The sequence below is a fragment of the Anabrus simplex genome, chromosome 1 (genome assembly GCF_040414725.1).
Source record: "Anabrus simplex isolate iqAnaSimp1 chromosome 1, ASM4041472v1, whole genome shotgun sequence".
In the NCBI taxonomy this organism is placed as follows: domain Eukaryota; kingdom Metazoa; phylum Arthropoda; class Insecta; order Orthoptera; family Tettigoniidae; genus Anabrus; species Anabrus simplex.
In genome coordinates this window covers 415,756,287-415,878,182 of record NC_090265.1, presented here as the reverse complement: position 1 = coordinate 415,878,182, position 121,896 = coordinate 415,756,287, and the positions used below count along the sequence as shown (strand labels likewise).

The 121,896-nt window shown below is 39.2% G+C and overlaps 2 protein-coding genes across 3 annotated transcripts in view; one reads left to right on the top strand and one right to left on the bottom strand.

Moving 5' to 3' along the window:
* Positions 1-221: 221 nt before the first annotated feature.
* On the bottom strand, positions 222-64,759 carry Fibp (acidic fibroblast growth factor intracellular-binding protein). The gene is made up of 7 exons (XM_067143876.2): positions 64,503-64,759; positions 61,691-61,889; positions 61,477-61,596; positions 45,952-46,059; positions 35,947-36,174; positions 20,507-20,761; positions 222-403 (listed from the first exon to the last, which is right to left on the bottom strand). Exons 1-7 carry the CDS (start codon positions 64,600-64,602, stop codon positions 325-327), a joined length of 1,089 nt encoding a protein of 362 aa, XP_066999977.1. The 5' UTR covers positions 64,603-64,759; the 3' UTR covers positions 222-324.
* Positions 64,760-111,523: 46,764 nt separating this feature from the next.
* The window catches only part of LOC136866742 (facilitated trehalose transporter Tret1), a 140,262-nt gene continuing 129,889 nt past the window's right edge, over positions 111,524-121,896 (top strand). For both annotated transcript variants that reach the window (XM_067143869.2, XM_067143853.2), the window contains exon 1: positions 111,524-111,563. The gene's annotated coding sequence lies outside the window, so the exon portion shown is untranslated. The remainder of the gene's footprint in view (positions 111,564-121,896) is intronic.

The window sequence follows — 121,896 nt, the reverse complement described above, 5'->3', positions numbered from 1 at the left end:
TTTATATCCTAGATGTTAATAAACATTTAGAAACATTCACCCCTTAAAAAGTATTCATTCCTCCATTACTGTCTGATGTACAAAATAAAAATTTCACAGATCAGTCACTTTTACATCCTAGATGTTAAATAAGATAGGTTTTAAAACATTCAAATTCTTCCGTATGGGGTTCAAATGAGTGTTAGTTCTATTTTTAAAAAATGTAATCTCTGACATTCTAATTCTTACAGAATGATAACTAATGTTTAATTTGAATCTATTTATACAAAAAAACCACATTTATTCACAAAGTATATACATTCAAAAACCACAAGGCACATTTAGTCAAGATTGATACATTCTTAGAGCACATGAAGTGATGACATTCATATAACGCTCCCAAGCATTCTTCAAGTCCAACTCCCTGAAACAAAAAAGGTAAGACCATACAACACACAAATCCTTTACATACAATAAGCATACATCCACAATTTTATCTAGTTTAGTTATATGAATGTTTTTATTCCCATTCATCATGAAATGTTTTAACATGCTATCATCTCTTCCAAGATATCAAAACAAATATAAAATCAGTTTCAAAACCACTTTTTAATATAAAAGAACACTAGAGTCACATAATGTAATATTATCCTGAATTTGCACAGATTGAAAGGGAGGAAAGCTATTTATTTGCATTGGTACAGTAAATGAGTAACATTTCATGAATGATCATATTATCAGGATCATAGGTAATAAATTTCATATTTATCCGTATTGAAGAGCAGTATAGTGCAAAACAAAAGCTAAAGGTTTCCACCTATTCAACTGAATTATCAGAAAGTAAGTCAACAAAATTGGTTTACACATACAGCTGGGGCCTATTCCACAAAAGTATAGTCTTGTACATTACAAGTAAATTCTCTAGTAACTAGTACAAATACCAGAGTTTCTGTTCCACAAAAGAATTTTCTACAGTTGTACTTTACTCCTCCATACTTACGAATTACCAGTGAATTTTTATGGGTGTGTTCCACGAAAGTACTAGTACTTGTAACTTACTAGTGAATTGGGAAGTATTCTCTACCAATGAAAGGACAATAATATATAAATGTACTAGTGCTATTTAAATATACTTATTTCAGATACATTATGATAAATATGTGGTCTAGCAGTAGTGTTAGTGATGGTGATGAAAATTAAAACTACCGTCTGTTTAGGGAATGAATAAACTTCCAGTTTAACACTATTTGAATACAATGAGCGTTTTAGGTTATGAAAAATACAAGTGGAAGAACTTTTGATGGATACTGGGCATAGGTTAAACCATTCTATGAACAGAAATAAATATCTCTCTGCTAAACAACAGTTACTAACAACACTGCATTGGCTAGGAAATGGTGGTCAATACCATGGTATTGCAGATATGCATGGGATGGCAAAAAATTTCCTCAAATTGTTCGTTGGCCTGAAAATACTGAACAAACATGTTCCAAGAAGGACATTCCTGGAATCATTAATTCCAATTATTAATCCAACTTTTCAACTCAAAAGCTCCATGAGCTTTTCCTAAGTCAAATATTTCCATCCAACCATTTATTTTTTCTTTTTTCTTTCTTTTTTCAGACTCTCGCTGAATGCACTGAAAAGAAAATATTTCCTTCTTTCTACTTCCCTCAAAATGAATAACTTCCTTTCTCTTGACACCATTTTAACAAACCATGCAGTGTTTGCAATTTTGTAACAAGTTTGGTGGCCGAATATCGTTATTAGCGGCATGTGATTCCTAATGACAGACCAAGATGGGTATGTCAGACTATCGTGGAACACATGCGAGGATTGCGGAAGAACAGAATGGGTGATAATAACGGAGTAATTTCCTATCATCAAAGAAATAAACTGAAAAATAATATTGTAGCTGTAAGAAATTCACAGAAATATTAGAGTTCTTTGAATCTTTGCTGCATAAGTTACCTTAAAATATGATATTACGATACATGCGGCAAGCATAACCTAATTCAACGAATGGAATACAAAGATAAAAAGCTGATTCATGCTATGACGTAGTATGTTTATTGATATGTCGTCACTTGTAAAACTTGTAACAATTCACTGATAATATACAAGAGACTTTCAATCGATTGTGGAACAGAAATGTACAACTCCATACATTACAAGAACCCACGCTAGTAACTTGTAATGTACAAGACCATACTTTTGTGGAACAGGCCCCAGATCTAGACTACTAGTTAACAACTAATTACAGAATTTCCTCTCACTGAAGTTTTCAAGTGACAAATCAGAGTAGATTTAGAAATAATTTATTTTGTTTGCGAGAAGAATCACGTAAGTAGGAATATACTTGTGCTTCAGTAAAACACCTGATTCAGAATATCAGAACAGTTAAAAGATATGACATTGCTCTTTCAGAAAGTAAGTGAGCTCTTGGATGGAACTATCTTTACATTGGTCTATATATGTACCGGCTTAGATGTACGGGAGTGACAGCAGGGTGAACTTCGGATATCTTATTCATAAGGTGGAAGTAATAAGACATGAAAGTAGTGACAATGATTGCAAGAACAAACAGGTGGGAACAATGTCAAGAGAATACTTGGAATGAGATAAAGGCTAAGTTGGAAATTAACTCTATGGATGATGCTGTACACATAAATAGGCTTCAATGGTGGGGTCATGTGAAATGAATGAAGGACAATAGGTCACTAGGTTACATAGGAGAACAATGGATTTGGCCACAGAAGGCAAGAGAAGTACAGGAAGACCGAGGCGACTATAGTTACAGGTAGATTCCATTTTTAATGATTTAAACATAAGAGGTTTAGAACGAAATGAGGCCGCAGAGCTAGTTACAAACAAAAGATTGTGGAGGCGCTTAGACTTGCAGGCTGAAATGCCCAAACAGTTGCATCAATACACAGTCTGTCCCCTCTGGCGGCAATGCAGGTGTGTATTAGTGCATGCAAACGATCATAAAGGCGCTGAATGGCATCTTGCGATAGATTGTTCCAAGCATCCTGCACCTTTTGATGCAATTCGACATTGGTTCTTGCAGGCTCTGGTAAACTTGCAAGTTCTCACTTCATTGTGCCCCATACGTGTTCAAATGGCAAGAGATCCAGTGATCTTGCTGGCCAGGGCAGTTGTTGTACACCACGTAGAGCATGTCTCATTATGAAACACTCTCACAGTTCACTGGGACTGCCGGTGGCTCCAAGTAGCCTACGCAGTGGTCTCCACGGTATGCACTAGCCATGCGTCTTGGTAGGTGTGCTAGGTACCAACTGATGAGACCAACCTAGCACACGGGGGCGAAACGCTGGCGACCAGGAATGAGATAGCTGGAAAATTTATAATGACCAATAATGGGCCATTTATATTGGTATTATTTTTTCAGTTACAGCGTTACAGCGATTATGCTGCATTCATCTTGATTTATTTAGTTTCATTTTCCGTATTGATAACTCTCGTATATTATAGATAAGAAAGGTTCCACCTTATCAATACAAGTTTTATTTATATAAGATTCTACTTACAGTACCGGTTTCGACTTTTTATACAGTCATACTCAGCTGTACATTAGTACCTTCACATAAGTCAAAGTTGGTTAATATGCCTTGCCTAGTAGAAAAGTCATAATAATGGAATGTGTCCAACGTTCAAACTGGGCATGTTTGTAAGTAAAAGCTGGCTATATGTACAATCTAAAAAATGAGTGTGGGTATATCTTTTAGGCCTAAAATTAATGTAGATTAACTTATTTTAAAAGTACAGGTACATAAACACTTTAAAATATATAGTACATATTAAAATCACATATTAAAATATACAGTTCATGTTAAAATCCATTATAATGAGTTTAACATATTGCGTTTGTCGATTTTCTTATTTTTATCCAATATAAATGGAGACTGTTCGTGCTTGTATTCATAGGCGGTGCTCTCTTGGGGTTCTGCAATATGTTAGGCTTATCCACTAGTATGATTAATAGATTCTTCAGTTATTGATGCCAAGTCTAATGTGTAACCAGAGGTAGATAAGTGCAGCTGTGATTGACTGTTGCCTTAAAGTATTAAAATACAGTCTGCTTTTGTGCATAAGTGTCAATTGCAGAATGGTAGCTCTTTTCTCGTCTATAATTGCTGATATATGTCTGTAAGAAACGAAAAATGGAGTTAGGAATTTATAATCTGAAGAATGCCTGCTTGTATGTGTGTTTCCGTGATGAATACTTACTACTGCTGTCGTGGTTGGGTTGTGTTAGATTTGGCTGCCTGGCGTGTACTGTATCGTGTTCTCTTGGTGCTAGTGTCCGCTGCTGTGAGGGGAATGGAGGGGTGGGTGAGGAGAGTTGTTGTCGTAAGAGTAGGGGTGGAGTTGGGCATGTCGGTCGTCTGCGCCGTGGGGCATGTAGAACACTGTTTATTGATTAAATATGGTGTTGTTTTTTTTTCTGTAATTTCATTTCTTATAATTAGGATTGGTGTATTGATCTAGTGATATGTACAGTTCTGTTATACTGAGTAAGGGGCCTTTAGGGTTTATATTTAGTATTTTCATGTCATTAGCAACGTTCATGAAATTGTGTTTGTATTCGTCAATGTGTTGGCCTATTGCGGAAAAATGATAGTGTTTTACAGCATTAATATGTTCATTATATCTGATTGCAAAGTTCCTACCGGTACGTCCTATGTAGCCTGTTTCACAGTTGTTGCATCTGATATGGTATATTCCTGAATGATAGTACTTGTTGGTATTATTGATTGTCTTGGTATTATGTAAGATGTTAATACTATTGTGCATACTCTTGAAGGCTATTTTTAAGTTGTGTTTTTTAAGTATGTTAGTTAATGGATATATGTGTGTGTTGTTGAAGGTGAATAATGCATAGTCCTTTTTAGGTTTGTCTATTTTTGTCAATCTGGTTTTTGGTTGAGATTTGATTTTTTGAATGATTGTATTGACCATTTCTTTCTTATAACCATTATTTTTAGCTATTTCATGAATTAATTGTATTTCTTCATTTAAGTCAGTTTTTGATAATGGTATGTTGAAAGCCCTATAGATCATACTATAATACACTGTTTTTTTATGAGTACTGGGATGGATGGAGTCTATTTTGATCGTGTTCAATGTGTGTGTTGGTTTTCGATATATTTTGAATGATAAGTGGTTTTTGTGCCTGGTTATTGTCAAATCAAGATAATTTAATTTATGGTTGTTTTAGGTTTATTTTGTGAATTTTATGCAAGGGTCTATTGTGTTTAGTCTTCCCAATAACATGTTTTCGCTGGTGTGTCTATTGTCAATGATGACAAAAATGTCGTTGACAAATCTACACCAGAAGAATATACTGTCTATTTTGTTAATGAATGTATGTTCAAGATAGTCTATGTAAATTTCAGCCAGTATACCGGAAGCAGGGAACCCCATTGGTAGGCTTTGTTGTTGGTAGATTGTGTCATGGAATCTAAAATAGTTATTATTAGTGGCAAATTCAAGTAATTTTATGAATTCTTCGATTTCTAGGTTGCTTAATTTGCTGTGACTTCTGAGATTAGACTGAATTATTTCTATGGTTTTTTGGTGGGGATGTTAGGATACATATTGGTTATGTCGAACGAAGCAATGATATGGTATTGTTCTATTTGCAGTTCTTTGGTTTTGTTACAAAAATCTATTGAATTTCTTACGGTTTTGTTTGCTTGAAAAAAGTAATGTTTCTTGAGGAATTTTTGGATGAATTGTGAGAGTTTGTATGTTGGGCTTGCCCTGTAATTTATTATAGGTCTCATTGGTATGTTGTCTTTGTGTATTTTTGGATAGGCTTTTGCAGTTGGTAGTTGGGGGTTCATTGTCGTGAGGTTCGTAGATTCTGTTTCTGTAAGTAAAAAACGTGTGTTTTTGAGTAGGGTTTTTAGATTCCTTTGTACACTGTTGGTTGGATCTTTACGTATGATTCGGAAGGGATTGTCTTTAAAACATTCTTTAGTTTTTGATATGTATTCATCTTTATTGATGATAACCGTGGTGTTGCCTTTATCTGCTTTTGTTATGAAAAGGTTGTTCTGTGTGATTTTATTTTTAAGTTTATTAATGTGTGCTTTATATGCAATATTATTGTTTGACTTGTTACTAATTTTGTTAATGTACTGTGGTAGTTTTTTAATGATGTCATGTCTAACTTCTTCACGAAAGTCGTGTGGAATCTTTTGTATGGCTTGTTCGGTTTCTGTGATGGTAGTTATGATGTTCTGAAAAGCTGACATGTTGCCCCAATTCTGTTTGGGTCCCTTGCTCAATATATCAGTTTTTGTTTCGTTAAATAGAATATAACAGAAGAACTGTACATATCACTAGATCAATACACTAATCCTAATTATAACATAAATGGAATTACAGAAAAAACCAACACCATATTTAACAAAGTTATCCCCGCTTTAAAAAACTATTATCTTAAAATAATCAATAAACAGTGTTCTACACGCCCCACAGCGCAGACGGATGACACGCCCAACTCCACCCCTACTCCTACGACAACAACTCTCCTCACCCACCCCTCCATTCCCCCCACAGCAGCGGACACTAGCACCAAGAGAACACGATACAGTACACGCCAGGCAGCCAAATCTAACGCAACCCAACCACGACAGCAATAGTAAGTATTCATCACGGACACACACATACAAACAGGCATTCTTCAGATTATAAATTCCTAACTCCATTTTTCGTTTCTTACAGACATACATCAGCAATTATAGACAAGAACAGAGCCACCATTCTGCAATTGACACTTATGCACAAAAGCAGACTGTATTTTAACACTTTAAGGCAACATTCAATCACAGCTGCACATATCTACCTCTGGTTACACATTAGACTTGTCATCAATAATTGAAGAATCTATTACAGTAAAACCTCGTTAATTCGAAGTCGTTGGGACTCGAAAATCGGACTTCCAAAATGTATCCAAGAAGGTGCATTTACAGTATTCAAATAATGCACTTGGATATCTCACTGACAAACATAACCTCACGCAACGAAAGAAAGAAAGAAAGAAAGAAAGAAAGAAAAAAAAAGCACGATTCAAAGATGAGAAATCTATGCTGGCTCCCAAGTGCAAGTACTTTATTCATTGAAATACTGTACTGTAAGCATTTTAGATGCCTTGTATTTACAAAGAAAGTGCCCGATGTCCTTAAAATCGAACTTCCCTATGACTATCCTTGTACAATTTCCCGCCATGGCACTTCTCTTGTACTTCAGAAATGTAAAGCGGCCCTTACACGATCAATAATATTGACAATACAGTATGATATTGACAATAATATTGACTGTGTAAGGTGAAAAAACAAGTATTGACGGTAGATATTGAAGCAATATTGATGAAATCCAGATTTTCTGATCTCTGGGCGTCAATATTTGAAAGTGGAGGGGATATTGTCAATATTATTGATCGTCTAGGGGCGAACGTCAATAATATTGTCAATACTCAGTTGTTGCCGCGCTTTAGTAGGGAATGGAAGTGATCTTTGTGCGGTGTATTATGGATTATACAATTGACCTTGAGACGATGTCTGAAGACTTTGGATTGGTAAACGAGTCAGGTGGAAGAAATAATGACGAGGGGACTGAACGCCTGGAAGACGAAGCCCTTCGGACCTTTATTGAGCAATTTGAACTGTCTCCAGAACTGTGGAATTGTGCAGACCATAAATACAGTAATAAAACAGCTAGGATTGCTGCGCTTGACCGCCTCATCCCCTTTTTAGTGAGGATAAAGCCGGGGGCCAGAAGAGAAGATGTAAAGAAGAAAATAAACAGCCTATGAACCAATTTCAGGAAAGAGCTAAAGAAGATTGCCACATCAAAAAGGTCTGGAAAGAGCCCAGATGAGGTGTACAAACCTACCGCATGGACATTCTATGCTCTGTCATTTCTTGAAAGATTTGAAAAGCCAGTTGAGCAGCAGCCAAGTGAAGCAGAAGCACAGGAACCGGTGAGTCGGGTTTTCGTTTTAATTTACCTACTTTCTTCTGTAGACCTACACATAAGTTGTTCTTATCTTGTATCTATATCTTGATATCTAGGATTTCAAAGTTTAATTACAAATTTTCAAAGACAATTTGAGAAAATTGAATTGGTTGAAAAAACTGCTATTTCATTTTTTAAATGATAATTTGGTTGAAAAATAGCCCATTTTTCCTTTTACCATCGTCGGAAAATTCTTCATTTGGTTTGGAACATTCTTAATTTGCCAGAACAGACAGACGTCTGCACGGCGAGTTGAAGTAAGCCTCACTTCTTTTCTTTGTGCAGTAAATATTGTACTACTTATGTTATTGGATTGTGGCATCAAATGTAGGTTTGGGTACACTGTAATTTTAGAAAAGATGTAATAAAATGTCAACCGTTAAAACTCAGACAAAACTGTATTTAAAGTGCAGTAGATAGCATAATGACAATGTTGAAAAGTAAACATTGCAAAACACATTATTGGGTACCTAGATTCATTTTTCCTTCACTGTTATAGTAATGACAAAATTTGTCACGTATTGTCTTGGCACTCGAGGAACTGTTTCTGTGTGAAGTACTTTGCAAGGGTAACAAAGTTTTGTCATCACAACCTCGATCAGTTGAGTTAAGGTATTGTTCATTTTCCTTTGCTAAAAAGTTGTGCAGGTAGCAGCACGCTGTGGTAATAATTGTCGCTATACGAGGCTGTAGGTTGATAGGTTTTCGGAACACACCAAACCGCGAACTCAAGATGCCAAATGCATTTTCAACCACCACGCGAGCTCGTGACAATCTCTCGTTAAACACCTGTCATTCGTCATTAAGTAATCTCTGAGAGTAGGGTTTCAACAAATTGGTATGTAGTGCAAATGCCTCGTCTGCTACAAATACATATGGCAAAACATCCGTTGCATTCGGCAGCGGTCTAGGTGTGGGTAAATTCAGTTGGTTTTCCAGGAACAATTCGCCAAATTTAGAGTAGAACATCACTCCCCCGTCAGATATTCGGCCGTTCATTCCAACATCTACCATTATAAATTCTTTTTTTGCATTAACCAAAGCTAACAGCACTATACTAAAAAACCCTTGTAATTGTAATACAAAGATCCCGAGTTATCTGGTTTGATTATAGGTATATGTTTCCCATCCAGAGAGCCCACAGTATTCCAAAATTGGTATCGAATCTCGAATTCATGAGCAATGTCAATCCATTCTACTGCAGTAGTGGGAAACTGAAAAAATAGAAACATAATACGTTTAAAGTGTTACAGGTTAAAGATTTTTTTTTTTGCTATTTTGTTTAACGTCGCACCGACACAGATATGTCTTATGGTGACGATGGGATAGGAAAGGTCTAGGAAGTGGACGGAAGTGGCCGTGGCCTTAATTAAGGTACAGCCCCGGCATTTGCCTGGTGTGAAAATGGGAAACCACGGAAAACCATCTTCAGGGCTGCCGACAGTGGGGCTCGAACCCACTATCTCCCAATTACTGGATACTGGCCGCACTTAAGCGACTGCAGCTATCGAGCTCGGTGCAGGTTAAAGAGTTGTACAAATGTACATAGTTGAATTATCACATTAGATGTAGGTGTAAAGATAGCTTGGTGGAAATGAAGAACAAATTTTAAAAACGTCTGCCAGTAATACATTCACTGTATTATTCAACTCAACCTCTTGCTTTCAGATACCGATCCACGAAGAGGACGAAGGAGAGAGTGGGCTAATTAGGGACCGTCATCAGCTGGTATGCAATTCATCTGTATCTTCGATCATCCCTCCAACACCTTCTCGCCAAACTCCTCAAAATAAAAAAGCTAGGACGCAAGGTCCGATTGCTAAACAAAATGAGCTTCTACAAAAGGCATGTTCATATTTGGAAAACTCTGTGAACCCTGACAGCAACATACCGACTATCGCAAAAGCTTGAGGAGAAAAACTGCTCACTTTAGATGCCAAGCAGAGACAGTTTGCTGAGAAAGCGATAAATGATGTGCTCTTTGAAGCAAGCTTGGGCACTCTCCATTGCAACTCCGTAAAAGTAAATGAAGTATGTCAATGTCTAAGCCCTCAACGTACCACACAACCGGAAACAAGTAGTGGCAGCATGTCATCCTTATCCACATTCAATTATTCTGCTCCTACTCACAGTGATAACCCACTAAACAACAACAACAACCAACACCAGGATTTATCAGTGGTGACTTTTTTCAACACCTTCACAGATTGAGGATTTTGAATTTTGATTGATTATGATTGCCTTATTTCTTTTTTTCTTTCTGTTTAAGAAATACATAATTACTATCATCTTTTGTTTAAAATTATTTATTCAATATACGTTTCCTTACTTCTACTATCATGATAACTACTTTAATATAGGTAGTGAAGAGGTTGTGTGAAATGGCAGACTGATATACATAGGTAAGTAGGAAGGTATATGGAAAATGTATTGAGAATACTTACTTTCATGTAGTCTCGTAGGACATGAACAAGAGTTTCACACATTTCAATTATAGCTTCGCTGATAGTTGCAGGCGACATGATGACAGAGAACTTCAAATCTTCAAAATCTTCCTGTAGCTAAGTACCTGAGTGTTAAGGCTAATCTTTCATTAACAGGGATGCATTCCCTCATGTTTGTGTTCTGCCTTCTCGAGAGTGGTTCTACCATCTGCAATAATTTTATGAACGTCCTTTCTTTCATTCTGAAATAATTGTGAAAATCTTCCGCATCTGTCAATCTAATTTCCCTCAACAGCCTCAAATGAGAATATTCTTCACGTTTTTTCAACCACTCTTTCACTGAACTCGACGAATACTTCCGATAGCCATAATTATGGCTACACAACCTTTTCTTCGATCGTCCATGTTTTCAAAATACACAACGCCACAAAAATTCACTTGAAAGGACACAATTTGACTAGTCCGAATGGTGGAAACAAATGTACTGAGCACATTTATTGATACAATTATTGACAATAATATTGACCGTGTAGGGTATGGCGATACTGACGGTGATATTGACAGGAGTAAACGACTGTATTGACAATACTGATATTGTCAATAATATTGATCGTGTAAGGGCCCCTTAAACACTTGACGCGTCACAAAGTATTCTAAGACTCATTAATACAAGCAATCACCTCGATTCACGGTTTAAACCTTTCAAATGCTATGAGAAAAAACTATTTCCAACATGTATCCAACAAGGTGCATTTACAATGTTCAAATAATGCACTTGGGTAAATCACTTACAAACATAACCTCACGCAACGAAAGAAAAATATCACACAATTCAAAGACGAGGATAAATTATGCTGGTTCCCCTGTGTAAATGCATTATTTTTTGGATTTCTGTCCTGTTTGCATTTTTAGATGCTTTGTTCTGGCACGGAAAGTGCCCGACGCCCATAATATTGTGGCTTATCGATCTTTCCTATGACGAGGGGATAAAGTTTCTCGCTTCAATGTGCATTGCAACGCACTACAGACGACAATGACCCCCATCCCTCACACTTGTACAATTCCCTGGCTGGCACTTTCTCCTTTAAAACCATATGATCGTTCGGGCTCGCATTAAAATAAAGCAATGCAGTTTCATCGGCAATGACAATATTGTTCGGTACCTACGAATTTATTATATGAGCCACGTTTTTTTTTTCCGTCAACTGTCGGTGTCGCCAGTGCTCGCGGATTCCCGCACACTGCCCGTTGCGTGATATTACAGCGTTCTTTAAAAGTTTGAATACAAAAGAATTCCGATTTCATTCAACTTAGTAATCATGAAGCGCACTGTAGAACCACCGAAGTGGGTGTAAATGCGGAAAGCTACGGTACCTCTGCACGTTCCGGAACACGCGTTTTATTATGACGCGGATAAGTTTCAAGTTGAAATTACTCTGTAACATACTACTGTTTTAAAATGTAAAGGCAGTTTCGAATTAAAAGTCTAAATTTCGGTAATGGGGCCGACATTGTACATCGAATTACGAATTATCCGTATTTCGAATTAAACAATTTAAATAACATGCAAAACTGTATCTCATGTTTCAGGGAACGAGACCTTCTTTGAATTAGGCGGGATTTTGAATTAACCGATTTCGAATTATCGAGGTTCTACTGTAATCATACTAGTGGATAAGCCTAACATATAGCAGAACCCAAAGAGAGCACCGCCTATGAATACAAGCACGGACATTCTCCATTTATATTGGATAAAAATAAGAAAATCGATAAACGCAAGATGTTAAACTCATTTTAATGAAGTGTTCCTAGTCATTATAATGGATTTTAACATGAACTGTATATTTTAATAATTTTAATATGTACTATGTATTTTAAAGTGTTTATGTACCTGTACTTTTAAAATAAGTTAATCTACACGAATTTTAGATCTAAAAGATACACCCACACTCATTTTTAGATTGTAATAGCCAGCTTTTACTTTCAAACATGCCCAATTTGAACGTTGGACACATTCCATTATTATGACTTTTCTACTAGGCAAGGCACATTAACCAACTTTGACCTATGTGAAGGTACTAATGTACAGCTGAGTATGACTGTATAAAAAGTCGAAACCGGTACTGTAAGTAGAATCTTATAAAAATAAAACTTGTATTGACAAGGTGGAACCTTTCTTATCTATAATATATGTTGCATGCAATCGATCACCTCCGGTATCGTTTCCTTGCTATGTCTACTAGCGAGTTATCTCGTTGACATTCGAAGGTGATGTCTGAGTCGATTAGTAATACCCGTCGACTGCTGTTCTGTAAAGAAAATTCTAAATGAAAGAGAACCTTCTTTCGTAACAGATGCGTAAATAACGTGTCCGATAACAGCTGTTAACTCGTTAAAAATAAAGGCTGAATGAACGATCGCTTACCGGTAATTTTAATGCTAAATACTGCAATGAAGTAAGGATGGGATACACCTCAAGATATGGCAGAGGGCATCATTGATTTCAGAGATTAGTTTGTATTTTCTCGCGTCTGTTAAATTACGGAAAGGCTATTATCATGTAAATTTATCTCGAAGTATGTTTTCATCATACGTGTAGTACAGTTAGGTTAGGATAGGTGACACTGTTTGATAAAGAAAACTGAAACGTTTGCCACAAAATGTGATCGATCATCTTCGGTATGGTATAGTTTTCTCGCTATGTGCATTTGCGAGCTCTCTCATCGACATTCGAAGACGATGTTGGAGTCTATTAGTTATTCCCGTCGACAGCTGTTCTCTAATGAAAATTAGAAAAGGGGATAACACGTTTTCGTAATAACACATTATCTTGCGTCTAACTGAATTTCGAAAAGGCTATTCCCATGTAAAATTTTAGCGAGGAGGTTATCATTTCTCTACTTTCGGCAGTAGAAATATGTTTTTATGATATATATACGGATAGGTTAGGTGATGCCGTGTGAAGGAGAATAAGAATAAGCCACAGAAGCCTCTGGAGTGTTACTGTATTTCACCAAATCCAAAACGACGTATTCTCAGAATCTCATGTGGAAAAGCAAGGGTCGTCTTGCATTTGCGGCCTAACAGTAATCAACACCACTGGCAACTACCACAGTAACAATGCTGCTTCTTTGACAATAAAGGACTGCCTCTTTATTATACATCGCTAGCCGCGGCAACCGGTTGTACAATGCTTACATGTAACGTCACTGGATTTCGGGAAATAGTGAAGAGAGAATGACGTTCTGTTAGCCTCTACAGCAACGTTTCTCAAATCTGCAGAATGGCATCAAAACATGTGAGCCTTTGAATTCTTAGAAAGGCCGTGGTTACTCACCAGCAGAGTTATAACGCGTCTTCTGTACCTGACACTTAGTAAAATTAAGTTTTATAGACAGCAGGAATAAGTTCGTGATTGATCATCGTATTGTAAAGATACGTGGAACAGGTATTGCCGGCAAATTTTCAATGGGATCTCATCGATATTATGATGCCAATTTTAAGTTCATGGTTATTAAACACTCAGAAATGTAGAATAATTGTGCAGCTGCAAGGAAATACGTCACAGGCCTAACTAAATCCTATGTTTGGCGTTAGCGTGAGAACAAAGATAGCTTAAAAATGCGTACGTACAAAAAATGAATTCAGTGGCCCGCAACAAGGATGCTTTAAAGAAGTCGAAGTTGAAATTGTGAGGTATGTGCACGAAAAACGCAAAGGCGGAATTGCCATACCGCGGCGCAACAAACTCGTTCGTTAACCTTCAACGTCCGCGATTAGGCCAATACATCGCTAGCCGCTGAAGTTGGCCAAACCCGGCAAGCGAGACGTGCGTGTAGCTACAGCCAGTTATATCTGACGCTGAGTGAAAGTAACAGTTTTATAATATATAAGTAATAATAATAATAACGTAAATGTTTCCACCTTTTCAATACAATATATTCACAAAATTACAAAATTATACGGTACTAGTTTCGACCCATCTAGGGGTCATCATCAGCCGTATTGGAGCAAAGATCATTTGTGGCGAAATCCTAAGACAATATTATTTTAAAGAATAACAAGTGAAATGAGATGTTAAGGGTGCACCCTTCAGCCCCACCTTAAGCCCTCTTCCTAAGCCATATTTCATTTCAATACAAGAACTTACTGATTTCCATGATTATAATTTTTACAACACCCCATTTATACTTTATTCTTTGTTAAAAACCTCTTAGTATGTATATTCCTTGTATTATTAACTATTACCATAACATCTCATTTCACTTGTTATTCTTTAAAATAATATTGTCTTAGGATTTCGCCACAAATGATCTTTGCTCCAATACGGCTGATGATGACCCCTAGATGGGTCGAAACTAGTACCGTATAATTTTGTAATTTTGTGAATATATTGTATTGAAAAGGTGGAAACATTTACGTTATTATTATTATTATTACTTATATATTATTCTCAGTTCAATACGGACCAAAAACATGAAATTCATAACCATCAACAACAGTTTTATAGCAAGCAAGAATATTTTCCTCGTGGATTGTCGAATTGTAGAGGCGCGTGGAATAGGTTTTGCCGGCAAATTTTCAACGGGTTCTCTTTGATATTATAATGTCAATTTTAAGTCAATGGTTATTAAACCCATGGAAATAAAGAATAATTGTGCAGCCTCAAAAAATACGGCATAATTAAAGCCAATGTTCGGCGTCTAAATATAGTCCAAAATGCGTACTATACAAGAAAGGCATTCCATATGCTTTCACAAGCACTTTTTAGGCCTGATTTAATTTCTTTGAAGGAGAATGTGGAGGTCGTCTTGGATTCGGAGAAATACGGTATTAAAACTTTTTCAGAATGAACTCAAACATACACTTTCACATAGTATCGGATTTCGAAAAGTAACAATCAAGTAAGCCGTAGTGTGGAAATTATCCACGTAACACAAGTTATGAACGACATTTTTTTACAAAAAATTGAGTATAACGACAATCTGCTATAGCGAGTAAATCTTCCGCTGTTACGAATTCTCGCTATAATGAACTTCTACTGTATTATGAAAATGATCATTACATAAAATTTAATATTTTGATGAAAAAAAGAGGAAACATGAAGATCTTAAATTTATTTAGGTATTCTCATTTCATTTCACCAAAATATTAAATTTTATGCAATGATCATTTTCATAATATTTCATTAGTTTCTTTATTCATTAATACAGTGAATTAGGATACAATATTCCTTTAAAATGTAAGTAAAAACCAACAGTATTATATGGTTTTATTCCTTGAATTGACATCACTGATGAAGGGAATGGATATTTTTCCTGAAACATGTATGATAACATAAATAATTTCAATAATTAAAAGTGTATTGACAAGATGGACCCAACAAACTATTTTAAATAGTTTTCTTTAATAGATAGTACCACTACATTAGGTACACAATAGGTTTGTGATCGGCAGCAGCAGAGTGTGGTTCACTGTGGGTTTCCAGTACCTGTGATTAGTACCACTATAGGCAGAACACCACGGGCTTACGTTGTGTGTGATTTGTACCATTATGTGAGAAACACCACGGGTCTGGGCAATGCCTGTAATTAATACCACTATATGAGTGACACCATTGGTCTGCATTGTCTGTGATTTGTGCCCACTATGTGAGGAGCAACACGGGACAGTATGAGTCCCTGTGATTAGTACACCTATGTGAGGTGCACCACGGGTTCGCGTTGCCTACGAGTGGTGCCATTATGTGAGAAACACCATAGGTCTGCGTTACCTGTGTGATGTACAATACTTGTGAGTAGTACCATAATGTTTCGAACACAGTGAGTTTACACTACTTTTGATTAGTAATGCAACTTGAGAAAATACCATGGTTCTACTTTACTAGCGATAAGTACCATTATGAGGGATCGTTGACCTGGATTTTGAACCCCTTTAGACAAGAAGCATCATCGATTCAGGACTGTGCTTTGGAAGCAGTCCCATGGTCAGTTTCTGAGAAGGTGAGGCAATGCAGGTCAGATCACTGATTGTTTTAAATTCATATTCATCCATTAATTCTTCATCATCATGTTTTGAATTCTGGTCAGTGGATAAATTTTGAACTTTTAAATTGGCATTGCATTTAATCTCATTTCGTACTGTTAGGGTCCAATGACCTAGATGTTGAGCCCCTTTAAACAACAAGCATCATCATCATCATCATCATCATCATCATCAGCAAATTATTAATAATTTTTTTTCCAATTTGCTTTAAGTCACACCGACACAGATAGGTCCCACGGCAATGACAGGAGAGGAAAGGGCAATGAGTGGGAAAGAAGCGGCCATGGCCTTAATTAAGGCACAGCCCCAACTTTTTTCTGGTGTCAAAAAGAGAAACCACGGAAAGCCATCTACAGGGCTGCTGACAGTGGGATTTGAACCCACTATTTTGCAAATACAAGCTCACAGCTGCGCGAAGCTAATCGCATTGCCAACTTCTTCGGTCAAATTATTTTTAAAAGTGCATTTATCCCATATCATTGATACTTTTTACCCCAAGACATACTTTAATTTATGTTCGGTCTAAGAGTACTATACAATAATAAAAATACATAGTATAAACAATTGCATCGGCAAGCAAGATGTCAAAATTAATTAAATGAACAGAAGGAACACAATTTACCATTTTATTTCGTTGTTCAGAGTTCTAATTCATATATATTTTATCAAATGTATTGTTTAAAATGATAATTATATTTAATGTTGTTTACAAGATAAAAATTACCTTTTTAATTTTCATTGATTCAGTGTCAGTAATACGAAGATAGCACCGAGAATAAATAATAAAAGGACAAATCAGGACAATTGTAAATGTTATGACATTATTTTATCGCTTTTTAATAAAAATTCAGATGATTGCCTGTTGTTTCTTGCAATTGTTCTTCTCGTTAGCATAGTTCACTCGTCAACATACAGTAGTTTCAAGCACTCTCCGCTCAGGAGAAACCCACTCAAGTCCAGGACCTTCGAACAAATATGAGCGAGTGAAAAGCATACATTGCAGTGTTCTAATACATAGTGACTGGAACCATTATTTTGATAACTGCGACTGTTGAAAGCCAGACCCTTATTTTTAAGTATATTTCATGCTTGTTCTGTACATTTATCACATCAGGATTTATCTAAACAGCTGTAAATGAGATAATGAGAGACCGCATTGTTTAGGTTAGGTATGCTACCCGCCCGGATATTGCCAAAAGTTCCACGACGAAAAGAATAAAAATAAATAACAGAAAAGTTTGCTGCATTTATGAATATCTACAGGTGTGGCAGTAATGAATTTTATTATCATAATGTTTAATTTCATACGTTCGTTGTCTATTATTTTATTAATGCATACCTAGTACGTTTTACTTGGCATCTCCGAATATCGTTCAAAGTAAGTGGGGACATAAAATCATTATTATTATTTGTTAGGTATGTTGGCAAGTAAAACAATCGTTATGACTGGATAGTTTTTATCATGTTTTAAACTTACTTCTCTCCAAAAAAAAAAAAAAACCTATATTGGCCCCAGTTACGATACATTAAACAATCACTTTGTTGACACTAGAACCACCGGAATATATTATATATCTGGAATTCCCGATGCAGTCATTTTGACCGCTATAAAAATTATTATACATTCATTCTCGATACGCACGGTTACTCATTATTATAGTTTTGCCTCTGTTTCTGTACATTGCTTTATGAGTTTAAATATTTATTTATCAATAAAACGACGCCAGACGTTTGTTACACTGTTGTCAGAAACATGCCACTTTGAATATGAAGTAAGTCCTGGATTTTCTTTCAAGGGAGTATGGCGAGCAATTCAACCAGATGTCATCTTCCCAATCTGCTACGGTCCACTCCCTGATGCCATCAGATAATCTGCCATGGGAGGCCTTTACCTTGGTTGTCGCATCCCCTATGATACCATGCTTTACAGGTTATTGTTTCTAAGGCTGTAGTAGAATAATTAAAAACTCATCAGTACTCTGCCTATGCGAGGCATAATTATAATTTGAATAGGGTACAAATCAAGGAATTTCACCAAACTTGTTATGCTGATAATAATAATAATAATAATAATAATAATAACAACAACAACAATAATAATGATGATGATGATGATAATAATAATAATAATAATAATAATAATAATAATAATAATAATAATAACAATAATAATAATAATAATAATAATAATAATAATAATAATAATAATAATAATAATAATAATAATAATAATAATAATAATAATAATATCAACTTAGAGTACCTTCAGCCAGAACAACCTGGTTTTCAGCGTGATCTGAATCACTGCTTTCAGGGTTATTACTTGACTGGTAGTAATCTTTGTATGCATTTTCTCTTTTTAGGTCCTTTATACCTGGACCATATTCTGTATCAGACATATCTTTAGGAATGTCATGCAATAGACTCAGCAACCGATGGTTTATGAGACATGTTTACTGTACTGTGACAAGCTGACAAATGATAACACTATTGGAGATGCAGCGGAAATAATGATCGTACAATTCGTAATATATCCAAGTTCTATTGTTGTGTTTTTTAACAATACCGTTATTGATAGGATAATTATAAGTGGACGATTAAATCTCGATGAGAGATATGTGTTATAATACATTTTCTTATGATAATTAATACAGCGGTCAAAATGATCGCTCCGGCGGCAGTTGGTATACCCGTTACCAATGCCCCATCCATTGATGCAAAATTAATCATATTTAATATGGATTTTCCTGACCACTAACCAGGAAAAGTCACTGCAGCTCAATATCCTACAATAAAAACTGTAGTAAAAATTGTGTCTGGAACATGTGTAGCGGTCATTTTGACCGCTCTGGCGGTTCCAGTGTTAATGATCTTGTCTGCTATATTAACAGCAACAACCATGAATATTTCTTAACTAAAGTTAACTAGTTTCCTCATCCCAAGGCGGTGCAGCTCTTTTTATACACACCCTCAGTGGAGGGGAGTTACATGTACCATTTTTACCGCATATCCACCTTCCTGTCATTCGTAAACCTCTGGCAGTACGGTACCGGGAATCGAACTCAGGCTCCCATAAATGGTAGCTAATTGTGCTAACCATTACACTGGTGTACATTCTTAACTACAAAACACAGACATATAGCATGAGTGATGCATGCTTGCAATGTGCGGGTCGGACACGAAACTATTCACCTATTTGTGAGACATCATCAGAGCTGGAGTGGGCCTACGCTACGGAGACAGGCATTTCGTAAATACGAAACACAGATGTACTGCATGACTTCGACACGTGTTTTCAATGCGTGGATCGCATGGATGAAACTATTCACAAATTTGTGCGATGTCATCAGAGCTGCAATAAGACTTGTACCCACTTCAAAGCTTCTTATCTGACGAATGATGTTGGAGGCGGGGGTCTTGTATGCGAGATTTATTTTTTTGCATTTTCTTTGTCTCGAAAAGCCAACAGGGATCTAATACACGAGTAAAGACAGTATTTACTGGGAGCACACAGCCACACTTCAGTCCACTACTGACTTTCAGAGAGAGCAGACCACTTGAGAATGTCAGGTGCAGTTTCTGTGAAAGATTGCCAGCTTATAATCTAGCCTGTCCACAGTCTACAAGCCCAAAAAAGAATTCCTTCTATATATTGAGAGAGCAGACCACTTGAGAATGTCAGGTGCAGTTTCTGTGAAAGATTGCCAGCTTATAACCTAGCCTGACCACAGTCTACAAGCCCAAAAAAGAATTCCTTCTATATATTTTTTATTTGTCCATCAAACAGGTTCCCGAGAGCAACAGCTTTCTGTTTCATCCAGAGAACCTCAATGTTTTCCTCTTTGACTGAACTGTGAAACAGATGTTTTATAAATTCTTACACCCTGAAATTTAGATCACCAACACTTCTTTCTTTTCGATTCATGAATTACCATTTTACACCTCTATCTGTACTTTTCTCGTAAATATTTCATACACATAGCACTCACCTGAGAACATCCATTTCAAGAGCACACTGCATGTAGGCACTGAGGAAATGGCTCAAGTCAGTCAATGTCCAGTTAGCCTGCCGCCACGGTTCTAAACAGCGTTCAACCAGCTCCAAAAACAGCTGACGCAACTCTCGAGTGCGATGCAAATTGCAAGCAAGTCCTACTAGAGCACGTGAATAGGAACGGAAGTTGGATTCCAGCTCCTGGTGAGTTCGCTCCAAAAGCTGAGGGCGTAGCCGATGGCACACAAGGCTAAAAGAAACAGTCTTGGTTTAGTCAACATTTACAGTTTCTAACAACTAAAGAAGAAAGTGCTCTTTATAGTTTATGAATACAGTATAAAACTATTATTAAACTAAGAACATATGAAGATTAACTACAGTACTCAAAATGGAAACTGTAAAACCAAGAAGGGCTAGGATTGAAAAGCTGCACTTGAGCACATATGCTCCAAAAGCTTAGTTTCAAAATTTACAGTTCATAACACACATGATCTGAATTATGTTGCCAGAGTTTAACTGCTGCCAAGAACAGCTGATGCAATATGTCACGACACAGAGCTCTCAATAAATGTAATACTCAGTGTGAAACAACTGAATTATGAATACCTGATGAAAATGAATGCACAGGAACTGAAAGCATACTATGAACTTACTAACAACATCCAACATTAAAATGAGAATATCAAATTATGAACAATAAAAGAGATTGAGGAAATACTATTTTTTTTTTACAAGTTGCTTTACGCCACACTGACACAGATAGGTCTTATGGCGACAATGGGATAGGAAACGGCTGGGAGTGTGAAGGAAGTGGCCGTGGCCTTAAATAAGGTACAGCCAGTATTTGTCTGGTGTGAAAATGGGAAAGAATGGAAAACCAACTTCAGAGCTGCCAACAGTGGGGTTTGAACCCACTATCTCACTTGTGCTTTAAGAAGACTACAGATTTATCTCTTCACACGAGATTTACAACAATCTAACCACTTTATATATTATAAACCCCACTTAAAGTATCAAGCATTTCCCTCGCCCCTACAGCATAATTTGAGTAAGCGGCAGAAACGTCTCATTACTAGTTTTAAAATGTATTTAAACTCCACTTGGAGTAATCAGCAACATTCTTCATCATTATTCTGACATTTGAACTGTTTAGGATCCAAACTTTTCTCTAACGCCCTCAACCAACACATGGCACCGCTTTACAAGATTCAACGTAGCAATTTGCGTTTTTATAGAACCAATATCCAACTTGTTACCATATTTTTAGACAAGGACATTCAAGAAAGTGTATAAATTACGTCTATTTGTTTGTAAGACTTTATTAAGACTTTTTTTTTAAGAATATCTAAACTATGTCTTACATCATCCTCACATTCATTTGTATTTTTTTTTAAATCAACAACAATTAAGAACAATCAGGATCCTGATTCTTTATCTTTCAGATTGGGATGTAGACTGAAGATGCCCTTAAATAAAGGGCGAAACATGTCCATATAATTTAAAATCACTTCTTATGTATTGAATAGGTGGAATAAATAAACTTTGACTTTGACTTGACCGGATAATGGCCGCACTTAAGCGACTGCAGCTATCGAGCTTGGTGATTGAGAAAATAACAAATTACTCACTACTAATAGGTGATGCAGGAAAAATATTATGATCTACAAAAGGATTTTTTTTTTCGAACAACTGGCTCTACGTTGCACCGACATAGGTAGGGCTTATGGTGATGATGGGATAGGAAAGGGTTAGGATTAGGAAGGAAGCGGCCGTGGTCTTAATTAAGGTACAGCTCCAGCATTTACCTGGTGTAAAAATGGGAAAGTATGGAAAACCAACTTCAGGGCTGCCGACAGCGGGGTTCAAAACCCCTATCTCCCGAATGCAACCTCACGGCTGTGTGTCCCCAACCACTCGACCAACTCGTTCAGTACAAAAGGAACACACCCACCAATATGAGTCACTGGAACCCTCTACTGTAAACACAACCCTTAATTTGGGGCCAGATTTTCTCCTGCACTGAAATGGCATCGATAGGGTGGAAGTCCACTGTACCATTGTTGGAGCCTTATTATAAATGATGGAATGATGGGGAGCATGTCCATTAATATTGTACAATTCTCACACAACTTATTGTGAGAATTCAAACCAGTCATCAAAATTGGGAATGTTCCCTCCCCCCTGTTGCTTACAGCAAAGTAGCACCATCATCTTCTTCATTCTCAAAGAACTTGCACACAGTGCACATAATTTCACAAGTTTTATTTTTCAGAAGTTCCTTGTCCCACACTCCTCAATTACGATTACTTGCTTTTCTTGACCCCCCCCCCCCCACTAAACACAAATGTAAATAAACCCATGGCCACACTGAATTATTAAACTTATACGATACTAATTTATTCTATGCTAAACTATAAACTATATGAAAAAGAACAAAGACCAAACCAGAAATATCTATATGAAAAATAAAATTGAACGAAGAAAATGCAAGATTGCAAATTGCACCGAATACCACACATGCTGAGAGATAACCAAGATTTGGTAAACACATTTCAATATCTTGCTCTACTGATATAAAGTGATAGCCCATGTACCTGTTCCTTACGTGTTCTGGGTTGTCTATCATCCATGTATGCTGTGGATGGCAGTCTGGACTGCGGCTCATCCTCACCCGACTCCCCAATATTCAAAAAACCTGTGTATCACTGAAAACACCCCTGCTCATGATATGACTGCTTACCATAAGTCTACTGGATAAAATTCTGGGTCTCTGTGACTGTTTTTCCTAACTTCATACAGAATTCTATGCTCACATAATGCTTGGTTTTCACACCATGTTCTATCACCACCCCCCAGATGACAATACCACTACAGTATGGATACCTGAGTTACTGAGCACCAACCTGTCACTTGACACAATTGCGCAGAATCAAAAGCCAAGAGTCCATTCAAGGTTATAAGGTATTGTACCAATTGCTGACGAAGTATCTCAAGTTAATTCTAAATGTCATTATAACAACAACTTCAGTCTCAAAACTTCCCAGATGAAGATGTATTCTCTTAGTGCCAGGGTCTCATTGAGTGATCCTCAAAAAATGAGCAAATCTTGCCAGCTTCCCTCTGAGAGACGCTTAGTTTCTTTATTCTATGATAGGCTTCTAGACCAAAAATGGCACCTAATCTTGGCACGACCATTAAAAAGAGCTCAAGCTACCACGTTCTGACAACATTGTTGTTTTTTCTGTCTATTGATAATCTCAAGTGATATTTAATGTTCCATGACTTGTTTACAAGCGGCTCGTAAAAGCATGACGTCAAAGTTTAAGAAGAGTGGTGTGAGAGAAGAGGAAATTAAAGAACTAACAAGTCTAGGAACTGTTGTGTAGCCTGTGCAGGATTGTCCTATTTAACATTCCTTTCTTCACAGACACTATTAGCATCAACATCATCACTATCACTTACTTGGTTAAATACAGTTATATTTTCCACACAGCAGACATGCCAACTTTCAAAAGTAAAAAATCAGGAGAAATTTGGCAGCGAATTGCGACGTATCACTGATGGCACAACATGTACTAATTCATTATAATTCAATACAGTAACAACTCTATTTGGCCTACATATATATTTTTTTCTTTTCATTATTTATATGTGAATACTAAATACTGGACATACCTGAACTTCAGGAACATGTGACTTCTCATCCTTCCAACATGCTGAACACATTATGAATAATTGTTGTCCAACAAACCCATTGCTGACTTAGCCCTCTTCAGAAACAAGGAACTATATTTTTGCTCAAAGCACTTGCCTTGCTGAACTGGTTAAAAGTTTCTCCAAAGTTCAGTCAGTAAGGATGTGAACTGTGTTTTTGTCTTTGTGATTCTGCTAAAAATCCTTTCACATTCTACATTGCTATGTGGAATTGATACAATAGCAAGCATCACCTTAGAGAGTCTGTCATATTTAAGTACACCATCAGCTGATTTCATCTGACCTAACAATGCCCAGTGAGCATCAATTCTTCCTTTTGCGAGGTCTGTTTCTTTGAGCTGAAAGTTACAGAACTGGGAATGCAGGAATGCATAATATCAGTTTCTTTATCTAAATGTTCCATTTCATTAGTCAGAATGGTCGGAAACTTGTTAATGAAAAAGCTAAGGCTAGAAAATGATGCCTTACTTATAGCAGAAATATTTGCAACTTCTGCATTAATTAAAACTTCGTCTTTGAACGGAAATTTCTGTACCATGTAGTCACATGATGAAAAGAAACACTTTCTAACAGACTTAAAGAATATGCACTTTTCCTCAGACCTCAAAGTGTTCACCAAAATAAACGCAGAGTTCCCTATCATCAGATCACAATCATCCTTTTGATTTGCTGGAGTATGATAATCTACATCAAGGAGAGACGAGAAGTTTTAATAACGTGTGGTTTCACAAACCTTGCCATCATATTCTTCAATAGTTCCTCCAAAACTGACTTCAATAACTGGATGTGTGACATACTTGACTGAAGAGCTAGGTATGGATTCTCAAATATATCCATAAAACTTAAAGAGAAAAAGGCAAAAAGATTTATGTAAATTTTATGAAAGGAACATGAACAGTCGTTCTTCACATGACAAAGCATGGCACTTAGTATCATCAGTAGTTTCATGTTTTTGGGGTGAAACTGATGACTGGGTTTTCCTTTTAACTGAGGAGTGTGGTTAAATGTTATGACAATGCTTCACCTTTTCAGACAAACAAGATACATCTGCATTTAGACAGTACTTCGGAATTTTGTAAGTGTTCAAAGTTCCCATCTGAGAATCCTTACTTACAATTTCGCTCCTGAATAAAGTAACCAAAGGGTGTCACTGCAGCAAAATCCTATCTAAATACCTTCTCAGTTATAACCATCGAGTAGGCACATGCTTCAGAATTTTCCTGATCTCTGTGCTGTGTAAAGTCTGAAATTCCCTGAACTTTTCTTTCCTCTTTGCACTCCTTTCCAGGTAATAAAATATATCAATGATACTTTCATCTACATTTACAGGCAAGCACACTGCATCCTTCACTGCACCAAGATTAATTAGGTGACACAAGCAGCCTACGATGATTATGTTCCTATTTTCCCCGCTTCAAACATCCTGCCACACCATTATTTAATTCTACCATTACTGGAGCATTATCAGCACCAAGAGCTAGGCAGTTTTTTAATGGAATGTGGAATTCCTGAAAAGTTGAGAGCAAAAGATTGGCAATGTTAGCTCCAGTAGCATCCCCTTTAGGCACAGAGAGTAGACAACTCTGGATTTCATCGAGTTCAGGCCTAAAAAGTGTTAGAACAATAGGATATATTTTCAAGTCGCTCTTATTGCAACCCCGTCAGGAAGTCGTAAAAATTTAAGAAATAAGATTTCCACTTCCAGAGGTGCATATGGCCCTGAGGTTCACTCAGCCTACAGCAAAAATGAGTACCAGGTGAATTCCTGGGGGCAAAGGCAGCCGGGCATAGAGCTAACCACTCTACCCCATCAAGTGCCAAGGTTACGGATAGTGGAAGCCTCTACCTTCCACCCATCCAAGGGCCTTCATGGCCTGTACGGAGATGACTTTGCTTTGCTTCTGCTTATTGCAACCATGATTAGCAACAGAAAATGAATTCACCTGCAAATGTGATACAATTTTCGCCTTTTCTTGCAGGCACATTTCTGTATGATAGCCGCTGTTTTCGGTCTAGCACAACAATATCATTTAGCGATTTCCGAATCAGGAAACATTTTACGAAACAAAGGCCCTGCGTGGTCGGGACAATTTACAGACAGGATATGTTCTACGATAAATAACGTAAATAAAGCCTCGGAATTCGCCACAGGATTTGCATCTTGTTTTTCACAGGAAAAGTTCAGTTTCTGGTTTCTTTCTACACACTCTCCATATGTTTTTTTCTTTTTTCATTTGCACGTTTCAGTATATCGCACTTCCTGCCATGAGCAACTGAAAAATCACATCTTTGTATAGAACAGAATGTGTACGTTGGTCCCTTCCTGGATTCACTGAAACACGGAAACTCTTCCCTACAAGTGCTTTTAAAGTCTGCATCATATTTCTTTTTTGACATTTTGGCCAAAACAATTATTAAGACATACAACCAAGAAGCACTACTACGTGACGTAACACGAGCACTTACGCAGGTCCTGCTCCGGGTAGACGTCTATGGTGTGCTACTTCTGAGGTTAGGTTACTCCCTTGCGACTTCCACTTCCTATTATTAAGCTATTTGAGTATTATACACCAAAGAGGAGCACATGGCTGGCTACTGTGCCCCGTACTGCCACCCAGTTGTGATTATTAGAACTACTATCGACCAGTCATACTCAGCCATATATCGATAGAACGTGGAAACGCGTGGGAGTTTAAAATAATAAGAAAATTATTGAAACTGCTCTGAAAATCGGGAAGAACAATGAAAAATCGGGAGTATCCCGCTTAAATCAGGAGAAGAAATCCAAACATAGGTAATTCATTGTCTGAGGCGAAATCAGCACTTGATTTGTCACCAAGTTTGGAATCACTATCCACGAAGACTGAGAGTTTATCACTCGACTCACCAATCATTAGCTATACGACTGTTTATTTTCACGTCCATCATTTAACTGTATTTACTTGTGTGATTGCCATTGTTGGTGTTATTTTTCAATATGCTAGATTTTAGAATTTTGGATTTTTGACACCCCCTGCAAATAATTTTACAACAAACAAAATGGATTTCTCAGTTCTTGTATTGCGTATGTGAGCTCTCCAGTGTTCGTTTTTACTCCATTTGTAAGTGTGTGGTAATAGGATTAATCAAATTTTCCAACTTTATTTTCCTGAATAAATTACTTTAATTAATAACGGAAGAAATAAATTTCATAATGATCTGACAGTCATCCTGAATTTAGACGACTATGTTTTGCACTCTGTGATTAAAGGTTTGCTTTCATATCTTTAAAAACAGAGGAGTTACATTCATTTCTTCTGAAAGCTTACATTTTCCATTAAAACAGCCTAGCACTTTTAGACTTCACCTTTATATTTTCACCTGGCACTAAAAGGCTTAATATCATCCTAGCAAGGTGGCTCTTTCCTAATATTAATCATCCTTGATACTACAAGAGCAAGAGCAGTGTCATGTTTTAGAACTAAATATCTGTAAACAATCAAAATGTTTTATGTATTTCATTATAGTTACTATACTAAATAAGCTGGTATAAAAGTACTTACTACATCATTTCTTTTCCTTGTCCTGATTTCTGGCACTCTGTGAAATTGGAATAAGGGCATATTGTTTTCTGTATTATTTTCTTTACATCCAGTAATATTTACTTGTTGGGTGCCTTGTGTCAGAAGAAATGTCAAAAGACCCAGCTAAAACCACAACAAACTTATCGTACTATCATAAAATTCCTCTCATGCCAATCAATCCTGGATTGTTTAGCTCAATGGCTAAATTTTTAGCATACTGACATCTGGTCTTAGGGGTCCTGAGTTCAATTCCTGGCCAGGTCAGGAATTTAACCTTCATTGGTTAATTCCAATGCCTTGGAGACTGGGTGTGTGTGTCGTCTTTGGCATTGGAATCAATCTGCTCTTTAGTTTTTCGAAAGTATTTCATTAAGTTTTGTTTTGCTCATGATAAGCATACAACAAGATTCACCATTTAACACTTAGTGCCAGCTGAAAATGTAAAAGTGAAGTCTAAAAGTGCCAGGTTGTTTTAATGTAAAATGTAGGCTTCCAGAAAGAAATGTAATTCCTCTCTTTTTAAAGATATGAAAGAGAAACTTAATCAGAGAGTGCAAAATATAGTAATCGAAATTCAGGGTAATTTTCGGATCATTATGAAATGTATTCTTCACTTTATTAATTAAATTAATTAAAATAATTAATTCAGAAAATTTTATTATTTCTATTACCACACACTTACAAATGGGGTAAAAATGAACACTAGAGGCCACACATACATAAAACACGAACCAAGAAATGTATTTTATTTGTTTTAAAAAATATCTGCAGGGGTGTCAAAAATCTTACAATTCTAAAAATCTAGCATACTGAAAAAATACACAAACACTGCACGGCATGAAGAATGACGGCCCAGTTTAGCGAGTTTCTTCGCAGTTACGTCATTAGCTTGCAGAAAGCCAATCAGCTCACTTAACGTTTTAAGCTTATGACGGCAAGGTAACTACTCAATATAAAGTTTGTAGGAAGTGAATCTTTGTTATTTTGCGGCATTAACTGTAAATCCGTGTGTTAAATCATGGAAGATGAACAGCATAAGCATAAGGTTCTGCATAACCAAACCAGAGAGCAAGTGTTTAATGTATATAAGTACTTTAAAGCGAGAATCAGATGTTGGCATGCCGATTCATGACGTTGCCAAGTCACAGGAACGAACAGCTGAAGTGTGTGGTATTAGCCTTGGAACTGTACAGAGAATAATTCAGGAAAGTAAATGTTCATAAGAGGCAAGTGGTAGTGTACTATTACAGTCACCAGGTAAACATCACAAACATGAAAAGACTGTGATGAATTTAGATGGTTTTAATCAAGACGTTCTTAGATGCAAAATAAACGACATGTATGCTACAGGTGAATTTCCAATGGCAAAGAAATTGGTGAAGGCTATGGGGGAAGACGAATCTGTGCAATTCAAGGGAAGTACTATGTCAATGCTATATAAATTAAAGGGTATGGGTTTCAGATGCATGAAGTGTAATGACTGAAGAAAGTTCCTTATGGAACGTTCTGATATTGCTGCTGCAAAGGCCGTATTCTTGAGGACAATGCATCAAATTAGGCAAAAAGGAAAGGCCCAAATTTATTACTCAGAAGAAACTTGGGTAAATCAAAACCATACCAGAAGTACTTGCTGGAAATCGAATGATAGCTTGGGGGGTCTGAAAGTTCCGACTGGTAAGGGCGGTCATTTAATAATTTGTCACGCTGGTTCCGCTGTTTCTGGATTAATTCCTCAAAGCAAATTAGTGTTTAGGTCTAAACGAGTAATAGTGACTATCACAGTGAAATGAATGCAGGGACATTTACTGAGTGATTCAAAGTCATGGGTGGACTGTGTTCAGCATGCTGAAACCATAAGTAAATAAGCAAATCACAGGTTAAGGGATTCGTGGAAGAAAGAAACACTACTTTCAAACTTGCAGACATGGAGAAATTAGTTCACGAAGCTACTGCAAGTATTACAACAAAGGCATGGAAGGACTGTGTTCGGCATGCTGAAACCATTCAAGAAAATGACTTCAAACGAGAGATTATTATAGACGTCTTGGAACCCGTAATCATGTACCTGCAAGAATCCTCATCAGATGCAGATACGAGTGATAGAGAGGAGGACACGGAATAATAAATGAGGTATGGTGGAGTTATAATCTCCAACAATGTATCGAGACATGAGAAGCCATTACAGTAGAACCTCGATTATATGTTCCCGGAAACTAAGTTTTCCCGTATTATTCGTTCAAATTACGTGGTCCCGCGAGCATCCTTATTAAATCACGTAAAAATCCCGCATTATCCGTTCCTCAAAGAAACGATTTCCCGGATCAACCGTCCAGAAATTTCATTTCCATCAATGCTAAATCCTCGATTACGTGTTTTTCAAGAAACTGTATTTTACAAAGGGACGGCTACGGCATACTTTTGGATCTTGGTGTTGACGTCCCGTCATTGCGATAATTTGAGGAAGTACTGCACTGAAAAAGCGGTCGGCGGTGAACTTGCATAAAGGATCATCTTAGCATCGCATTCAGGTAGTATTGTTTAGAGAATATTCGGAAATCATAAAGCAGAGAGTGCATTTCGACAGCTCTATTTGAAGACGGAACGAGTTTTGTCAAATGTTCGTACTTGCAGAACGTCTACATTATGTCCAGGGTTAGATGTGTTTTTTTTAAAAACTTTTTTCGAGTATATCACCGAACAGGGTTCGGCATTTCCCTTAGGCACTGTAGAGTCACTGGGCTTTCAGTCAGGAATCGAAACTGCTCCTTCGTAAGTAACACAAATTTAGTATTTCAATATTAGCATATACGATTATGTTATCGAGACCAGAACAGATGTTGCACCTTACATACCAGTTCGTAAAGCCATGGGAGGTTTTGGGATTGCCTATTACTGCTTTTGTCCTAATATAAGACTGGGAATTTCAAGTCTTTGTGTTAAAATGTTATAAAAACCATAGTCGTTTTTTTCACACATCACATTTGAAAACTTTGTATCATTTCGCACTTGTGCCGACTTGTACAGCGAGCACGCTTTCCAGCTGAGCTCAAGGTCGCGAATAATCGTAATTTCGGAAGTGTTAATGATATTTTTTCTCCTTCCAATTTGATTGTGATCACTGACGGGCAGAATTGAATATAATGCATTCGAGAACTTGAGGATTGATACATTCGAAACCATATTCTCGAGTTCAACATAACCTTTAAAAGTCGATGTAGGCCTAATTTGCACGCCACAAGATTTCCATAAAGTAGGAACAGTATACCGGTGACCAAATTACAATGGAAGTTAAAAAAAAAAAGATTTTGCCATCATGTTGGACGCTCTTGTATCTAATGTGCTTTTATTTTATTACATTAGAGAATTAAAAACTACTTGTGGTCAGTTGTTGTTTGGCTTGGCGTTACGGGTATTAAATTTTTCAAAGAGTTTGGCTGATCAAAGTTGTTGAACTGAAAGAAGTTTTCAAAGGAATTTGACGACGTTTTCAGAGGAAACTGACAAAGTTTCCCCGGTAAAATTGAATGTAAAGTTTCGAGATTTTTAAGTCGCGCACCGGTAATTTTTTTTTGCTAGGGGCTTTACGTCGCACCGACACTGATAGGTCTTATGGCGACGATAGGAAAGGCCTAGGAGTTGGAAGGAAGCGGCCGTGGCCTTAATTAAGGTACAGCCCCAGCATTTGCCTGGTGTGAAAATGGGAAACCACGGAAAACCATCTTCAGGGCTGCCGATAGTGGGATTCGAACCTACTATCTCCCGGATGCAAGCTCACAGCCGCGCGCTTCTACGCGCACGGCCAACTCGCCCGCACTGGTAATTAACGTCTGAAGCCAGCCCCGCGGTCTATCTTGCCTGCCTCTCACCTGGAGGACCCGGGTTTGATTATTGGTCAGGTCAGGCATTTTTACCTGGTAATGAGGGCTGGTTCTAGGTTCAGTCATTCTACGATTACTTTTAATTGAGGCGCTATTTAATGGTGATGTGGCAACCCCGGTCTAAAGAGCCAGCAATAACTGCTGAGAGGATTCATCACACTGAGCACGCGTAACCGCGAAATCTGGAGGCCTTCGGACCGAGGGCGGTTGCTTGGCAGGAGGAAGGCCCATTGGGGCTGTAGTCTGGTTTGGTTTCGGGGCGTTTTTAAGATTATAAGTAACTTATACATATTTCATTTTTGTGATGTTTAGCCAAATTGTTCATGGTTCATTCATTCCCGGATTTTACACTTTCCCGTGTTGTACATTATTAATTCGTGGTCCCTCCAAAAACAGAGAATCGAGGTTCCACTGTATTTGCAGAGTTTACATTGTTATTGGTTTCACATTGCTTCTTCGTTCAAATATGCATTGGTGTTAATATAAATCCATAAAAAATAGCCTATATGTTGAAAGTCTCTTGCAATGCTGAAACCATTCAAGAAGATGACTTCAAACGGGAGATTATTAGAGACGACATCTTTGAACCCTATCTAGCTCCAGCATCCATAATTGCGATGGATAATACTAGCTATCACTCAGTTATAAGGGCTAAAGCACCAAGTACAAACAGTAAGAAGGCTGATATTGTACCATGGCTATCCAGTAAGTCAATTTCACACTCCGCTTCACAGACACACGTGGAGTTGTTGCAACTGGTTAAAATGAATAAGTTGAGCGAAATATATTACAAACTTGACGCTGTCGCTCATGAGCATGGTCATAGGGTTGTGCGCTTGCCGCCGTATCATTGCCTGCACAATCCGACAGAACTCGTATGATCTCAGGTTAAGGGATTCGTGGGAGTAAGAAACACTACTTTCAAACTTGCAGACACGGAGAAATTAGTTCACGAAGCTATTGCAAGTATTACAACAAAGGCACGGAAGGACTATGTTCGGCATGCTGAAACCATTCAAGAAGATGACTTCAAACGAGAGATTATTATAGATGTCTTGAAACCCGTATTCATCAACCTGCAAGAATCTTCATCAGATGCAGATACGAGCGATGAAGAGGAGGACACGGAATAATAAATGAGGTATGGTGGAGTTACAATCTCTGACAATGTATCGAGACACGAGAATCCATTATTTACAGAGTTTACATTGTTATTGGTTTCACATCGCTTCTTCGTTCAAATATGCATAGGTGTGAATATAATTCCATAAAAAATTGCCTATATATTCGAAGTATCTTGTATACTGGAGGTTTGTAGCTGAATATCCTCAACGGCTAGAACTTCCGAAGTGATCTTAAGAGATGATTATATACAAATGAAACAAAACATAACCTAATGTAAGGATTACTGGCAGCTATTGCTTTCTCTCAACCGTGGCAAATCTGTAGTTCGTATTATCCTTCTATTTTCGTCTTTGTCTGCGCCACCCATCATTGTTTGTGCTGTTTAGTATAGTAAGCACATAAGTAAAGACAATTAAATGACATCGGTGAAAATAAACAGCCGTATAGCTAACGACTGACGAGTCAAGTGCACTCGGACTTAGTCGACAGTGATTCTGGTCTTTTATGTGATGAACCAAGCGCCGATTCTGCCTCAAACAACGAATACCTGTGTGGAATGTGACAGTACATAACCAAGCAAGTGATATTGATAGTGATTATGTTGATACTGATAGTTACTGAGAAAAAAGGAATGCTGACCAGGACAATCCTCCACAGGCTCTACAAAACTTCCTGGAATCATTAGTTCTTCAATTTCCTCCTCTCTTTAACAAAACTTCCTACATTTCAGTGCCATGCTTTTAAGAGTTGCATGTAAACAAGTCAAGGAATTTTAAACATTGCTCGAGTTTATTGAGACAGAAAACAAAAATATGCAGCCAGAACAGGGTAGCTCGAACTCTCTTTAATGGTCATGCCAAGATCAGGCGCCATTTTCGGTCTAGAAGCCTCTCGAGGAATAAAGAAACAAAGCGTCTCTCAGAGCGATGCTAGCAAGTTTTGCTCATTTTTTGAGGATCGCTCACAGTGGCTCTAGCACTTAGAGGGATAACAATTTAATGAATTAGAAATTGCTTATTTAGATGGAGAAGTAACAGAATCAATTAACAGTTCTATCGAAGAGAAATACAGTTAGCTCTATCATCCAGGTGTGGATTAACTGGTTTGCAGATTAACCGCAGAATTTTAATCATAATGTATGATTTTCATATTCCATGTTGATGATTTCCTAATTTCAATGAAGGTCCCCTAAAGTAAGTTCCACCTAATCAAAACTATATCAGTTGTATTAAATAGCCTAGTCCCAAAATAATAAAAACTTTTTTTCTCGTAATGTATTGTAAAATTGATCCTGTCAATATGGATATGAAGTCGATATCATGCAAGATGTTTTGTACACATGTGAACTAACCTTAGACTCCATTAATTCTACCCTCCCCCATAAACAAAGTGGCATTATGCTGGGTATATTTCAGTCACCTTATATCTGGTCTGTTGTAGAATTTAGTGTGCACAGAGTGAGCAAAATATCACGATTAAAGCATAAAAAGGAAAGTTCATAGGATTGAAGAGAAAATGAAAACTGAGAAATTATAAAGAGCTACAACTATTAAACAACTAGCACTACAATATGTACCAAGGGAGCAAAAAACATGTGATAAAGATGTAATTTCCAGTATGAAAAGCAATTACAAGTCAAATTTGCTGCAAAAATTCCAAGAAAGGAAAGTATTTGACTGGTTTTGTAAGCAGTTAATGATTTTGATGTCATTTATTACATTGTAGCAGCATGGGAATCTGTAAAACTGATATCACTGCAAAGATCATGGAGGAAATTAATTTGATCATGATGTCTTCCATAGATTCACAGAAGATGATGTAATGGCAGCCAAGCTGGCTGAAAGTGTAAACAAATACCTGGTGGTGAACAAGTGGATATGGACAATGGCTTGATTGTGATTTGTGAGAACAAGACTTTGAGATGTTGAGCGATGGTGACAATGTGCAGTGGCTTATAGAGAGGGGAGTGACAGCGGCAGCATTAGTGAAGGAGAGGATGAAACTGTAAGGCGTAATCAAAAAGTTTCCGTTTGGGGGCGTTGCTGCAGTGGACATGCAACGTAGTGCGACTCTGATGCGGATATATAAGCATGGACATGTAAGCAAAGGGATTGGTAAGGCAGTCATGTCGTGCCGACTTGCATGCATTAAACGTGGCCACGTGAACTATGGCGACGTTATTACCAAAGCGTCCAAGCAGAACCAACTACTGTTATTCTGTTCTTGGTTGCCAAAAGACAAACACCGGTGGACGTCCAATGGAGAATGAAGACTGTGTATGGGACAGCATGTCTGTCGAAAACCACCATTGTGGAATGGTGCACCAAGTTATATGCGGGTCGTGTTTCGACACAAGACTCAGAGCTGGTCACGCAAAAGTTACACCAACTCAAGTGGGAGACACTCAAGCAAACACCCCATAGTCCTGATCTCTCCCCATGCGATTATCACGCCTTCGGTCTCCTCAAAAAGGCCTTGAAGAATCAACGCTTATTCGGAAGAGTATGTGCAGCAGGCGGTTACGGACTTCTTCACACAACAGAACACTGTGTTTTATCACACGGGGATCTTCAACTTGGTGTGTCGGTAGGATGAGTGCCTCCATGCTAGCGGTAATTTTGCCTGACTAGCATCCTGATTCAGAACTGTACGGCCATCAAACTGAAACTTTTTGATCGCCCCTTATATGAAGAAAAAGGTTTCATATGGAACAGCCCTTAACTATCTTGACGGTTTGTTGGATTATTTAGAAAAGGAAGAAGACAGTTTATTAAGTGTTAAATTAATGTTACACAGATTCTCTTTATACATTCAATATTCAGAGAACTCTGTTAAAAAAAATTAAAATGTCTACAGACTATTTCAGCACGGTGTAAAATCTTTGATAGTGACACAATGATATTGTTAGTAGTTTTAGGTTTTGTTAATGAAACAGTTCATAACCTCTCGCAGTGAATGATTTTAGAGCTGGAGGGATTTTCATTGACGTAAGTTTTAAATAACCTAATTTTTATCATGTGAATGTCTACTTTCATATTAACCATGTTTTCATTTATCCATAGCTGTAGCGTGGCAACCACTCATTATCAAAAGTTGACATATGGAGACAATAAATTAGTCAGGTGCATACTTTTGAAGCAAGTTTTTATACTTACTGTTTATGTTCTTTCTCCTTGTCTAACAGGATTCGTAACTCTCGAAGGTCCAGAAGAAATTCTCGATCAAGTTCTGTCTCGCTGTATTCAGGAGATGATTCACCGTAAGTCCAATGGAGCATAATAGACTGTGTACAGTGGTGGAAGTCACGAAATGACAGATACTGCAACTTTCGTTTACTTGTCTCAAACCGCATACAGGCGATGAAGACGACTGCTACATATCTTCTGTACAAAACAAAAGAACCAGACATGTTTCTCAGCATTCAAATTCATCAGTTTATATGAAATATTTGCAGTCCATATAAGATACCTTTATTTCTTTGCTGTTTATTATACCTTGCACTGATACAGATAGGTCTTATGGCAATGATGAGATAGGACAAGAAGGAAGCAATCTTGAGTTTCACCAAAGTACAGCTCCAGCAATGGCCTGGCGTGAAAATGGGAAACCACGGAAAACCATCTGCAGGACTGCCGACAGCGGGATTCCCGCTCGGTAGATACAAAATTATTTAACCTGCTTGCAAGATAACGGCAAGAGGAGAGGTCTGAAGGAACTCAAAGATGATTCTGAAGTGACCATTCTTTCAGCTGATACGGGTACTGCAACTGTGGTAATCAAGTTCTGCATAAGAACAAGATCTCAGCCATGTTGTCAGATCCTGCTTACAGACTGAGCTTACGTGACCCTACCACTCCTGTGTCCACCACCACTGTGAAACTCTTAAGGCCGTCCCCAATTTCAAAAGAGGAGGCTGACTCCGGGGGCCGCACTGCCAGCAAGGCTACATGGATTACCAAAAATCCATAAAGATATTCCCCTCAGACCAATAGTTAGTGTGATAGGTTCCCCTACGTGTGCTCTGGCTAAATGTCTAAGCAAACTGCTTCAGCCACATATAGAACGTACTGAATCATACATTAGGGACACACTATAGTAAGTGAATACGTTATCAACCATAACCCTTCAATCCAATGCACTTCTGGAGTTGTTTTGATGTGGAGTACTTCTTCACTACAGTGCCAAATGACTCAGTCATTCTCTCACTGAGCATCTGTTCCCTGAGGACATTACTAAGCTATTTCACCACTGCATGACTTCGAGCTATTTCTTGTAGGATGGGTAATTTTATGAACAGGCAGATAGTATGGCTATGGGAAGTCCACTTTTGCTGGTAGTGGCTAATTTCTTAATGGAGCATTTTGAGGAAGAGGCTATTGTTTCAGCACCCATCAAATCGATGATTTGGTGGAGGTATGTTGACGATACATTTGTGGTCTGGACAGAAGGTCCTGAGAAACTTCACCTGTCTCTAAACCACCAAATCAGCAGCATCCTTCAATTGAATTCACTATGGACATGGAGTTGGACGGATGCCTTCATTTCTTGGATGTTCTAGTAAGAAAGAAACCAGACGGCTCCTTAGGGCACACTGTCTATTTCAAGCCTACCCACATAAATCGCTCTCTCCATGTAGATTCTCACCACCATCTAGCACAAAAACAGGGCATTCTCACAACACTCACCATGAGGGTGAAACAAATTTGTGAGCCATCAAATATCCAGGAGGAGATAGACGCATTCAAAATCACATTCAAGTGTAATGGTTACAATGCTGTACAGATTCATACAGCCCTGCATCCCAGAGGGATGACTAAGCAAAATTCACAGAATGAAGACGTGAAGTGAACTGCCTATCTTCCTTTCATCCACAATATCACAGACTGAGTTGCCAAGGTCCTCACCAAGCACAATACAAAATCCATGTTTGGCAACATCACAAAAACTGCTCACAGTTTAGGTAAAAACAAGGACAAATTGTCCCCAAAATTGCACCCCGCAGTGTACAAAAATTCCCCGTACTTGCAGCAAGGTATACATTGGCCAAACACGCCGGTCCATTGGTATTCGTATCAAGGAACACCAACAAAATATCAGTCTCAACCAGCCAGACAAGTCAGCAACAGCTGAGCATGCCCTATCAACAGATCATGATGACATGTTCCATGATGTCTGAGCTCTTACCCCACTAAACACTACAGGTCTAGGATTATATGGGAAGCTGTGTAAAAATCCTTACAATTTCAACAGGGACACTGACTATCAATTAAGTAATACATGGTTACCAGCCATTATGGATTTACACAAGTAGTTCTCTTCCCTGTCCTTACATTATTGTTATTTCGTTTCTGTGTTTTCCAAATCCGTACTCTCCTCATCACTAGATGGTTCACTCTACACTATGTGCTATGGGTCATGCTTTCATAACCCGTATAAACCTGTTACGGTTTATTCTTACTTCTTTTCACTCCCGTGTCTTCAACCTCATGGTAGAATGTCCTTCTATCCACCTCCCTCCTCCACCTACGTCCTTCCTCCCCCCACTCCTCCCCCGTAACTCGCACCCATTTTTCTGCTGCACACTTTTCTTTCCATCTTCTCTATTCTGTTCTTTTATCCTGTCAGTCTTTCACAGCACTTCTTTTCCTTTCTTCTATAGTAGCAGATTTGTCTGATGACCTTGCTGTTTACTTCGCATGCACATACGATGGAACAAGAAACATCATACTACTGGAGCTCAGATAGTGTCATCACCTCCCACTCGGAAGGCTAGTGCACAGTGAGCCAGCCATCTCGTGACGAACGAGAATACCATTTACTATAGATCAGTGGCAAAGCATTCTTAAATTCAAACCTTCATTATTAGGGAAGTCTTGCTCATGAACAGATGAGATTTTCTTCTGAAGATGCGGAGAAAAATTCATCATCAAAAAGTTGTTGTAGAACACCTGTTGCAAGAAATGGTGCACAACTAGTAAAGTTGAGACGGCAAACGTATCCTCAGGCGACAGCTTCTGTAGAATGGGTTGTTCAAACACCGCTGTGTGGCCACCTAAAACCCCCCATAAAATGTGCAAACTACACGTGACAGTCAAAAAGCGGCTTTCAAAGAGCGATCAATGCACTCGGTTATTCTAAATGAACAGTTAAAATGCTAATATTGAGCAGGTCACTTTCAAAATTGACTCTGCAGATCAGTTGTATTGTGGGATTTATTTTGATAGAAGAAATTCATAAGCAACGATTTCTTGAAAAGAGACATTCATGGACTCCTCCCACATTATCAAAGGGTCTTTCAACAGGACAGTTTCATATCATGTTCGGTGAACATAGGATGTATCCAGGTAAGTTCTTTCAGTTTTATAGAAAGCCTGTTTCTTCATTCGATGAACTACTTTCAGAGGTGCCAACCTTTGAAGTGGGTTATCAGTAATCCCATTTTTATCTCATGCACCCCCCCCTTCAAAACGTTTACGAGTCAAAGACAAAGCAGTTCATTTGCCCTTTCCTACAGCAATCTATTCTAAAGTATATCATATTACACAATAAAATTTGCCCATTACCTATTAGTTCTGCGATAAAAAATTCTTTGGAGCTTGTTTTGCACCCAGCAGCTGCTTTTCCGTGTAGCTTTTCTTGAAATATACTTCCCCCTGAGATGACATTTTCGTCTTCAAAACCATAAATGATTCCAGTGTAGATGTATTTAATGTAGGCCTGAATCCTGTCTGATTTTTCCTAACAACACTGAAAACTCTTTCTGTGGGAGAGTTACTGTGAGGTACACTTAGTATTGCAAATACAGTACAACATTACTTAAGATTTTATATGTAATTTGTCCATTTTCATTTTTAAGTTCTGCAATGTTGCCCCAGTTCACATCAATGTTAGGTCCATGTACAATATATTCAGGAGAAGTATCACACTGGTAAAATGCAAATTCCTCTTCAAGTTTGTCAAGCTCACTTTCCTTGACCAAACTTGGGAATCTTCAAACAAAATATTCAAGAGATGAACAGGAAACCTTGATTCTGAGAGAGATGTCTACAACTTTGGCATGATGAGAAGAAATTCACCATTAAGGGTAAATTTCCTGATAATGTAACTGCAAGCTGCCATATAAAACTCTCTTATTATAAAAATCTCTTCATCACAGCCATTATCTTTCAAGTATGCCCTGGCTTTTGCTTCAATTACTAAGTCCTCATTGGCTTTCTGGTGTCTCCTCCTCTTGAATTCAGCACTCAAAAGAGAGATTCTGACTGAATAGAACATGGCTGACAATAGGTCAGTTAAAAGACCAGTAAGTTTCCTCCTAAGAAGATGTATGGCTGGAGCATCTTGTTGCAGAAATAAATTCACTGAGTTAAAGACAGGAAGTGTACTCTGAAGAAAGTAGCAAAACAGTTTTGTGTTTGGGTCTTGTATGATAGATTTTGCAGTTTCAAACTGCTTGGTGATCTCATTTTTATGGTGGGTCTCATTACAAAACATGAATGTCAAAGCTTCCCACTGCTCAAGAACTCTATTAATACACTGAAGAAGCGAGAGCCAATGGGTACTGACATATTTAAAAATTTTGTGACCCTCTGTGCCACAAACAGCCTGATAAACTTTCAACGTGTTTTGCCTTTTAGAACTCCTATCAAGATAAGTGAACCATATAGTTCTCCACATTGACTGGTAATTGGGCAGCTGCTTTTTGTACACAGATGTGTATGAGATGGCATGAACAACCCAGGACATAAACAAAAGAATGCCTGTCCTTCACTAATTTGGCAACACCTTTATTTGCCCCTATCATTGTGTATGAATTGTCAGTTGAAAAAGAAATGCAATTTTCCCATGGAATGGCTGAAGAAGACAATTCATTATTAATAACAGAGAAAATTCCCTCACCTGTATTGTCGGTACTCTCTAACAATGACAACAGAAGAATTGATATTCGGCCTCTCTGAGCATTAAAGAGACAACTATAGGATAAAGTTTAACTGCATTTGAATGCGTACTACCATCAGTAGCCAAAGAAAAAGGAGTTATTTGCAAAAGTTAATTTATTTCCTTTTTTGCCTCAGATGCCGTGTATTGAACTAAAGCAGAGGTTTTAGTTCTCACACAACCATATTTCTGAGATATTTTAGAGTCGGGAAACATGATCTAAATAAATTTCCAGCGTGGTCTGAAACTGATAACGGAATATTATGCTCCAAAAGAAATGATGCGAAGAGCAATTCGGCATTTGTCACTGCAGTTTCATTACTTTTTACAAAGAACAATGAAACAGACTGGTTTTGTAATTTTGATTCACTGTATGTGTGATGTTTCTTTGATTCTATGTCTCTTCTGCAATCATCTCGTCCACAGTGAGCTACAGAGAAATCACATGAACACACTGCAGCACATGAACACACTGCAGAACATGTGGTTTTCACTAACACGTGAAGCAAGTATAGTTCAGTTCTTATGAGTTTCGACTTGACATTTGAGCGCCGCGTTTTGGCGGACGCTAAGTGAATTAATAAACAGCCAATCCTAGGCAGTGATCGCTCCGATTGAACGCGTTAGACTCTAGTTCCGGTTACCAGTGTTGTCGATCTGTTGTTTCCTGAATCCACGTGATCTCGGCTGTGTGTGCTCAATTCTTTCTGCAGTCTTTGTCACTTTACTCGGTCAGTCTTGACAAAGCACCAACATTGGCAGCTAGAAATATTGATTTGATTGAGCTGTTGAAAGAGCACAATATTTCGGTTCGCTATAACATAAAGAAGGGGGGGACTCGTGCACCTTGTGAAACAAAAAGCCCTAGCACCCAGTTTATGTGGTGGATGAAATAGCCAGGAGAGTGATGCTTGTTGTTTTAAGGGGCCTAACATCGAAGGTCATCGGCCCCCAGGAGAGTGAAACCTCAACAGACGATGACAATGCCAACAGTGACTCAGAAATAAGTGGTGTATTCCCTTTGTAGGACTTATTTTTTCCTTCCTTAAGAGAAACTGAATCTATCAACAACGCAAGCTCTCCTAGATGACGAGTAGAAATTTCATTTCATTTTCTCGCATTTCATCTATTCCAGCATTGACATATTTTTATCCCATAGCCTTATCCTCATAGTGAAAGAATTATTGTTGTCAAGATAGACACCAAACCAATGCCCATCACAATAGCGCAGGTCTATATGCCTACTAGTTCAGTGGATGACGAGGAAATCGAAAGAATATATGAAGATATAGAAGATTTAATACAATATGTAAAAGGCGACGAGAATCTAATTGTGATGGGAGACTGCAATGCAGTGATAGGCCAAGGAGGAGAAGGTAATACAGTAGGAGAATTCGAATTGAGACAAAGGAACGAAAGAAGAACTTGGCTGGTTGAATTCTGCACTGATCATAATTTAGTCCTTGCCAATACTTGGTTCAAACACCACAAACAACGGTTGTATACATGGACGAGACCTGGAGACACAGGAAGGTATCAAATAGACTTCATTATGATTAGGCAGAGATTCAGAAACCAGGTGTTGGATTGCAAAGCTTTCCCAGGAGCAGACGTTGACTCTGACCACAATTTGTTGGTCATGAAATGCCATCTGAAGTTGAAGAAATTGCAAAAAGGAAAGAATGCAAAAAGATGGGATCTAGACAAGTTGAGTGTAAGGGATTGTTTCAAGGAACATGTGGCACAAGGGCTAAATGAAAAGGCTGAAGGAAACACAATAGAGGAAGAGTGGATAGTCATGAAAAATGAAGTCAGTAGGGCTGCTGAAGAGATGTTAGGAAGGAAGAAAAGATCAACTAAGAATCAGTGGATAACTCAGGAGATACTAGACTTGATTGATGAAAGACAAAAATACAAGAATGCTAGAAATGAAGAGGGCAGAAAAGAATACAGGCAATTAAAGAATCAAGTGGATAGAAAGTGCAAGGTAGCTACGGAAGAATGGCTGAAGGAGAAGTGCAAGGATGTCGAAGGTTGTATTGTCCTGGGAAAGGTAGATGCTGCATACAGGAAAATCAAGGAAACCTTTGGAGAAAGGAAATCTAGGTGTATGAATATTAAGAGCTCAGATGGAAAGCCACTTCTAGGGAAAGACAACAAAGCAGAAAGATGGCAAGAACATATCCAACAGTTGTATCAAGGTAAAGATGTAAGATAATTTGGTTCTGGAACATGAAGAGGCTGTTGATGCTGATGAAATGGGAGACCCAATTTTGAGGTCCGAGTTTGACACAGCTGTGAGAGACCGAACTAGGAACAAGGCACCTGGAATTGATGACATTCCTTCTGAATTACTGACTGCCTTAGGAGAAACCAGCATGGCAAGGTTATTCCATTTAGTGTGTAAGATGTATGAGACAGGAGAAGTCCCATCCGATTTTCGGCAGAATGTTGTTATACCTATTCCCAAGAAAGTCGGTGCTGACCGGTGTGAAAAGTACCGCACCATTAGTTTAGTATCTCATGCCTGCAAAATTTTAACACGTATTATTTACAGAAGAATGGAAAAACAAGTTGAAGCTGAGTTGGGAGAAGATCAATTTGGCTTCAGTAGAAATGTAGGAACACGTGAAGCAATCCTGACTTTACGTCTGATCTTAGAGGATCGAATTAAGAAGGACAAGCCCACGTACAAGGCATTCGTAGATCTAGAAAAGGTATTTGATAACGTCGATTGGACCAAGCTATTTACGATTCTGAAGGTGATTGGGATCAGATACCGAGAACGAAGAATTATCTACAATCTGTATAAAAATCAGTCTGTAGTGATAAGAATCAAGGGCTTTGAAAAAGAAGCAGCAATCCAGAAAGGAGTGAGGCAAGGCTGCAGTTTGTCTCCCTTTTCAATATTTACATAGAACAGGCAGTAAAGGAAATCAAAGAGGAATTTGGAAAGGGAATCACAATCCAAGGAGAGGAAATCAAAACCTTGAGATTTGCCGATGATATTGTTATTTTATCTGAGACTGCAGTTATGCATGTTGCTGCCAAGAATAATTGATTCCGGACTTATATTCGAGTATATTCATTTCTGTTCGTGTTGTGTGATGGGAATCAGTTGTTTGTTCTCGTATTAGTTTGGCACCACCGTCTGACTTCCAGTGGTGGTTGTGATTTTAAATTGAAGAGGAAGTACGAGGCGGTTAACTGTCAAGTCAAAACACATAGAAACGGATCTATAGGTATGGCCATTCCTTTGTGTAACCGTCTCGATATTTCTGTAAATTGTTGTCTTCTTAGAAGAAGATGCAATATGACAATTGCTCCATTTCATTTTACAGAACCAATCACTTCTTTTCAACTCAACAACTAGGATAATTAGAATTGAAACGAGCTAAACATACCATTCGTTCTACGCACACTACAGAGAGAGAGAGAGAGAGCCAAATGCGCGCACTGGAGAACAGCAGAGCAAGGAGTAGGGTCTACTTTACGGCCGACTTGATGCGTCATTCTAGCTAAGAGAGCAGCGTATATCTATAGTTGGGCCCACGAGATTTGAAGTCTGACGTTTAGCACCACCGGCAAGAAAAGGTTGACTAACGTTGCTCGAAAAGGGTCTGTTGCTATGGCAATGATAATAGAGATGCCATATTTAAGGAAGCTATCACCATGTGGGTTGGCTTATTCACAACTAATATTTTATTTTCCACCTTGTCGATACATTAGTTGCTTAAGGCAACCCTACTGGTTAAACGTGGTACATGTTTCGTATATTATTAACATCTTCAGCCACATAACACTGTTTAGATGAAAAATTCATATATTGACAAAGTATCAATGCTTTGAGCAAAATTGTCTTTAAAAAAAATAATTATGATATCATTCGGAGTGGTACTGTGTTATCTGTGTAAGTTGTTGCTGGTTTATGTAATTATTTACGTGTTTGTTTCCTGGATATTATTTTCGTTGTTAGTTTATCTTTTTATAAGTTAATCTGTGGCTAGTTGTACAGTTCTATTTAACATGTGCATTTGTTGAGGTTATTGTCAGTTTAGTGATTATGAAATCTCATATTTATTGGCAATGATGTGTTCTGTCTCAAATGCCGGATTTATTAGCACGAGCTTAGGAACGGGTGAAAGTTTATTGAATTGCATTAGGCCAACATAGTTGATTAAATATTCAACCTGTATGAAAGGGTGATATGCCACAGAATGAGGTAACTATGACAACACAGCGTGCTTCGTAGTTACTGCTTTCGCCGCTCGTATGTCAGACTTCAGCTCTCGTGGGCCCAACTATATGTAGCTGGCCATGATTTCACAATGCTCGTGGGAAACAAAAGGAAGTGACGAATAAATAACTGCCAAATATGTTCTTTTGCCAACTTACAAACATTGAAACGAGGAGGGTTGACCAGTAATGCTCTAAGAGATTGAACATTTTTTACTTCTTTCCTTTTTTTCGTAGAAATTAATTTTTATCATGACAATGCTGCTTTTCCGTACTAATTTCCCCTCCGACTGTAATGCTGTAATCGCAAAGTGAAATCTGCAATCGTTACGGACAATCCGTAATAGTTGGCACCTCTGTACTTTATATCTAAGCATCTACGAAACAGCCAGTAAATACACACACAAGAGATCTGTTAAAAAAGTAACCGACCTTTGAAAATACAGTGCAAATTCAGTCTTAGCTCTTCCAGTAAGTGGCAGTGTACAATGCTAACCTCACTCATGCAGGCATTCATAATGCTGAAAGAATCAATTTTCCGGTCAGATCACCCACCTAAGAATGTTCCCGAAAAACAAGAGAAGATACATCCAATTTTTGTATCCTTGCAGCAACCTGTGTTCATCAACATGTTTGACAATCAACAGGACAGCTATGAACAATGAGCGAGACGCAAGGGTGAACATTTTAACATATGCTGCACCAACAAAGATACGTGTTGCCGTTGTCATCTTGCAGGTTATAATGACATATCTTGATGTTCAGAGCACGTTTGCTTTGCCGCATACTGTATTTTCAAATGTTAGTTATTTGTTGAACATACCTCATATAATTTAATGCAATAACAGAAGTAACACATCAGAAAATACATATACACACTACAAAAAATACTCCAATAAAATTTATATATGGGAAGTGACAAAAATGCAATACTACAATTCCACATAAGAAGGAAGTTCATCCATCAAACTGGACTTATATTTTACCTTGCAAGTTCATCAGGAAGCAAGAAATTTGTTTTTATGTTCTGAAGGATAGAGCCAGGTAAGTCTTCCACAACTTTGAACACCCTCTTTACATTGTCGAACTGGCGTCTAAAAACAAACAAAAAAACTGAAATGTAAAACATACGTGCAAGTACTAGTTCTGATTACACAAAGGAAATATATTTCATGATGGATGAAACCATGAAATACATAGGTGCATATCAAACAAATGAAGATGAACATTAGAATACTGTTATCTGTGTGATATTAAAATTAATTTCTATGGAGCAGATATGGAAGTTGACAAGAAAGTTAAAAAACAAAACTGAGTGTGGCCAAGATGAGAATGTTAAGGTTTGCCAGTGGATGCATAAGAATGAATAAAGTGAGAAATGAAATGTATGAGAAAATCTCAAGAAAAAGTAAAAGACGCTGGGATCAGGTTGTATGGGCAGGTTAAATGTCAAAAATTAAGAATAAGTTAGAAGCAAGAGATAAGTTCCCCCTGTGGGTGAGGGCAATAGAATAACACCCACAGTATCCCCTGCCTATCATACGAGGCAACTAAAAGGGGCCCTAGGGGCTCCCAACTTAGGAGCGTGGGTTGGCCACCACAGGACCTTGAGCTGAGTCCTGGCATTGCTTCCACTTATTTGTGCCAGGCTCCTCACTTTCATCTATTCTATTCGAACTCTGTTGGTCAACTGTTGAGCTTTTCTGACCCGACGGTATTAGAGCACTCGAGACCTATGGAGGCTTTATTTCATGCCCTTCGCTGCCCTTACCTTTATTTTTCAAAGTGTCGGCTTCCTTCCATTTTTCCTCTCTGATCAGTGTTTTATACAGGATGGTTGCCTAGTTGTACATCCTCTTGAAACAATAATCACCACCACCAAGCCACCAGGGAAAAGGAACAGGATGACCAAGAAGACTGTGAATAGATTGTATAAGATAGTGTATGAAGAAAAGAGGCCTCAGAGAGATGACAGTGGACCATAAAACGAAAAGGAGAGTGATCTGCAGCAGCGACTCCACGTAAGTGGGAATAATGAACTGAAGAAGATAAGAAGGCAAAAAAGAAAATTAATTTGGTAAAAAAGAACAACAAAATTTAAGAAATCTGTTTCCTAAATTAATATTGAGGATAGAATTTATTACAGAAATGAACAAATAAAGCTATTAGATATTTTAAAATAGCAGCCCGCCAGGTGGAAATTGATCATTAAGGCGTGAATTTTACTGTATATGGTTTGACACCGTAGTTAGCCAGTTTGAGTCCTCTTGGTTAAAAAAAAAAACACCATCAGAATGGTGGCTGGAATACAATTTCATCACTAGTGCATACCCATAAAAGCTAAAGCCACAACAACTTCAGCTAAAATATCAACGTCCCTATCAGGCTTATTATGGATCAGTAAAAAAATTTAATTTACATACATAAAGAAACAGGAATATCAACAAAATATTATATGCGTCCATTTAAACCTACACAACTTTTGGCAATGCCTTCAATGGACATCCTACACTAATGACAATAAAATATGTAACCTAGCCAACAAACCAGAAAACAATAACTGTGACAAACTCGCTAATTTTCTCCCCATATTAATTAAAAGTTCAAACACTACCTTTCCAAACAAGAAGGGCTCAAGTTCAATTGCCATGAATGTCACACCAAAAACAACATAAAACAACTAATCACTGACGTAGAGATTGCTTACAACAACATACCCATACAATAAAAAGAAATAATAAAAAACGTAGCCACCAACGAAGCCCTACAAATAGTCACACAAGAAAATTCCACCAAACAAACTGAATTGTGCAAGCCTCCAAATTTTCTGTGTTCCTGCTCAATTTAGTGTAATTTTAGGTTCACCCGCAGAATTTAGGAGAGTTAGCTTTCTCTATGCAAGCAAGAAGTAGTTCTTCGTGTCTTAGTTTTTCACCAGCCTCGATGCAATTTTCAATTTCGAACTTGCAGCGTCTTATATCTATGGTTTTGCTTTGCAGGATGTCAACCAATACAATCGTATGCTTAAAAAAAAAAAAATTAAAGCAGCAGCAGAAAGAAATACAACATAAGAATGGGAAGGGCTGGGATTGGGAAAGTAGCCGCCGTGGCCTTCAGGTACAGCCCCAGTATTTGCCTTGTGTGAAAATAGCAAAACCACGGAAAACCATCTTCAGGGCTGCCGACGGTGGGATTCGAAACCACCATCTCCCAAATGCAAGCTCAGAGCTATGCAACACTTAATAGCATGGCCAACTCACTCGGTTCAAAAACAAAAAAAGTTAGTGCGTTTCTTCACAATATGCCTGATGTCCATCTACTGTTTCTCCCACAAGGAGAAGGCTGACTTATTTCTTTCCTTTACCAAACGATAGGGCTTGGTTATGTGAGGTAAATGAGGCAATAAAATGAAAATGGCCGATTTTGACTTAGTTCCTTACTCGACTGCACGATTCAATTGTAGGTTAGGTAGTGGACACGTTGTGAGCAAGACTGTATTAAATTGCATAGCTCTTAACGTTACCATAGAAATGCGATGGAGAAATCACCAAACTTCTTTTCTCGTAGGAAGACTGGATTAGGGAATTTTCATTGTAATGGTAATCCCGCTTGCCTACCATCAGTCACAATCAGGTTGGAGAATTTCATTATAATGGCAGACACTCTCTCTCCACCTGCCTGTTTACATCCTCAGAATGGCTGTCTTAGTGGTTTTCCCAACTGAAATGAACATAGGTCATTACAATGACGTCAGTAGGAATGGCGCAAGTAAAAGCAATCCTTTCATATAAAATACTCGATCAACTGGACTATGGCAGGGAGATGGGCTCTCACCACTATTATTTAACTGTGCTCTAGAAATGGTAATGAGGGAATGGTTTAGAAAATGTCCCCCCAAAATAAAGATTGGCCGAAAAATCAAAACAAATTGCCTGGGTTTTGCTGACGATTTAGCATTACTAGCAGTGGACATAAAAGAAGCAAAAACCCAGATATCAGAACTTCAAAACATTGCAAATAAAATTGGCCTCAAAATATCATTTGAAAAAACAGAAATTATGCCCCAAAAACCAACACAGCTAAAAGAAGTCACCATAAATGGTAATAAAATCAAAATAGTAACTCAGTTTAAATATCTTGGAGAAGTAATAACACATAACTTAAATGAAAAAATCTCAATCCAAGTAAGAACAAATAGATTAGCTAAAGCACAAAAATTAACATAGGATATCTACAAAAAGAAATGTCTATCAATAAATACAAAAATAAAACACTACAACACAGTTATAAAACCGGAAGCTACATATGCAGCAGAAACACTCTTTTACCTGAATAAACAATCAAAGACTGACAGACTTCAGAAAATTGAAAGGAGGATTGGAAGAACATGTATCAACAAAAAATATCAGAAAGATGGACAGTGGCGGTTAATACCTAACAAAGTCGTGTACAAAGAGCTAGAACCCATTACAGATACTATGCGTAAGAGGAGACTGGGATTCTTTGGACATATCATGAGGATGCAGGACTCGAGACTTCTGAAACAACTAGTACAACACAATCTCGTCTCAAAAAATACCACAACAGGATGTAAATGGATCAGAGAAGTAAGAGAGGATCTGAAGGAAATAGGCCTTACAACAGAAGACACCAAAAATAAGATAAAATTGAATACAAAACTCAAGAATACAAACCTCCACTTTACCCTTACACAAAACAAACCAACAACACGCACATTTTCAACTGAGGAAAGGGCACGAAGATCGGAGCGTCTGAAGAAGTACTGGGAGGACCGCAAAGCCCGAACAATCCCTTCAAAGAGACCTGAACGACGGACTGACTAAAGTGATCCTATGTGGTCATAAAAGAAGAAGAAGAAGAAGAAGAAGAAGAAAATACTCAATCAAATGAAAAACCACATATTTTCTCACTTTTAACGAACAGTACTACGCTGCCGATCTAACAGTCCAAAGTTCCAGAGCTGGAATGACCAGGCCGTAGACAGCCGTGATCCGTGAACAGCCTTTGTCTTTTGTCGGGGAGGGGGGGTGTCGAATAGTGGAGAGTCCAAGGGCAAAAATTATGTCCTTTTACTAATCTGTTTCCTAGGAAAATCTCAATTCACTACACTGATGGCAGAAAAATATATCTGACTTGGAGGCAAATTCTTCTTCCAAGCCAGAGGAGAAAAGCCCTCTCCACTGCTAATTTGGAATAAAATGAATATAGAATTTAATAAAAGTGAATAGGAAGAAGCTCTCTTTAAGAAACTGCTTTTTTCAGGGTTGAATTTTAAGTTATTTAGTGAATTGTGGTGCTATAATTTGGATATGCCTAAACTGTAATTCTAGACCAGGTCATACTACTAAGTGAGCCCCTGTCTTAGGTGTGCACACTGCTCGTTCAAAACAGCGCGTCAGAGGAGGGATCGAATAGCTAGAATACTATGATGAACCAGTGTGTTACGTACCAGCAGTATGGTATCAGAAAATGTATGAACCAGAGGAATGACATGCTAAAGACGAAAGTTTTCTAGCTCCCCTGCTAACTTCCTGCCAATATTCAGTCAGGGCGTCAGGCTGTTATACTCAGTACACAGCAATAATCCCATCTATCTGAGTTGAGCGGCAGCATAAGAGACAAAGAACATCACAACAAACAATGGTCAATGTTGTTGATCAATGTTGTGCGCTTTCGATATTGTAGGCCTTCACATTTAGTTTTCTTCCGACTCTAAAATACCACTCTTATCATAGTCGGTATGGTTAAAGTGAATAAAACATAAATGGTCGGAAATTTTATTCTCTATAACTTTCGTTATGTAGTACTTTTCGAAAGGACCAATATTACATAGGTATTTCAAAATTAAATTTTAGGTGCCTTCTCCTAAACTACAATTTCATCCAGGATGTATATAATTGTTCACAACTTAGACTGTAGTTTCTTATTCCCCAACTCTATATACATACTAATTTTCATTAAATTCTGTTTTCCCATTTTCTCATGGCTCGGCATTGATATGAACTTAGCAACAAAAATACAAATTCTTGAATATCTGTGTTATCAAAGTTGGTACAGTAACAATGTATGACATAAATGATCGGAAATTTAATTCTATATAACTTTAGTTAAGTAGTATTTATCGATAGGACCACTAATAATATAAATATTTGAGAATTAAATTTTAGGCCTTTTCCTAAACTACCATTTCACTAAGCGTGAGTAAAATTGTTTATAGCCTAGATTGTAGTGGCTCATCCCCCGACTTCACATACGGATTTTCATTCAATTCTCTTCAGCCGTTTTCTTGTGATGCGAGTACATACATACATACAGACAGACAGAAATTACGGAAAAATAAAAAGTGCACTTCCTTGTTACTATGGACATGACCGATACAGAAATACCATTCTTTTCAAATTCTGAGCAATGTACAGACAAAACTCTTATTTGATATATATAGATAGTCTACGGCCGGCCCTGTAGTGTAGGAGTAGCGTGCCTGCCTCTTACCCGGAGGCCCCGGGTTCAATTCCCGGCAGGGTCAGGGATTTTTACCTGGATCTAAGGGCTGGTTTGAGGTCCACTCAGCCTATGTGATTACAATTGAGGAATCATCTGACGGTGAGATGGCGGCCCCGGTCTAGAAAACCTAGAATAACGGTGGTGGAGGTGATTTTTGTTTTAAGAGGAAGTACAACGAGGTAATCATTCTCTCTGAACAAATTAGTGGAAAAGAAATTTAAAATATAAAACAAAATTATTTATTCAATGAAGGAATTTGGAAACACAGTACAAAATGAAACAAAAATCTATTATAGAATTAGGCCGAAAAGATTACTAACGAATCAAAAGGGAATGTACGTTCCCTGAGTAACAGTACACTTGTAATTTATATACCCTCGATAAATCCACTGTCGCACATAAAGCGGATGACGAGATCAGCAGTAGTCGCGTCATCGGCTAGTATGCGTTCGAGTGTTTCCTGCAGGCCGAGGCTCCGTCTTAGGCCAGAGAGATCGGCGCACTCTGTGAGGATGTGGGCCACGGTGAAGTCGGCACCACAAGATCACACTGGAAGGGTCTTCCCTCTTTAGGAGAAAAGAGTGCGTGGATCGTAAATGACCTATCCTCAGCCTGCACAATACTATGGCCTCTCTCCATGAAGGTCAGAAAGAGGACCGCCACACAGTAGTTGTCTTCTTAATTGCTCTCAGGTTGTTGGGAGTTCGGATATCTAGCCACTCCGATTCCCAGGACGCCAAGATGGTTCGACGTAGCTGAGAACAAATATCCTTAGCAGGTACACTGACTGGTCTTGGAGGTAAAAGTACAACTTCCTTTGCAGCTGCATCCACAAGTTCGTTTCCCGCAATCCCAACGTGGCTTGTAAGCCACGCGAAAGTGATTCTGGAGCCAGCATCCCTTAACCTGGCTAGGTCATGTATCTGCTGTACCAGTGGGTGTTGCGAGAAACAGGTTTCAATAGACTGCAAAGAGCTTAACGAATCGGTACACATAAGAAAGCGGCTTCTTTCGTCACACAGTGCAAACTGCAGAGCCTCTAAGATGGCGTAAAGCTCTGCAGTATACACGCTACATACTTTAGGAAGCGAGATCTTCGTGCTTATATCATCAATGACGAAAGAGCAACCAACATTATCTCCGATTTTAGAACCATCCGTGAAGATATGTCTCGCAGCCGGATGTTGGTGAACAAAGTCCTGGAAATACCTCCGCTAAACAGAGGAATCCGTGTTCACCTTGGTCCACAGAGCAGATCTAGACGTATATCCGGTCGCGGAACGAACCACGGAGGTACCTCGCTAAGAGTTTGTTCAAGACAACCACCGATATCAATATTCAAATCGTGACACAAGCTATCAATTCGCAACCCAACCGGCCGTGTGGTATTCGGCCGGTCTTGGCACCGCTGGTGGTATTGGTAATGATAAATGCATTGATAGCTTGGATGCAGCGGCATTTCACAAATTTTAGCAGCGTACGTCAGGATATGTCTCGCAGCCGGATGTTGGTGAACGAAGTCCTGGAAATATCTCCGATAAGCGGAGGAATCCGTGTTCACCTTGGGTCCACAGAGCAGATCTAGACGTATATCCGGTCGCGGAACCAACCACGGAGGTACCTCTCTAAGAGTTTGTTCAAGAAAACCATCGATATCAATATTCAAATCGTGACACAAGCTATCAATTCGCAACCCAACCGGCCGTGTGGTATTCGGCCGGTCTTGGCACCGCTGGTGGTATTGGGTATGATAAATGCATTGATAGCTTGGATGTAGCGGCATTTCACAAATTTTAGCAGCGTACGTGAGGAGTAACTGCTGCCTCCTTATCCGTAAAGGTGGAACTCCCGCTTCAGCGAGTAGGCTGGGAATGGGGCTAGTACGGAAAGCACCCGTTGCCAGCGTTACTCCACTATGGTGAATACTGTCTAAAAGGCTCAGCGTAGATTTTGATGCTGAGCCATAAGCCGCACTTCCATAGTCAATTCGGGAGAGGACCGTCGCCGTGTAATTTTGTAGCAGTACCCACGGTCAGCCCCCATGAAGTACCGCTGAGAAAATTAAGCATGTTAAGTCTCTTCATGCAGGCAATCTTCAACTGACGGATGTGGGGCTGCCACGTAAGTCTCTTATCAAAATGCAGACCCAGGAATCTGCAGGTGTCAACCACTGGTAAGACACTGTTTCGCAAGCGGAGCTCTGGTTTGGGATGCACTGGCGGACATCGACAGAAGTGTATAACTGAGGTCTTCGCAGCTGAAAATCGAAAACCATGTTTCAGGGCCCATCTGTCGACTCGGTTAATAGCTTGCTGTAGCTGTCTCTCAGCAAATGCCACCCTTCCGGAGCTGTAATGTAGAGCTAAGTCGTCTACATATAGCGATGGAACAACAGCGGGCCCAGCAGCAGCAACTATGCCGTTGATGGCGATTGCGAACAGTGTTACACTCAGTACAGATCCCTGAGGTACTCCATTTTCCTGAACGTAATATTGAGAAAATGCATTACCTACTCGGACTCGAAAGAGACGGAGGGACATGAAGTTCTCAATAATCGTTGGCAAATTCCCCGAAATCCCCACTGGTGTAGAGTGGAGAGAATCCCATATTGCCAGGTAGTGTCATAAGCTTTCTCCAGGTCAAAAAGCACGGCGACTAGGTGTTCCTTCCGGAGAAAGGCCTCCTGAATGGCGCTCTCCTGTCTGACCAGATGATCAGTGGCAGACCGATAAGACCGAAAACCACATTGGTAGTTAGACAAGAGACCCTCCTTTTCCATGGCCCACACAAGACGCCGGTTAACCATCCTTTCAAATAGCTTACAGAGGCCATTTGTAAGGCATATTGGCCTATAACTATCCGGAAGTTTTGGATCTTTGCCTGGCTTGGGAATTGGTATAATAATTCCCTCACGCCACTGAGATGGAAACACACCCTCACTCCATATTCTGTTGAATAGGGTGAGGATATCCTTGAGACATCTGTCAATCAGCATTTGATTATGGATTTTGTCCAGTCCAGGAGACGTATCTCCGCATAGCGCGAGTGCACTCCGCAACTCCCACTCCGTGAAGGGCACGTTGTAGGAATGCAAAGCACTAGAGGCAAAAGAGAGATGGTGTGCTTCTGCTTCGCGCTCAATTGGAAGGAATGCAGGGTCGTATCTCCTAGAGATGGACGTATCTGCAAAATGTGACGCGATGTGGTCTGCAATGACTGAAGGAATCGTAACTATATCTCCATTAATGGAGATTCTGGGTACTGAGTCGCACTCATCTGGGGCAATGATTAATGGCTGACAAATGAAGTGATATTGGAGAGTGATGCTGGAATGAAAGATGACGGAGAAAACCAGAGTACCCGGAGAAAAACCTGTGCTGCCCCCACTTTGTCCAGCACAAATCTCACATGGAGTGACCAGGATTTGAACCACAGAACCCAGCGGTGAGAGGCCAGTGCGCTGCCACCTTAGCCACAGAGGCTTCCCCAATCCACTGGTTTTTTTTTTTTTTGCTAGGGGCTTTACGTCGCACCGACACAGATAGGTCTTATGGCGACGATGGGATAGGAAAGGCCTAGGAGTTGGAAGGAAGCGGCCGTGGCCTTAATTAAGGTACAGCCCCAGCATTTGCCTGGTGTGAAAATGGGAAACCACGGAAAACCATTTTCAGGGCTACCGATAGTGGGATTCGAACCTACTATCTCCCGGATGCAAGCTCACAGCCGCGCGCCTCTACGCGCACGGCCAACTCGCCCGGTCAATCCACTGTTAAAATGTAGAGAAATATACTGCCAATAGTAACGGAACAACGTAAAAATAGGTGAATAAAATTTGTAGTGATCATGAAAGAAGTTCCATGTTGTCATGCAGATCTGTTTTGACAGATACTGGCATCTGGACCTACTAATGCTATCTGTAAAATCTGAGTACAGTACAAAGTCCAACATTTTTAGATCTTTACAAGAACCATTGTCAGCTGTAGTAGCCATTGTGAAGTAGTGTGCTAGATCACAGCAATCTAGTAGCCAAAGTTGTTGCTTTTTGACAGATACTGGCATCTGGACCTACTAATGCTATCTGTAAAATCTGAGTACAGTACAAAGTCCAACATTTTTAGATCTTTACAAGAACCATTGTCAGCTGTAGTAGCCATTGTGAAGTAGTGTGCTAGATCACAGCAATCTAGTAGCCAAAGTTGTTGCTTTCATAGCACTACACAGGGTTACGGATGATAAAGTAACAGATCCAGTGATTTTATTTAGAAAATTCAAATACTGGCATATTGTAATGAAATGTTCTAGTTACACTTTTACTGCCTGGTTCTGCAGTTCTCCTCTTCAGTCCTGTCTCAGACTACATTTCAGCCGCTTTATGAAGAAAAAATTCTCACTGCTCAACAAAGAAAAATTTAAAAATGCTAAACGACATTTAAATGCCTATGTCTGTTAAATACTACATACAAATGAACAGACTGATTTGGAGAGTGATGGCAAAATATGTGATATAGTATCCTGCGGGCTAGTACAACAGTGCTCATTCAACTTATGGAACAAGGCATAATGTAGAGCAGCCCTGTCCAACGCAGCGCCCGAGGTGCCCTTTTATGGCGCCCTCCGCAATTAATTTCCAAATTCAATTTTATTTAATATTTGAAAACAATACTTTTGGATTTCAATAAATATTCTTACTTTTCTCTTAAAAATTCCGTCCTCAAAGTCAGGAAATTTGTATATCCGTACCTCCAAATACACAAAGAGCTTTGAGTGAGTTATAAATGTGATCTAGGCCTAACTGACTCGTGTCCGCAATTAGTGAAGAAATAGAAGAAAGGTTCAGAAAGAGAGCTATTCGACATGTAAGTAGTTGCGACAAAGGGAAATCCTCCACAAACCTCTCACTGTGGGGGTGCTAGCGCCAGGTATAAGGTCCTCTCTACTCACGGAGCCAAATATAGCCACATATTTATTCTGCCAAACAGAACCGCTTCCTTATGGTTCACTTGATTGCAATGCCATAAACTACCCACCATGACAGAGTTTCACCAGGACGACAATGGGACACCCAATTTGCCCACAAAGTAACTTTAATCCCAACAAAGCTGTGCCGTAAACAATGAACAAATGATTTAGGAAAGTCTTGCAGTTGAATGTTCCCAGTTCCTAGCTTTCAGGCGAACATTCAGTATTACTTGTGAGCTTATACAGGGCTTATGAAATACGTTTTGAGAGCGTTGTGTTGTGATAAGTTGTACATTCAAAATGTTTCGTGTGCTTTTTTTTTCATTACTATTTAAACTTTAAATTATTCAGTTTATAATCAGTTATATTTCATTAAACATAACTCTTCTTAACATTGCTAAAAGGCAAAGAAATTATAACTTTAACAGTGAATGGGAGGACCAGTATTGTTTTATTGAAAACAAAGGAAAATCTGTGTGTTTATTGTGTAATGCTAGTGTGTCTGTTCCTAAAAGAAGTAATGTACAACGACATTTTTTGACTAATCACAAAAAACTTGACAGTGAATTTCCTGTTAATTCTGAACTAAGAAAACACAAAGTGAAAGATCTAAAATCTAAATTAGCATTGCAACAATGTGCGTTTAAGAAGCCAGTTCAGCAAACGCGTAACGCGACAATAGCTTACAAAGTTTGTTACGTCTTAGCTAAAAGGAAAAAAGCTTTCAGTGATGGGGAAGTAGTGAAAGAAGCTATGCTAAATGCCGCTGAATCTCTCTTCGAATCTCACAAAGACAAATCTGAATTGATATCTTCAAACAAAGGACTTCAGTTGTCTCACCAAACTGTTGCTAGGCGGGTTGAACAGTTTTCTAATAATATGGAATCTCAATTACATCAGGATTTGAAATCGTGTGAACATTTTTCACTCCAGTTTGATGAAAGTGCTGATATGTCTGACACTGCTGAGTTGTGTGTATTTGCTAGAATGGTTTTTTAATGATTTTGCAGTAAAGGAAGAATTTGTCAAGCTATTGCCACTTCATGGACGTACTAGGGGAGAAGACATATTTAATGCTTTCGTTAAATTCACCAAAGAGAGTAACTTACCACTGTCAAAGCTTGTCGCTATAACAACAGATGGGGCACCGTCTATGACTGGCAGAAATAACGGATTTCTTTCTCTTTGAGCTAAGGATGAATCATTTCCAAAATTTCTTTCTTATCATTGTATTATTCACCAGGAAGCTTTATGCGCAAAGGTTTTAAAGTTCGATCGTGTCATGAAAATTGTAACTCATGTCGTGAATTATATAAGATCGTCATCTACTCGTCATCGATTGTTCAGAAATATTTTAAGTATGTCAGATTCGGAGTATGGTGACGTCATCCTTCATGCAGACGTAAGGTGGCTTAGTAGGGGGAAAACACTCGAACGGTTTTGCTGCCTGTTGGATGAGATACGAGACTTTATAAAATCATCTCCTGGGAAATATTATCATGAACTTGATGATATATCTTGGCTAATCGAATTAGCATTCTTGGCAGACATCACCTCAAAATTAAATGAGTTAAATCTCGAATTGCAAGGAAAAGATCATAATATTTCAGGTATGATAAGTATTGTCAATGCATTTGAAAAGAAACTTAAGGTATGGATTGTCCATTTAAATAGAAATTCCCTTTCACATTTTCCAAATTTGAAATCTATGGCAGATACAGTAAATGGCGGCAAGCGTGATTTTTCATCTCTTGCTAAACATCTTGAAACTCTTGGGTCCGAATTTGGTAGCAGATTTAGCCAGTTTTCAATGCTTGATCCAGTGATCATGTTTGTCAATAATCCCTTCGCTTCTGTTGACGTTTGTGGGCTTGGAGGGAGTGTGTGTGAAATATTCGAAAATTATAATCCTGAAGAATTAGAAATGGAAATTTTAAGCTTTCAGTCAGACCTTTCTTTGAAATCCTCCTACGCAAGATGTGGCAATTACTGGACTCTGGTGGATGGTAAAAAATATCCCATTACCCGCAGTGTTGCTCTGAAGATGCAATCTTGTTTTGGTTCAACCTATCTTTGTGAAGTCGCGTTTTCGACTATGAACATAATAAAAACAAATACCGATCCTGCCTGACAGACTCACACCTGGATGACGCGTTAAGAGCAGCCTGTTCCAGTTACACACCAGACTTTCCTCAACTTGTAGCGAGCATGCAGTGCCAGATTTCACATTAATTATATGAGTAAATATATTTTCATATAATTTTTAATTCTAGATATTTTATTATTATTATTATTATTATTATTATTATTATTATTATTATATAGTCGTCGTAGTACCGATAACAGTAGTCGAATTAGTGGAATCGTACCTGGCGCCCGCATACTCTTAGTTATCATGTGAATGTGCTCGCGTAACAACGAACGTTGGACAGCCCTGATGTAGAGTATGAAATGCCATAATCAGAAATTGTTTTCTCAGGTAATCAATTGGGAGTAATACAGACTAGTGGAAAACAGTCCTGTCAAAGATGGGATTTTTAACATACCGGTAGTGGAAACCAGGAACAAAGTCCTGATTTTTACTTCACAAAGGGATTGAAGTAAATTGTAGACCATACCCGACGCAGCTTACAACGAACCTGATTTTGATCCAGTTCAAAATGATAATGAAATGTTAGTGCATTGTCCAAATGTTCCCAGGTGGGAAACCATATTGATTGACGAAGCCAGTATATGACTGATAATGACCAAAATGAATGCTGGTTATAAAATGCTGGACAACAATTAACTAGCTCTACAGTTGACAGTTGTATAAGTGTCAATGATGTAATAACACGTTTTCACAAATTATTGATCTCGAAAGACACAACTGCACCCACTCGGAGGTGAGACTACACAAGTGTACAACATGCAGTGATATGTTGTCATGAAACAAACTTGGAAATAACCTATATAATAATGCTCCTCAGGACCTGTTCACCTGATGAGTTAAATTGAACATTGTCCCTGCATTGCAGGAAGCCATAGCCCTTAGGGAATTTAGAAGGCTATTTATTCATTATTATTATTCACAGTTTACATACCATATAATGAGAACCCAAAGATGAAGAAGCTGTTACTGATGGAGGATAATGAAGCTGAAACAATACTATCAGGGTACAGTGGGTGGTTCGGTAGGGCAAAAATAATTAGACCTTGTGCAAGAAGTACAGAATATGAGGGCCTGCTTCGCATAAAAGCATTTAAGAGTACTCAACAAAATGCAGATAACATTTTAAAATATGTATAGAGTGTGTGTATGTCTACCTCCTTAGTCCTGTTTCTTAATACAGTGTTGGGGATAAAATAAAAAGAATTTGTCTGTCTGTTAGGTCATCAGCCGAGAGGCTGGTTGGATCCTCAAATAGCACCAGCAAAGGTTATGCGGTTATAAGGAAACCCCAAAAACCAATGGCAGCACCAAACTGAGGCGTACTAGGCAAGATGAGGAGTGAAGTAGTTTGCCATTGCTTTCCTCACTGGGTCAGAAAGTACTACTGCAGCACCTTTCATAACACTCAGATGCACTAGTCATGCTCTGAATGTCATTACTCAGCACTACCCACACCCCAGCAACTTCCATACTGTCACAGCCATGGATGTTGACTGGGACTTTGGTGGAAGCTACACTTTACTCTGGCCTGTGCCAAGAGATGGATGCAAAAGTACTGTATCCATCAGGAAATGACAGCAGGCAAAAAATGAATTTATATGGCATGTTTCTATGGCTGGATGCCCTTCCTGTTGCCAAACTCAGTTGAGTAGCTAATGAAGATGAGTTCAATGATGGTGAATGGAACTGGTTGGATGGAATCAGCTATGGCCTATGAATAGGAACGCCCTGATATTTCCCTGGAAGTGAAAAGGGGAAACCACAGAAAACTGACAGCCGATGGTGGAGCTCGAAACCATGTGTCTTCCGAATGCAGAGCTTGGCTCCATAGCCATAGCGCATCACACACAGCCACTCCACTCAGTATATAGCAGGGTATTTAACCGATATATGCTATTTGCTTTACGTCACAACGACAGAGATATGTCTTACGGCGACGATGTGACAGGAATTGGAAGGAAGCGGCCGTGGCCTTAATTAAGGTACAGCCCCGGCATTTGCCTGGTGTGAAAATGGGAAACCACGGAAAACTATCTTCAGGGCTCCCGACAGTGGGGCTCAAACCCACTATCTCCCGATTACTGGATACTGGCCGCACTTAAGCGACTGCAGCTATCGAGCTCAGTAACTGATATATGAATGTACTGTTCAGATACCGTATTAGTTAATATAATCAAGAACTGGGTATACCATTTTGTAAACATCACGTTATGTCATTATCCATTCATTCCAGTATTCATCACAGTCAGAATCCCTGACTCCTAATGCATAACTGAGGTTCCACTGTAGTAATAATTAGTAGTGCTGTACGTTATATCCCCTTAAATGCCTGAGTAGCAATCATCTTTGGAAGCCAAGGCCCATAATAGGTCGTCGTATGTACCACAGGGGAGAAGTTCATAAAAAGAGTATTGGAATTTTTCCTGAAAAGAAATTCTTCCATGTATCACAAACTCCACTGATACAATACCTCTCATGGAAGTTCCTTTAAATGCCCACTGATTCCATTGTTCAATCTTGAGCACGGAAGACAAATGCTCAACCAGCTGTGCCACACAGCAAGCCATTTACTGTGCAGTTTGACTATGTTAAAACCTGTTGAAATACTTAATACCAAACAAAAGATGACAATAAGATGATTACCTCACCTTTAACACCTTACAACAGTTAATTTACAGGCAAATTTTCATGTCTATTTCAGATATAACAACAACTCAAAGGAAATAGACATGATAATCTGCCTGTAAATTAACTGTACAGGTTTCAATATAATAAGAGGCACATCAAACTGGTAAGTTAAGGCAATACAGTCATACTCATGTTAGTATGTATTCTTATAAGTTCAGATAACAACAGTCAAATATTTTTAACATACCGACATGATTTCAAGAGAACTCCTGTTTTATCAGCAACTTCATCAAGGTCTTTTCTGTGCCGAGAGGATAATTTCTTTCCCAGCAATTCACGAACAACAGCATCATCAAACTCGTAATACCTATCAAAATACTACAATATTACAACCTTCACTGAACTGTCACTCGTTACTGTATCAAATTCCCATTAGAACACACAAAGATTACCGTACTTACTTCTCAATGAGAAACTGTCGAGTCTGAGGTTCAATCTGGAATGCCAACTGTTCAGATAATTTGGGAGGATTATGCAACAATCTCTCCAACAAACTGTATGTGCGGTAATGATCCAGCACATCTGAGGCTAAAAGGTCCAATGAAGCACCAGTCTGTAGAGTAATTCCACTCTTATTCAAAGCCTGTACAGCTTCTGATGCTGTGAAAAGGAAGAACATTCTATAAATATTTCAACAAACTGAGGAAAAGCAAAGACAATAAACATTTTTTTTTTAAATAGGCTATATTTTTATGGCTCAGGATAACAGACATTGTAGTTTTTATGAGTTTATATTACATGAAATGAGACAAACAGTAGGAAAACTTTGAACCTCACTGTCGGCAGCCCTGACGATTGTTTTCCGTGGATCGCCATTTTCGCACTTGGTAAAAGTCAGGACTGTACCTTAATAAAGGCCGCGGTTGCCTCCTTCCCACTCGTAGCCCTTAAATTTTAAACGTAGAAAAGCTTAATATGGTACGGTATCCTCGTTCAACACCAATTATTAAATTCAATTCAAACTTCTAACACTTCTGTTTGCTAGACGTATGTACTTGTAGAATTCTTTGCAAAGAAATCAATAGAATAGGGTATGAAGCATATATGAATGTTAAATAGGCATTATAATGTATTTTCAAGGCCAAAACATAACAGATAGGCCTACACAGTTGTACTTCCCTGTATGTACTATGATGCAATTATGGACAATGACCAGCACCAACTAAGCAACACTCAATTTTATATTTTAAGCTAGAGATTTATTTCAAATTCCTGTGAATTTTGAGACACTAAATATTATTTTATGATCTAACACCATGGTTCAAAAGGTTTGGAAATCTGAAAGTACCTAATTATAAAATAACTTTTTTCTTCTTTTTTGTTACTTGTTTAATGTCGCACTAACACATCAAAGGATTTTGGCAATGGAGGGATGGTTGCATATTTTGTGCTGGTCATTGGGAAGGTAGTATTTGAGAGATAGTGGGTTTGAATCCCACCGTCAGTAGTCTTGAAGATGGTTTTCCATTGTTTCCCTATTTCACACCAAGCAAATGCTGGAAGCAGTATCATAATTAAGGTCATGGCCAATACCTTCCTAATCCTAGCCCTTTCCTGTCCTCTCCTCACGTTGCCGAAACTTTTGATGTATTGTTAGTGCAACGTTAAATCACTATTTGAAAAAAAAAAAAAAAAGGAAACCCTATTTTCCACTGATAACATTTCCTTTTCTAGTACCGGTAGTCCTTTTCATTTACTTTCCACTGACACTTTATCAACCTTTAGAAGCATGTATCACCACCTATTACTGTAATCATATCTTCCAATGTCTCAGGCATTCTCTTGATTCATGTTGCAATCCTGGCCTGTGGAATATGCTTCCAACCTTCTTGTAGAGCCCCTGCAGGTCCTGTAGTATATCTAAATAATGCCAGTAGACCCTTCTTCCCAATTCATCTCATAAATGCTCACTGGGATTCTCATCCAGGCTACAAACAGGCCAAATCATTACATGAATCCCAACTTCATTTCAATACTGTTGCACAAACTAGGTACCATATGCATCAGCATTGTCAGCCATTAGCCATAAAACTTTCACTGATAAATGGAGCACGAGACAGAACATTCTCTTCAAAGGTTTCATTCACATATTGATGCAGAGCATTGTAAGGGCCTCATGCTCCATGAAGACTGGCTCCATCCTTGTCATCAAGCTTATTCTTACTGCACTGCACAGAACCTCCCGGAAAAGCTGTACTGTCTGAAGCTAGGTGAAAATGCACGGCGAGGGTGATGTCTTTCACCAAGTTCTCCTCCGCCCCCTTTCTCTACATAGGCCTATAGAATTTTTGGGCCAATTAACTGGAACTCATCAGTTAACAATACTTGCTTTCACTGTTGTAATGTCCAGTCATGATGCTTTATCATGTAACACAAATGAACAATATCATGTTGTCGGGTCAGTTTGGGACCTGAAACAGACTGGCTTCTAACCTTCTTTCGACTTGCTGGAGACAATTTAGGATTTCAATGGCAGAGGTGCGACAGTCATGGAAAACTGCAGAAGTAAAACTGACAGATGTGTTTCTAAATCCATTTCATTGGCAGAAAAACATTACTGAGTGGGTGAAGAGCAGAGGTGGGTGGGGAAAGTGCATAATAAACTTCAATGCAAGTTATTCTGTAAAAAGACGCTCCAGGCCATAAGAGCAAGAGATAGTGAACAGAATAAAGCCAGTGTCATTAACCTCCTCCTCCTCCTCCTCCTTCCTCTTCCCAATTTCCTGGGGTTGGCACTCTGTATGGATTTAGCTCAGTTTTACAGCTGCATGCCTTTCCTGATGTCAACTGTAAGTACAGTGATGTATTCACTGTGGTGGTTTGTAGTCTGATGTGTTGTATAAAAACGATGTGTATTAAGACAAACAAAGTCCCTCTAGCAGTGCAGCACAAATAATAAAAACACCTGAAGGAAAATTATAAAAGTATTCTTATATATACTGGGAGCATTCGGTTGTATGTTGTCAACTTTTTCTTGTCTCACAAGAGCCCTATTTTATCATACTATAGTTTTAATTTGTGATTTTTGCAGGTAGGCCTTATTTCATTTTATAGAAGAATCATAGATTGTTTCTCATTCTCAAACTTTTCAAAACTTCACCTCAATATGTTCCCTGTTTTCAGCTCCTGAACAGTAACCTGAATATTTTCCATCAAACTTTTGAAATTCTATCTCAGGATCAAACTAAAATTATCATACAAATCTCCACTTACAAGAATATCCATCGACCCATAGCTTGTAGACATCAGGGTCAACAAGGGTATAATTACTAATAAAGACGTCAACGTCAGGATGCATGATTTCTTTACTCATATTCGGCAAAAAAAGCACGGTCAAATTAACTCTATTGAAACATAATTACTGCCTGTGATAGAGCAGCCCCTCTACCACGTGCAAAGCAACCATACGCAAACATACTACGCAGCATATAGATCACAACTTTACAACTCAGACAACTGTCAACAACTAAGCGCACGCACATCTCATAGCAAAGAGTTTAAATAATAGGGTAGACAGTTGAAGCAGTGTGGACAGGACAGCTGCGATAACTGCGACATCTTGCGGTGAACCTTTTGGATAACGGACGTGTCATTAGTGGTGGGATCGGAGCGGAGCAGTTGTTGTGACGTCATCACACGGTCTTCGGAGACGCCGAGGTGCCGGAATTTAGTCCCACAGGAGTTATTTTACGTGCCAGTAAATCTACCGACACGAGGCTGTCGTATTTGAGCACCTTCAAATACCACCGGACTGAGCCAGGATCGAACCTGCCTAGTTGGGGTTAGAAGGCCAGCGCCTTAACCGTCTGAGCCACTCAGCCCGGCACTTGTTCCAAGGACAAACATTCCACTTTCATAGGGCTAACTGGCCTAAACTGTTTGGTAGGGGGATGCTGAAAAGTTTATACACTTTGGCTGCATGTTTCTGAACACTGAATAATGCCAGTCTTGGGCAAGTGCTCTAATGCGTAGCTTACAGCAGCAATATGCTTACAACAAGCCTTGGGACCTGCTCCAGCAAAACGTTCACATTCCCCTTCTATAATATCACGAGGTAATCGTAAAATAAACTTCACATTATAGGTCTTATGTTTTGTGTACTCGGATTTCACAGCACTGCATTTTAGAATTTCAACCTTTTATAAACAAAGCAAACTTTCCACTGAAAAGTCTGTATCCAACATAACACAATGATTTGTAGTTGGAAACTATTTCCGATTTTCAAAATGCGAAATAATCCATTAGATGCAAATTTGTGATAGTGATCTTCACCTTATGGCTGATGGTCAAATATTCAAAGGAACTGGCACTGGGAAACTCAACAATATTTACATGCCTTTGGTGGTGTACAGAGGCTGTATCTGCAGTTTCATGTAAGCCATCAACCTTAAAAAATACACGAATCGAAGTCTAAAAGCAAGGGGAGCAAGTGGATGTTTAAGTAAATATCTATTTATGATTTAAGTCTTGTGGAAATATATTTATATATTTATCAATGTACAATACTCAAGTAATTGTTAACTTAAGGAAAAGGCATGCTGACTCCTATCTAATTACCGCTGCACCGGTACTAATTCTTCCTTCCTCCCGCTAGTTTTAGCGTTTCTGGTCCGTAGCTCATTTTGCAGCTGTTCAAGGCTTAAACGCTGAAAATCGTCCGTAATATACCAGGGGATATACCTATACAATTAATTAATATAGTCTTGTAGTAAAACTAGAGAAGATACAATCGACTTTAGCTCAGAAAAGTCTGTCACATTCTATACATTACTCGCAGCTGACTGGGATAAACATAAGACGATCGCCTTGCGCTTACCCAGTACTACACGAGCGCTATCTGGTGCGAACTTTCTCTGCCTACATCCCAACGAGCTAGAATAACATAGAGGGGCTGTATACCTGACATCAGCGCTCCCTGCTTGAAGCAAGTTGATAAGAGGCAGCCATGTTAACGGTTGTCAAAACAAAGCGAATTGGCGCGAGAGCATATGTTGAGGTGACAGGGAGATCGTGCATGCCAATTTAATTCCCTAAGTTTTAAGAAGTGAAAAGATAGATTCTCGCTTTCAAGAATGCCAGCCGTAAGCTCAGCGTATGGTTGTACTAATCGGAGTAATAAAACCAAGGAGATATCGTACTTTAAGTAAGTATTACTGAATTATAGCCGAGATTCCTTTTTGTAATTTCTGTTTGTAATTAAATCCATTTTATTGTTTACTTAGCGAAAGTACGGATAGCCACGGTAATTATTTGCCGAATTTTGTTTCAGATTTCGTTTAAAGAACAAGGAATTAACTGAACAATGCGCCGTGAGGGCGAAAAGAGATAAATGGTATCCCACTCAATTCAGTTGCTTATGCTCTGTACATTTCCGGCCCTATTTAATTTTCATTCACATTTACAAGTAAAGGAAATGGAACGCCCACCACCAAGAAAACGTAACCACAAAAAATCACTTATTTCGTTCAAACGTACACCAAGTATGATAAATACAGCATTTTACTGCTATTTTTGAAATGTATACAGCCTTTATTGTAGATGTCTGTTGCCTTGGTTTTAAAAACTATGCCACACTTCATAATGGACAACTTTCAAGCTAGTAATTCCAGTATGATATGGTAATGGGAGAAACATGATATCCCCCCTACATTATAATAAATAATTACACTAAACGATTATTGTGGTAAAGTATTCATGGGCCGCCTCTGTGGTGCACTGGTTAGCGTGAGCAGCTGCCACCCCTGGAAGCCCGGGTTCGATTCCCAGCTCCGCCACGAAATTTGAAAAGGGGCACGAGGGCTGTAACGGGATTCTATCAGCCTGGGGAGGTCAACTGAGTAGAAGTGGGTTCGACTCCCATCTCAGCCATCCTCGAAGTGATTTTCCGTGGTTTCCCACTTCTCCTCCAGGCAGATGCCGGGATGGTACCTAACTTAAGGCCACGGCCGCTTCCTTCTCCCCCCCCCCCCCACAAGGCCCCTGTTCAGCATAGCAGGTGCAGCCCTCCCTCAGTTGTATCCCCCGACCCAATGTCTCACGCTCCAGAACACTGTCCTTGAAGTGGTAGAGGTGGGATCCGTCGCTGAGTCCGTGGGAAAACCAACCCGGGAGGGTAAACAGATTAAGAAAGGAACACAGTACTCATGAGGATGCAATAATTTTAAAAATATTAACAGAATGAGGTTGTAACCTATTATAGGTCCCTATGATTTTAAGGTTTCCTGTCACAAATATTTATGTCCATCGTTTTTATTCTAATTTACGCTTAACCACAACAGCCAAGCAGGGTAACGCTCTTGTTCCGATTTCGAGGCCTATTCGATGATTTCGAACTACCCTACAATCAACTGATTGTGATGTTGGCCTCGTGCCGCAATATGATGAAGTGGCGGTATTCGCTTTCATGCTTTCGGCAACGGACGTTAATTCTCCCCCAGCGATTCTAAAATGCGCATTTTCTACACTTTTCGTCATTTAAAGGCCATGCCCCCTTGCTTGTGTGACAACAGGAAACATGGCGGACGTTCGTTCTATTAGGTTCACCCAGGCAGCGCTTCCGCCTCTCTATGTTATTCCAGCTCGTTGCTACATCCCTAATGAATTATTCAGTTTTAAGTTACCGTACTGTTACGTGTAGTTAAGACTCTGATTGAGAGTATAACGTGCCAAATACAAGTTTATATGAAGTATTTTATTAGAAGAACTGTGTTGAAAAATCATGTACAGCATACTGTACAATTTATTTGAATTACAGTGAAAATGTCAGGCCACGTGGTTATGTTTACAAGCTTCCACTATTGATGCACAGGTGTAGTTGAGGTGTAATATAGTGCTATTTTTGCATGACAGATATTCAAGATGAGTTTATGTATACGTAATAATAATGATCTATGTGCTCCAGATATTTTAAATTTGATTGAAAGTGGAGATGTCTCTGATCTTGAAGATCTTAGTGAGAATGATAAAGATTGTAATAATGAACCTAATATTGATGTACAGTATAACAATCATTCAGGAGTGAATTTTGGCGATGAAGAAGATGAAACAAGTGTTGAAGGGGCAGCTCACCAAGTATTAGGCCTACTTGAGGCGGGAGAGGAAAATACAAATATTTTAGAACCAGGCGGTTCTAACCTCACCAATGTAACAACATAAAAGGCAGACATTCATAGGAAAAGGGATGTGCTTACCATCCTCCAGAGTGGACCAAACGTCCTTCATGTGATTACAACACCCTTCCATCACCATTGCATTTCTTTCAGAGGTATGTACCCACAAGTGTATTGGTCAAGGCATGCGATTATACAAACATGTATGCACTGCAGAATGACAAAACGAATTTCAAGGAATGTACTGTGACTGAAATTGAGACTTCCAAGGCATTACACATTACCATGGGATCAATTACGCTGCCCCTTGTTGATCTTTCTTGGAATCCGTCTGTAAATATAGGCATATTCATGGATTCAAAAATGTGTAGGAAGCATTTATTTCACATCAGAAACGATCTTCATTTTGTAAATAACTTGGAGAGGCCTGTGGATATGAAGAATGTGTTTTTCAAAGTTCGTCCTTTGTATGACTCAATTCTGAGCAGATATAGGGAGTTGGAAGTAGAACAATTTGTTTCCGTTGATGGACAAATGGTACCATTTACCGGAAAGTTATCAGCAAAACAATATGTTAAGGGTAACCCTTGTCCATGGGGAATAAAAATATACGGCAAAAGTGAAATGGCATGGGGATGATTTCCTTCTGTATCAAGGGATGTCAACTGAGCTAAATGAAGCTCATTTGAAGGAATTTGGATTGGGAGCAGCAGTAGTCCTAAAATTAAGCAAACGCTTAGGTGATAGCCTATTTTTAATATTTGACAACTACTTTTCTTCATATCCTTTACTTCAGATTTTGAAAAGTAATACGATTTTCGCTGCATGCACAGCAAGAATCAACAGATTTTCTAGCCCTCCCCTTACAGATGATAAAAACGTTGATTAAACCAAAGAATAGAGGATATAGTGAGGAGATGGTAAGCAAAGATGGTGATGTAGTTATAATCAAATGGCTAGACAATAGGACGGTAATATTTGCCAAAAACTAAGTTGGTATTGGGGAAAAAGACACTGTAAGAAGATGGGATGGAAAGAATAAAGTTTATGTGAATATTGAGAGACCGGAAGTTACAAAGCATTACAATTCAGGAATGGATGGGGTGGACCTCTTTGATCGCTTTATAGCATTGTTCAGAATTACTGTTCGATCAAGGAAATGGACACTAGGGCTTATATTTCATGGGAAAGATAAGAGTTGATAAAAGTGGGAAAAACTGCTGTACCTAAAAAACGGGGTAGACCATCATTAGAGAGTTCCCAAGAACTTCCTAGTCCTCCACCCAGAAAGATGACTGAGCAGCGTCCTTTCGAATCTGTGCAATTGGACACTGTTGATCATATTGCTGTTCACGACGGAAGCCCCCAGCCAACTCGCAGCAAAAATGAAACGTGTGGTAAGTTCAAGTCTCACATTTATTGCAACAAGTGCAAGGTACATTTGTGTATCAACCAGAAGAGGAACTGCTTTGCTGAGTTCCACAAGAAATTAAACCTGTCGGGTTTCCAAGTCCATGGTCAGACAGACATTGACTTGAAGATCAAGTTACGGTAAGTTGTATTTTCCGGATCTTAAAAAACAATGAAAATATCATGACCATAGTATTTCATGGTACGGTAACTCAAAACAGTGATGTGATCTTGTGAAATATTTAATTGTATACTATGTGACTTTATTGTCTTTAAGATTTAAGGCAAAATGTACACTCTTATGTACATCTTAAAATGTATCTTCATATTTTTAATATAACAATATATTCGTAATTATATAATAAAAGAGTTCCCACGGAAAGTTTCTAACCATAATTATATTTTTTCGATCAAATGTAATATTTCCCTGAAGCATATTATGATCCAATGTACACTATAGTATACAAATCCACTGAAGATGTTAAAGAAAGGATTTCAACAGAATATCTACAGTTTTTCACTGGCGAAATAGTTAACAGTCGTTGTATTGTTGATTATTGTCGCTCTTCATATTCAAATATTGCATTGTCCGCTACAGTCGTGAACAAGGGTGAAGTGTAGTCAAGAAAATATAAATAAAAATCTGCTGATCTTGTATTCCTATCGTTTGTAGTTCTGAGTAGGTAGTTAAAGAACCCGTAATTTATATTTCGCTCCCTCCATCTTTCAGGATTTATGAGCGGTTGGCTAATAATAATATTAAAGTTCCTATATCCCAATAATTGCAGTTCAAGTCCCTCGAGTAGTAGGAGTAGTTTCGACAGAAATGTTTTTTAGAAATTATTGTAGACAACCTCGTATTTTTCAGTAATTAAGGACACTCTTATTCTCCGTCCCGTGGAGTAGGGAAAATAATAGTAATCCACCAGCTGTAATAATCACATAACCACATTTTAGTTGAGAATTGTAGTGAAGATACGGTAACATATTAGATAGTATCTTGCCTGTTATATTCGTGTTTTTCTTTGTGTACGGTAACCGTTTCGATACTTTAGCATTCAAACAAACGCAAGGTTTAATTTCTATTAGAGCATAGTAGGATAAAGTAGTATTAATAATAGTCTTCTGTCTCTTCAGTGACGCCTAGGCTATGACAGCTATTGGCGGAACTGTGGAGGATCAAACCAGCCTTCCGGCTGAACACCCAACATACATACGCGTTTAACTTTGTTGGTAATCCTTGAGTACGGTAGTTCTTGCAAATTTCAAACTTTAGTCCTAATTGCAATTTTCATTTCTATTTGTGCTTAGTAATAACATATTGTAATTAGAATACGTCTGAACTTAGTTTAAAAACTATTTTAGTGTACTGTAGTAACTTATTAGAAATTAGAGTGCTTATTCTATTATTTTGAGTAGTCTTGCAAATTTCAAACTTTAATTGCAATTTCCATTTCTGTTTGTGCTTAGCAATAACCTCTTGCAATAAGGATACGTCTGAACGTAGTTTAAAATTATTGTAGTGTATTATGGTACTTATTATTAATTAGTGTGTTTATTATATTACTGTGAAATTATTGTGTAGTACATTATCTGTGGTATCTATATTAACTCTCTTACTGTAATTCTGTTGCAGGAATTAGGGTAGACTTTACTGTAGTACCGGTATAGAATTGTGTAGGGCTAATAAATCTTGTGTATTAATTTCGGTTTTCAGTAATTAACAGCAATTTTAATTCTGTTAGGGTATTGTAGAAAAAAAGTACAATTAAGTAGTATTGTTGTGTAGTAGTAGTAGCTTATATTAATTACCTTGTTGTTGTGTGATCTTTGTGAACTATCCTAGACAATATTTCTTTCCTTTCATTTTTATAGACAGCATTTCTTTCCTTTCATTTTTATTTTGCATAGAATACGTTTTCTTTTTCTTTTTCTTCTCATTATTCCATAAAGAATGGCTAAGGAGTGCAAGTGTACGAACTGTGGGTGTGGCCAGGCATTAAGGAGTATAAGGGAGGAAATGGAGAGTTTGAGGGAGAAAATTAGGATTTTCTCAGAGGACAGGAAGGAAAGTAGGCCTGCCTCAAAAATGTACAGGATACAGTAGGTGTAAAGAGGAATGGGAAGGAAAGGGGGTATTGTAGAAGGTAATTGGTCTAATGTTCTAAGGGGATGGAAATTGCAGGCTAAGGGCTCTATTCATGATCAGAATTCAGGACAGGTGTCAGTGAGAAATCGGTACGAGTCACTGAAGGTAGAACAACAGAGGGAAGATGAGGAACAGGGAACTGTTGCTGAGATGTGTGGAAATAGGAGGAAGGGAAAAGGTAGAAAAGGGGAATGTAGAGTAAAGGATAGAAAAATACAGGTGAAACAGGGTCATGGGAGGGAGGAAAGGGAGGAAAGAGTAGCTTCTGCAGTTGTCAGGAAAGATAGGGCTGTCCGGGAGGGGAGGGGATCAAATGAGGTGGGTAGGGTTGAGACTCTGGCCATGGGGGATTCCACTGTTAGACATGTGGGGAAAGTGTATGGAAGTAAGAGAACCAGGGTAGAGTATTATCCAGGAATTAGCTTGAGGCAGATGTTGAGGAAAGTAGAAGAGAAGTAACAGGGAAAGGAGAAGGTGGTAGTGTTTCACGTTGGTACTAACAACGTAAGAAAAGCAGGTATAAGTACAAACATAGTTAGGGATGTGTGGGGTCTCGTAAATGAAGAACGGGTGAAGTTTAAGGAAGCGGAGATTGTTATGAGTGGAGTACTGTGTAGGAGGGATACTGACTGGAAGGTGATTGGGGATTTAAATGAATCTATGGAGTGGGTATGCTGGAAACTGGGAGTGAGATTTCTAGATCCTAATGGGTGGGTAGGAGATAGGGATCTGCGCTCAGATGACCTTCAGTTAAACCACAATGGTACATATAAGTTAGGAAATTTGCTTAGAAGTGTTATAGACAGGTACATTCAGAGAAACGAGGTGACCTAGGTAGCGGTGGTAAGGTTACAGATAAATGAAAGTCAAGTAGGGATGACATAAAATTGTTAGTGTTGAACTGTAGAAGTATTGTAAAGAAAGGAATAGAATTAAGTAAATTAATAAATATATATTTACCAGATATTTTAAGAGGAGTTGAATCATGGCTGAGAAGTGATATAATGGATGCAGAAATATTCCCACGGAACTGGAGGGTGTATCGTAGAGATAGGATAGGAATGGTAGGAGGGGGAGTATTCATTCTGGTGAAAGAAGAATTTGTAAGCTACGAAAAAGTTAAAGATGACAAACATGAAATTCTATGTGTAAGGCTCATCTCTAAAGATAATAGGCAACTTGATGTGTTTGGAGTTTACAGACGGGAAAAGAGTAGCGCTGACGCTGATTCAGAATTATTTGATAAGATAATCAGCTATGTGGGAAACGATTTGGAAAGGAATGTGATTAGTAGCAGGTGACCTCAATTTACCAAATATCAATTGGGAAGGTAATACGAACGACAGGAAGCATGAACAACGAATGGCAAATAAGTTAATATGGGAAGTGCACCTGATTCAGAAAGTGATTGTACTAACTAGAGGGAAGAATATTTTGGATGTGGTGCTGGTAAAACAAGATGAGCTCTATAGAGAAACCCAAGTAATAGATGGTATTAATGATCACGAAACTGTTTTCTGTCGTAGTTAAAAATGAATGTGAAAGAAAGGGAGGTATTAAAATTAGGACTATTAGGCAGTACCATATGGCTGATAGGCATGAGGGAGTTTATAAAAAGTAAATATGATCGGTGGAAAACCGTGAACTAAAATGTAAACAGACTCTGGGATGGGTTTAAAGAAAATGTTGAGGAATGTAAAAAAGGTTTGTACCTTTGAAGGTGTTAAGGAATGGTGAAGATCCACTATATTATAACAGAGAAGTAAAGAGGCTAAGAAGGAGGTGCAGATTGGAAAGAAATAGAGTTAGAAATGGCTGTGGAAGTAGGGAGAAATTGAAGGAACTAACTAGGGAATTGAATCTAGCAAAGAAGTCATCAAAGGATAACATGATGCGAAGAATAATTGGTGGTCATACAAATTTTTGTCAAAATGGAAGGTTATGTATAGATACTTAAAGGCAGAACAGTTTCCAAGAAGGACATTCCAGGTATCATTAATGAACAAGGGTAGTGTGTATGCGAGGATATTCAAAAGGCAGAATTGTTCAGTCAGTGGTGTGTACAGATTACCGGTTACAAGGATAATGTCCAGATAGAGGAGGTGACTTATACAGAAGAAGTATAAAAATTTACCTATGATAACAATGACATTTACAGTAAGATACAAAAGTTGAAGACCAGAATAGCGGCTGGAATTGACAAGATTTCTAGGGATATACTAGAGGCAATGGATTGGGATATAGTACCATATCTGAAGTACTTATTTGATTATTGCTTTCATGAAGGAGTTATACCAAATGAATGGTGAGTTCCTACAGTAGCCCCTGTGTATAAAGGAAAGCGTGATAGACATAAAGCGAAAATTACAGGCCAGTCACTTTAGACATGCATTACATGTAAGCAAAGCATTCTTTCTGTTTATATTAGACATGTTTGCAAAATTAATAACAGGTTTGCCAGAAGGCACTTTGTGTTTAGGCAAGGTTATTCCACCGAAACTAAACTTGTAGGATTCCAGCGAGATATAGCAGATATCCTGGTTTCAGGAGGTCAAACGGACTGTATTACGATTGATTGATTGATCTATCTAAGGCATTTGATAGGGTAGGTCATGAGAGATTGGCAAAAATGATTGCAATTGGACTAGAAAAAAGAGTGACTGAATGGGTGGCTATATTTCTAGAAAACAGAACTCAGAGAATTAGAGTAGGCGAAGCTTTATCTGACCCTGTAATAATTCAGAGGGGAATTCCTCAAGGCAGTATTATTGGACCTTTATGTTTTCTTATATATATCAATGATATGTGTAAAGATGAGGAATTAGAGATAAGGCTGTTTGCAGATGATGTTATTCTGTACAGAGTAATAAATAAGTTCAAGATTGTGAACAACTGCAAAATGACCTCGATAATGTTGTGAGATGGAGAGTAGGCAGTGGTATGATGATAAACGGGGTTCAAAGTCAGGTTGTGAGTTTCACAAATAGGAAAAGTCCTCTCAGTTTTAATGACTGCGTTGATGGGGTGAAAGTTCCTTTTGGGGATCATTGTAAGTACCTAGGTGTTAATATAAGGAAAGATCTTCATTGGGGTAATCACATAAATATGAACGTTAATAAAGGGTACAGATCTTTGCGTATGGTTATGAGGGCATTTAGGGGTTGTAGTAAGGATGTAATGGAGAGGGCATATAAGTATCTGGTATGACCCCAACTAGAGTATGGTTCCAGTGTATGAGGCCCTCAACAGAATTACTTGATTCAAGTACTGAAAAATCTAAAGAAAAGCAGCTCCATTTGTTCTGTGTGATGTCTGACAAAAGAGCAGTGTTACAAAAATATAGCAAAGTTTGGGCTGGGAGGACTTGGGAGTAAGGAGACGAGCTGCTCGACCAGTGGTATGTTCCGAGCTGTCAGTGGAGAGATGGCGTGGAATGACATCAGTAAACGAATAAGTTTGAGTGATGTCTGTAAAAGTAGGAAAGATAACAATATGAAGATAAAGCTGGAATTCAAAGGGACAAATTGGGGCAAATATTCGTTTATAGGTAGGGGAGTTAGGGATTGGAATAACTTACTAAGGGAGATATTCAAGAAATTTGGAAATTCTTTGTGATAATTTAAGAAAAGGCTAGGAAAACAACAGATAGGGAATCTGTCACATAGCGACTGCCCTAAATGCAGATCAGTATCGATTGATTGATTGATTGATTTGATTGATTGATTGATTGATTGATTGATTGATTGATTGATTGATTGATTGATTGATTGATTGATTGATTGATTGATTGATTGATTGATTGATTGATTGATTGATTGATTGATTGATTGATTGATTGAAGGCAACAGGAAGAACTCCCTAGGCTTCGAGAACATAATACAGTCCAGGTTGAAAAGAACAAGGGTTGACCAAGAGAGGTCCGATACGATAGAGACCGAGCTCGGTAGCTGTAGTCGTATAAGTGCGGCCAGTATCCACTTTCGGGAGATAGTGGTTCGAACCCCACTATCGGTGGCTCTGAAGATTTTTCCGTGGTTTCTCATTTTCACACCAGGCAAACACTGGATCTGCACCTTAATTAAGGTTATGGTCGCTTCCTTGCCACTCCTAGCCTTTTCCTACCTAATCACCGTAATATGACATATCTGTGTCGGTGCGACGTAAGGCAACTTGTGAAAAAATAAAAATTACTATAGATGAAAGTGAAGAGCCTGGCACAAGTGGGTGGAGGCAATGCCAGGATTCGGCTAAGGAGCCCAGTGTCACTAAGCGAGACTCCCAAGTTAAGAGCCATCGGCACCCCATTTAGTGGCCTCTTTCGACGGGCAGGGGATAGAATAGGTGTTAACTGTACCGCCCCCCCATAAAAGGTATTTTCCTGCACAGTGTTATTATTTTAATTAATGTTATTATTACTAAACCCTGTACATCTAGCTCAAATTGTCGTTCTGTGCACTGTGCTGATTTCAATAAATGTCCGGCTCCATGGTTAATTGGTTAGCGTGCTGACCTTTGGTCCAAAGGGTCCCGGGTTCGATTCCAGGGTGGGTTGGCGATTTTAACCTTTATTGGTTAATTTCGACGGTTCGGGGTCTGGGTTTGTTCGTGCTGTCTTGAACATTAGAATTCGTAATAGGTAGGACTCCATCTCACAGACGCGCAGGTCTCTTATCAGGCGTCAAATCGAAAGACCTGCACCATGCCCCTCCGGAAGCCACACGCCATTTATTTATTTATTTATTTATTTATTTATTTATTTATTTATTTATTTATTTAAAAAATTTAAGCTCTTTAGGCTTTTTAATCGTGAAATGACCAGCGTTTCGCATAAGGTTGCCGCTATCTGATGTAAAATGAAATGGCGTGTGGCTTTTACTGCCGGGAATGTCCCAGGACGTGTTCGGCTCGCCAGGTGCATGTCTTTTTATTTGACAACCGTAGGCAACCTGCGCGTCGTGATGAAGATGAAAAGATGATGAGTACGACACATATCCCAGCCCCCGTGCCAAAGAAATTAACCCATGTTGGTTAAAATTCCCGACCTTACCAGGAATCGAACCCGGGACCCCTGTGAAGAAAGGCCAACGCGCTAATCATTTAGCCATGGAGCCGGACGCTATCTGATATAAGAAATAAGGGACGTTGACCTAAAAAGTACGGGATTTGTCAAAAAATAAAGTACAGTGCATAAATACAAGAAAATCGAACGTTAGGTACCAATTTCAAATACATTATAATTATTTTCATTATCGGAATAAGATAATTATTGGAATTCGTAAAAGAAATTAAAGTAGTAGGACTAGGCGAGTTCTGAGACAATGGATGCTGCGTCAGCATTTTCCTACGAGGTCAAGGTCATTGAACCCATGATGGCATGACCACGTGACAGGCCACGTGGTCTTGTGTGTAAACATAGCCACGTGTTTTTGACAGCTGTCAGGATGCGAGCTGTCATCTTGACGGACCTTAACCTCACATTTTGGACAAGAGAACGTCGCAAACCTCACTGCTACCATCTTAGCCTCGTAGGGGGCGCGGAATTCAAAATCCATGTGCTTTTGACATAACCTAAAATCGAGAATTCCAGCTCTATGTAACTTATAAGGGATAGAGCCACGACAATTGTCATAGGACAAAAGTTATAGATCTCCCCAAATTGAGCGGCGATTGTCCCATCTGTTTTTGGTACGACTTACCGTTTAAGCACCGAATACCCCGAAACGAAAGTCTGCATCGTTAGTAAAATTGCCTCCATATTTCCATATTTTTCTGGGCCAAAAAGTTATACAATTGAATATACGTTTTCCACGTATATTTCATAGTTTGACGCACTTGTATCAAATCAAATCAAAATCACTTTCCTTGAAAATGATGTGTAAGAAAGATAGAATAATCAAATTTGGCAGGCACAATGACACCAAAAGCGGCCATCCGCTAGCCAAATTTTATGCTTTCATCTGTCACGTAAGTATCCGAAAAACAATGCAATGTGTGAAAACTACTTCTATTTCTGTTCTCCTTTTATTTCTTGCCTCTGACTTGCCTCTTAAGGCTTAAGTAATAACACCATAGTCTTCTTCTTACCTAAGAATACCTGCGAATAAATTTCTCCTCTTTTAACGCTTTCTTAAATCAGTAACTGATATCATCACAATTTAGTGATGGACGTTTCATTTTTGCAATACATCTTATGATAGGCCTAATGATTATAGCCTGGGAAATTTGCACATAGAAACGAAGAAGTGTGATCATTATAAAAGTGCAATACATCCACTTCGTTTTTAGTTTTAGATAGAGCTGAATTTCTCGATTATAATCAAAACCCTCGTACTCGATTCTGACTGGCATTACGAAAAGTGGCCTGTCTTTACAATGAAAACTCCACATCTCCATTGTGAATGACATCAGGCAAGTGAGCCTGCCGTTATAGTAGAAAATCCCGAACTCGATTGTGAATTTCGGTAGGAAACGTGGCCTGTCATTTTCATCAAAACTTCCCAACGCACACCTTACATCGCAAACAACATATGGGGTCCCCCGCAGTGGCATTTATCGGATAACGCTAAGAGACATGCAATTTAATATAATCTTACTCACTGCATGTACAGCAATTTACGTAGGAATCTCTATAAAATGTGGAAACCCATAGCGAAGCACGGGTATATTTGCTGCTGGTTATCCGTGACTAGGAGAGAGACCTCTTCTCATGCATGCATGATTCTGGGTCATTCTTTCATTTTATTCATTCAATTCGGTCATGCATTCACATGGAATGTACTCACCCTATCTACTGGAGATTCATAGATATAGGCGGAGAGCTTTCAACTAATATATTCATTCATCCATTCATTCATTCATTCGAGCAGTGAACCAATACAATCCGATCAGGCAATTCCTCCATTCATTTATTCATTCACTCATTCAAGAATGTATTCATTCACTCATGCATCCATACAGTAATTCCGTATATTCATATTGTCTATTGTAGGCTAAGGATAACATGGTTCAGAGTAGTGACACAAATAAATACTTGCACTAACACTACTTAATAGGGGTAAGATATATGTTGTCCTAGATTATAAAACAATGTTAACGTCTAAGACAAAAATAAAATTCTTAGAGACTACAATTTAGAGATCGGGTGTAATTAGTGAGTAGGTGTAATTTTAATATTTAAGGTACCGGTAGGACAACATATGAATTAATTGTAACAAAATTATGCATGTATGAAAATAATTTGGATAGAAATAAATGATTACTCTATCTCCACTTCGTGACGATCCGGAACTATTGTGGTCAGAATTACACAATGATTATGCTTTCTATTCTATTCTGTTGCCGTTATTTGTGTACGTCAGAAGTGTCACATTTGTAATTCAGATATTTCTGTGCTTGCTATTTATAGCTATTTTGGAAATGGCAGGAAGAGCGGTTTTTTGTACTATGTACGGTTGTTTTACTTACAAAAGACGAAGTGATCGCAAGTCAATTGACAAATTATAAAAAACAATGTGCTGTGAGTATACCTGTTAATGTTTACGTTCCTGTATTTTTTTCTATTTATGTTAACGTACTTTATTTAGAACATTGTTGTCATTAAGCCTGTGCTTTTAATCGATTTTCAGATTACTCAGTGGATTGTGAAGAGCATAAGGGCATATTTAGTTGGAATTCTGAGGGCCAAAAGACCAGAGCATTTAAATAACGGCTATGTAGTGTGCTCGGACCACTTCACAGAAAAGGATTTCAGAAACAAAAATATCTTAGCCAAGAGCATATATAAAGTGTCATGCGGTATTTCTGCACTGAAACTATTGGGGTTAGAATTACACAGTGATTATGCTCTCCATTATTTGTTGACAAGGAAGATGGCATACGACTGCATTGAAAACTTTTTTTCGATCGTTACAGCAAAAGGAAGTAACAATGTTACCCTAAATGCAACAACATTTCGCCATGCCATAAGAGGTGTAATGGTAAATCAATTGCTCTGTGTTTCTGGTGAAAGTAATTGTGAATCTGAGTTGCAAACTTTCTATTTACTCATAATGATGTTATGAAGTGCAATTTTGAAGCAAATGTCACTAAACTGTGTGAGTTAATTATTAGGTATATGATTATGTCTATGCTGTAATACAGAAAAATGCAGACCATTTTGTCATGGATCATGGGCTGGGCATGTAGCAATTCTTCCCCATGCTGAGTGTTGGGATGTGTTGTCATCTTATGATAGGCCTAATGATTATAGCCTGGGAAATTTGCACATAGAAACGAAGAAGTATGATCATTATAAAATTATGTTTCCAAATGTGTGCGGAGGAAAGTTGTCTGCCAAAATATCAGGAATATTTGAAAATATTTTTGTTGAAACCACACGTAGAATTAGAAGCAAATTAACTGACAGTTTTTAATCAATGAATGAATGTAGTGAATGTATATGTAACAGCAGTATACAATTACTGACTGACAAGTATTTCAAAGTCCTTACTAAGGCGCATGTTAAGAGAACCAATGATTCAACAGAGAGAAATATTACCAGTAAAACTATCAAACTGGAAGAGATATTGCATGTGTGATTTGCTTTTGGAGATGCTATCAGACTGTAATCATAACGTGACGATCGAACGTTTTAATTTAAAAACACATTTCTTTTCTTATCACTGGTTCTTTCAGATCGATATCCACCTTCTTTCTCCCCTATATTATGTGACAAGAACGATGCAAATATCTGTATTTCTTTGGGTTTTGGAAGTCGAAATATGTAGTTTTAATAGCTTGTTGTATTAGTGTTCTCTTCGAACCTCTAGAAGGCAGCAATACGCGCTGTCGCCTCTACTATGCGTGGTAAGTGAGGAGAGTTTCCACTATTATCATACTAAGCTATTTGGTTCTAGTATCTTCGGGATGCGGCCAGAATAGGAATGTTCTTGTTTCACCTTCCATAAAATTCACGGAGACACCAGATAAGCAGACGCCGTAACATGCCCACTGGTCGGCTGGGTGCTCTCCAGTCTGACACACTCATTCCATCCGGAAAATATCGGATGGGGACTCCAGAGGACTACAATCTCATGAGCACGTATCTATTGTATTAGTCGAAATAACTGATGTTCCATGAATATGTGGCTATGTTTTATGCCGGCCCGTCAGTAAATCGATCGCGTTTCTGACAACAATCCCGGGAAACCGTTTGGCGTTTCACTAATCCATGAATGAAAGTGTTCGAGAGCTGTCTTCGAAGGTTTGGGAATGTCTTACGTGCAGGAGCGGACACAATTGAGGGGCTGACATGAGAAAGCTCTTTAGTCCAAAAATCACTGTTGTTCCGCGGATATGCAAGTAAGAAACAATGCGATAGCGTGGAGAATCCCGTAAGTCCGTCCCTCGTTTAGTTCAGTTCCTCTGAAGGTCGCTAGATGGCATCAGTTATAAGTCCAGACGACTTGGCTTAGAGAAGCACGTATGTCCGTTGAACCATGTCTGTGTTAGGAGGGAGTGGTTCTCATCGCTTCGTGTTTTGATAATGTGTGGAGTTGCAGAGTTGTTTATTAGTTAAAAGTGACAAATTTGTGTTTGTATTATAATAGTGAAGGTTTTCTTGTGATAAATACCTAACTTAAAACCTAACCAAATCGTTCCCTTGACTTCCGTCGTGATCAGCCCCGTCCGTTTCAAAACGTAAGTACTCGATGAATTTTGAAGGTTATGTTTAGTAGTTTTATCGTTTCAACTGGTGTGAGAGGCTATAGCAGTGTTTTCCGTCTTTCCAGCCTAATTGCAAAAGGTGTGGCAACAAGTGTACAGCGAATGAGGAACTACTTCATGGAGCTAAGACATTGCATAACGATTTCTGGAAAGAGGATTACTCAGCGCGCTCTAACTTTCTCATGGGACTGATGAGTTTTATCCCTGCTCACCGAGCTCGATAGCTGTAGTCGCTTAAGTGCGGCCAGTATCGAGTATTCGGGAGATAGTGGGTTCGAACCCCACTGTCGGCAGCCCTGAATATGGTTTTCTGTGGTTTCCCATTTTCACACCAGGTAAATGCTGGGGCTGTACCTTAATTATGGACATGGCCTCTTCCTTCCCACTCCCAGCCCTTCCCTGTCCCACCGTCGCCATAAGACCTATGTGTGTCGGTGCGACGTAAAGCAACTAGCAAAAAAATCCCTGCTCAGAGAAGTAGAAAGAGGGTTTCAACAACTGAACAACGGGGTGACTCACCAATTACTCGCGATTGTCAGGTAACTGTGGCTGGTAGATTACCAACCTCCGCAGGTCACGTTAAAGTTTGCAGGAAGGTATTCTATGGTGTCTTGGGGATATCAGACAATCGACTGGGTCGTCTAGTAAGTAAGAAAAATAAGGGCAGTTAGTCTGGAAGGACACAAGATCACGAAATCCAGGCTCACATGCCTATAAATTCAAATATACTGATGAATATAGAGACCTCATCAAAGCCCATGTAGAGTCTTTTCCAGCGGAAGAGAGCCATTATTCTAGGCGTGAATCGTCTCAGCTTTACTTGAGCCCAGACCTTAATATCCACATGATTTATAGGCCTTATCAAATAAAGCAACCTGAACGTCAAATGAGTTACAGATTTTTCAACATGGTTTTCAAGAAAGAATTTCCGAAATTAAAATTTCATCATCCTCGCACAGTTACGTGTGCAACTTGCGATGTTTTCAAGCATAAAATAAAATCTGCTGAAGGGCCTGAACAATTTGGTTTAATAGCAAAGCGTGAAGTACATCAGCGCAAAGCTGAGAAAGCAAAACACCTACTCTACAGTGATTGCTCCCAGTCTAGATCACCTGCAAGTTGTGCTTGCACAGTGAGTGTAGATATGCAGCAAGTAATGTTCACACCCTCACTTACTCACTCAAATATGTTCTATTGTAGACAGCTTTCCAGCTATCACCTCTGTATTCATGTTGGTGATACAAGCAACAGTTTACATGTGCATGTGGCACGAAGACATTGCTGGGAGGGGAGGAATGAAGCAGCATCATGCATCGTGAAAGTACTGAAATCAGAGTTCCCACTTAAGAGACATATATTTATCTGGTGCGATAACTGCGCAGGCCAGAACAAAAATCGTATGGTCCTGATGGCCCTAATTTATTTGGTTTCGAAAGACTATTTTGAAACTATTGAACTCATATTTTTAGTTTCTGGTCATTATTACATGTCTTGTGACCAGAACTTCGGAATCACTGAAAAGCGGAAAGGAATCTGCAGAGCAATGGTTCCAAGCGAGTTGGGAGACATGGTCCGGGACTGCAAATTTGACAACCCTTTCAATGTTGTCGAGATGGCTCTTGAAGACTTGTCTATGTTAAGTGACCGACTTCTGGACACTACCAAGATGAAAATATGCACACTGTCGTTGGTGAAAATTACGAAAACTGGATTACCTTTTCATCCTTACTCGACAAATTTTCAACTCAATTGAGGAGTGGAAGCGATGCAGGATCTTCAAGAAAAACTGCTCAATTAATGATGTCGCTAATCATCGAGATCTTCCACCAATCCAGAGTACTCCAACAATCAATGAGACCAGGAAGGACTTTTTTTCGATGGTGGATTACTTAGATGATGAGTATAAGGAATTTTACCGAACATTTGCTTATAATTCAAACTGTTTATGAAATAGGCTATGTTGTCTTTTTCCATGTTTTTGAGATTTACAATTTTTGGTGTGTTCTCGAACTTTACAATGGTTTGGGCATTGTTGTTACAAATAAATCATTCAAACAAGGGCTTTGAAACAGTTTATTGAATAAATCATTCAAACAAGACCTTTGAAACAGTTTTTTGCTTCTCCTGTAAAATTGAAGCTTCGGACTTAAGTGCTTTCCCATGTCAGTCCCTCAATTGTCAAGATGGGCTACAACCGAGAAGTCGTCGGCAAAAGACACTACACAAAGACCTCAAAAAAGATAATATCCATCCAGATGAGGCCCAAGATAAATAGAGACAGGAAGTCAATATAATCGGCCCCATAACCAGGTGGGACAAACGCTAAAGTAAAAGGAGAAGAACAAGAAAAATATTATGATGAAATAACTAAAGGTAGGGTAAGAATGACATGAAATGTTAACCTCTAAGTAAGAATCGACGTAACTAATTTCCAGAATATTATTATCTAATCACGAATTACTCTGTGGCATGTCTTCTCTATGGTGCTGTACTTTTCATCTAAAGTGTCAGTTTTCAAGGCCAATATATCTCAAATATTGAAATTTTGTCTGACAGAATTTGCTGCTTCAGAATACTATAGTGGCCATTTTAGGTTGGAACATTTATCCAATGCAGAAACCAGGGAACTGTTTCTTTTCTCATGTTACAAAACTGAGCAACTTTATAAACGCCAGGCTGCGGAGAAAAACACAGCACAGCTCCTCGTATTCATTTCGGTACTTGTGGAAATGTATTATCCTTGGCAATGTCACCCCCTTTACCTTAATTTATAACATCTGAGATGCCTGTAAACGTAGAAACTGTGACCAAGTTGTAACTATTTGTGAATACGGATAAACAACTGAATAATTAACTATAATCATTGCCCCACGCCTGGGTGCAATTTCTAACTTTACTGTTAATAATAATAATAAAATAAATGACTGAATAAATAAGATTACTCAAAAACTTATAAAAATACTTGAAATAAATTAAATTAATAAAAATTATCAATCAAAATGTCCGTAGTATGGGCTCCAGATTTCACCAGAATGGATCCCTCGAATTCAGATAGAGTATGATAATTCTTTATCTCCCAGGGCGTGTACATAAAAGCCGCGTACTGGTACATCTGCTACAAGCCTTACCTAACCTTCTGAAAACGACTAAATAGGTAGGAACTGCACCTACGTTCATCAATAACTCCACTGATTCTAAAATATCTAACTATATTCTCAATAAAATCCGTACATGAACACCTCATCAACACACCAAAATACACTTATAATACACAAACAAAATATTACTGGAAGACTCCATATTTAAAACAACAACAAAGAAAACAGTGGGAAAACGAAAGCGAGAACTAAGCCACCATTTGTGATTAGTCCGTTGAACAATGTACATATATGTAGATAAGAACCTTCACCGTCTCTGTATCAACACGACTTGCCGATTCTCATAATCGGCACTTATAATATCGCACAGAGACTGTACCTCGAAATACTGTGTTCACTGACTTTAAACACTTGTTGTAAAGATATATACATTTGAGCAACACACGCTTGTAGTTCCTGAGCATAAATTATGGAAACTCTGAGATATAGCACCTCCCAGCTTTCAGCAAGATGTAATACCAGGTCGCCACAAAGTGAAACAATACTCCATTCGGTGTTCGGCTGTTGTGCGGTGCACACGTCTCGCTCCGGTCACTGGTGCAGCGGCCTTTTCCTGTCCGTAGATAAGTAGAGTTTTTTATGTTTGTGTTCATATTCTAGTCCTTTTTTTTGTGTTTGTTCTGGGGCTAGTGTAGGGTAATTCTTTTTGGGCTAGTATGTCTGTAGACAGTGGCGGCGGCCCTTTAGGTCGGCCTCCTGATATTGGTACAGGTGCCGTGCGTAAGGATTTACCCATGGACGTTAGTAATACTGCTACCCAACGTGACAGTTCTCAAGATACTATACGTGATTCGGACCAGCGTCCGCAAGTTCCTGTAGCTACCTATTCTACCACTCATCTTGGCCCTTACATAGTATTTGTCGAATCGATTGACTCTACCAATAAAATAGGACATGTTCACCCTATGGCTCTGGGACGGATTTTCTACGAGAGGCACATTAGTGACGTCAAGGCCATCCATAGGAAGGGAAGAAATAGAATTCAAGTTACTTTCATGTCTAGTAAGGCTGCAAACGCCTTTCTCTCTCATCCCATTCTTACGGAAAAGAACTTGACAGCTTTTATTCCGTCTTCAAATATTCAGCGAGTAGGGGTCATACGGGGAGTAGACACTACTATTTCCGAATCCGACATTCTCACCTATTTAGACTCGCCATATCCAGTGGTGAAGGTACAACGTCTAAATAGACGTTCATCTAAAGACGGAAAAACTGAATATATCCCTACAGGTACTGTGAAGGTTGTATTCGAGAGTCAACAACTTCCGAAAAGTGTGTCCATTTTTAAAGTCATGTTAGAGGTTCAGGCCTTTATATTCTCTCCTTTATTATGTAAACGATGTCAGCGGTATGGACACACCGCTACTAATTGTCGTTCCAGGGAGCCGAGATGTGGAAAGTGTTCCCTTACTCATTCTACTGAAGACTGCACTCACCCAGTCGTTAAATGTGCTAACTGTGGCGGAAATCATCTTGCGGGAGCAGAACATTGTGAAATCCACAAACAACAAAAAGAAATTAAACGCATTATGAGTGTTGAAAACAAATCATATTTCGAAGTGAAAAACTATTTTGCCCCATTACAGTCCTTATCTAACCCCCTTTGATGCCCCAACATTTTCCTCCTTTACCTAATAGATCATCTCAATCGGATGAAACTTTCCCTCGAAAGCGTAAATTTACTATGGTGGTTAGTAACCCTTCCCGCCCACCCGCTAAACCAGGTTATGACAAGGCATCATATCTTAATTTGCTCAGTAATCCGAAGACGGTTCCAGAACATTCTGGCACTCCAGTCGTACGTTTGATACCTGCTACTTCTAACGAGCCTGCATCTACATCCCGGAAGCCGAGTCCTCAAGGGCAACCTTCGGCGCCTCCTGCGCCAATATCGGTCTCTCCCTCTGTCCTAGCTTTACATGGTAAATCACACGATCACCCTGATGTACGGCTTCCAAAACTCTTTAACGATTTTGCAGCTTTAATCGCAGTAATGGACCCAAAAGACCCATGGAAAAAAGAGCTACAAGAAATATATGATGACCTTTCTCTATCACTTGGACATTCCCCTACTGCTAAGTAACACATGCGGATCCTGTACTGGAATTCTCGGAACATATTACATATGCTACATCATACAATATTTTGGAATATTCACAGCTACTAAAGCACCTTGATGGCTTTAGACAATCCCGAACATTCTAATATTTGGTACATTCAACATTTCCGTAAATTACGTTCAGACTTGTCCCTCCGTTATTTCCAATGTATTATTCACATGGCTTCCGGGCCATTCTGGAAAACACGGCAACGTTATAGCGGATATCCTATCTAACGAGGCCGCCCAGGGTACTGGATTGGTCTACTATAACGCAGTTTCACACACAGACTTATGGGAATACTGCCATCACGTCATCCACGATCAGTGGTGTGCAATGGCGCCGCACTTCCCCGTTGAAAGGTAAGCACTTATTCACGATACTGTCTGATATTCCTACTAAACCGTGGTTCGCCGTTGTTTCCTACACTCGGCGTCATATTCTTCAAATCATACGTTTCCGCTTAAATCATGTGTGTACGCCTGCTCATCTCTATCGCTTTAATCTTATCGAAATTAACTTATGTCCATGTGTTTGAGCAGTAGGTTCTGTCAATCATATCATTTTTCAGTGTCAGACATATGAACATCAACGTCACGCATTCGTAGCTAAGCTTCTACATGCGGGTTGCCAACTGCTGTTAACTGTTTCGTGTTTAGTGTTTCAATCGCCTTTTCGCGTTGTAGACTTAATATTTAATTTTTTTTTAGTTACCTGTAACTTTCAATTCTAACCTTTTCCTTCCCTATAGGTACGAACTTTTGCATCCCAACCCTTATTTGTGGTCCGGTCGGGTTTGTTTGTAGTAAGACGTCGTGGCAGACCACACAGACGTGAAGCATTAGAACCCTGTATCCCTGTGTTTTTGGGTTATCCTAGTTAGTTTAGCCTCTATATTATTGGTTTTTTCCTCAGTTTCATTATTACCGGTTGTCATTCACTTCATTACATAGCTCACCCTTCTATCTTGTAGTGTACTAATTTCTTCTCATGTTGGTACCTCTCCCAGACATTAATTATCCCGCAAACCAGTGACTGGACGTAGCGTCTTACGACGATGTCCAAAAACTAACCAAGAAGAAGAAGAAACAATACTCAATGCGTAAGCACAGACAACGTTCCACGAACTTTTGAAGTTCAGTCCAGTATAGTGCAGCAGTGTCACTCCAGTACCGTATATCCAGTTTCACTCCCGTGTGTGTTAGCACTACTTCATTCCCGTACCGTGTGTCAGTACTACTTCATTTCCGTACAGTGTGTGTGGTTTTCCCGCTGTATGATCAACCTTTATAGACCTCAGCCGGCCCCTTCCCACGCATGATAGTCAAGATTGATCCTGGCCATCCAATAATGAGTAGATCCACATATCAAGACCACACCCTGAATTTCTTCCAGTGTCACAAGGCAATCACAAGATCAACAAACTCTAGGGTGTTCCACATGACTCATCGGAGATTTCCGACTACAGCATCAACAAGCTCATGCGATTCTGGGCTATTCACATGATTGATAGAACTTCCCGACTACAACAAGACGTCCATCTCATCAAAGACTGGGACATACACATGACTCACGCAAAGTTCCCATTCCATTCTAGCAATGTTTTCCCAGCCGTTGTACAAAACAAATTTCTCATACCGCATATGGAGGCCTCGCAGCTTACAAATATAAATGACAAAATATACCAATGAAATACTGATGATAATAATAATAATGATAATAATAATATATCGAATACAGACAATAATATCTCTCACTTCTAAATACAGTGCGAGGGTGTGATGTATGTGCTATCACAAAGTACACACAGAGAGAGAGAGAGAGAGGGGGAAAGAGAGAGAGAGATACCGAGTGAGTGAGAGTATGTCCGCAGTAGGCCTGTATTATCTAGATATTGAAATTCAGTTGATTTACTGTATGATTTAAAAAATAAATACAACATTCAAGAAGAGATAGTAACGACCAGAGCATTATGGTAATTTTCCTCCTACGTAAGTAAGTATGGATACAACCTAACCCATTTTCAGGAAATATGACACGCTATATTCTCCTTGGCTTCCTCTGAAATAAATCTTGCTCCTTTATCCTTTCCAGTCTCAACACACCTTAAAGTAGACTATTTACCAGGCAACAAAGCCACTGAAATTATTTAAATAATATCCATGGAAACACACGAAATACGTGGATCAACGGTCTAATCTACCATAACATCCAAGATATTTTGAGAGGGGTTATATTTAACATTAACAACTCAGTGATGAACCCCATTATCTTTCTCTAAAACCTCTGAGACCTTAAATGTTTTGTAGTGCAACACCTCTTTTAAATCAAATATTTTTCGACACATTAACCAATTACCGGTTGTATAATTCGTTCAAATAAAAATTTACATATTGATGGTATCCCTGCACTTTAAATACGTTACAGACTAGATAACCACTGTCAAAATGATTGCAAGTCTTTTATATCTCGCAGTTCTAGCCCAAATCGCCTGTTCTGCTGTTATAGCTTGCTGTCTAATTTCAAGCTGTGTGCTCACCCCATGGGACTGAAGGAACGTTACACCATTTTCAATCATACAGATAAGAGTGATGTGGTGGGATCTAGTATTATTAGCACCTGTTGTATATATGAAATAACCATTCATATTTTGTTACGACTTCAACATTTTTCACTAATTTCATAATTTCTATATCGAGTATCACCTCAAGTAAAAGATTACACAAATTCACCCAAGAATATCCTAAAAGAGTAGAGTTTATAAATTTGGATAGTAAGAACTCTCATTAAAAATATATCAGAAAAAAGAATGTTAAAAATTGCATTTCTTGTAAGAATTCATTGAATTTTAGAATACTTTTGAACTACCTCTTCAACTTTTACATTCTCTTCGCCTTTCAATGTAACTTGATGCTGTTAGTTGTTTTTCAAAATCTTATGTAAAATTAATAACACGACCAATCAGTTAATTAAAGATGTGAAATAAACGTTCTTTATTATTAATTACTTGCAGAGCTACACGTTGATACATTACGAATAAAGCCTTCAATTTCCACTCCAAAATTTGTCAGTCAATCACTACTGATCTGCATTTAGGGAAGTCGCCCACGTGGCATATTCCCTATCTGTTGTTTTTCTAGCCTTTTCTTAAACGATTGCGAAGAAATATGAAATGATTTGAACATCTCCCTTGGTGAATTATTCCAATCCCTAACTCCCCTTCCTATAAAAGAATATTTGCCCCAATTTGTACTCCTGAATTCCAACTTTATCTTCTTATTGTGATCTTTCCTACTTTTAAAGACACCACTCAAACATCTGAGTTCGGTGACTTGTTTCTCAGACGCAAGCACGTGTTCGAATCAGATGATGAAGCAGAAACTGTGAAGAAACTTAAATATACCATTTATCGTTGAAGTAGATAATTCTGTATATTTTCATCCAATAGTACGATTCAGATTTTCCTGATAGTTTAAAAGTACACTAATTTAAGCTGGGTAAGTTACGTGGTGATCGATTTTTACCGGATGAATGGCTGACAATCAATAATCCAATCATCACACCTTATTCTGTTGATAGAGTGAAAGTACCTCACTGGAATCACTATAAGTACCTAGGTCTTATTATAAGGAAATATCTTCAGTAGGGTAATCACATTAACGGTATTGTAAATAAAGACTGCACATCTCTTCGTATTTGGGGGTTGTAGTAACTATGTAAAGGAGATGACTTCCTTAGATGTCATTGCTAAGACCCCAAACAGAGAAAGGATCCTGTGTATGGGACCATCACCAGGATAATTTGATTCGAGAAATGGAAGAGATACAAGGTAAAACAGCACGATTTTTTCTGGGTGATATCAGTTACGAAAAATATGTTGCAAACTTTGGGGTAGGAAGAATTGGGAATAAGGAAACTACTTGCTCGACTAAGCGGAATCGACCGACCGACTGACCACCACTGATCTGTATTTAGGGCAGTCAGCCAGGAGGTGAATTCCGTATCTGTTGTTTACCTGGGCCTTTCTTAAGTAATTCCAAAAAAATTGGAAATTTATGGAACATCTCGCCTCGTAAATTATGTGATGGTACATATAACACACCCTTGAACCGTTATTATTATTATTATTATTATTATTATTATTATTATTATTATTATTATTATTATTATTATTATTATTATTATTTGATTCGTTGTGCCCAGCTGTGGAGCGCGTTTGAACTTATTTTGCACAATGTTTTTTCTTCTTTTCTTCCCAATATTTCTTCATTTTTTCACTGTGTTCCTTTCTGCGTGTTTCTGTCCAGCCTGTATTTTTTCTTGTTGGTTTCTCTGCAAATTTATGTTTGTTTACTAAGCTTCTAAATTTCATTCTATCTTGAATGGTTTCGTCCTCAATACCCATTTCTTGTAGATCTTCATGAATTTCTGCTAACCAATTGTTGCGGATTTTCAGGGTTAGAGCTAGATTTAGAATTTTCTTTGTCAGCCTGTTGTTATCCATTCTGTGTAGGTGTCCGTAGAATTTTAATCGTCTCTTTCTGATGGTATCTGTGATTTTTTCTGTGAATTGAAAAATTTCGTGTGGTTTCTTTTTCATCCAAATTCCATTTTCGAACTTTGGTCCTAGGATTTTTCTGAGAATTTTCCTCTCTTGTTTCTCAATGCTTTTCATTTGTGACCTGCCGCCAATGATCAGTGTTTCAGATGCATAAATTGCCTCTGGTTTGATGACTGTATTGTAGTGTCGTAATTTTGCATTTTTTGATATACATCTTTTGTTGTATCTGTTCCATGTGATTTTGTAAGCCCTTTGCAGTTTAGCAGTTCTTTCTTTGTTAGCTTCCTGATTTAACCCTGCTGGCTGAATAATTTCATCTAGATATTTGAATTTGTCTACTTGGGAAATTATTCCACAGTTGGTGATTAATGGTTGATTGTCGAATCTTGATTTAGTTCCTTCCATAAACTGCGTCTTTTCAAATGAAATTTGAAGTCCGGTTTTCGCGGCTATTTCATTCAACTTTTCTATGGATTGGATTGCTTCTTGTCTGTTGTTCGAAAGGATCGCAAGGTCATCTGCGAAAGCTAAGCAGTCAAGGTGAATTTTGTCTTTAAGAAGTCTGCCAATGTTTATACCTTTAGTTTCTTTTCTCCATTCACGAATCAGTTTTTCCAAAACTAATTTGAATAGTAGTGGGGATAGTCCATCTCCCTGTCGGACGCCAGTTCTGATTTCGAACGGTTCAGAAATTTCTCCCAAGAACTTAACTTTTGATGTTGTGTTGGTCAGAGTTTGTTTAATCAATTCCATCGTTTTCCTGTCGACTTGAAATTCCTCTAGTATGTTGAACAGGGTCTGCCGATCTATGGAATCATACGCTTTTTTGAAGTCAACAAAGGTGATTACTGTTTGTTTGGTTTTGCGAATCTGTAGTATGGTTTTTAGGTTTAGGATTTGTTCTGCGCAGGATCACCCTTTTCGGAATCCAGCCTGATAATCTCCGATCAGGTGGTCTGTTTGTTTCTCTAATCTATTAAGTAGAGCGTTAGAGAAGATTTTATATACGAGTGAGAGGAGAGAAATTCCTCTGTAGTTGTTAATATCTGATTTGTCTCCTTTCTTGTGAAGTGGGTGAATCAATGCACATTTCCAATCCTCCGGAATTTCTTCAGAAAACCAAATGTCCTGTAAGATTTTTTGAATACTCTGGGCCAGTTTGTCACCACCAATTTTCAACATTTCAGCGATTATTCCATCTATTATTATTATTATTATTATTATTATTATTATTATTATTATTATTACGAGGATACCGTGGTTTACAGAGCTGAAAGAATGTGCGGGCATGAATGGATGGATATACGAAAATCGAAAGATTGATTTAAAATTTAAAATTGGCAGTTTTAATTCTTTCCATGAACTTTCCTTTTCTATTTTCAAATCTTAAATATTTGCAATTTGCTGATCAAATAACAATAGACCAGGAACGAGTCTAGCTCATAATCTTGCGTGAAAAAATTTAAAAAACAACTATTTAAAACATGAGATTGAAGCTTCCAATTTACCGACTTGACATGAGCACAACTGCTCCCTTTTAATCAATAGTCAAGGAGACGGATCTCCCAATTGCTTTTACACCATTAGTAAGAGCATATTTGCTCCACAAAATTATCTAGGAGACTATTCTCCACACATTACACCATATCCAGCCTTACAAAGTCACAATTCAACTTTTATATTAATAACAAGAGCGTCTTTGCTCTATAAATTTACACTTAGGAAACTGGTTCCAAACATTCGTCTTTCCAGGTCTATCGAAGGCACAGCCAACATTTAACAAAATGTCACTGTCTTAAATGCTCAACAGTCTGATATATTTGGCATGAAAAGAATGACATCAATTGTAAAAAGGGTAACACGCATCCATCCTACCAGGCCTTTGGTAAAACCAAAATGTTAAATTACTGGCCCAAAAACAAAAATGGTGAGGAGGCAAACACTTGCACTGCTTAGATTTTACATTAAATACATAAAACGCTATTTGTGCTCCTGGCCCGGCATTACAGAGGCTAAGCCTATACTACTGAGGTGACTAGATGGAAGATAGAAAAGGTTACAAAATCATAATCACCCCAAATGCAAGTTGAGAGGGAATACGAGAGGGTGCCTCACTCTCTAATCCATGATTTCGGTTGAATTCTTTCGAGCAGTTTTGAAATTTACATTTAGAATTTGAAATTTACATTTTAGGAAAATACAGTTGCATTACTAAAGGCTTAAAACCTTCCCCTCGAACTAGCCTTCAAAGACTAACACATGGTTATAAGGAACCTGCTATTACCTTGAGCTGGTGAACCTTCCGAAGATTCACGAGGCATCCCCACCTCCGTTACTAACACACACTCTGTATACTGGAAGCATCACAAAGACAAACTGGTCCAAAAAGTTTCAGCTTATAGTAAAGGGTACAGTTCCAGAAAACTCTGGACTAAGTCCCGGCACACCCCCAATTCTTAATGGATAATCAAATAAATACCAGGAAATATTGACTGGTAGAAAAATAAATGTACAAACTTTTTCATTGGCCAACATCCTAAATTGGCGGGAAGAGATAGAATCGTTGTTTTTGAACATGAAAAAACAAAAACGAACATTCCAGTTTAGGAAACCTTTACATACAAGATTTATCTAGAATTTTAATAGTTCATCTCCACACCAGAGGGCACAACATAAGTTTATAGTAGAGGCATCTGTTGAGAAATATTCAAAATTTCCTGTAATAGTCGTTTCAAACTTTACTTTAAAGAGGGCCTTATCCACGGCGCTTAATTTAAATGAACGGGGCAGGTGTACCTCCGGTACAATTATTATTATTATTATTATTATTATTATTATTATTATTATTATTATTATTATTATTATTATTATTATTTCTTTCTTCGTTATGCCCATTCATAGAGCGCGTTTGAACTTGTTAGTTGGTTTGATGGTTTGTGCCTTCTTATCCTCCCCAAATCTCTCCATGAATGCACTGTGTTGCATCTTGCGTTCTGTCGACCACTTCCTACCAGTTGTCTTTTTTGTTTTCTCCCTAAATTTATGATTGGCTACTTTTGTTCTAAAACCTCCACGATTTTCCATGATGTGGTCTGTGATATTTATTTCTTGGAGGTCCGCCTTAGTTTCTTCTAGCCATTTTATTTTGACCTTCTTTGAGTTGATTACTTTGAATAATCTTTTAGTTAGTCTGTCGCTGTTCATTCTGTAGATATGGCCATAGAAATTAAGGCGCCTTTTCCGTACGGCATCAGTAAACATGTCGGTGAAGGAGTAGAGGTCCGCTGTTCTCCTCTTAATCCACATTCCATTTTCTCTCGTAGGACCATAAATTTTCCTGAGAATTTTCCGCTCCTGCTTTTCAATTTCTGTAATTTTATTATTATTATTATTATTATTATTATTATTATTATTATTATTATTATTATTATTATTATTATTATTATTATTATTCCGGGGGTGTAAGATGGTGCCGGGGTGAAAGGGTGGACAGCGAAATGACCAGAGCATAAGTTAATGCACTAAATTTTGAAATATGATTTCTTTCCTACTTTTTTTAAATAGAATTTTATAGATAATCGGAATGAACAGTAATAAATAACAGTTAATGAGCTCCTCATCTCAGATAACAACAGTGGAGTATAAGTCCAAAAACCAGGTGCAATAGAGAAAATTACCGACAAAATAACTTACAAAGGACGAGTAATATAGCTCTGAAGGTACACTATTTTACAAGAGCATATTTGCTCCACTCATTTACATTTCGGGAGACTGAGCTCCAAAAGGTTACTGTAGTCTAGCCTCTAAGAGGTACGCACTTCTTACAAAATTAAGTTTTACAACTTCCAGTAACTCTGTTTACAGTCACTTCTGCTCAACATTATTTTACATATTCGTCGATAACCGAAAACAGGGGCAATGAGTTCCCATTCTAAGTGGCCTTAAATTAAAAAATGAAAGATTTAACACGAACGGCCATGGACAAAAGGCTAGGAGGCGAAACACTTTCACTCCTTTTAGAAAAACACTTAAAACCCTGAATGGGCTTATTGCCCGAAGTTGCAGAGGCTAAGGTTCTACTACAGAGGGGTGACTGAACGAAAAATATTAAATGCCGAAGGTGAGTGAATAATTTAGAGGTTTAGAAAATTTTAGTCACCCCATACCAAGTTGAATGGGAATCAACAGAGGGAGAACACTCCTTGTTCCCTTATTTTACATATTTCCCACCAGGGATTTAAACAGAGTCCTCAGGGTTGCCGAAAATTTACATTTAAACAATGACGTTAGAACTTTACATTAAGAAAAGAAGTTCGAAACCTTCCCCTGAAGTTATCTGCCTGGAGCTATCACATGTTAAGAAATTTCTGCCATTACCTTGAGTATTTGGGCCTTCCGAACGACAGCAGGCAGCCTCTGCCTCCCTATCACGCCGCACACACACTAGACCGGAGCGATGTAGATGACAGTACGGCCGTAAAGCGCCCAGCTTTTATAGCATCTCAGAAGGGAATATTCCAGACCTCTCTTATATAGGCAAAATGCCTGTACACGCACCCAATTTTAATCGGCTAAAGAAATATACACACAATTCCTGATTGGTTAATAACTTAAGGAAGAAGGAAGCAGTAGGAGTGTTGAGAACATAGATACAGTACATTAAAAAACAATCTACAAAAACTTAAGGTTTGCCACCTTCAAAAATGGAAATTCCCTACAGAATTAATTGTCTTCATTCCCGCCAGAGTGGGCACAGGGCGATGGTAGAGACATCTAATGGTTAAAGATCCAAATATCTTGAGTTACATTAGTTCAGATTTCACAGCACAGATGGCCATCTAGAAGGCGCGCAGTTCAGTGAGATGGGGAAAGTACAATTATTATTATTATTATTATTATTATTATTATTATTATTATTATTATTATTATTATTATTATTATTATTATTATTATTATTATTATTATTATTATTATTATTATTATTATTACATTGATATAAAGGCATTAATGTATTAATGCAAGAATGTTTGAAGCTGGAAGGTATCCATATTAGATATTAGCAATTTATGTTGTACAGGCATTTGGGAAACACACAGCTATTTCCAGGTTTGGAAAAACATCCAGGGAAAGTTTAGTGGAGCATGAATCATACGGAGAGTCCAATTCACGAGACATAGATATCCTGAATCTTCCCCCGTAGCTAGCTACGAACCCTTATACCGTGTACAACACAACATATTTGATAAAAGATGTTAAGAAATTTTTGTCAAATCTTTTGTCAAATAATTTTACCAAAAATTTGACCGTGAGCAACAGGCATTAGTCATACGTTCGGGCGTGGTCGGGATATAGCCCACGTGTTCCCATAGTGCGGGAAATCTCTCGCTCTTGAACTGACAGACGCACCTGGACGAGCATGGAGATATCGTGACGGAGAGGGGATGAAGAAGTCTACTTATACGGTACCGGTACTTCGGAAGGACGCGGTCCAGCGAACAATTTTACGGGAAAATTACTGTTAGGCCTACTGTGAACTTAAACGAGTGTGCGATTGATTGTTGACTAACGGACCAATTATGTAGTTTACTTGCTAATTCTTATACAACTCTTGTGCTACTGTACTAATTTAGCACATGTACTTGTCTTTTAGAGCTCATGGCTACATTCGGTAATCTATGGCCCGGTTTCAAGGCGTGGACCAACAGCGTGTATTTGTGGAAACGGGAGTGTCTCTAAAACCAAGCTTTAGTGGCAGTACATAAAGAGGTACAGTATCAAAGTAGTATACCGTGTGTTGATGGTGAGAGCCGGCAATTTGTGTTGATACACAAAAACAGTGAAGGGCAATATAACTTATATATGCATTGTAACTACTGGCCATCGGGCACACTACAAATGGTAGTGCAGTTCTCACTGTCCTTTCTCACTGATGATTGTTCTAGAATTATTGAGTGTACACAGGGAGTCTTCCAGCAGTTGTAAATATTTATTGAGTGTGTTGCTATTGTATATCTATTGTGTGTTAATTAAGTGCTAATGTACAGATTGTGATTCGGTCAAAATATAGATAACGGTAGTTTATTTTCAATTAGTGGAGAATTTATTGGGGAACCTTGGTGCAGTTCCTACCTGTTTAATCGTTTTCAGAGGGTTAGGTAAGGCCCGATGCAGATGTACCAGTACACGAGCTTTATGTACACGTCCTGGGAAAGAATTATCCCGCTCTATCAAAACTCGATGGATCCATTCTGGTGAAATCTACCGCCCAATTTCCGGACATTACTGTTAATTATTTAATTTATCTTATTTTATTTTGTTCATTTATATTATTTATTAAATCAAAATTGACAACCGAGCGTGAGGCGTGTATTTTTGTATATACTAGCCTATTTTATTAATTATATTACAATACCAAACGGAAACTCTTTTTCCTATAAACGAATATTTGCCCCAATTTTTCTTTTTGAATTCCAACTTTATCTTCATGTAGTATAATCTATCTTACTTTTGAAAACACCACTCAAACGTATTTGTCCACTAATGTCATCCCATGCCATCTCTCTACTGACAGCTCAAAACATACCGCTTATTCGAGAAGCTCTTCTCTTTTCTCCAAGATCTTCCCAGCCCAAACCTTGCAACATTGTGGTAACGCTACTTTTTCCTCAGGAATCACACAGAACAAATCGAGCTCCTCTTCTTTTGATTTTTCTAGTTCTCGAATCAAATAATCCAGGTGAAGGTCCAATTTACTGGAACCATCCGCTTATTGTGGTCTTACTAGAGAGTTATACGGTCTCCCCTCTAGATCCTTTCTACGATCCCTAAATATTAAAATAACTGAAAAATGTGATGAGAAGGAACGATATCAATATTCTAGGTATATGCGAAAGAAGTTGGCAGGGTAATGGAGACTTCTACTCGGAGAAATTCAGAGTTATTCACAGTGGAGGAGAGGTTTCTGGATTGAACGAAGTAGCACTAATCATAAGTGCAAAGTTCTCACGTAATGTAATAAACATTTATCATATCAGAGACAGACTGTTGATGATAAAGATGAGTAGTCGACCTACAGACTTAGTTGTCATCCAGTCATACTTTTCCACATCCGCTCATGATGATGAAGAGGTAGAACTATCGTATGAGCTAGTCGACGATCTACTCAAGCTGACCAATGACAAATACAATGTGTTATTAATGGTGACTTAAATGCAGTGGTTGGCCCACACAATGGCAAGAAAACCACAGGAAAATTTGGTTTAGGAGAAATGAACCAGAGGGGTGAGAGACGCTTATAATTCTGTGAACAACATGAAATGGTAATTACAAATACACTCTTTGAAGTGCATAACGCAAGAAAATATACATGGAAAGCACCAGATAACATCAGAAGATTCCAGATCGATTACATTTTAGTTTAACAATGTTATCGGAATCAAGTTAAATCCAGCCACACTTACACAGGCCCAGATGTTGATAATGACCATAATCTTGTCCTAGCTAAATGCAATATCCAGCTAAGAAGACAGAAAACCAAAAAGAAAATATGGCACTTGGATGGTCTAAAAAATGAGGAAACTAAGCAACTCTTCAAAGAGAATACCAATGAAGTGATAGCAAGACATCGAACATATTAAGAGGATGGAATAGTAGAGGCTGCAAGTGAGGTTTTATGTACGAGGAAACTGGAGACAAGAAGACACTGGATGACAGATGAGATGTTAAATCTTATAGAAGAGAGGAATAATCTGAGGAAAGAAAATAAATTGTAAGACTATAAAAGAATAAATAATCAGATCACAAATAAATGTAGAGAGGAGAAAAAAAATTGGCAAAATAAGTCGACGAAAAAATTGAATATGATACGAGAAATGGAAGAGAGGATCAGGCATATCATATTATTAAATCCCTGCAGTACAAACCTAAAACAAAATCCACTCTGCTGAAGGACAAGGATGGAAATCTAATGGTGGGTAATGAAGAAATATGTGAACGTTGGAGAGAATATATAGACGAATTTATTGTACAGCGTTAAAATGGGTCGTTCAATAACCAGGCAGGAGTTTGAGAAAGGCCTGTCAAGCATAAAAGAGAGAAAGGCAGAAGGAACTGATAACATATCTGCAGAGCTTTTGAAAAATGTTGGTTCAAACTTGAAGGATTGTTTTTAACCAAATTGCATTGTGTTACGATACATGAGAGATCCCAGACGATTTTAGTAAAAGCAGAACCATTACTGTCCCAAAAGGAGGAAATTCTATGGAATGTTGTAATTATAGAACGATGTCAACCATATCCCATGCCTCAAAAGTACTCTTAAATATAATAAAAAACAGGATAACATTTAAGATAGAACAGTACATAGATGATGCTCGGATTGGATTTAGACAAGGCAAAGGAACGAGAGAAGCAATCCTTGCATTAAGAATGATGCTGGAAAGAAAGAAATTAACATAAAGGTGTTTATAGCATGCTTTGACTTGGAAAAAGCTTTTGACATCATAAACTGGGAACTATTGTTTAAATGTATGAAGAAAGTAGGAATTGACTGGAAAGATAGGAGGCTCATCTGGAAAATTTACAAGAACCAGTGTCCAAATGTAGCAGTGAATGGATGTACAAGAATGGCAAGAAGTGAGAAAGGAGTGAGGCAGGGTTGTACACTCTCACCATACCTTTTCAATTTTTTATTTAAGAAGCAATATGTGTTTTAGAGGAACAGAGAAAAATAGGAAAATAATCCACAGTATTGGATTTGCTGATGACCTTTCCATAGTAGCAGACTCTCAGAAGGAATTAAATATAATGTTGGCTGTTCTGTGTGATACATTGAAACATTACAAACTTAAAATCAATAGTAAGAAAATCAACATTTTAGTTGTGAGCAAAGATGGCAGGAAAGTTAATACAAACATAAGAACAGGGAATTTCAAAATGGAACAACTGCAACATTTCTGTTACTTAGGAAGCATTATCATTGAAGACAATAGATTCACCTAGGAATTCAAAAGAGGAATAGCTCTTGCTAAACAGGCCTTTCAAAATAAGAGAAGTCTTGTAACAAGTACCCATATAAGTTTAAAAACAAGAAAGGCTTTTGTAAAATCCTTTGTCTGGAGTGTACTACTTTACGGTTGTGAGAGCTGGACTATTCGCAAAAAGGAAAGAGATTCGTTGGAAGGAACTGAAAAGTGGATTTGGAGGAAAATGAAGAGGACATGCTGGATTGGAAAAAAAGACGAATCGAGGTGTTCTAAAGAAAATCGATGAAGAACGGAGACTGATAAAGGATATGGAAAGAAGGAAGATAAAACTTGTTGGTCATACCTGAGACATAATAACTTCCTAGTAAATGTCTTTGAAGGAAAAATACTAGGAAAGAAAGCAAGAGGAAGACCAAGGAAGACATACTTCGAGGATGAGAGAAACTTGATGGGATGTAGAACTACAAGGAAGTGAAAAGAACAGCAGGATTAAGAGGAGAATGGTTACAGTGACAAGGCTTAGCCTTTAATATATGATATGATGAAGATGATGATGAACCATATAAGATGTCTTACCTTTAATTACAACCTTATTAATGTGATTACCCCAACGACACTATTTCCCCATAGTTAACACCTAGGTACTTAGAGCGATCCCCATAAGGAGCTTCCACTCCATCAACGCAATAATTAAAACTGAGAGGACTTTCCCTCTTGGTGAAACATACAACTTTGCTTTTCACCCCGTTTGTCATCATACCATTGTCTGCTGTCCATCTCACAACATTGTAGAGGCATTTTTTCAGCGCTCACAATCATGTATCTTATTTATTACTCTGTACAGAAAAACATCATCCACCAACCACAAAAACATTAATTCTGATTAAATCCTTTACTTATATAATATATATTCCAGGAAATTATTTGATAAGAAGGCACGACTAGATATTTCGGAGAGTAATTATATATTATCGCAGGGCACACTGGGTACAGGGAAATGGGTACAGAGAGAGGTTCCGACTGCAATGACTTCCAAATTCTTTAAACTGTTTTTTCTCACACAAGGTTCTCCTTACAGTTGTGCTGGTTACATTGAAGTTGTTTCTATAGATCCTCTTTGATGGACAGCGACCAACCATGGAAACACGCTGCCTCGTATGCAGCAACCAAACCGTGGAACCACGATCCCTTGTAGGTAGCAATGGCTCGTCGTTGATTCTTGTAAGTCCCGGCGCGGGGTAACCACTCAGTGATTATGTCGCTCGAGTGTCCACATTTAACTGTCCCACGAGTATCAGAATGATTCACATAAACCACAAAACTTTGTGAACTGTAATCGTTTTCTCAGTTCTGACTAGAACCCAAAACGTAAAATTTGAAAACCAAGTTTCACTTAGGAAAATTGTGGTAGCTTTCCACAGAAAAATAAATAAAGTTTGACTTATATACTTGAGTCGATCTACCAAATTAAAATTTGCGTTGTTCATTGGAACTCATCACAACGCAGTTAATTCCTATTCATATCGATAAATACAACGTCTAATGGAATGACTGCACTCTTAGACTTATTTTTAAATCTAAAGAAAATGAATGTTTGTAGCGACCTACTAAAAGTAAAAGTTCACTTGGAATTTTCACTTGCATTTTACACGAATGTCCTCGAGTGCACTTGTGTCTATTTATATAGTGTAAACCACTTGGAAAAAATCACTAGCATTCCTAACTAATGCATTCTACGCGAGCATTTATTATTATTGTTATAATTATGATTATTATTATTATTATTGTGAAAAGTCTGCTCGAAGAAAGAAAAGAAACATGTATCACTTTCAACTACCGTATGAACTAAATGAATTACACTGACTGAGCAAATGTCATGGGATAGGGGAGCACTGATGCGCAGGTGTGTTGTCTGCGCACCATACGCCCCCTGTGCCAGCGGCAGTTGTATAGGAGACCTTCTGAGCAGTGGCTGTGCATGTGACAGGTGTAACATGGAACGTCGTCGTGAGCTGACGCCGTTCGAACGGGATATGTTGGTCTGTGCCCGACGGATGGGAAGTGCGATTTCGGAAGTGATGCGGGAATTCGGCCTCACACGATCAACCGTGTCCAGGGTGTATCGTGAATGGTTGAATGCGGGTGTCACCATCCACAACAGATGAACGACTAACCGACCACCCTCGATGGCCGTGACCGGCGACATCTGAGTCGGGTTGTCAATAGTGACAGACGGGCAACCGTGCAACAAATCACGGCTCAATTTAACACTGGCCGTGCTAGACACGTCTCCCAGTGGACAATCCGTAGGAACATGGGTTCTATGGGAGCTGGCGCCGCACACGGGTGCCACTGTTAACCCAACGTCATCGGGCACAACGACGCGCATTTGTCGCCAGTCACCAGGGATGGACACTGGAACAATGGCGTAACGTGATATGGTCGGACGAATCACGATTTCAACTGCACCATGCCGATGGGAGGCACCGTGTATGGCGCCGACCACATGAAGCGATGGATCCCGCCTGCCTCGAAGGTGTGGTCCAGGGCGCAGGTGTCTCTGTTACGGTCTGGGGTGCATTTTCCTGGTATGGAATGGGCCCCCCTAGTTGTTCTGGAAGAGACTTTGAATGGTACGCGGTATGTTGAGCTGCTCGGAGACCATCTCCACCCATTTTTGGCCTTCCGGCACCCAGACGGTTCTGCGGTGTTTCAAGATGATAACGCGCCGCCACATCGCTCCCAGGTCGCCCGGGAATGGTTCCAGGAACATGCAGCGGAGGTCCAACGACTGCCATGGCCACCCAGGAGCCCCGATATGAGCCCTATCGAGCACGGATCCTGCACCCACGAGCAGACCAGCATTGGCGGCCGCTCTGCAAACGATTTGGTGTTAGCTGCGTCCAGAGGACTACCAGGGACTTGTCGACTCACTTCCACGGCGTCTCACTGCAGTTCGCAGGGCCAGAGGAGGCCCCACACGCTATTAGTGACTATCCCATGACATTTGCTAAGTCAGTGTATTAACCACTTGTAGAACGAAAAGCAAAGTCTCTCTATATTCTGTTATTCACATCGTAATGTTAAAGTTTCAGTCGATTTCACTTGGAAACTATTCTGGATTCTAGCATAAAAGTCTTAGAATCACCTTCTTCACTATTTTTTTAGTTCCTCAACGATGTTCTACTTACTGAAAGTTTGTAAGTACCATAACGCCGGAATTATTCAACGTTCCACAACTCGAACGTCACTTAGACATATTCTTGCCCTGCAGTCTGACTCCGTACCGTGCGGCGAACCAACATCGTCGTGTAGCCGGTGTGAAGTGACGTAACAGGCTCAGGAGCTGTGGCCTTTTATACAAATCTACCTCTGACGTAATGTTTGATGTAACCTTGAATATCTCCGTAATCCCTGGATCGATTTTGGAGAAATTAAGACGGGGAGACGTTCAAAACGTGTTCTATAAGATGCCGTTGTTTCTGATACCTCAACATTAGTTTAGAATCGTAGCAAATTTCTTACATGGAAGTTTCAAGATCGTATGACTACCTGTCCCTGACACCGTGTTGGCTGTGCGATGAAGAAGGAAGCATTGTGGCGGGTTGACTGCTGGCAACTGCAAAATTTTGTAATTATTAGCGCTGAAAATACATTCGCTTATGTTTTATAAATTATTTATGACTTATTTTATTTAAGAAATACTTGATGCACGGTCAATCCCGGTACATTATATTGTACCAGGAAACGTTGTTGGGCTCTTGAGCATGGAAAAGGTTCGGGTAGTGTGCGGTGCTTAGGAGCCGGTACAGAGAAGGAATTTCACAGGACGAAATACACTGACTGACAGAGCAAATGCAACACCAAGGAGGAGTGGTTCGAAAGGGATGAAAGTTGGGGAAAAAACAGAGACGGCACGGACGAATAATTGATGTTTATTTCAAACCGATATGCAGGTTACACAATGCGCACGGCATCGACTCAGTAGGATGTAGGACCACCGCGAGCGGCGATGCACGCAGAAACACGTCGAGGTACAGAGTCAATAAGAGTGCGGATGGTGTCCTGAGGGATGGTTCTCCATTCTCTGTCAACCATTTGCCACAGTTGGTCGTCCGTACGAGGCTGGGGCAGAGTTTGCAAACGGCGTCCAATGAGATCCCACACGTGTTCGATTGGTGAGAGATCCGGAGAGTACGCTGGCCACGGAAGCATCTGTACACCTCGTAGAGCCTGTTGGGAGATGCGAGCAGTGTGTGGGCGGGCATTATCCTGCTGAAACAGAGCATTGGGCAGCCCCTGAAGGTACGGGAGTGCCACTGGCCGCAGCACATGCTGCACGTAGCGGTGGGCATTTAACGTGCCTTGAATACGCACTAGAGGTGACGTGGAATCATACGCAATAGCGCCCCAAACCATGATGCCGCGTTGTCTAGCTGTCTAGCGGTAGGGCGCTCCACAGTTACTGCCGGATTTGACCTTTCTCCACGCCGACGCCACACTCGTCTGCGGTGACTATCACTGACAGAACAGAAGCGTGACTCATCGGAGAACACGACGTTCCGCCATTCCCTCATCCAAGTCGCTCTATCCCGGCACCATGCCAGGCGTGCACGTCTATGCTGTGGAGTCAATGGTAGTCTTCTGAGCGGACGCCGGGAGTGCAGGCCTCCTTCAGCCAATCGACGGGAAATTGTTCTGGTCGATATTGGAACAGCCAGGGTGTCTTGCACATGCTGAAGAATGGCGGTTGACGTGGCGTGCGGGGCTGCCACCGCTTGGCGGCGGATGCGCCGATCCTCGCGTGCTGACGTCACTCGGGCTGCGCCTGGACCCCTCGCACGTGCCACATGTCCCTGCGCCAACCATCTTCGCCACAGGCGCTGCACCGTGGACACATCCCTATGGGTATCGGCTGCGATTTGACGAAGCGACCAACCTGCCCTTCTCAGCCCGATCACCATACCCCTCGTAAAGTCGTCTGTCTGCTGGAAATGCCTCCGTTGACGGCGGCCTGGCATTCTTAGCTATACACGTGTCCTGTGGCACACGACAACACGTTCTACAATGACTGTCGGCTGAGAAAGCACGGTACGAAGTGGGCCATTCGCCAACGCCGTGTCCCATTTATCGTTCGCTACGTGCGCAGCGCAGCGGCGCATTTCACATCATGAGCATACCTCAGTGACGTCAGTCTACCCTGCAATTGGCATAAAGTTCTGACCACTCCTTCTTGGTGTTGCATTTGCTCTGTCAGTCAGTGTAATAGGTGGTATAATTTTCCTGATGAATTTATTCAAGGTCTGAATGAAAATCACCCTGCTTTTATCTCGCATTTAAACTCTTGAAATCATCTTGAAAATATATTCTTTCATTGACACGTTTAATTCAAAATTAAAATTCAGAACTCTTTAATGCAGATAAAATTGAACAGAAATATATCCTTTCGTCCAATATGTTTTCCTGAGGCTTGAAAATGTCCCAAAATCAACTCTTATTCTTGACAATCACACTCAAATAAACCCTACAGTTCATCTAGGTTGATTCCTAAAGTCCAATTAAAATCTTGACTTGTAATTCATAAATTGAATATGACTCAAAATAAACACTTATTTCATAAATCGCTCACATGAAATCCTAAAGTCTAAATTCATTGTAAGTTATAAAATGAATATGGTTTTTAAAAGTTCAAAATTAAACATTGATTTTCATAAATCACTCATGTGAAATCCTAGAGTCTTTTAAAATTGAAATTCACAGACTGAATATGGTTTCAGAAAATAAACACTGGTTTCAGAAAACCGTAAAGTCCATCTAATGTTTTTTATTCTAAGTCCATCACATGGTCGTTTATTCTTTCGGAACCGCCAAACCACGGATCAAACAAGTGTCAACCTCACATGACAACAAAATTCTGCAGCGTGTATTCAACACGATTAAAGACTAAAACACACACAAGCTGTACTATACACGATGTACATAAAAACGGAGTCATCATCATTTTTAAAAGGATTTAATATTATAGTGCAATATCATCATGTACCATAATTTTTTTTAATATTCATCTTTGCAGGTGTTATAATGTGTTTTAAATTGTTTTTTTTTGCCTGATTTGACTCTTTGGCTGATGATGGCACGACATAAGTGCCGAAATTAGTACCTTATGTGATTAATTCCAGGGGGCGGCTGTACCTTATGTGCTGAAGTGCTGCAGCACATTGCCTATTTGAAAAATAAATTACTTTAAAAATATTATCTACAATCAAATAGAGTGCATTGAAAAAGACGTCAGCCAATTATTCAACTCCCCTCACAACCAGGTAACTACTCGTACACTCCACGCCGGGTGGCTGTGCGATCACAGCTCAGAGAGAATTTCTAAGCTTTTAGCCAGAAACCAGAAACTTTTCCTTTTGCGCATGCGTGTCCAACTTTTCCGATAGGCTGTGGAAACAACAGCCAAGACCGCCAAGACATCACTTCACAGCGATTCTTCGTTCGACCACAGACAGGCAGCACTAGTCACACTTGCATTACGGCCGATATTTGAAATGGCAAGTGGCACCCTCTTGACTCAGCGGTAGTATTTAAGAGGGGATCGCTCAAAGCAAACGGGAAAACAAAATACTGTAAAGCTGTTCCTGCCACGTCTTTTCAAACCAAAGAGGAGAAAATACTACCAACTTGCCTATTCCATAGCCACATTTGTAAATTGATGAACTGTAAAAAATGTACTGTTTATATTGTCAAAATAAGGACATGATATTGTGATTTTCTTTAATTAAAAATATCTAGTTTATAAATGTCACTATAAAAACATAACATGTAATTTTTCATTACGACGTTGCTGGTTTTATTTCAATATGTTGGTAACTTTGGGAAGTTCTGTTTTTGCGCGCTCACACCAGGGGGCCCTGTTTCATAAAACTAACTAATAATATTAGAACTCATAAAAATAATTATTAGTTAACCAAATTCTGTTTCATAAAGATTTACACATGACTAATAAAATATCTTCACTAATAATATTAGTTCATTAGTCAGCTGATACAAATGGAGGTTAGAATAGATCTGTTGCATATGTTCTTGGTTTGGGTTTGTTCCTAGCAGTAGACTAACGCTTGACTACAACCGACTATTAATCCACATGCTCAAAAGGCTCAGTTGATATTTTCGTTGTTGTGTATTTGATACGTATGAAAATGGATAAAAAGAAGTGAAATAATGTGAGAGAAGAAAGTTTCTTTGCGGAAAGTGATTGGGTTAAAACGTCAATTATTCGCAGCCTTTTGCACACTATAACCCTCCTTGTTCCTTTTACTTTTTTATTACATGAGCTCTTAAAAATCTCTGAGATGGACTAGCAAAATCTTTGTTTACTTCCTTTTGGTGGGGGCAGCAGGATAACAGCCACGGTATCCCCTGCCTGCCGTAAAAGGTGATTAAAAGGGGTCCAAGGGCTCTCAACTTGGGAGCGTGTGTTGGCGAACATGGGGCACTGAGATGATTCCTGCCATTGCTTCAACTTACCTCTGCCAGGCTCATTTTCATCTACCCTTCTGACCTCCCTTGTTCAACTCTTGTTCTTTTCAGACCCTGACAGTATTAGGTTGCGAGGCCGAGAGAGTCTTTCATTTTCACGCCCTTCGTGGCCCTTCTCTTTCTTTAGCCGATACCTTCATTTGTCAAAATGTCGGATCCTTTCCATTTTTCTATCTGATTAGTGTTATTATAGATGACGGTTGCCTAGTTGTAGCCTACTTCCTCTTAAAACAATAATCATCACCAGCATCATCTTGGTTTACTTGTGATATAAGCCAAGATTTTAAAGGATACTTGGAGTGCCCAAGCAGAACTGCATTAGAGAAACACAATGATACTGTGTATCACTACCAGCCAGTGGAGTGCAATGCAAAGCTGCTATTTTAAGGTTATGCTTCATTCCTTGCAGTGGAACGTTCTATTACCAACCCTATCAAGCAAATACTCAGTAGTTCTGAAATCTAACCTAAATCTCCCATTGTATTCATATGTTTGTTATATGCCAGGACAGGCTGTTTTTGACGTAACATTTATTGAACGGTGAATACCTACACTCGTTCCTTATCACTGTTTGAATCAGAGTCGACCATTTGAGTGATCTTCACGATTTTATGCCAAAATATTAAAATACCGCTCACTTTGGTTTCACTAATAATATGAATTATGAGTCAAAATACACTCATGTAAATAATCCTAATAATATGAGTAACTTTTATTAGTCATGTTGTCTATGAAACAATTAATTAATATTATTAGGAACATTTACTAATAATTTTGACTCATAAACTAATAACTAATATTATTAGTTAATAATTTTATGAAACATAATACTAATATTATTAGTTAATATTATTGGTTTCTTACTAATAATATTAGTGAAATATGTTTTATGAAACAGGGCCCAGGTGTTTGAGTTCGTGAGTATTTTACCATTGCAGGTGTTATTGTGTGTTTAATTACACAGTTATAAATGAGGAATGTGTATTATCCGCACACTTTATCTTGGTGCATTTGTGTACGGGGAATGAGGAGTAAGGAGGGAGCTGTCCCGGTATCGATAGTGCTGCCTGGTGCTGCCAACTGAATGAAAATGAAATCTGAATTGAATCGAGAATATGATCGATCAATATGAAATTTCTAAACCGTTATCATCTTAAGCCAACAACTATGTCACATACACATTACGGTATATAACATTATAAAACATTTCTCGAGGCGAATCTTGTTCCTAGCATGGATTCTATACTTTGGCTTTGTTGTGTAAACAACAACAGTACTAGTACGTAAAGTGTACGCCAGATGTCGCACAACGATGCTTAAGCGATTCATAGTTTGTGTTTCAAAGGTTGCCAGTACGAATCTCGAAGATCGCCGAGGTCGACCGATTCAGCACTAGGGTGTAAATGCACCAAGATAAAGTGTGCGGATAAATATATGTGTTGGGGTTGTTTGCGTGTTTGTTCAGTGTGGAAAACTCAGTGGAGAGCCTCTTGAAAACCACATACCGGTATGTTTCTAAATATTTTTATTTTTTTGGAAGGCGTTACAGGCGTTACAGCAGACAACTGATTTTCTGCACCAACCGCCACTGATTAATTCACACTAATAAATGTCATTGTATTGAATAGGTGGACCCCTAATAATCTCAATGATTGTTATCCTATCGTCGCCTACCTGTGCCGGTGCGACATAAAGCAAATTGTAAAAAGAAACAATTGCACACTGTACCCTGATTCCCTCTCCTCCTCACGCTTTTCCCACTTGCCCCATAATGAAGTCCGCCGTGACCAGAGCCTCAACCCCATTTGATTCCCTCCGCTCCTGGTTTCCTCTGTCTTTCCTGACGGCTACAGAACAAACTTCCTCCTCCCTTTTCTCCCTATCATGACCCTGTTGCACCTCCCTTTTCCTATCCACTACTCTACATTTTCCTTTCCTAACTTTTCTTTTCCTCCTTGCTGGGCTAAGTGGCTCAGACGGTTGAGGAGCTGGTCTTCTGACCCCAACTTGGCAGGTTCGATCCTGGGCCCTGGCTCAGTCCGGTGGTATTTGAAGGTACTCAAGTATGTCATCCTTGTGTCGGCAGATTTACTGGCACATAAAAGAACTCCCGAAAAACTAAATTCCGACACCTCGGCGTCTCCAAAACCCGTAAAAGTAGTTAGTGGGACGATAAGCCAATAACATTATTATTACCGGTACTTTTCCTCCTACTTCTCCCCTCCCCATCTTCCATCTGCTATTCTCTCTGCAGTGACGCATACCGATTTCTCATTGATAACTGCCCTGAATTCTGCTACTGAACACGGCCCCTTGACCACAATTGCCTTCGCCTTAAACCATTAGCTCACCTGTCTTCCACAACTTCCCAGTTTCCGTCCCATCCCTCTTGTACACCTACCGTATCCTGCATATGGTTTGAGGGCGACCTGCCTTCCTTCCTGTCCTCCATGAGAATGCGAATTATCTCCCTCAAACTTTCCAACTTCTCCATCATACTCCCCCGCTCACACCCACAATCCATAACCTACATTCCTACATTTCCCCTCCCTTATGAAAGAATCACACGACAGTAAAATAAGCAATAGACTAAAATATCTATACTGCAATAGGCCTACTATTTAGGCAAACGAATTACTTAGATAGATTACCATCATTATTGTTTTTTTTTTTTTTTTTTTCTACAACGCGGGATGGAAATTAACCTGTCTTTAAATGCTGAAGAAAAAGAGGACATCTAAAAGTATGTTTCAATAACTTCCCTCAGAACTACGCCGAAGACTTGATATCCAAATATCGAGGTATAGAAATTGCATGATTAATTTTTACTCGACCGTATGTTAACAATGGTATATCAGAATGTTAAGTACAGCAATAATCACCAGCAATGCGTAGACCGCTAAAATCGCCGGCCCGACCTGGAATCAAACCCGGTGAACTGAAGGCCAGTACACTGACCATTAGGCCAAGCAGCTTTACGACCATTTCAGTCGAGTTCTATTACACAAAACCTCCACCCCATGATTCAATCCATTCATGTCTCCACCTAGTATTGCACTTGCAGTACCACGGAGATTGTAGTGTCTTACAGATAATAGACCGGAAAATGCATTTTGCATGGGTGGGGAGAGGCGATCCACTCCCTCCCAATATCTACACGCTTCTGTGTCCTCTTTCTGTTCAATATCTCGAAAGCGAGCCTTTACCGTTTCATTGTAGGGAATCATCTAATCAATTATCATCTTTATTTTCAGTTTGGGGAAATAACAGGCACTGACCGGAATTCCAGCCTTGCTCACTTACAGAAATCTATCTTCCTCGCTCCGCGTACATATGTGTCAGAACTCTAGAAGGCGTTATCTAAAGGATAGCTGTACAAAGGAGCAGAGACGTGGTGTGTGGTAAACCTAACTTGTGATAACCATACTAGACTATTGTGGGTGGGAGAAGCGGTCATTTTCGCGACCGAGATCTGTATCAGAGATAATGATAATGTTATTATTTGATAACGTAGAGAGACAAATACTGCTGAAAAGAACCACGTCTTCACGAGCAAGGTAACTTTTTAAACCATGACTGAGTTATTTCACTTATTAGTTCGTGTAGAGTGTGTTGGATGGAAGATATGTCGTTCTAACCATTATTAATTTTTAAGTTCCTATATCACTACCGGATGCGGAATTCACCTTTATGACTGAGATCAGAAACTTGGTCTTCGGCCCTTGAGGACCCGAGCTCAATTACTGGCCGGGTCGATGGATTTTAATCGTAAACGATTAATTGCCTTGGTTCAGGAAACCGCTCGTTAAGTTTCTTGTCGTGATACGCAGCCAGGAGATCGAAATGATTGTTTAGCTGCCAAGTGCTGACATTCAGTTCAATACCGTACTGGATATATTGCTATTGGTTTTACGTCGCACCGACACAGATAGGTCTAATGGCGACGATGGGATAGGAAAGGGCTAGGAGTGAATTAAGGTACAGCCCCAGAATTTGTCTGGTGTGAAAATGGAAAACCACGGAAAACCATTTTCAGGGCTGCCGACAGTGGGGCTCGAACCCACTATCTCCCGGATGCAAGCTCACAGCTGCGCGCCCCTAACCGCACGGCCAACTCGTCCGGTGTACTGGATATTCGAATCCAAGTATTTATGCAGGGGCACTACGTGCAGGAATCAGTTGTCATGTCACAATGCCACACAATAAAGAAATCTCTTGGGTTAGGGACTGGGTGTTTGTGCTGTCCTCTGTATTCTTGCAACTCATTCCTGTATACACCATACAGAACACTCGTCCACCACACTAGCATGCATTTTCCCATGCACAAAGCAGATGCTGCTCACACTCACCTTGGAAGCGTGGGTTGGCGACCACAGTTCCCCTAGTTGAGTCTGACATTGCTTCCACTTACTTGTGTTAGGCTCCTCGCCTTCATCTTTCCTATGGTATTAGGTATTCGAGGCCTAAGGAGTCATTCATGTTTACGAACTTCGTGCTCCTTGTCTTTCTTTGGCCGATATCTTCATTTTTCGAAGTGTCGGACCCCTTCCATTTCTTCCTTCTGATTAGTGTTAATAGCGGGTGTTTGCCCAGTTGTACTTTCTCTTAAAACAATCCCCGCCACCATCGTCCACACTCACCGGAGTGTCTGCATCACAAGGGCTGCACCAGGCTAGCAATAGTCACACGAATATATTATTATTATTATTATTATTATTATTATTATTATTATTATTATTATTATTATTATTATGCGAATAAGCCCATTAAGACTATCCAAAATACTTAGAGGCGTGCAATTGCCTTCTTTTTTGTGCTCATCATTTTTTCACTCTCTTACTGTGGGCTTCCTTTCTGTCTTCTGTCTTCTATCTTGGTCAACTTGCCATTTGTGAATTTTGGGTCTGAAGATTACTCACCCTGTGGGTGGGGGCGGTAGAATAACAGCCACTGTAACTCCTGCCTGTCGTATGAGGCGACTTAAGGGACTCCAGGGGCTCTTAACTTGGGATTGTGGGTTGACGACAATGGGGCCCTCAGCTGAGTCCTGGCATTACTTCAACTTATTTGTGGCAGGCTCCTCTCTTTCATCTATCCTATCCGACCTTCCTTGGTCAACTCTTGTTCTTCTCCCGAGCTCGACAGTATTATTTTGCGAATCCTAAGGAGTTATTTTTCTTCTTCTTAACCCAGTATTCCTTCATTCTAGCGCCATGGATGTCTTTTCTTTCTTGAGTCCATTACACTCCTACTCCTGGACGCAGTGATTTAGCTGTTAGTGACTGGAGAGAGCCCGGTATCTTGATTAACTTTCTGAACGTATCTCGGTTGTAAATGTCAGTGTGATCAATGTTTATGTATTGTAGGTCTTTCCGAACTAAATTCGTCCATTTGGCTTTTGTTGCTTTCCCTCTAGATACAGTGTTGAAGATCCTTGAAGTGAGTCTCTGGCTGTCCATCCTGACTATGTGACCACAGAACATTAGTCTTCTCTTCCTCATAGCTGTTGTAATGCTCTCTATTTTACTGTACAATTCCTTGCTGTGCCTGATTCTGCACCCATCTCCTTCTTTAATGGGACCCATAATCCTTCTGAGGATCTTTCGCTCTTTTATTTCCAGTTTTCTGAGTTGTCCTTTTCGGGCCATGTTTAAGCATTCTGAGGCGTACAGTACAGATGGTCTTACTACGGTATTGTAGTGTCTAAGATTCAAGGAGAGGGATTTAAACGTGTATATGTTCTTACAAAGATGATAAGCTATTTCCAATTTGGTGCATCTACTCTTTATTGCAAGGTTCTAATTGATATTTAGGGTTATCCATTCTCCAAGATATTTGAATGAGTTGGTCTTTCGTATTATTTTGTCCCCCGAAGAAATTAAGTTGGGTGCTTCTCTGATGTTGGCCAAAAACTCAGTTTTGCTGTCCGACTCGTTGGCTGAATGGTCAGCGTACTGACCTTCGGTTCAGAGGGTCCCGGGTTCGACTTCCGGCTCGGTCAGGAATTTTAACCTTCATTGGTTAATTCCAATGGCCCGGGGGCTGGGTGTTTGTGCTGTCCCCAACATCCCAGCAACTCACACACCACGCATAACACTGTCCTCCACCACAATAACACGCAGTTACCTACACATGGCAGATGCCGCCCACCCTCATCGGAGGGTCTGCCTTACAAGGGCTGCACTCGGCTAGAAATAGCCACACGAAATTAATTAAACTCAGTTTTGCTGACAGCGATCTTCATCCTTACTTTAACTGCTATGTGTTCGAGGGAGGATAGCTGGTATGTAACTTCTACACTTGAAGCTAAGAGTGTGAGGTCATCTGAGAAGGCTAAGCAAGTGACTGTTAACTTGTCTTTTTGTAGCCGATTAATCCAGGGTTGTCAACTAGTGTATTCATCCATTCCCGAATGACCTCCAGCAGAGAGTTAAACAGTATGGGGGACAAACCATCTCCTTGTCTAACAGCTGTTTTGATCTCGGCGCGTTTTATAGTACCCCTCTGAATTTGACTTTGGACATGGTGTTCGTTACAGTAGCCTTCACAAGATTCAAAGTCTTCTTATATAGTCCCAGTTCAGTGATCGTCTCAAAGGGGGACTGCCTGTCTACCGAGTCGTAGGCCTTCTGGAAGTCAACGAAAATTGCTATATAGGGTGAGGCGCCGAGGTTTTTGTAGGTAAAGATAGTTTCGAGGTTCAGAATCTGCTCTGTGCATGACCTTGACTTTCTAGAGTTTATTAATCTCCTAGATAACCTATCCTCCTCCATTCACCTCACATAACCCCACCAACAAAGCCGGTTTGTGTGTACAGCTTCATCGATCGAGTTCATTCATAATAGCCTTTATATCCTCGTTCCGAGTACCCTCCTGCCATTGTTCCCACCTGTTTGTATCAGTGATCATTCTAACTTAGGAATAAGATACCCTGTGTCAACCTAGCTTTCACTCCCATATATCGAAGGTGTAAAGATAGTTTCATCCGCGAGCTCACAAAATAGTGTTGATCACAACTGCGAGCTCACTGCATTAGCTTGCTACACCGTGATTAGTCTCACTTACTATACTGCCATTCTCTTAGATTACCTGAAACGGTGTACATGTTCCGGCTCTGTATTCCCAATCTGACATTCGATTCTCATAGGTTTCTTACGTACTGACGTCACTTTAGTCTTGGAAAGGCTAATTATCATATACCCATTGCACCTATTATCAAGTTCCCAGATATTAGACTTGCAGGCTTTCAGCACATTCTGTCATTAGTACCAAATAGTCGGCATAGGCAAAACTGCTTAGGCCTACTATATTTCCGCCTAATTGAATCCCTCCCTGCCACATTATACCTTTCATTGTTATTATTTAACACATGGCTTTTAGTGCCGGGAGTGTCCAAGGACATGTTCGGCTCACCTGGTGCAGGTCTTTCTGCTTGACACCCATAGGTGACCTGCGCCTCTAGATATGGGATGATGATGATGATGATGATGATAATGAAGTAGGGAGAGGGTGAAACCCGTGTCGGCCATAGCCTAGTCCCCATCCGACCGACGAATCACCATCAATAGCGTCATTGCCCTCACTTCATATGAGCACTGCGGAGAGGCTTTCGGCACGCAATTTAGTGATTAGAAATTATATACCACCACCTCCCCTACCCTGTCGGCCAACATTCTGATGGTGAACATTTTTTCGACCAACGGGATTCGAACCGGCTAACCACGGTATCAGACCATATAGACTTCAACGCCTTAACGATCATGGCCATCAGTGGGGCTAACTTTCAGTAGATGATCCACGAAAACTATGAACAACAAAGGTGAAAGATTACAGCCTTGTCTAACTCCTGTAAGTATCTTGAACCAGAACTCATTCTACAATCAATTCTCACTGCAGCCCAATTGTCACATAAATGCATTTGATTGCTTTTAATAATCTACCCTTGATCCCACAATCCCTCAACAGTCTAACATATTTTCCCTCTGTACTCTGCCAAATTCCTTAAGTTATCTCTAGCTATGAAAAACATGACTGTATATTCCTCTCGCAGCATTTTTCATTTATCTAGCACATACTGAAATTGTGATCTTGACACCCCCTCTGTGGTCTGAAGCCACACTGGTTTTCATCCAACTTACTCTTAACCACTGAACGCATCCTGCCTTCCATAATACCAGTGAACACCTTGCCTGGTATACTGATCAATGGAATACGGTACCTTGATAGTTGTTGTAATACTTCCTATTCCCCTGTTTATAGATAGGTGAAATTACTGCTTTCATACAATCAGAAGGTACCATACCAACATCCTAATCTTATTACGCTATGAAGCCATTTCATCCCTGCTGTGGCAGCACAAGCGTGAACCACGGAACTATAATAATTGTATTCCTTAGACCTTCTTGGTATGAGTGAGTGTTTTGTTTCATTATGTAATCCTCTTTGTATCCAACCTCGAGCCGAACATGGCCTCGGACTCGGACACTCCGGCACTAAAAACCATACGCCATTTCATTTGTATCCAACCTACAGTATGTTTAAAATCTCTGTTCATACAGTATGGGACAGAATATTAAAATATAGATCAAATAAAAAGGATAAAAGAGGATATCTACTAACTGTTTAATCATATGATATTTGACATTTGGCGACCGTGGTGTCTCAGCGGATATTGAGAAAGCCTTTCTACACATTGTGACATTTCCTGATGATAGAGACTATCTCGAGTTCCTGTGGTGGGACCGTGACGGCAGATTAAGGACATTGAAGCACTCGCGCGTGGTTTTCGGGGTGACCTGTAGCCCCATCCTCTTGGCCGCAGTTCTCGATCACCATCTCAGTAAATGTATTGAGAATTATCCTGTGGAAGGTGGTGCAATATTGAAAAAAAAATGTTTATAATTTAGTTATGAGTGTAGACAGTCCTTCAGAGGCTGAGTATCTGCGGACTCTTGCTACACGTGTTATGGCTAAAGCAGGATTTAATCTCAGAGGGTGGGAGTTCTCAAGTGACTCTCCTGAAGAGTCGGCTCCTATGCTACGACTAAAATGGTATCCTAAGAATGACAAGCTCAGTCCAAACATCAGTTGGATCCGGGAGATAGTGGGTTCGGATCCCACTGTCGGCAGCCCTGAAGATGGTTTTCCGTGGTTTCCTATTTTCACACCAGTCAAATGCTGGGGCTGTACCTTAATTAAGGCCACGGACGTTTCCTTCCCATTTCTAGGCCTTTCCTATACCATCGTCACCATAAGACCTATCTGTGTCGGTGCGACGTAAAGCAAATAGCAAAAAAAAAAACATCAGTTGGTGGGAGAAAACTATTCAAGTTTCTCAGAGGAACGTTCTCTCCATAACACAGAGATATTCGACCCAATTGGCTTTAGTAGGCCTGCAACTTTGAGTTTGAAGCTGATGTTACAGAACCTATGGGAGTAGAAATTGGACTGGGACGGTCCTATATATGATGAAAACGAAAAGATTTTTAAAGCTTGGCTTTAATGAGTTCCTCTGCTCAAACAAATAACCATCTCTCGAAATATTGGGACGTCTCATGATCGTTCACCGCATCTTTTCGTTGAAGCAAGTTAGAAGGCGTATATTGCTTGCGTATTTTTGCTCAGTGAAACTGAAGAGGGAGATGTCATAGTCAATTTGGCGCTGGCTAAGTCGAGAGTTACGCCATCTAAGAAACTTACGATGCCACGATTAGAGTTGATGGCAGCTACCATCGGAGCGAGATTGCTGAATTCTGTTCGAGATGCCATTGGTTAGACCACTGAACCCATTCATGCATGGAGCGATTCGAGCACGGTGCTCGCCCGTATCGGAAGAGAAGAAGAGTGGCCAGTCTTTGTCAGGAATCGTGTCAAGGAGATACGAAAATTAAGTCAGAGGATTGAGTGGAAGCACATCCCTGGTCCTTTGAATCTCGCTGACATCCCTTCTAGAGGATGTATAATTGAGCAACTAGTCGCTTCACATTGGTGGGATGGGCTCCAATGGTAGTGTTGGCTACTGAATGAATGATTCGAAGCAGTGTATCGATTCATTCAAGTGTCCGAGTGAATCGATTCACAGGAACGGCGAGCTCACGGCACACGATTCAGCTTACTCCCAGCGGACAGTGCTGAGTGGCGCACTCACTGGACGTTGACGGGGAGCCGAGCTTCCGCTGCAGCGAGATCGTGAATCATGGCACATCGAAAGAATCGTGAACGAGCGCGGCTCAGTGAGACACATGATACGCACGGCTCCTTATCGGCTCACTGGACACGCGGAGAGCCGAGCTTCCGCTGCAGCGAGACAGTGAATCATGGCACATCGAAAGAATCGTGAACGAGCGCGGCTCAGTGAGACACATGATACGCACGGCTCCTTATCGGCTCACTGGACACGCGGAGAGCCGAGCTTCCGCTGCAGCTAGACAGTGAATCATGGCACATCGAAAGAATCGTGAACGAGCGCGGCTCAGTGAGACACATGATACGCACGGCTCCTTATTGGCTCACTGCAGCGAGACATACAGTGAGCCATGCTACACTGAAAGAATCGTATGCTATAATGGACTCTCGAGCTCAGCTCATTTGAAAATAATACCCATTTGCATTCACTGTCCTCTTCTTACAGGGAGGTTTAAATAATAGATGGATTTATTTGCAGTGTTAAAAAGGTAGTCACAACATAATTCTGAAGTAGCTAGTAAGTAGGTAGGCTATTAGGTTATTAGTTTAATGAATCTTAGTATTATAATTTAGTTGACATTTGACAATTAAACTCGACTCTAGCCTGCCCTATGACTATGAGTCATGCTCATGACCACTCAAAAGTACTTGTTTTATATTGGGAAGAACGGCTCAGTGTTTTCTCAGTTCATATGTCACATCGTTGCACAAGACTTCAATCATATGTGGACAGACACAATAACAGTATGTTGAATCAGAAAACCAGCGGGCTACTGTACGTCTCGGGTAGCCTATACAAAATATGACGATTTCAAAAATCCTCAGCTGATAGAAAAATACATCTTTTCAAAAATGACTGAGCGAGTTGTCGTGCGGTTAATATCGCGTGGCTATGCGCTTGCATTCGGGGGATGGTGGGTTCGAATCCCACCGTCGGCAGCTGTTAAGATGGTCTTCCGTAGTTTCCTCATTTTCACACCAGGAAATGCTGGGACTGTACCTTAATTCAGGCCATGGCTGCTACCTTCCTAATCCTAACCTTTCCCACCCTGCGTCGCCGGAAACCTTCGATGTATTAGAGTAACTAGCATTTTTTCTAAGAAAGGAGTTCATAGTATGAAGACCAGATGGCAGCTGCGAGCAATGAATGCTGTTGCTGCTGTCTTACCAGCACATACTACACAGATGCAGTAGGAGCGGTGACCAATGAGCCGTGAATCGGATCACTGTATCGATTCAGTAACGTGAACGGAATCAAATGAATCGATTCAGTAAAATGAATCGAATGTCCCATCACTATCCAATGGTTCAGACAACATCATGATTCTTGGCCTATATCTTCTTGTACATATGTTGAAGAAAAAGTTATAAGCAAAAAGCTTAAGAAAACTATTGTACTCCCCGTTGCGCACTAGGACCACGGCTGGTTGCATCACTACTTTAGCAAATATGAACAAATTGTTCGGATGGTAACCTGGATTTTTCGGTTCAAGCATAATGCCCTTTGTCGGAATGAGAAGAGGCATGGACCATTGTCATTGGAAGAACTTCTACTCGCTGAGAGCATTGTTTGGAGACTTGTACAATAAGAAACTACACTATATGTGACCTTTACGCCTTCAAACATGAAGCAGGTGCGATAAGTGTGAAGACGCGGTTGACGGAAAGGGATGATGCCTGCTCAGTTGCCACTCCTGTCGTGATTCCTTGTGACCACCCCATTGTCAAGCACTTCATTCTCCATCACCATATAAAGGAAAAGCATTTTAGTGCTCTTACGCTGTGGTCAATTTTAAGAGAAAATGTGTGGGTATTAAAAGGACGTCAGGCAACATGTGAAGTAGTGAGAAAATGTGTTGTCTGTCGTCACCATGTTAGTAAGAATTTCGATGCTGATTCTCCGCCAATCCCTGCATCCAGAGTAAATGACGCCGCAATATTTGAGGTGTGTGGGATTTATTACGACGGTCCTCTCATTCTGAAAGGCGGCCAAAAAGCATGGCCCCTGTTCACGTGTGGAATCTAAAGGGCCATACATTTGGAGATTGCCACGTCACAAAGTACCAATTATTTTTGTTAGCTCTGCGGCGATTTATTGCAAGTATAGGAAGACCGAGAGTGATTTATTCTGGCAGTGAAATTTGTTTTCGAGGTGCTGAGAATGCTTTTGCTGCTCTTGATTGGGATAGAAACAATTTACACTGCTCACTTGAAATAATTCAATGGAAATTAAACCCACCGACTGCCTCATGTTGGGGAAAATTCTATGAGAGGAGGGTTCAAAATATAAAGCAGGGTCTTCGATGGATCTTGGGGAGAGCATCATTGAACCTGTCTGAGTTGTATACTGTTCTCCGTGAATGTGAAAGCATTTTCAGTTCCAGACCAATCACTGTTTCATCGGAAACCAATCAAAATTATATTGCCTTGACACCGGAGATGTTCCTCAAAGACATTCGCAATAGTGGTACCGTAGATACTGATGAAATTGAAAAGAACCATTTGGAGCGTCGTTTACGTTAACGACACAAACTCAGGGAGCAGCTGAGGGCTCGTTTCTGTTCAGAATACTTAGGCTCACTGAAGTGGATTAATCGCAAGAAGATTCGTGTTAATTGGTTCAGATGATACTAAAAGAATCTACTGGCCACTTCCACGAGACGAAAACATAATTCGGGGTCGTGATGGTACCATGCAAGTTATTCGATTGAGAACTGAAAAGGGAACAATGACTCGCCCGCTACAACGTGTGTTTTTATTGGAGATCGAAGGCCAGTCTAACACGGATAGTGAAGAGGTGTTGGACCCTGTTGCGACTTGTAATTCGGATTCTTGTGATCATACATACTGAGTCATCCAATATCGTTCAGATACCGCCAGTTTTTAGTATTGGACCTCAAGTTACTCGATCTGGAAGACCATTGAAAGCACCGCATATTTTGGACTGGTAGAGAAGGAAGATACCACAGTGCTTATTCGTTTCGTTTTATGAAAAACTTTGTCACTATGTTTAGTAATTTTCATTTAAGAAAATTAAGTTGGAGGATGTGGCAGCACCAGCACGAACCACAGAACTACAATTGTATTCCTCGGACCTTTTTGGTCTGAGTGTTTTCTTTCATTATGTAATCTTCTTTATATCAAACCTATTTTAAATGCTCTGTTCATATAGTATGGGGCAGAATATTAAAATATAGATCAAATAAAAAGGATAAAAGGGGATATCTGCTAACTGTTAAATCATAAGATATTTGACACTTGCCTTTCCACTATATTTCACCATTTCAGTCTAATTTCGTCTATTCCTGCTGCTTTACGACAATGGAGTTTATTTACCATCCCTTCCACTTCCTCAAGCATAGGCCCTAATTTGACTAACATCATTGCCCTCCTTTCCAATGAGCTCGGATGTTCACGACGTTACAAAACTTTCCTTTATTTTAGTCGAGAAGATTTTAAAAAATCTTCCACCTGTCCAGGGATTCCCTGGGATCTATTATGAGTTCACTTGATTTAACCAAAACATGATTTTCCTTTGTAAATTTTACTGCACACAAAAGCTTCCCTGCCGCTTGACTTAGACTTTCTAGGTTATTAACAAAATCTTTCCACGACTTCTTCTTGGATTCAACAAATATTTGTTTCACTCTTTCTTTCATCTACATACGAATCTCTGTCTGCGCCAGTCCTTGTTTGGAGCCATTT

What these genes read in the sequence shown, in the direction of transcription:
- Fibp (XM_067143876.2), bottom strand. Translation starts at nt 64,602, where the DNA reads ATGAGTAAAGAAATCATGCATCCTGACGTTGACGTCTTTATTAGTAAT. An exon ending in ATGGGTCGATGGATATTCTT is followed by an intron (nt 61,890 to 64,502) that starts GTAAGTGGAGAT and finishes TCCTTTTCACAG; the next exon opens with CATCAGAAGCTGTACAGGCT. An exon ending in CTTGAAATGGATGTTCTCAG is followed by an intron (nt 404 to 20,506) that starts GTGAGTGCTATG and finishes TTTTTGTTTCAG; the next exon opens with GGAGTTGGACTTGAAGAATG.